This window comes from Corvus hawaiiensis, chromosome 2, assembly GCF_020740725.1.
Source record: "Corvus hawaiiensis isolate bCorHaw1 chromosome 2, bCorHaw1.pri.cur, whole genome shotgun sequence".
NCBI classification, from domain to species: Eukaryota; Metazoa; Chordata; class Aves; order Passeriformes; family Corvidae; genus Corvus; species Corvus hawaiiensis.
Window position 1 is genome coordinate 83,232,493 of NC_063214.1, and position 120,983 is coordinate 83,353,475.

Genomic DNA, 120,983 nt, shown 5'->3' on the forward strand with positions numbered 1-120,983 from the left:
TGTAGTTGAAAGAACATGGTGGGGTAAATAAAAGGTCTTTTTTTTTTTTTTTAATTTAGTGCTGGTGGGAGGAGAAAGTTTGGTTAACTATTTAACCTATGATAGCCCTTTATCATTTTATGGCTTAGGGGTCCATGATTTTAAGCCTTTGCCAGTAAGAGCCTGGTTTGTATTCAATCTTTTCTCTAGCGTCCAGTTATATGACTTACATTGATTTACTGGAGATAGGAAAAAATTATAAATAGCAGATGAAGACACATATTTTCCTAAAACGACTTTCCAGCAACTTTGGATTTGGTGCTTAGTTTTCATTTCCACTCACAGTTCTCTGCATCATGATTTTTTTTGATCAGTGGGGCTCTCCTTCCCCATTTGGTTCACTTCTGTTTTTTGGCTATAATGCAATGTGTCCTGATCAGTTGGAGTGAGTGCTTGTGAAAGGTCACTTGGAAGTCCCCTTTTCATTTCTCCCCGCAACAGTTTTTCCAGCAGGCAAGCGCTCTCAGGAGCAACCCCCTCCAATCTGTCCCTTTTGATATCCAAAGCTGGTTGTTACGGGGGTTAAATTTCTTAATTCACTGAGTTTTTGTGAGTGCTTCTTCAACTCACCATGCTCAGTCCCCACAGCTGGGTGCAGACCGCCTGTCTCCCTTAGGATGCTGTGGAAGCGTTAGGGTTTATTCTTTCACCTTCTTCACACTTTTGGGTGGCCAATTTTATACCTTTATGTCTTCCATCAGTTTCAGGGAAATTAATCTTCACGTTACATCTGTGCGAGATAATACCAGCCTTATGGTGGGAAGTTTAAAATCAGACAAAGCCTCTCCTGGTAAAGAAAACTGCTTGTCAAGAGATCTCAAACCGTGAGAGCTGGTGGCTTCTGCCTGCCCTGGCAAGGACTTAGGTTTGGGGGGTTTCTTAATTAGTTTTTTGAGGGTCAGGGAAATGACCGTACTGAGTCTGGAACAAAGGAAGAAATCAAAATGTAAAGCTGACTGTTTGGTATGTTGATAACCCCCCAGTTTTAATTTCAGCATAATTGGATCAGGGTTAGTGGCAGCTGTTATGTAAAGTTCCTTCCCTTACATTTTATTCAAAAGTAAATATCATAGCTCTTCACTTTTAATCTAAGTATTTTTCTTTTTTTTCCCCAAAGAAGAGCTGCTTGGTTTACCCGGATTTATTTCCATTAGGAGAGCGCTAAGATTTTGGGGACCTGTATTCTGATGGTAAAGCTTGTGACATGAGCTTTTGTTTTCCATTCGAGGAAATGTTAACATTTTTTCACATGTTAACTTTTTAACAATTAGGAGGAATTTTTTTTCCTTGAAAACTGCCATCCTTTTCTTTTCCTTCCCTTTTCTCTCTTCTTGATATTTTTATTTTCCTTTTATATGGAGACTTGTAGATTTTGTCACTTCAAACATTAGCTGTTCCTCCTCTTTTCTTTCGCTTTACAATACACACTAGGAGATTTTTTTTTTGCATATTCCTTCCTTTTCTCTGTGAGATATTGTAGTTCACCAAATTTAAAACACTACAGTATTTAGAATCCCCACAGTGCCATTTTAAGTATTTGGACCTGGAAAATGCCCCAAGCAATAACTACCTGAATTGCTTTTAATTACACAATATAGCTGCATCATTTTACTTCAGATTCTTTTTGATTGATGCTGTAAGGCAATTGTAACCATGGATGATGGGATTAAGTGCCTCTTGAAGTGACTTTAGCTTCTTGTGGGAACAAAGGGAAAGAAGAGAACACTTAGTCCCTTTTTGAGTGAACAGCCTTTTTTCACTTGCTATATAAAGAAATACAATTAACAAACATTATCCCCAGAGGTGAATTGAAATGTACATGCGGACAATAACCGCTCTTGACTGCAATTAGACATATATGATCCGAGGTATTTTGGCCATTCATTAGTGCTAATTGTTTGAGAAACAAGCCCAGAGAACAAATGATTAAAATGTTAGTGCCATAACCAGGATTATTAGCATGTGTGATAAAATGCATGCGCTGCAGCTGTACCAATAAAACTCTCCAGCGAGTCGCTTTGATTCGACAAATAGCGCGGCTGCGAGCCCTTCGTATTTGCACAGGGCCTGCTGATGTTTATAACAAACAACTTGTATCTTCTTTTCTTAATTAGAAAGAATTACTATGCAAATTGCGGGGCTTTGTAATTCCGTAGAAGTTTCCTTTGTTTTTGGCAGATTATTTGTGTGCGGTGGTGTGCCACTCCCCGGTAAATTCAACACAGGAAAACCATTATGTTTTCTCTGGAGTGGGGTTTTTCTGCACATATTGCAGAAATAATTTGTAGGAGGTTTTGCTGCATTAGCTGGGTCTCATTCAGGGGGTGTCATGGGTCTTGGATCACTTCTGTCCTTCTTACACAGCTCCACAGATATCATGGTATGCAGTTACGTGCACAGGGGTCAAAAATACATGTTGTGGAAATTATCCAGATTTTTTAACAGTTTTAGTGAAATGTCTAAAAACGCTCTTTGCAAACACTTTGCCAACACTATGCCAAGGACTGTAGAAGGAAAGATTTGGCTTACTGAGCAATGAATATTGTTCTATGTGTTTGGCAGATCTTCCAGGGGTGATTTGATTTGGCAAATAAACAGAACAGAGGCACAGGTTAAAGTGCTGGAAATGACTTGTGCGAGTGCTTTACTTTGTGAGCTATATGTTGTTGGCTCCAATGAGACTGCACAGGTGTGTGCAGTTAAGTATGTGTATGAGTATGAGCAATGCTGGAATGTGAAAATGCAGTTTACAGCAGGGAAATTTGCATAATTTGGGGTAATTTCACTGTTCGCAGTCACACTGTATGGCTGCCATTGCAAACTGCAGTGTCTCTTAGTAGTCAAATAGGTTTTCTTTTCTCCTTCCTGAGGATGAACTATTCACTCTTGGGTGAAATTGTTCTCAGAGGACCATGAGTAACTTTAACTTGCCAGCTACTTTTACATTTTTGATGAAAACTTTAGTAGAGTGTTATGTTTGCTGAAGAAATTTAGTTTTATTTCCAAGACCCAAGAGCACTCAGCATGCTGTTAGATGCTATGAATGAAAATATGCTGCTGTAAAACAATTTAATGAGCATTACCCAATAGCCTAGTCCTTGTTTTAACTTACAGTGCTTAAAGGAAGAAACATTGTCTTAGCAAATTCACTTGGCTTTTGTCCATGTGTTTAGTTTAAAGCATAGTCAAGCTTAGTTTGAATCATTAAAATACTTGGAGCCAGGAAACATATGTAAGATTTTCCTCCTCTTTATGGCACAGGGTTAACAGTATAATCGAGACTGCAGTGCTGTGTGGGTTTTTTGTCCTAAAAAAGCAACTGCTGGGGATTTTTTTATTCTATCAAAATAACAGAAGTCAAGATAATCGGGATAGTGTTTCCTACCAGAGTAGCTAACTGCTCATATACAGAGCACCCCAAGCCTTGCCACTGTTTTAAATAAGTCTATAGAAAAATGGATTTATTAATAAATCCACGTCTTCCTCTACTTTTCATTTTATTGTAGAACATAAAATATGACTTTGCAAGGAGAATGCACAGTGATGATTTAAGAATATATGTCAAAGAATTAAACTGTGATAACATTTACTGCAGTCATACCTAAAGATACTTGTTGAAAACTCTTACTGTACATGAATATTTCTAGAACTCTTTGTTTTGAAAGGAGAAGGATTCTGTGTTGGTCCACTGACACCAGCTCCTCCTGTACATTTTTTTTTCTGGCCCTATCGTGTGAAAAAATTATTTCTTCTTCAACTTGCTAAAATAGCCCATAAAACTAATAATTCGACACACAGACAGTATATTTTTTATAATTATTTGTGTCCTGAGAAACCTGTTGTTTGGGCCCATGTGACTACAAAGTTGTTTAGCTGAGGAGGAGATAGCAATGGTCACCAGGCAATAGCATTTCCAGCATTAAGCCTGTTAAGTGATGGTGTTTTAATGGATTAAGTCTATCACTTCTTTGGAGTCATGTGGTCTGCTGAGGAAGCTGTACTGCTCCTCCATCTAAACACACGTTCATAGACCTGAATGGTGCACCGGACTAATCTGGTCTGCAGGTAATGATGCTTTCACCGACACAACACTATACGCCATTGTGTGTGGTAGGCAGAGCAGGGCTGCCTTCATGGGGCTTGCAGCAGTGAGAGGGAAGACGGCTGGTCAAACAGCCCTTGGTTTGATGACAGCCCAGAAGAAATCCCGGGAAACATGTGACAGGAGATACATCTCATCTCAGCATGCTCTGAGATTATGGTGTTAGCCACGTCTATCAGGTTTCTGGCGGGTTGGAGGGTTGGTGAGAGGCAGTCATTAAGGGTGCTTCAGGGGCTGCTTGGCTCTAGGCTGGAGTTAACTATTAATAGGCTGAGCTCTTTGACTCCTTTGTGCCCTTGGGAACCACAAGGCTGAAGCCATCAGAGAAAGAGAATAGAAACTAATCACTTTTGTTCCCTCATATATGTTTAGGGAAGGACTGCAGACTTCTTTACTGACCTCTGTGTCACACTGAAAAAAGATCCTCCTCTTCCTATTTGAGATAAACCACTCTTCCACCTCGTCCTTGCTCTCCCAAAGTGTCCTACTGGAAGAAAATGAGATTAAGTGGATTTATCTAGCAGCCACTTGAGTTGCCACAAGTTCTGTTACCATCCCCACTTCAGCCTGAAGCAGGGAACATGCAGTAGTTTGTGAGAGAGACACAAGGAGAATAGTTTGGAGGGACTCAGCGGATCTCAGTTGCATGTCTCCAGGTGTTGATAGGACCTCCACCACCTGAGTCTTGAAGGTGTTGCTGTTATTAACAAGGCTAACACTGGCACTTATAATAAAATAATTTCTATTTACTGCCAAGCTGTCCCATTTCTTAAACTGAATTAAGCATTACCAGGCATGTTGCAAAGAAGAGTCTGGCAGTGGTTTTTGTAGGCTCTTAAAGTAGGTCCACACAGGATCTGCAGAGATGCAGCAGAGGAGATGGTGGAATAGTTTTCCTTTTCAATTTACTTTACTGAGGTAAAATGCAATAAAAGTTTTCTTCATATTTTTAACCCAAGTCTTATATTCAGCTTTTAGGGTGCACACTCTAGGGGAAGAGAGGGATCTTCAACAGATTCAGCTTAGAAATGCAAGTATTACAGCAGTCTGTCAGTGACATACCACATTGGCTCTGATTTAGATTGACTGAACTCATTTCCAAGCATTTGAGAGCGTTAGTCATGTTTGCTTTGAAGAAAACCCACATGTGTGTGTAGCCATGTGTGATCCAAGTCTAGCAACTTGGGAAGCATTATTAAGAGGGGCATAGGAAAACGCATGGGTCCCTGATATGATGGCATAATGACGTGTTCAGCATGGTGCTAGGAAAGCTTTGCATTATTCAAAGTGCTGAGTAATATACATGATAATGCATAATGGTGTTATATGGTAGGATTATTTTGTGGTGTAAGTGCCTTCTGCTGAGTATGAAGGTAAATTGTATTATTTTGTCCTCATCTTTGATGTAGCAGAATAGACCTGGGAGGTACAGCATGAAGTGGGGAGGAACAGGAGCAGGCAAGGGGTTTTTTTTGGAAGGCCAAGAGACACAGTGGCTCTCTGTGTAACTTATTTCTCTGTGCTTGTAATTATGGAGCAAAGCAAGCTCCCCACAGCATTCAAGAGACGCCTCCTCTGGCAGTTCCACAGCCTCCAAGTACACTAACCGAGCTCCTGCCTGGAGCAGGTCAGCTGGGACCTCACCAGGAATGTCAGCATGTGGTGGAGACTGCCACAGACCTCACACCTACAGGCCACGGGGATGTTATCCACTTAAGCCATGTGTCACCAAAGGCTCACACCTGCACTGAAGTGTGGTGCACAAAGCATTTACAAATTTTAAAAGACACCACAGCCGAAAACCTGCTAATGATGCTGGTGGGGTTTTGAGCTCTGTCAATGGAAGTCTGTGCTGTGGATCTGAAGGTCTGAAGAGAGTAGTGGGGTTACACACTACATGGAGTTTTCATCCTGTTTTCTTCATTTCCCCCTCCATCCATCTTGCTTATTTAAAATTTGCATGCAAATACATGTGTTGATATAATGCTAAGGTTGCAAAATGAGCTTCACAAACCTGTGTTTGTTTTAACCAACACCCCTGCTTCATTCACAGCATGACATCCAGCTCCTGGAGGAAACATGGCAGATAGCAGCCTCCTCCCCAAAGCAATCCTGATCCATTCCCAGCACAGTCTGCATCCTACAGAGGAGTGCTATGACAGGGAAAAAACCAACCACCACCCTGCTGTATTTCATACTTGCCGTAGCACCCAGAACGGGCAGTGTAATTAAGGCTGCATGGATAAACCTCAGCCCTGGCAGGTCATCAGTTACGATTGTTTAAGTTTGCAACTTCTATTGAACACAGTGGGTTTGGAGTTTTATATTGTAATTAACTGTAATACTGATATCTCCCCTAATTTGGCTCTTCCAAAGGGAAAAAAATACATAAATAGCCCAAAACCAGCCACTATCTAGGTATGAATGTTTTGCTTTTAAAATATAGTCGAGTATTAGTTACAGCGTTGTAGCCAATAGTCTAATTTCAACAATATCCTTTACAGGGTGGATTCTCCTCTGCCAGCTGGTGTTCCTAGGCTTAGTTATTGCCTTACATCATCACACAAGTATGTTCCCAGACGGGCTGTGCTGTATGTACCTGCAGATGATGAAAAGAAGATAAGAAAAATCCCATCACTAAATGTAGATTGTGCAGTGTTGGACTGTGAAGATGGTGTGGCTCTGAACAGAAAGGTAATTAAAAATTATCTGTGTGATATAATCAGCACTAAAGAGAACTTGTGGAAAAACACTGCCTTTGCCTTGGGGAAGTGACAACCAGAAAGACAAAGATAAGTCTTAAGATACACAAAATAATGTCACAGTGATAAGCTTTGTGAAGGCGTTGGGAAAATCTGGTTACCCAGAATTCAAAGAGATCTGTGTGAGTAAGTGAGGGGGGAGTTTTGCAGGAAGACAGAACTGGGCATAAGCTGTCATCACAGAAGAGTGGGAGATACTGTTATTATTGCAATACATTTCTTGGGGAAGAGGAAGAAACAGAGTGTAAGAAGAGAAGTGGGAAAGGAAGCGTTAGTTCAGAATCACCAGGTGGGCGGTTTGTTGTTGAAACAAAAGCATCTTCAGATTGTGAGCAAAACAGTGTGAGCTTGGATTTGAGCCTTGGGGTGCTTGGAAAGACATACCTCTTGAAATTTTGGGGGAAAATGCTGTTAGGGGTGTTTCTCAAGGAAGGAGAAGTTAGATCATATCAGCGTTTGGAACAGAGATGGAGAGGAGAGTGGGAGATAGATGTAGATGTGTCAAGTACTTGTGCCAAGTTTTTGTTAACATTAAACTGTGAAAAAAGAGAGAATGATCTAGCAAGTTTCGCTTGCAAGATTTTTTTTTTTAATATATGAAAGTAACCATTTTATTATGTTCCACATCTTAGAACCATAGAATCATTTAGGTTGGAAAAGACCTTTAAGATCACTGAGTCCAACCTTAAATATAACTGCCAAGTCAGCCATCTTAAACAATGTATACAAGAAATTGGTGTAAATTTTTCCTAGTGAAAGCTATTTCTCAGCAGGAATATAAGTTTGCTGTCACATCATTTTCATATTTGTTTGTTTTCCTAACCCTGTCTCAGTGCTTCAAACTACAGCAAGCAGTGTTTATGGTTTGAGTATAAATGTCTTGTCCAGAAAGTTAGGAAAACAGACTTGAAAATTTTCCCATGTCCTTTCAAAAATGCAGATCAAATTTTATTCTTTCCTTTTTTTTTCTGAGTTAATGCTTTCCAGAAGGGTTCTCTTTGATAGTGCTCTCTTTAACTTTCAGCTCTTTACAGGTATGTTGGAAAGGAAAAACTTTACAGAGTTTGCATGTACCTATTTTAATTTGGAAAAGTGAAAATAGCACTGCTGGATGTTCCTGTGTGCTGCTGAAGATGATTGGAAAGCATTTCTCAGTTGCTAAAATTCTGTGTTGAAAGACTAAGATTATATCTCCTGTCACGGTGAATTAGTATTGTTTCATCATATTTCAGAGGCTGCTGCTGTAAGATTATACAAGATTGTTGTGTAGTTGTGTACCAAACTGAAATATTTTTAGGTGCAGCTTAATTATATCAAATAATTTATAGCATAAGCATTTATTTGTAATAAACAATGACAGAAAAACAAAATTTTGTGATCAAGATGACAAAGTAGACAGTAGTAATTTCTCAAGGGTGGTAAAATTCTACCTCTATTGAAGTGAAGTTGTGCCACTGGGTATAAGATTTCAAAGAAATTAGGGGGAAAATTGGTAATAGAAACTTGAGATGACAGATGAGCCCCTGCCTGAGCTTAAATGCAAACAGAAAGCAGACAGGAGGTAGAAGTGGGGATAAGCTACCAAGAAGCAACACAAAAGTGTGGTCCAGGCTTGTAAGAGCACAGTGAGGAAGTTCAGAGCTTGTCTGGAATCAACACTGGTGAGGGATGAGCAGGACAGCAAGAATGGCTGCTACAAGTGTATCAGCAGTGAAAATGAGAAGGAAAACCAGTCAAATGGATGCACTGCTCCATGACACTTCAGGCTTTACTGTCAGTCTGCTCAGTCTCAGGCCTAGAAGCAAAACTTGGGGGAGGGAGGGAGCAGCCACAGTAGAGGAGCATCGAATTTTAAAATAAGCTGGTCTATGGGACCAGATAGGACACACTGGAGGCCTCTGAGGGAGTTGTCTTGTGTCATCATGAAGCTGCTGTCTGTCATCACTGAAAGGTCAAGGCTAGGGAATGTTCCTGAAGCCTGGAGAAAGGCACCTCTGCCAAAAAGGCCCTGGTGCTGTTGTACAACAAGCTGCACAGGGTCAGTGGTGTGTCCTTGCAGCAAAGGCGGCCAACCACCCCCAGAGCTGCGCTGGCACAGCTGCACCCAGCAGGTCAGGGAACAGGTCCTTCCCCTCCACTTGAATTTGACAGTCTCTTTCTGGGGTGCCCGTGCCAAGCTGTGGATCCCAGGACAAGAAAGGAGCCCAGAAGGGCCATCAGGCTGGTCATGGCACAGGAGGAGAGGCTGAGGAGCTGAGTTTGTTCAACCCGCAGATGAGATGACTGAGTTGGGTCTTGATGGAGACTTTGCTTCCTGAGGGCAGCTGAATGGTGCAGAGCCAGACTCTTCTCAGAGGAGCTCAGAAATGGGGCAAGGAAAAAAACTGGGCACAGGTTGCATGAGGGGAGATGCTGACTGGAGACAAGGGAAAAATGTCTTGCCCATGCAGGTGGTCTGAGACTGGAAGAGATTGTCCATTGGTGGTGTATCCTCCCTCCCTGAGGGTATTCAAGCCTTGGCTGGATGAAGCTGTGATCAGCCTGGTGTAGAGCAGTAGTTAGTGCTGCTTTGAGGAGGCAGATGGATGAGGTGGTCTCCTGAGATCTCTTCCAACCTGAATTAGACTGTGTGATTGCATGATTTAGTAGAGAAGCCTAATTCAAAGTGATCAGAAGTTTGAATTTCATTTTTAGATCTGCCACAGATACTCAGGAAGATTTTGAGTCTTAGGTTCTATGAATGTGAAGCTGAAATTATTATTGCTCTTGCAGCTTTGTTTATTAATGTTTATGAGGTGTTTGGGGACTTTGTGTGAAAGATATGTCAAGAACATGCATTGAAGTACAGTGTTCAGTGGCCCATTGCAAATGGGTCATTTCAAATTGAGGGAGAAAAAAAGTCCTCTAGGAAACAGCAACACTGAGCCTGTCCTTTATTCATTATTCTTAAATAGTACTGATGAATTTGACTATTTATTGCTATGTCTTATATTACTTAAAATGCTACTTATGGACTTCCTTCAAACTGCTGCAGAAATGTTGAATTTGGGGAAAACCAGGACCTGACTGAAGGTTTGCAGTGCCTTAGGCCAAACTTACCTCTCTACAGATTTTCATTTGCATCAAGTCCAAGCAGCAAGTTTGAACCACATCTAATGGGTCTATTTTAACAAGCCGCTGTGTGGTTTATATTAGGTTTAAGTTAAAATTTGGGAGATCAATAATCTGGAATGTCAGCAGCTCTATTTGGTTGCTCATTCAGAAGGAAACGAGGAGGATGAGCTTCTTATTACTGAAACTGCTAACATTTGCAAAACTTCATTTGGTTGCAGTAGCAGCTTTTGAAGCTGCGGGCATAAAATAAAAATATTTAACTATTTTCTGTGCAATATTTTCTCTCAATAAAGTTTTGAAATATTTTCTCCCCTGTGCCTTACCCTCACGATTATGTTTTCTAATGGCTCACAGAGAGCACCAGAAGAGGGGAACCCATATGTTGGGGTCCCTCCCCTGCCGTGTAGCCCTGGGAGAGGGGCCCTGAGGGCACAGACACGGGGCTACCCTGTCCCTGCTCAGCCTCGTTCCCATTGGTTGGTTTGTGTTCCCTGCGCGGGCAGAAGGACCCTTGGTCCCGTGACTGGAACAGTTCCTGGGCAGAGCTCCGGCCATGCGGCTGGAGAAATAAACATCTCTCTGAAACAGCTAGCAAGAATCTGTCTGTCCATATATATTTCCTTTCCACGGGACTCCTGGTTTGATATATGCGTGTTGCAGGATCCCCACTGCAACAAATGGTGGAGATTTGAGAGCAGAACGATCCCCGATCCCTAAGCGACTGATTTGTGTGAGTAAACCCTGGAAACTTTGGATTCCTCTTCTTGGTTTTGCTTTGCTATTCCGTATCTAAACTATGGAGGAACCGTGGGAAGACTCTTGGCTCTCAGAGCCGCATATGGACATTTATCTTAAACTTAAAATGATTCTTGAACAACGATTTGTAAATTTTAGCTTGATTCAAGCTCAAAAAGAACTGAAACACTTCCTGGCATGGTTGTTTAAGAACTTTTTCTATGTTTCTTGGGATTTAATTCTTACCAAGGGCTTTTGGAAAACCGTTTGGACACAGTTAATATTGGAGTCAAAATATATGCCGATGGAAGAATATTTTCGTGAATATTATTTAGTTACCGAGACTGTTGAGCAATGTCAGCTGTGTCCTGGTGAAGGGAAGCGTGGCGCAGGGACCGTGCGGCCCAGGCCACGTGCACCGAGCGCTCTGCGAGCAGCAGCGAGGCAGTTCCCGCGCGCGGGCGGAGCCACGCGAGCAGCAGTGTCGGTGGCGGAGCGAGGCGCGGCGGGACCCGGCGGTGCCCGCCCGGTCCTGTGCAGCGCGTGGTGGAGCGAGCCCCGGGAACGCCCGGCCGAGAGGGGCGGCGCGCGGGCGGCGGCTGGCGGCGATGGCGGTGGAGCGGAGCCGCGCCCAGCCGAGACGTGCGCTGGAGCAGGGCACGGGGGAGTCGTCGCTCGGGGGCCCGGCCGAGATGTGGGTGCAGCGCCCGGCATCGGCAGCGAAGCTGCGACCAGAGGAGGCGACGCACGGAGAACTGAGCGGCGTGGCCCGGCCCGGCCCGCGCAGCCCCGAACGCGACCCCGGGAAGAGCGCGCAGGCACCAGCAGCTCCGACAATTCCAACACGGGAGCGACCGAAAGAGACAGCAAAGACGCAGCGAGACAGAAAACAGCAGCCACTCGGAAAAAGGAAAAGATCATAGCAACTAAGACCTTAGGGATAGTAAAATGGTATAATGTTAAGCAAAATTATGGTTTTATAACAAGGTGTGACAACCAGCAAGACATATTCGTGCATAGAACTGCTATTAAAAAGAATAACCCTGAAAAATGCATCCCAAGCTTGGGAGATGGAGAGGTGGTGGAATTTAATATTGTACTAGGGAGAAAAGGGTTACAAGCATCGCAGGTCACTGGGCCTGATGGTGTTCCTGTAAAAGGCAGTATATATGCAAAAAATCGTAGTCATGTTAGACAGTATCTCCATTGTAAGCCCCCCCTACAGTTTCCCTTTCCTAATCCCACCTTTCCCTTTTACCCTATGTCCTATTACCCCCAGTGTATTCCCAATCCGTTTTTTCACCCATGGTTTCCCTCACAAAACCATGCTTTTGCCAATTGTTTCCCCAAAAATCCCTTTCCAATGCCGAGTGGGGGATGAAAAGGGGGAGGGAAGAAGTTAAACCCTCTCCTGCCTCAGTTTCCCCACAAAGCATGCTCAGAGAATTCTGTCTCCCTTCTGTCAGCCCTAAGATGTTCCAGAGAATCTGTTTGGACATTTAAAGACTCAGGAGGGTGGCTTGTTTTGTTTTGAAACTGTTCTTGTTATGTTTATCCAGTTGTTTTCATTCTCCTTTTATTAAAATAAAACGGGTGAGGTGTTGGGGTCCCTCCCCCGCCGTGTAGCCCTGGCAGAGGGGCCCTGAGGGCACAGACACGGGGATTCCCTGTCCCTGCTCAGCCTCGTTCCCATTGGTTGGTTTGTGTTCCCTGCGCGGGCAGAAGGACCCTTGGTCCCGTGACTGGAACAGTTCCTGGGCAGAGCTCTGGCCATGCGGCTGGAGAAATAAACATCTCTGAAACAGCTATCAAGAATCTGTCTGTTCGTATATATTTCCTTTCCACGGGACTCCTGGTTTGATATATGCGTGTTGCAGGATCCCCACTGCAACACCCATAGCCGTACCATAATCTCCTTACCATTTCAGTGCCTGCATTTCTTACCTTCAAGAGTTACAGCCCTGGCCACAACTTCAGGTGTCATCTCCTTCTCCTTCTTTTCAATCTTATTTTCTAGCTGGTATTTTGACTGAATCAGAAAAACAGAAGAAACCTCACAGCATTCACAAGGAGACAATTTTTCAGTAAATTTTTTGAGTACAACCAGTGGGAAGAAATGGCTAAAAAGCAAAGTTATAGTGTGCTGAGTACTAACCCTGAAAGTAGGGTTAGACCTGATCCTGGTATGAGTAGCACAGGGGCTTTTGCGACACCTTTGGTACCAGACAGAGAGGTAGGAGGTCTTCAAAAATTCAGAATAGGAAAGGTGATAGGAAATATGCTGGTGTTGTGGAAGATTTCTTTTACAAAGGTAGCTTTAGTCTTGCTGAACATACCCTACAAGTCATGCTGTTCTCAAATCCTGGTTGGGGATCCACATGCTGTTTTTAGAGGTTCAAATGCATAGTGTCACATGATGTAGACTGTAAGCTGCCTCTCCAGGTTTCTGACTCTGTAAGACATAGGGAATTTCTACAACAGAAATTTAAGTTTTGGTTGTGGGAAGAATTGAATAGTAGTAAAGGGAAGTTACCTTCCCTGAGATACTATTCAGAGATGAAGATAGGATTTCTTCACCACTGATGTATATGTAAAGTTTCTCAAGTGTTGTTATACATTTTAAAGATATCACTCAGAATTACAGGCTTGGTGATATTTTAAAGTGAACAGTTCAAATAAAAATTCTAAAAATATAAAATTAGAAATAATACAGATTGCAGTGTTGATATGTCGCAAATGTATCACACTCTTAGAGACAAAAATAGCCTATATCTATTTCAGCTCTTCACAGGAAAAGGTCTGAATTCATTTTGATTGTAAGAAATAAAAAGGTTTTTAAAATGGCTGCATTGATATGCTTGTATGATTCATAAAAAGCCAGCAAGCTGAATTGCATCTTATGAAATTGAAAGATCTCTGTGTAGGAGCTGAGCTGTCTCAAGGGCTCTCAGCCAAGCCAGCAGTCCCTGCTATAGCTTTCCTCTCTAGAGCTGCATTACTCACTGTGCTTGTAGGTCAGGTGGACCTATTATCAGGTGGAAAAGTTTTCTCTTCCTGTTGGAGTAAGGAATATTTCCATGTCAGTGTGTTCATTTTCCAGGGGCATAGTGAGCTGAGATTTTGTAGTTTGTTCCCATGGGTTATGCAAGGTTACCACCCTTACAAGAGAGTTTTCTAGAACTGCATTTTTTCCAGCAGGTTCCTGTCTTGGTCATGCTGTTCTTCAGAGCATCCAGGAGGTGTTAGCTGCCAGGTCAGCCTAGCAAGAGAGCAGTTGGGGTTGCTACTGTAGTGTTTATATACCTTTCTCAATCCTTGGCAAGAGTTTTGAAGGATTTTGATGCCTCCAAACCAATGCTATTCGTGGCTTTATCTTGTTTGTGGTCTGCAGGGTGGTTTTGAAGAACTGGGTTATACGGTATGCTCTGCAGCTCCCTTTAGTGTACCATCAGGCCAGGCAGGGCACAGTCCCTCCTGCCAAAGATGACCTTTGAAAATTCTCTCAGGCAAATTTTGAAAGTGCGAGGATTTGGCCTTTTCTTTCCATGGGGAACGCCAGTGTTATAATTAAGAATCAAAACAAAGCCCCGTGTTCCCTCTGCTCATGGTTTTTTTTGTATCAGAGGTGTAAAAGCAATCCCTTGGAGTGTACATATGGCTGAGAAACGTCTGTGCACTCCTCTAACATAAAACACTTGGAAATAGGAAATTTTATTGTTGTTCCTCAGGAACTATATAGACCTCATTCACCCAATAAAAAATTATTGATATTCAGGGCTGCACTGTAAAATTATGTCAGACTGATTAGAGTTTAAGCTCCTAAGCCCTATTTAATGTGAATCATCATTATATCTCTTTGTCTCTTTTAGAAAAAAGTTGCCCTCTCCTCCAGCACTTGAGCAAGAGAAGCTGGGGAAGGGGAAGCCTCAGCTCTGTGCTTTCCCCTGTCCCTTCCTCAAGAGGGGAAGTGGTGGCTCCTGAACCTCTCCTGTTCTCCCCACTTTCCTCAGCAGTGAGGGGAAGTTTGGTTGTGTTAAGAGGAGGTATAGGGAAGGACCTATTTTGCTAATGTGCAGCATGTCCTCTTAGAATCATAGCATAAATGTGTTCCTACCTGATATCTTGGAGCCACTTAAAAGACCATTGTGCTGTATCATGGAAGAGGGAAAAATCAGTTCATTCTTTTGAATTGACTGTTTCAAAAAATAGTATTAAAGCCCAACCACTTTTCAAAGTGTTCCATTATGAATAACACATATGTAAGAGATAAGTCTGAGTTCATTACGGTTAAGAGCAGATCATCTGCAAACATGCTGATTTTATGGAGATTTCTCCCTGTGAGAATGCCTCCTCCATCTCTCTAGTGATCTGATCCTGGGGTCAGAACAAACAGCACGCCGGAGAGAGGGCATCCTTGCCTACCATTTTTCCCTTAATCTGAGACCTTCTGACCTTTTTATTCCTATCATTGATGAGAAGAGGCTCTTGCATATAAAACAACACTTCAACTAAATTCGGGGGTGGAGATAAATACATAAAATGGGTCAGCATGGTATACAAAAAAAAAAATCAAGGCCTTATTTGTTGAGATGCATTTCCTTATTGATCTTATTGAAGCATTTTTAGTATTAATGGAAGAAAGCTCCAGTTGGTTTTCATAAATCTCTAGTTACTTCAATTAAAACCAACAGTTTTCCTGTATTATATGATGATAATTTCTTTTTTTTTTTTTTTTAATAAAGCCATGTTGGTTAGGATTTATCAATGCTGCAGGTATTTCTCTAGGCTCATAGTGAAGCTGTTAGCTAGTACTTCATAGGCACAGTTGCATGAAACATTGATAACTAGGTTATTTTACCAGGTCTTTGCTTTATTTATAATAAATTAGTACTGTACCTAATTGTATTCCTCCTACAGGGAGAAGGCTTGCTGATAAAGTGTGTAGAGAATGATTAAATGTACACAGGCGCATAGTAGGGTGACTTCTCTTCAAAAGATGCACAAAATTAAAATGGGAATGCTGCTTTCCCCAGTGGCTTGCCATTATTAAAAGTCTGAGTAGCATGGGAAATTTCTTCTGTAGGAATTGGGGAGTCCAGAAGTCTCTCTGGTTTATTGTAGGGAAGCTGAACTGTACAGTGAAACTCTGCAAGGCCTTTTTGATCCTTGAAGAGTTCTGATGAATATACATTTTTATGAAAGTTGTAAAGTGTTTTCATTTCCTCATTAATCCCACCATGGTCCTGGAAGAACTGCCACTCCTGAGTACTGACTGTGACAATAAAAGTTTTTGTTCCTATTGTTTTACTCTACAAGCCAATCATCTTCCTTACATAAAGATTTGAGGATTCGTAAGGAGATCGCAATATTCAGCAATTTTCTTCTTAATGAGCTCAGTAATGCATGTTTCTTTTCGAGCAGAACCTTTGAATTGCCAGTTATTTCTTTTCCACTGATTCAGATGTATCCAATTAAGTTTGACTTGGACATGTACTGACATAACTATTACTGCTGACAGAATGGTGTCTAGCAACTTATGGAAAATGTCTTGGCTCAATATTAACAGGGATTGAAGACAGGAATACATTAATAGACCTGGGAAAATATTTTAAAACATACAGTTAATATTTGTAGGACTTGTAAGTCACAGTAGTTCAGTTCTTCATGTGTAGCTTACTGTCTGCAGGCACATCAGCACACCTCGGTACTGAAGGCTAACTGCAGGACTAGAATGTGTTGCTACACATTTCTGGACCAATTTTCAATATTTCATCTGTTCTTGTAGCAGGAAGGACCTGGCTCCTCCATGGAGCATCTAGCTCTTAGTTTGAAGGAAGATGTTATTTCAAGTGTGCTACAGAAAATCAAGCTAATATTAAAAAGTTCAGTTCACATAGTAGCTGAGAAACAATCTGTAGGATCAAATTTGGGCACTTTTTTTTGTATGCAAAGCCATGTGTTGTGTTGTGTTGCGTTGCGTTGTGTTGTGTTGTGTTTTGTTGTGTTTTGTTGTGTTTTGTTGTGTTGTGTTGTGTTGTCAGGGCTGCAATGGCACCAGGGGTGAGGAAAACATAAAGGTACTGCCCCTACTGAAGTCACAGCATTTAACACCATTTGCTCCAGGCCTCCTTTGCTTTTTTTTGTTGGCAGTGAGCAGGCGTTGGAATGTGTTTGTGTATCCAGGTTTCTATTGCAATTAATCTTAAAACCTAGTCTTGAACCTAAGATTCCATTGTGCTCCTAACCAGTAGTCCACCCTGCTTATCCTTCCTCATTGCAAGGCCCATGCTTCCAAAACAGAGCGGCAAGTGAAGACTGAGGAAATCCACAGACCCCATTAACAAGGACATGGACCAGAAAGTGGTAGGACACATAGAGAATACAGCCCTTGCCCTCTTTGGTAACCTTGTCTACAAGGTATCTCTTTGGTCACAGTGGTATAGTGGTCCTGTGATCTGATTTGGGCAAGATAGGTAGAGGAGGAAAGGTGGAAATGCATGGTACTTTTCCCAATGCATTGGTGCCATCAAAGCTGGACCTGTCCCACTGAGGAGGAGAAAGAAACTCAGAGATACTCAGAAGATTATGGGAAAATCTGTGGTTTATTTTACCAAACTGTTTGAACACTACCTGTTCACTTGGGGTTTTGTAGTGTTATTAGGTAGCAAAACAAGGAAATGTGGTGAGATGCTGGGCAAGAGAAAAGAATTTTTGATGTCAGGTGGAGAAACAGCATAACCATATACATTGCAGATGAAGGTGAAGATGAAGTTGCAGATGAAGGTGAGGACGTGTGTGGTCACAGTTAGGCTTGGGAAGCTTGGCAGGTGTCAGCTGAATGTATGATATTTAACATCTATATCTTTTTCTAGAAACCAGATAAAAGAATCCTAGCACTCAGTGGTGGTAACTAAACCACCAGTACCTGTGCAAAAGCCTCATTTCCTTCCATTGTATGACCAGGAGTCCACAATGCTGATGGTGCTGTGGATTCTGCTGTCCGTATTCAAATAGCATTTCACAATGAATTAAGGACATTTGTGTCTAAATTAGTAACTCAGAATTAAGCCCTTAGGGAGTTTGAGTTTCTTCCCCCTATACACCACCATATATTGAATTGAAGGCATGTGAACTGTGCTAGTTGCAAAATAAGTGTAGAACTGTCTAAAACCAGCCTTTTATTTCCACCATGAACTAAACCCATGCCATGACATCCCTTTAACTTAGAGTGGAGCAATTTATCTCTGTTCAACAGAAGACAAAACACATGGATTATGATTTCTTAAAGCCCTGGTTTTTACATATTCTGTGAATTACTTTCTTCTCCGAATTGTGAAAGACTGTATATTAAGCTGTGCTTTATACACCAAAAGAATACTCTTTCATGGAACAAGCTGATACCCAAAATCTCTGGCTTACTGATCATGGAGGGCATCCAGATCCATGAATCTAATGTGCAGTCCCATACAGAATAGAACACAATATGCAAGTCTTGGGATTTTTCTAGTCCCTGTCATAAAAGCTATGATAAACAGGGGTGGAACATTAGAAACTACATGCATTTGCTTATTCCCATCTAAACCTGTCCAGCTCTCCTGGCTACATAGTATGCAGTAGGCTCCAGGGGCATGACAGCTAATAATGCATCCCTAGGTTACACATTGCCATACCCAGAGTCTGGGCTTCCAAGCAAGAAATTATTTTTCAAAGAAATGAAAAACTTGCCAAATTTATTCTTCATTATGGGCAAGTCAAAACATCCAGCTGCATTTGAAAGTTGCTATTTTGGCAGCGGTTTTTGTATCTGTATGGAGCATGTGCAGTTGTTAGCACATCTAAATGTACTGTCCAAAGTATATTGAACAACTCTCCAAAAACAACTGCACACATCTGCAAATCCAGCCTGCTATAGATTTGGATGTTAATGTCAGCTACTTTGCTGAGGTTGTTCATCTTTCTTTTTGGCTATAATATCACAATGTGAACTGCCTTTTTGTCTATCAATAAGGGAAGTGATAAGCTGATGGTGGAGTCTGATCAGCACTTTGCATCTTTTTGAAAGCATAAATGAAATTCTGGTGTTTTCTGAGTTTGACTAACAATTTCTATCTTTAAGGCAGCTTGGTTGCTCTGAGATTGCTGCTTTAACTCCTGCATAACATAATGCTGCCTACTGTGGATCGCTGTAATGGCTCTTTTGATATCCTTCTTTCACTGCAGTGCAGTAGGGCTACCCTCTCCAGAACAATGTACTTACCAGTTATTTCAAGATTGGGAGAAAATAATTTTAAATACTTTTCTTTATTTTGATCAATGAGCTCCAGAAGACCATAAATCCTTGTGTTGTTCCTCATTTGGGAGAAAATGGTTGTAAAGATCCTGGCTGTTCATTTTAGGATGATTATAAACCATGGCTTGCTTATTCTTTCCTCCTTACTTGTTACTTGTTAGCCCCTTAGTGGATTGCCTCAAAATAGCTGCTCCTATGCCAGACTCAAGATAACTTTATCTTCTAAGGTTTCACAATACAATTGTGCATTAAAAGGGGATATGTTGAACAAATTGGTATTTTCTTCCAGCTTTGTCAAGTTATTTGGTTACATTTTAAGCTTTGATTTCTCACAGACCCAATCTTCCACTCATTAACCAATTATTTTTAAATGGAATATTTATAGATCATAATTTAGTATGCATTTTCTTGAGAAAAAGGGCAAATTAATACATGTAAACATGGATGAATCTATTTAAATATGCTGTCCACAAAATCTTTACAATATGTAAACAACATTTGTTATGCCTTGGAGATAACATATGATTGGACTCATGAGACCCTGTTTATCCTACCAAACAGTTTCTTTTATAACTTCAAAGGGAATTTTATATATTTATGGCAATAGCAGGGTGTTAAGTGCAGCTAGACAGAAATTATACCTCAGCTATTTAGTTAATGCCAATAGGGATTAAATTAGATTTTATAGCTGTTAGTAGAAGTCTGTTTTGTAGCTAACAAGTGGGATTTTTAAATCCTGGAAAGCATAATCCTATTATAAAACTGGCAGCTGAATTAACATTATCTAGGAAGCAAGTCTTCACGGATTAACATTTTTTGACATTAACAAAGAAAAACTAATGCTACAGGGATATTAGATGCTTTTCCCAAAAGTAGGGGAAAAAAGAAAGTGAATATAGGACAAGATAAATGGCACAAATAGTGCAGGAAGGAAAAATGGAGTGAAATATTCGTGAGGTGAAATCTGGGAGTGGTCATGTTCTGCCTCAAATACAAAGGAAATACACTGAGTAGGAAGAGATAATACAATTGATAATTCATATATTATCCCACACATTGACTTATACATGCCTTGTGACTAATTCCCAGTTATCCAAATGAGCATGGGATAGCCACCGAGGCCTTCTCCTGTCCTGAGGGGCTGTCTCTGCATTCCAGCTGTAGGAGCCAAAGACTGGCAGCAGTGCTCAAGAAGCACTCATCCCTTTACTGAAAGGCCCATCCACAGAGACCCTGATTAAGTTCTCCTTACGTCCTTTGAAGAACAGTTCTGGGACAGTTGCCACAGGCAGTGGTACAGGGGATGAGCGGGACACTGAACTTGCTTGTCCTGCAATACCTTATTCTAAGCATCGATAGACTGATTAGCTGTAAGGGTATATACCATGTCGTATTTCAATTAAAAAATCTTTGTCCACACCACAGTTGCAGAACAAAACTTTTATTACTTAAACTTGTGAAGTATACATCGCCTGTAAATTATTTTTAAAGCTCTGTGGTTAGAATCTGAGGCTTTACTTCATCAAAGTTGCAGCATTGAAATAATGAAATTAGTACTTTTCTGTGTGGAGAGTTAAGAAGAATCCACTTAATAAACTTACCAGTCACAATAACATGACAAACAATTTCTTCTAGATTTTGCAACATAGTATTCAGTGGTTTTGATCCAGTACAGATTTTATGATAACTTCTTTTGGCTTCCATCTTGTCTCATAAATTTCTTCCTACTTATCAAATAGAGAATTTCAATAATTACAAATGAGAGCATGAAATATCTAAGTTGCCAAACTATCTATCCTCCTCTGAAGTCAGTGCCATGAGGAAGAACCTTGGAACCGTTTTTTCAGTGGGAAAACTCAGATCATTTGGCATCAACAAGACCAAGATTTATACTCTGTTGTGTGCATTTTGCACCAAAGATAGTGAACCCTAATAGGAATGGGAAATAGTTGTTTGCCCGCTGTTGTGGCTCTTTTTCAAAAATCTGTCCTCCAAATGTGTTTTTTATTATTATTTCCATATGCAACAGTCTGTAAGCCTGGTGCTTTAAAGCACACACGTATCTTTTAGCCATTGCCACAGCCCTCTGAGGTGCTGAGAATGTTCAGAGAAATAGGAGTAGAATGTACCTGTGATTTCTCACATCAGGAAGGACATGAACTTGATGTCTTCCAGAAGCACATGGTCCTTGATAAAGGATCTATCTTTCCTTCCCCCTTAAGTAATGAGCAATGCTATGGCATTTTGTTTCCAGGTTTGCTGAGTTGGAAGGTATACAGATTTGGCCTGTAAGACAGGTTGTTTTTAAAATGTTTGTCTATCTCCTCAGCTTGTGTCAATAGGCTTAGCTCTTCATTTTTCACACGGAAGCAGCTGTCAAATGAGAAATAAAGAAAGATTATGTGGAATGAGACTGTTACATGACCAGAGAGCTGCAACCACATCACCTGACTGGATACTCATCATCTGTCTTCAGTCTCTGGAAGAGAGAGATGGAGATGCTAGGGGGAAATGGGCTTACTGAGCAGAAGACCCTTCCTCCACATGATCCTATGCCTGCTGTGACTGGCTGCTGCCTGACTGTGAAAGAGGTCATTGAATGGGGAGGGAGGGATGAAGGATGTTTGGCTCTGCCACCCAACACTCTTGTATCTGAGCATGTGTTTTTCTGGAGTAGAGGCTTTGTAGAAGCTCATTAACGGCCAACATGTGAAAAACAGCAGCAGCATCGCCTGAGCATTGCCAGCCAGAGCTCCTGACCTCAGAATCTGGCTTCATGTTGTCAAATTTGCTTATCATCCATGAGGTACAGTGGAAGTGCTGAGGAGAAAAAGAAATGTCCAGAAATGTGAAGGTGGGTTGTGGTTTTCAGTGCTTGAGGCTATTACAAGCAGCCCTGCACACATATGCTCTATTTTGTAGCTGGAGGTGATTCATGCACTGAGAAACCTCTGAGTAGTGCTTGATATGAATTGACAGAAACTAGCAGAAAGAGCAACTGGCTTCTAGCCTCTGACAGCAATTCCCATTCCTGGTCATCAGACATCACCTCTTCCTACATCCTCCTCTTCATTGAGGTGCAGTGCTACATAACAGAACATTGCATGGCTCATGCCTTCATGGGGATGATGTTTCCTGCAGGAAGAGCAGAAGCTCTTTGTCATAAGCAAGGGCTCTCTGAGACCTCCCCTTTTTTTTTTCAATGGAATCTCTGGGATTTCATAGTGCTACTAGCAGTGAACAGAGCCACAAGTCTCACCTTTCAAAGCCATATATTCTTGGCAAGCCAACTAAGGTAAAAAAATATTATAATAATAATCATAATAATTTACGTTGTGCATATTTAATGGGTAGCGGCAGGAAGCCCAGATAATGGCAGAGGCAACATCTGTAAGCTGGTTGTGTCCCCTGGAGCTGGAGCTAAGGAGGCTCTTTTCCAATGTGGTCCAGAAGTTGGTAAGTGGAAGACAGAGTGTGAGGAAATGCTAATGAAGCAAATGAGGTGCTGCTGAGGAGCAGTGGAACAAAGCAGCAGCCTCTCAGCTCAATGAAGTCTTGCCTGGGATTTCACATGGGCTTCCTATAGGCCCTTTTTTTACTCTCACTCTTCAAGAAAAGAGAGCTTGTACTACCTTTTAAATGGGCAAGTTACACACAGGAAGTTCCCACCTTGTCAGCCAGACAAGTGGCTTTCTTACACCCTGAACTCCACAAGTGCTTAGTAAACTTTGTATGTTTAGTAAATCTCCCATGGCTATCAAACCCAATTCCTTGAGTCAAGCAGAGCATTTATAGAATTGTGGCTTTTTTGTGTTTTACTGGTGAATGTATCTGGCAGGGGAAACTAGAACTTCCATTTGGGATCATTTGTCACATTAGCACATTTCCCTTGAAGTTGCTTTATGCAGCAGTGTCAAAAGCTTTCTCACATCTTGACTGCCCTCCACAGTCTCTCAACACCTCTCCTGAAGTAAGTGGCCAAAGCTGGAGATTGTATTTCAGGAGCTGCTTCACCAGTGCTGAGTAATTATCATGAAATCATGACTGAAGCTTGTTCTGTCCTGTCTTCTTCTTTACCCAGCTAGAATCAATAGATATAGTGAACAATAGACTTTGTTCTTACTTCATCATACAGCTGCACAGTTTCAGGTATTTTGAAGCATCCTTAGCACTGGAACATGATATAGTTACCTTGAGTTGACTTTAGACACATGCATTCAAGAGTGCTATTCCCAGGCGCACTGGTAATCCCTGAATGCGCTCTTAAGTGCTTGAAAGTCTGCTTTTGTGCCTACTCAACAATGTTTCTGTCCTCTTCTGGTAGCTTGTTATCTCTTTCATGCCAAGGTTATCAGATATGTATCTTCTGTCTGAGGTCCTTAAGCAATCGAAATTTGCCTAGCAGACTCTGACAAGAGACACATGCAAAGCACATAAGCCATGGCCTTTTTATTTAAAAATGGCCAGGATAGGAAAGAGGAAATAATGGTCATGTCCATGATGGCATGGGTAAAAGGCTTACTGAAAGCTGATGAATCAGGGTCAGAGGGGAAGCCAGAACATGGGAATGTCTTGATGGTGACTGATCAAGGAGAGACTGTGGACAAATATTTCTTTAAACAACTGAAGGAAGTATTTCAAACTCTTTCTGACTCTCATGGAGAACTTCAACCATGCTGGAATCTACTGAGAGTAGCACGTGATGGGTCACAAGAAATCCAGATTTCTGGAATGCAAGGAAGACAAATTTTTGGTGCAAATGCTGAGCAACTAACTAGGGGAGATGCTTTGCTGGAATCCTGAATGAAAATGAACTGTCAGTCAATAGCAGTTTTGACTGCAGGAGCTGTCAGATGTTGGAGTTTATGATCCTGAAGGCAGCGAGGAAGGCAAGGACACAAGACTTCATCTGGTAGACAGAACTAATGCCACATTAAGCTTCCCTTGAAGGCAAGGGAGCTCATAAGGGCTAGTCAGACTTCAGTGACAATCTGCACAAAATGAAAAAAAATCATCTGAAGGGTGGAAGAACAGGCAGACATGGCAGAAGGCCAGCTTGCTGAACAGGGAACTCTTGATTTAACTCAAACACAAAAAGGAAGCATACAAGAAATGAATGCAGGAATGGGCTACCAAGGAGGAATAGAGAAATATTACCTGGGCATGTAAGCACAGAATGAAGAAGGTCAAAGGCCGGCTGGAATCAACCACCACAGCCTGCCTGAAGAGAGATGCTGACTGGAGACAAAGGGAATAAAGTCTTTCCCGTGCAGCTGGTCAGACACTGGAAGAGGTTGTCCAGAGCACTGGTCTGTCCTTGCTCCATGGGGGTATCCTAGCCCTGGCTGGGTGAGGGCGTTATGAGCCTGGTATAGAGTGGTAGTTTACCCTGCTTTGAGGAGGCAGATGGATGAGGTAGTCTCCTGAGGTCCCTTTCCTTCCTCAATTAGACGTGTGATTGCATGATTTTCCTAGTGGTTAGAAAATTTGTCCAGGAAGCCCAGGAGCACAGGCCTATTTGTCCTTATCTGGGGTGACGACAGCAGCACCCTGCTTGCTAAATAAAACTCTGGTCCATCTGTATGTACACACCCATGTGGTAGAGACATCCTCCACCTTGCTTTAAATAAGCAGATATTAACTGGGCCACAGACCAAATCTAGGCCTGAAGCTGACTTTCTAGCTCAGTGATCAGGACATGAACCTAAGAGAACACAGACCTGGATTTATATCTGTGCTCCAGGGACAGCTTGTACATTTTGGTCTATGGCTTTTTTTTTCAAGCATCACAGTGTATGTGTCCCTGTGTGGTTCTATTCCTAGTTTACTAACATAATCAAGAAATCAGATCCTCAACAGACACGAAACTGCTACCGTTGCTATACTACCTGGGAAATTTTCATTTACACATGTTTCTAATAGCCTGCCAGCTCCATGAGCAGCTCTTCCTGTTTAAAGACCTTCAAACAATTCATACAGCTTTTACCACTTTTCTAGTTGTAACTGGAAAATTATATCGTTTACTTAAACTGCCAACAGTTAATTTTTCCCTCCCTCTGTACTCTTCCCTCACCTGTTGCAGTGCGATAAACAATTCAAGCCAATTCCTCCCTTTGTTGGAAGTGCCTGGAGAGAGACTGCAAGGATTAGAAAAATTAAAAAGCAGTGTGCTGGAAGCTGCTGAATCCAGCAGCTGGTTAGTACCAGCGCCATCATCAGTGAGGCTGAGCAAGTGTTCCCAATGTGTATGCATGCACATATTTACATATATGTGTGTATATGCATTTGTATATGTACTTTCTGACCATGTTAAATAAACTGAGTGGCTAGTTATTCAGTTTAGCACAGTCAGAAAGTAACAACTTGACCAGTGCTCACCTGAGGCAAGTCCTGCTCCCAGTGCTGCACATGCTCCCTCTGTAGAGTAACATGCATTGGCGCACAATGTCTGTATAATATATATTGCTGTATACACATAATATAGACATATCTGGCCGTAGACAATCAGTATATCCTGTATCTGGCCCCAGACTCCTCAGATCTCCTCAGTTTTTGTCACCTGGACCTAGGGAGCATGGAAGTTCATGGCCCCACTGCCTTTGCTGTAGACAGACTTGTTTTAATTAAACACACTGGAGGACGCCTGTAGCTGGCCTCAGATCCCGTTAACAGTTCAACTTACCTTACCATTAGCCTGAGAATTACCACCTCTTATTGTCCATAGCCATATATATTGTTAGTAAATTAAAGGCAAGATTTTTCAAAGTCAGAGATTAAAGGCAAGAAGCTTGCTGTCACCTTTTTTTTCAACAGAAGTCGGGTGTTACGCTGTTATTCCAAATTCTGTTCATCTACAGATGTAGCTATGAAATGAACAGCTGCAAGTATGGCATGCTTGAGCATCTTGTAGAATTAAGATGGAGACTCCACTGATACATGTTTTATTTGCAAGTAAAAATTCAAAGCACTGTATCACTCAGCTGGGCTGACCCACATGTGAGGGTCTGTATGCGCAGCATGTTTTACTGATCCCTTTGTAGAAGGTGATGGAGGAGGAGGAGCAGCTCAACTGGGTTAAGCACAGTAGATGGTTTAGATAGGAGCTTCTGGCTACCCTGCTGCTCTTGCAGTTGATTAGCTGTTTTCAGTAATTATGCATTTCCATCAGGGGTGCAATGGTTATCACCTCTGGTAATGAGATTACTCCCATTTCATACAAGTGTAATGTTCTGCCGGTTCCCTTTTGGCACTTTACACGTTTGCTTGACTCGTGCTTTCAACGCTTGCCGAGGTTGCACACCATCGTATCTCCTATGGACTCATCGAACCATGCAAATGGGTTCCCCAGCATTTGTCAGTCTTGTGGAAGCAACCTATAGGCCTGCCAAGGTAGCCTCACAGCACGTTCAGTAAAGAGCTTGCTTTGCAGTAACCACAGTGAACTAGTTCCAGGTTTTATTTGTTGTCACTTTTTTCCCAAGTGGCTGCACCAGTCTGTCACTGAATGGGAATTACATGTTTTTCACTTATGGGAAAGCATCTCTGTAACCCATGACATAGCATCCCAAAGCATGGGTTTGCACTCCATTTACCACAGTAGGAAAGGCACCATCTTTTCATCACAATATTGAAAAACTTTCAGTCTTTGCTTGGATTCCCTAAATACAGAGTACTCATTCCCCAAAGCACTGTTAAAAATCATTATTGCCAATTATAGAACAAACCAGAGAAGTGGATGCTGATGTTACATCTGACTTAGACAAATGATTTGTCCATTCTTCTGGTGGAAATTTCCCTGGAAATTTTTTAAATGGGAAGAAAGAGAGATACCTCAGAAAAGGACAAGTCATTGAAGAAGGTACAAAATTGTAATGCACGCTTCTGGAGCTTAACAAAGAGGAAGGAGTACTCAGTGAAACATTATACTGCACGGAGCTGCAGATTCCAGGCATTCCTTTTGATGGAGCCTCTGAAGGAAGTATAGAGGCTGTGTATCCCTTTAGAGGCAGCTTTACAGGTCACAGATCTGGCCTAAACAAAAGTATTTTTTTCTAAACTACTCCTTTCATTTTCCTCCTCCTCATGTCAGGACTCCAGCTGAGTTTTGTAAGCAGTCCAAGGGCCATCCTGGCAGCATCTACCTCCCTGCCTCTGGGGACTGATTCCAGGTCATAGATCAGAGGGAAGGTATACTTCATAGAGTGCCTTGGCACAAGTGCACCTCCTTTCATAGGTTTTTTTTTTTTTTTGCCTCCAGAGTGTGGCATGAAAAGGGCAACACTGTAGGCTACCAATCAACCACCTCCTTAAAATAAACCCCATCATCACAGTATCTTTCATGTAGACATCCCAGGGAGTAAGCTGCATGGTGCAAAGAAGGGCATCTGGTTTTCACCCTGTTCTGGAAATCGAGTGAGTATATAAATGTGGGTTTTGCCAAGAAATATATATGCAAGGGCTTGAGCGGCAGCCTTGGAGGGTGGAGACATCCTTGCCTCTCCATGTGGTTCCAGAAGCCATGTGACAAGTTCCTTTAATGCTTTTTGCCATTAAAATTGATCCAAGATCCCAAAAGATAAGCTATGAAATTCCCCTTCTGTGTGAAGCAGCCAGATTTCCAAAAAGAAAGAATCCCGTCAAGAGACCAGAAAAAAATGCTACCTCTGCAGAAAACCTCTCCCTATCACTTCCAAAAAAGGTCTTCATCCTGAAGGTGCTGCTAAAACCAAGAGCTTCCAAGTAATGGCATTTAGGGAAAAAGACATTAAAGGTACCTTCTTTAAGAATGGGAGGACCTGAGACTCCCACACCAAGAGGAGGCACAAAGGAGCTGTCAGACGAAGCCTGCTGCTCAAGGAAAGAGTCTCCTCCCTTCCTTCTTTTCCATGTATCGTTTCTTGCCCACGGCCCTTGTTTTTAACATGCTAAAATGAAAAAGGGTGGTGCAGTTGCTTTCTCTGGGCTCTAGAGAGTCAGGCTTTTGAAGGCCAGGCACCAGCTGTGAAGTTAAATTGATAAGATCTACATTTCAACAGAATAAGACATGTAATTCACCCTTGAAAAGTCAGAAGCCTTATTTCTGAGAAACTACTATTTAAGAGAAGATTTGACTATGCTCTTTAGTTCAATCTAATCTACTCAGTCTAATTATATGTTCATTTCTTCTCTAGCTGAGAATAACAGTAATATTAAAAAATCATATAAAATTTGAGATTTTTTTCAGCATTGCATGAGGTCACTAAACTAGGGTCATGTAAGTGCTGTGAAGACAACACCAGTTTTTCATTGAGAGGGTTTGATAAGGGACTTGTATTGTTGCAGAGACAATCACACTTGGAAAATCTCACTATTGAACTTGTTAGTTCTTGTAAAGGAGTAGCTGCTATAATAAGGAAAAAATCACATCTAATTTCATGAAAAAGTGTCAAGTGGAGAGAATATGTTTTAATAGCAGTTGTATTATTAACTCTTTGAGATTCCAGTGTATTTCAGTGATCTCTAACACAGCTGTACAGTAAAAGTGCCAGTGCTGGCACAAGCAGCATCTGAGAAAGTTCCCCATTGTGCCAAGACTGTGACATTGCGTTCTGCTGGAGATCTCTTTGGCTTCGTTTCATGCATACCTAGCAGATTTAGCAGATTGTGAAAATGAATGTTTTCCATTCTCATGGCTGATTTTTGCATGCATCTGTTCACTCATCTAAACCTTAGTTACATGCTGCTATGAGAATGAAAGGGTATAATTTTTTCCTTGGAAATTGGGATTGTTTCATGCACCACAATTTCTGCTTAAGGATCCTGCACAGAAATTGTGAAACACTTGTCTCACTAATGTCTTAGAAAAAAGTATAGCTACAGGGATGCATTTCTCTCTCCTTCTGCATGCATATCTGGGCTTCATGTAGTAGGAATTACATGCATAAATCAAGAGAAAAGTACTCCCCCTAGAATGGAAAATACCTGTTGGCAGGTACCAAAATATAAATATTTAAACATGGCACTTGCGTATAACATTAATAAACCCACACTGATTATGTCGCAAATTCTGTATTGTAATTCACGATTCTTACTTCATATACCAGGTTGCAAGTTATTGTGAGTGCTCAGAGTTTGCCAAATTGTTTGAATATTGTAGCTGTGCTATATTACAGGGCTTACACAGTCATTTATGTGCTGAACGCTCTTCATTTTATTTTTTTTGAAAAAACACAGCCTGGCAATTAGCTCGATACAATGAGCTTGAATAGGGTTATGAAAGAAAATGGATGTAGGTGACACTCCAGAATTAGCACTGTTTACACTTTTGCTTCTTAAAAGTTACATTTCTGGCATGTTATATTTTTGTGCTGTAATTTCTCTGTGTTAACCATTCTAAATACCCTTTAATATTATTTTTTTTTCCATTAAGGAGGGATTTAAATGGCTTAACCACATTCTCATAAGAGATCTAGGCAAAGACAAAGGCTGAGATTCAGATAGCTGTCAGCCCACCCAGCCCTTGCAACACTGCTAGTAAATAGCACAAGTCGGAGTTTTTCCTCAAAATTATTTGTGTTTGTAGATTTGTATTGTCTTTGTTGCAGAGATGTACTTCTCTGAGCCTTGCCCCCATGCCACCAAAATTAACATGCACCATCTAAAAGTTAAAGACAAGGATACAAAGGCAAAAAAAGCCATCAGTAGGAGCATTGTGTCCCACAATACTCTTAGCACACTTGCTTCTTGTGCATCCAAAGCATCCATTAAACCTTTATATCACTCTTCAGAGACTGTAATTTCTTTTTCCATAGCATAAAGTTTACTGGTTCTTCTCTTTTCTAAGGCACCCTCTTTGCTGAGTAGTCACACAAAAGGAACAGAGCTAAAAAGTGAGTCACATTAGTCATGCTGCGTAAGGTCCAGTGAAGTGGATTTCCAATTATTGCTAATTTATTCAAGGGTAAATTGTTGCGCTGCGAGGGGGCGAGCAGTAGGGGTGGGTGCAGAGCCCAGCGGGCGCCTGGCGGGGCACGTCGTGCTCGGGCTGTCATGGTTGCTGCATCTCCCAGGCCTGGCTTCCAGCTGCAAGCACACACATGCAGACATACTCTGCCGTCTCACAGAAGGACGAAGGAAAGATTGCATTTCACTATCCCCTTGCTCCTCTGTGGTCACTCTGGGGACCCAGATTGCACATGGGAGCTGAGCTAGGCCTGAGTGTGGCTGTTCACAGGAACATCAGGTCTGCCCTTGTGGCTGGGTCCTACCAGGCGCTCCTGTGACTGTGGGGTGCTTCCTGCTCATCTGTGTCACTTGAAATGCATGGCCCCTCTGGTCTGGGGGTGTTTCATGGAGGAGAAAGAGAGTAGCATGACCTAAGGCTATCACATAGCAGTGCTGCAGGCAACATCCAGGGCCCCAAGAGGTCTCAGGGTGACACATGCTTGGCTGTGCCCAGCCACAGAGACAAATGAGAAAGTGTGGCTATCGGCAGTCTGTGTTTTAGCTGGCATGCTGTAGTCCAGGGAGCTCGTTGTGGAACACATCCCTCCTGCCTCGTGCCCAGACACAGTGTTGCTCCTTTAGCTTTGTCATCAGCATGGATTCCAAACCATTGCACACCAGGCACTGCTCAGCTCTCCATTATCTTCTCTCCAACATCCATGCTCCAGTAGGGTCATGTAGGAGAATTTGTATTTCATTTTCAAGACCCTGTCCTGTGCAAGCTAACATATGCTGTCCATGTTCTGGCAATGCAGGGCAAGAGATGTCCCCACTCACCTCATAGAGCATCTAGTCAATGGTTTTTTATGCAGCTGGAAAGCTCACATGTGTGGTCACCTTAGCTAGGATGTTCAGAGCACTGGGTAAAGACACCTTTGCAATTATTAGCTACACAGCCTTGTGGTTGAGAACAGCTGGTTTGATTTCAGTGGCAAGCTGTGTGTTTCTGCCTGGGCGAAGTAGATGCCCATGGGAACCAAGTCCATCTGGGCCCTTCCCCAAGGGCTACTCTCTCTGCTCTGACTAAAGGGTATTTCCCAGTCGAGCTTGCCAGCCTTTGTCTGCAAAGGAGCTAGCTACTAATTTTCACAAGCTGTGTCTTAGTGAACTTTTGAGGACCTTCTAAAAAGCTGAAGATCTTTTCAATGAAGTTTAGACATGCTACTTTAAAAGTCTCGTTTAGCCCATCCAAATCTCTAAGTGAAAGACAATTAAAGTATCATTTTATAGCTATTTTCTCTGCTCAGGGATCACAGCGGTACTTGCAGAGCCAGAAAGGCTGTATTTTCCTTCTTAGACTAGGAAGAAATACAGGGAAACAGGTGGGGTTTGAAGGTCAGAATTAATCCTGTTGTCTCTTTCATTAATTTAAAATTTCCATTCTGGTAAACTCATGATTTTCAAAGGAAAATCATGTTTCTTCAAGGAAACAAAATGGCCTTAGACTTTTAGGACCTTTACTCTTGCTACCCCCTGCATGCTAGGGGGGAGCAACAGTAAGAATAACCAATCTTATTTTACCAATTCCTATATAGACTACGATACTTTGCAAAACTTTCCTGCACATTTTTGATATGTGTGTGCTAATTTGTCATGGAATTACCGGTTTGGGCAGAAGGTTGTAAAGCGTTTATATTTGTGAAGATTTTGTTGAACTGGAATGCTGCCGTATTCTCCACTGGTCTGATATTTTGCATAATGGAGATGTAAGTTTGCTTGCCTCCTCCTTTTTTCTTTTTCCATTATAAAATGTAAGAGCTGAGAAGCAATTAGAAATGGTGTTTTTCTTTTGGCAACTAAAAACTGTTAATAGTCGGAAAGTTATGTTTGCGGCATAGATTGCTAATAAAATTCGCCTCTTCCTGCCAAAATCAGAGAGTCCAATTTTCAACATCTCCCCAGTCTCTCTCTCTGCACGAGCCATTCACACCGAACTCGCTGCACTTCTGACTGTTTTGCTTGTGCACTCTGTCAAAAAATATTTTCTGCATCTCTAATTTCATCAAGATATGCTTGACTGCGAGTGTCAGCATCACCGAGCAGTAGTGTTTAATTCAAAATTCACTGCGTCTGTGGCTGTGGCAGCTGAACAACTGAAATATCAGTGAGGAACCAGACCACCGAGGTGCCGCGGTTTGTTGGCGTGTTTGTGCAATTAGGTGGGAAACGTCACTCTTGTGTGACTGCCCGTGCTTCAGCAGTGCTCCATTGACCAAATAGCATCCATTTCTAGTATTTATGTCAGCAAAGGTTATATGTAAAAGCTCAAGATGTAATGGTTGTGTGTACCATATTATGAGAAACAAAAAATTCTCTTTTTTATTCTCCCTTAAGTCATAGTAACACATTTTTGAATAGCAGTCTGCAGTGATATTAATCTCACCTGTGCAATTGCCAAGGTATTTCTTACACTGAGATGCAGTCAGTGGTGTTTAGGCTTTGGTAGTCTGAAGTGAGATGTGGGTAGGATGGCAAAGGTAAGAGCAAAGACTTGAAGAAAATCGATGGAAAAATGTGGGGTGTCTACCTGTCTCTTAAATATGGATTGTTTTGGGGAACATCAGTGTTTTTGAAGTGTCCTCACTTTCACTGTTCATTGTGATCTACCTTGGACACAGTGGTGATTTTCTCCTATCCTGGATATTTTATTGTCCTTATTTTATTTTCCTGCACAGATAGGTTTTTGAGCCCTGGTACCCTGGGAGAGGTAGATGCCCAGGTTATTAAGTGAGTGACATCAAGGCATTGCACTTCTATTCTGAGTTGCCTTTGGATGTGGTGTGGTACAGTGAGGGGTCACGTATTGGGAGCAGGCAGCTGCCTGGACCCTCAAAGGTGTGGGGTACAGCTGGGCTGGTGTGGCCCAACATGGAAAACAGGCCAGTGAACTCAGTTCACACTATGTGTAAATCCAACCATTGCTGATCTTCCCCCAATATATTTAGCAAGGGAATTGGGTTTAGTGGGTTCATTACATCTGTTTTCCTTGACTGCTGATGTGAAATAATTGACAGATGAAATGTGAGAGGATAATTTCATGTTTCACACCAGTGAGTCCATTTTATTTGGTACCCTTCTCACATGATTGGGGAAGACTAGTGTCATATGAATCCTTTGCCTAACTGAATGATGAATCAGCAGGTCAATGATGAGGTCATACCAAGACCTCCCGAAAAGCTCTTTATTGTTGTTTGGGTTGGATTGGGTTTTGTGTAGGCTTCTGAATAGGTTTCATGATGCAGTATGCAGTTTAAGTACTTTCCCCTCGGTTCAGATTTGTTCCTGGCTGGCACTGCCAAAAATTGCAACTCTCTGACAGAAACAATACTTGGCAGCAGCCCCTTTTCTGGCAGGTTTAGCAGAGTCACCACTGGTTGGTCAGACGCAGACAGTGGCCAGTGCTTGCAGTCTGGGGGTAAAATCTTTGTCTTGGGAATGAGCAGTACTTGCATGGGCTTGTGTGACACCTTGTTAGGGAAAACAGGGTGTCCAGGCTCTGCCTGCATCAGGCAAGCCTAGTAAGTCATGGGATTTAATCAGAACAGAAGGGCCAGACATAAGTGAAACAAACCTGTGGTGAGTTTTATCCTGGTAGACAGGCCTGAAGTATCCTTAACTGCTTGCTTTGCTTCAGATGCAACTGGCACATAGCAGAGGGCAGCCCCATGTGCTGTGAAATGAAATGACTGATCCAAACCACAGCAGGTACTCATGATGGAAAGGAGACCTTAGTTGCCAGGAACTGCTCCCCAGGGCAGTCACCAGTGCTCCCAGGCTGCTGCCCAGTACAGGAGTTTGAAAAGCAAGGCAAAAGTGCAAAAATACCCCTCCTTGGAAGACTGGAAGTTAACGTTTGCGTTATAATCCTGAAGCTTCATGGAGATCTATAAAATAGTATTTGTGTTGTGTCTGTCGATGTCAATGCTTGACTCTGAAAAGATAACAGCATTTCCTTCTGCTGCCCCCATGACAGAAGAGGGTGGGGGAGTCAGAGCATGGCTGCTAACGTGAGCACAACACTGGTGACACCATCCTGGAATTCAGAGTGCTAATCCTTTCCGTATTTCTGAGGCGCCTGTCAGTAGAGTTTCCTTGATGCACCAGTGCTCTGGGAATAGAGCCGATTTCTAACTTAGAGAGGGCTCTGCACAATCACCACCTTGCATACTCCTAGCACAAGATAAATAATTGTTTTACATTTCTGCTTCTATCAATGGTAGTATTCTTGTGGCTGTTCCCAGTCCCGATGCTCAGTCTCCCTGCCAGCAGGTGCAGGAAGCTCAGCGAGGGTGGTCCAGCTCAGTGCACTCTGCGAGAGGGTATCCTGTGTTTCTCAATAACAGCTTCTCCAACTGGCGGATGAGCCCCAGAGGGAGTCCTAGACAGTTCTGCGCTGGGCAGAAGAAGTTGGCAGTGACACAGGGCCTCAAGGATGTAGTTTATAAAGCCGGGAAAAAATCCCCTCCTGTGGTGCGGTGCTCTGTGCCAAGGCCATCATCCTCCAGCCAAGGCAGGCTGGATGGGTCTCCCATAAGAGTCTGTCAACCCCTTTCATTAGGCAGCCAGAGGGGCTGCTGCTGAGTGATGCACGGCACCTCCTTCCACCCCATGCGTGCTTCCTGCCAGCCAGAGAACAAGAGGCTGGGATTAGAAATCAAACTCTGGTTTTTCTGCATGACTGTGCAGGGCATATTGGCATTAGAACCCCCTTGCCTTTATTTATTTATTTAAAATAAATAGTTTTTATTTCGTTTTTTTCCCAGTATCAGTGGTTTCGTTCTCACCCCCTCTCCATACCCTCCTCCAGAGGCATGAGTATGTGGGGGATTGTTCTGGATGTGGTTTTCAGGGTTTTGTCCATCTCATTACAGCAAATGCATCACCTGCATGACTCAGTCATTCTTTGGCTGCCTGGGGAAAGAGGCCTTCAAGAGCAGTTGCAACAATAATCCTGTCTCATTACGGCCCATGGCACTGCTGCTGTGAAAGTAGGCAAGCTAGCAGATCTCCTTCTTAGAAAATACCAGTCTAGCCGTGCGGAAAAACTACCCTCTATTACTGGGTAGTCAAAGCTATATTGTGGACTTCCGTAGATGGGGTAATTTAAATCACAATAATTAAAATGAAAAAGTGATGCCAGGATAGAGCAATTTCCTCTTCCTTCATCTGATACCTATAGTGGAAAAAGAAATTGCAAGAATCTCGGTCGATAACAAAAAAAAAAATCAAAATAGATTCTGCAGCCCCCGGGTATACTAAATATTTGCACAAAGCAAATTTACAAAATCCGCATATTTCTCTGTGTTTGTCTGATGATCTTTTCTCATGCATTTGGGGAAAGATGCTCAGACTGTATGCAGTCAGTGGGTCTACTTTAAGTCACTAGCTCAGTTTGCTGCTCTTTGTGGTCTGCCAGGCTTTTCCAAACCACAGCCCATTCAGTGGCATTTCCTTCATGCCACACTTCTTCTGGTGAATACCCATCCTTCAAGTATAAAGGCTGGAATAGGTTTAGGTAAAGGTTTAGGAAATCCTCTTCATAAGGAAGAACTGTGAACAGTCACTGAAGGCTCTTCCTATGAATCCATGTCTTCCTATAAATCCATCTAGGACCACTGGGAACTGTGGTTCTATTACAGCCTTTGTCCTGCTACAGCCACCATCATGGGGCAGCATAAAGCCGCTTCCCTCTGCCCATTCTGCAGCCATGGCTTCCCCAGAAGCTTTTCCCTTTTCCTGCTTCCAGGCCTAACCAAGGAGCTCACTGGAACTGCATGGGGTCCTCCAAATGGGGGCTTCTGGAGCTGGAGTTCGTCTCACTCACACTCCCACTGAGTGGCCAGAATGGCACCGCCGTATTTTAGAGAATTCGCTGCAGGAACATCCTCCCAAACAGTAGATGTCCTTGCCAAGGAAGGGTAGTCAAGCTTATGTTTTCCATAAGAAAGATGTTTCCTGAATGATTAATTTTTTTTTCTCTGATTCTCTGTATTACAAATTTTTTTTAAAGAGAAAATATTTCTTAGTGCATGTGACTGTGTATTTTAAATATAATTGAAGGGAAACTAGTCCTTTTTTCTCCCTCTAAAGAGTTGAATTTATACATTTTAATATGAAGATATTCTCAGTAGGGAGCAGGAGCCTATCATTGGCTCCTACTACAGGCAACACAAACTGCAAATCTAAAAGAAAGGGCTATGGCACAGAAAAGAGGAACCAAATTTTAGATGCAGAGGGAGAATACAAGTATTTAGACCATAGCTGTAGCTATAAAGCTAGAGATAAAAGGCTTTTTCCTTTATATTTTCTTTTTATTGTTTTTTATAGTGCAGTACAATACAAACATTACAACCTGGCTGACTCCTGCAGAGATGCCAAGCACTAGCGTCGTGTCCAAAAATTAGCTTTATACATATGCTAAATTAAAGATTGGCAGCCGCAGCAGCACAAATCCCATATTGGCAGCAGTTTGCAAATCCCACGTTGGCAGTCTTCTCCACATGAAAGAAGAGAGGAAATACAAAGGGCAAAAAGCCCAAGAGTCTTTCTCTAGCAAATAGCAGTGAGTGGAACACAGAAACTATCTGCAGGGAAAAAAAATCTCCAGATTACTGGAGATAAAAGAATATAGCTGAATCTGTGATGAGGTCAAACAAGGGCCCATTTACACCTTTCGGAGAAAGAGACATTAGTAAGAAAATGTTATTTTGGTGGGAAGAGCGGGAGTCTGGTGCCAGACAGAGGACAGTATTAGCCCCTGCATGGTCTGGAGTCAAGGGGGCTGGGTTCTTCTCCGACACTTGTGCAAAGGTTCATTTAAATCTCTTAAATTTGGCTTTTGCTAAATATATCAGACCTAAAGCATACAGGGTGAATTGGGTTATCCTTTACAAGTGGTGTGTTTGATTTATCTGCAGAAAAAAATTAACTGCATATTTTATGAACCAATCAAAATTGCTGTTGCTTTTAATTCGTTCATCCAAACATCCACATTTTCATGTTAATTCTGTTTACAACTGTGTTCAGGGTGCGTTTTACAACAAGTGTTTTCTCTTACATGTATGGTTGACAGCAGTTCCTTCTAGGTCTGCTCAGTTGGGATGGATTACTTAGCTCCTTCAACCTATGTAATTTTGGCTGGCCTTGCTCCCTTCTTAAGACGTTAGTGCATCTGGTAATTTAACATGAGCAGTAAATCCTTACAGTGCTTTGACTTGCCTGGGTTTTAGAAATTGTGGATCCTGTTTTCAGGACAGATACTTGAATTTGAACCAAGGTATGCAGTAGCAAGTGGCTGAGTGAAGGTAGAAGAAGAGCCACAAATTGTGATTTCACCTAATATTTGGGTATATAAAAAAATGGGATCCCAAGGTGGGTGTGCAGACATAGAATACTAATTTCTCCAGAGCTTTTGGTTTTGTTTAGACTTTAAGTCCTTATAAGGACTGAAGTATTTAATGAGCTCCAAACCCAGATCTTAAGTCTAGAAGAAGACTTTTTTTTTTTTAACTTCCTCAGAAAGGAATTTGCAGTGAATCAAGTAGAAGCAGATAACAGAGGTTTAGTTCCTTTCCATTTGCAAGCCACGTGTCAAGTCTCACCACTCTGGTAGTCTGCTCCTTCCCAAACCAGTAAGTCCCAGGCTGGTGCTGCATGATCTGATGCACTGCTGAGTCTGATGCAGCCCCAGATCAGGTACCTCCACTGAGCAGGGCAGGGCAGGGCACATGGGACAGGTTTTTGCCAGTGTTGGATATAGGTCTGGTGCACAGCATCCCCTGCCCCGTTGCATTTGGCTGTCCCACCCCCTGCAGTGTGGGTCACTGGCCACCACATCAGATAATCTACCACAGAAACTGCCATTTCCGGGATGCTGTTTGATTTTCAGCAGTTTGCACAATACAGGAGCATGTGCTGGGAGACAACAAAGACCCTATAAAGGGGATCAGAGCTGTGTGTGGAGTCTCCAGCCATGAGTACCATCTCCTGTGCCATCTAGACCCTGCACTGGGAGAGCCAGACTGCAGGAGGATCTGGAATTACAGAGCACTCCAGTGTCTGTCCTGCAGGAAGGGGAGAGGCAGGGGGTCCAACAGCAGCAGTGAGGACTTAGCAGCAATGCAAGTGCTGTAGGATGAGAAGAACCACATTCACAGCTTAAGAACTCCCTTGCAGAGGGAACAAAACCACTGCCATGGCCACCTGGAAGCTGGTGATTGCATAGCCTTCTCTGCTTCACTACCAAACATTTGGGGCTGCGAAGTGAAAGCCAGCAGAGCTGTTGGCCCTCTCTTGCCATAGGTGATAGACACATGAGTTGTCAAAGTATTCTTCGCTTGCATTGGTTTTCCAGCTGCATCAAGAGATGGGATCTAAAGGCTGGACATGGGATTTAGAGGAAGAGAAAGTGTTGTTACTGTATTATTCATTAGCTGACCTCTGCTAGTTATGTTCTGGACAAAGATCCTTACATTTTCCACTGAGGCACTCACTGAAGCCTGGCTGTGCTCCATGCTTATGGTGGCTTTCTCTGCCAAGTCTGATTTTGCACGTTCACTCTGTGGAGTCTTCTCTCAACTCTGCAGCCCTGGTTTTGTTCCCAGGGTTTCTCTAGAGCCTGTAGGACCAGCTGTGTCCTTGAGTTGTCTGCCTTTGTCTGCGGATGCCAAGATGCTTCAAACAGGAAAAATTATCAAGTGGTATGTTCCAAGCAAATCGAAAAGCAGCTCTGTTTCACACAATGACTAGTTAGACTCGTTTTCCTTTTGATAGTGTGGAAATGAACATCAGTCAAAAAGCAGCAGAGTATATTCATGAAGTAATCCAGTCAAGGACTGTTAATTACAAAGGGCCTGCCGCTCCAAGGATCCCTGATCCAGTGTAGGTAGAAGGAGAAAGTTTTTTCTTGTTACTCCTGGGAACAGAGAATTTTTGACAGCCTCTGTGAAAGATGAATGCATCAAGACCGGCTTCCAAGATACAAGAAAGTGAGGAGAAAGGGCTTAGATTGACTTTTTGGTGATGACTCTGACCATTTGAAGGTGTCACACAGACCGGAGGATGTGACCTGGGTCCATGCTATTCTAGGCTGACGAATGAGCATCTTGGCTCATGCCAAGCATATCCTTATTTCATGATTGCATACTGTGCCTGCAGTACATTAAACCATGAGAGAAGAGTTCTGGGCAGGTTTGTCTGGAAAAGCTTGCTGTGCTGGGAATCTCTTTCATTATCTCAAATTCACGTTTGATTGTTATAAATCCTGATGCATTAGATGAAGTTCAGAGGAAGATCTGTAATTATGTATAGGCTTTGCTGTGTAAAATCCTTGGCTCTCACAAAATCAATATCATGTCATTCATAGCCCTTAATCGTAGTGAGAGCAAGCCCATAAAGGGAAAGTCCTTAGGCCATGGAAAGTTTAGGCCCTATGTCGGGGCCAGGACTGTTTGGGACATGCAAGACTGAGGCAGCTATATAGGTATGTATATGTGTGTGAGAGAGAGTGGAGTTGCAAAAAGTTAGCCTTTTGCCCAGTGCTTGGCAGCATGCTCAGAAAAAAAACATGAAACAAAGACCCTCCAAACATTGCTTTCACTCCAAGGGACATAGAAGTGAAGCCAACTTCTGGCTATCTTTGGAAAACAAATCTTCAAAGAGGTTCCCTCTAGTCATCTCTTCTCCATCTATGGTGTGGTCATTAACCTCTTACGGATGGAACTGAGCTGTCCTTAGTCAAAGGCTGATGGCTTCTCCAGGGAACCTCCTGTTGCATTTATAGTTGTCTGTGTCCTTCTTTGGATACAGGCAAGTTTCTTGTATGGCTGACCTTGAATTTCTCTCATTGCCCTTGACCATGTCATAGGTTTAGCTCAAAGCTTTCCCTTGACTGCCTACTGCTCCAGTGCCCTGAAGTATCCACGTGACATGTGCATGGCTATGTCCTGAGCTCCCCCTGGTTGCCTCTGCATGGCTGCTGCCTTCACAACCCCAGTGCATTCAGTGCCATGACCAAATCCTGATGTATGGTTGGAGGCACCAGTTGAGACGCGACACTGGTGATTGACAGCACTCTGCTACTTCTTGGTGTGGTCTTGAGAGGAATTCAGTCAGTTCAGGTATTCTGTAGTGGAAAACAAAGCATCAAAGTTAAGCCACTCTCCTCATGAATCATCATGGCCCTGCACATAAGGGAGCGTAACCACATCCAAGGGACAGCCAGGTGGCTTTGGAGGGGTGGGAATGGAAAGGGAATAAGAAAGAATCCATGAGAAATCCATGGTTAGCTGAGGGAAGTACAGTCATTTTTGTTCACACCCACAGACTCTGATCTGGGCCAAAGTTACCCTTTTAGAAATTTTGAACAGCCTTCACCTGGCAGAGGGACCTTATGTTGCATCAATGCTTCCCATCATGTGGTCGAAATTATTTTTAAATCTTGGATTAGGTGCTTTAATCATTAGGTATGCTTCCCCGCTGACAACAGCTTTGTTTTTTTGTAACTTCTTCACAGTACTTATCCAAAATGCTAGTGATGCTTCTCTTTTATTATGTTCAAGAACTTACCACTTTTAATGAAGTGTTCATATGCTTAAATTATTTGCACATGCCTTGTGTCTTGATTGTAGTTAAACCAAACAATATATATTTGTCTCTTTTAATTTTTTTTTTTTTTTACTTTTCTCCTTCTTGCTTCCATAGAAAGTTATTTCTATTCATATGGTCTTTCTGATGACAAAGTGACCAGAATTAGAAGCAAAAACTGGCAGTGCTGTTGTTGCTGAGCTGTGCAGAGATGGACGTGACATGATACACCTCCATTGGCCCTTTTCTTGATTACTGCACAGTCATGTAGCACATTCCTCTCTCATTCTCATCCCTCATTAGCCACACTGCCACTTTGGCTTTGTCTTTCCACTCATGGTCTGCGGCTTTGAATTTTGTTTTTATCCTTATCTCTTCTTTATTTAATTCTCATCCTCTTGAACCACTTTTGATTTTATTTCATGTTACAGCCACTAGAAATTTTTACTAGGGTGATGTTCACATTTTCTCCAAGACCATCAACATAGATGCAAATTAAGAAAAAAATCCAGCAGGAGTACACTGGACACTTTTCTTAACTCAATCTGATTATTTTACTGTTTATTTCAGCTTATGATCTGCTTAACAACCTTTTCCAGCAATGCATGTTTTTCCCTTTGGACATTAATTTTGAGTGCTCAGATCTCAGTGGTAAAATATGTGAGAAAGTCTTGAACAGTAAAATGCTGCTGCAATGCATAATTGTTTGAATTGTCCTCTTGACTCCACTGCGTTATTTTCCTTCTATTATATTACAATGGCATGAGCACATATATCAAAAAGCTAAAACATGCAGAAATCATGACTGTCTACTCCTCCCCCATGTCCTGTCAGTTTCTTCATCCCAGATTAGTGTCTGTTGGCTTGGGAAGTAAAGAGGGAGCAGATGGACCACAAAATGAGATTCTGTAACCTTCTTACCCAATAGATCAGCTTTCTGCATGTATTCAGACATATTTACTTACTGTAGTGACAATTATCAGTTTTATTTCTTTTAAGAAAACCAAACAACTTCAGCTCAGTATGAAAGAGCAAACTAAATTGTCTTCTGGCACCATTACTGTCCATGTAATTTCAAATCAGTTAGGAGAAATGTGGCTGGATTCCTATCTGCACAGTACCTGAATATGCCCATTAAATTCTTAGACATGCTTAGGTATAAGGGGACAGACACAGTATGTACATTCTCTGGACTCTTAAGTTTTTATTGTTCATAACACAGGTCAGAAGAGCACAGTTGTTTATTTCCTGGGATATTTTGTTTGAATATATTATTTGGATGGCCAGATGAAGCATCTTTTTATTTGTAAGTGAAGGGAGTTGGATACAAATGTAACCAAATAATAATAACTACAAAGCTTCAAAACCATTATGTGACTCTATGAAAATGCATCAAGCAAAGAATTCCATTTATTAGAAACTTGCTTGTTTCCTGTGCCTCATTCAAGGTGCACCCATTCAGAGCACTGGATGTATTTTAAATGAGAGGAAATAAATAAATGTCTAGTTAGGGTGTAGCTGTGAATGGAAGCTGCCCTCAGCCATGCATCATGTTAGTATAACCATACATTGAGCTCAGATCCACTGCTAGTGTAACATTTTTACAGCAGCAGAGGTCTCTACCTCAGCCTTCCATATTAGCAAAATGCTGTGCATCTCATCTGGGATAAGAGACACCAGCCCCGAAAACACTGAGGTGAGATTCAGCTTGTCTGTTGTAGCTCTCTAGGAAGAAGGTGCTTCAGCTAAGGGAGCTGGGCGCCTCCAAAGAACAAATAATCTCAGTGCCTCAGGCAGCCACTCTAGAAGGTAAATCTCCTTCCAGATATACTGATCTCTATAATAAAACCTCTAGAAAAAACCTTAGAGCAGATACCAAACTTTTAGATGACTCAGGCTGGATGCAAGGAATCCAAGTATATTGTGACAACACATTTGGCCAAATACAATGCGACAAGCTCCTGTAATGGAAAAAGTGCCTTCACTCTCATGCTGAGCGAATGGGACTTGTCCAACAAGTATATGGCACACATATGGCCCTGCACTGGAAGCACAGGGTATCTTCCTTAGCAGGAAAAAGAAACATGTTAAACCTAGTGATTAGGACCCAGAGTTTTAGGAGGTTTAGGAACTGGAGAAAATCAAATCAAGAGGTAGAGACTCTGAGTGCAAGAATTGCCTGGCTGCCTTACATGCACGAGTGCATTGCCAAGAGCTGCAGGTGTTCAATCAGACTGCTTTTATTTGAGGTGCCTAACGTGGATTTCGAAACCACCATGTAGGCAACCCGGCTTGAAAATTGACCTTAATTTCTTCTAATTGCATGTCTTATTCTTCATTATTTTTCTTGTTAGAGACAGAATTTTGAAAGGCGATTCACTAGTGCAGCTATTTTTGACTCATCGCTGCCTGTCTTACTTTGTGTTATTTAATGGGTTCCAGTGGCCATATGCTGCAGAGAATCCTGGAACAAAGTGAGTAAACTGGGAGGCATTGCTCAGAAGGATAAATTTCACAGTTGGAAACACACTTAATACTAAGCCTTCTAACCAGTTTTTCCAGAAATCGCAAGCTTGATTGCCATGATATCTGAACATGGCATTAGCTACTCTAATGAGGAAAATAATTTATATGCTATGGAAATTAGGTCTAATTAGATCTTGTTAAGATAAATATCTCAGTTCAGCTGAAAACTTGAAGAGATACATTTTGCAGTATTCCAGATTATAAATATGACCCTTGTTCTTCACCCCCCTCTGCGTCTTGGGTTACTACTGGTAGAAATGGATGTGAAAACCTCCTTATCACAATCACTACATTCTGTATGCACTTGACATGGAATCAGTTACAAAGATGCTGGATAGTTTAAACTTTACATGGCTTAAAACTCATTTATTTTTTACATCAACTTTAGACAAAGAGCCCAATTTCAGAACTGTGCAACAAAATGTGTCCTGCTTATTCATTTTCTTATTTTAAACAAATATATTAATGTTTATAAATTTTCAGATCCACGGCAAATAATGTTTTTCAGTGCTCTTTACCACTGTTGTCAGTGACTTTGGAACAACATGCATGCCAAATTACATCAATACCATCTTAATGGAAGACAAATATTGAATGCAAACTATAACAAAATCAAAGTTCCTTTTAAATTTAAAAGGAAAACAAGAAAGAAAGTCAAAAAATATATAAGGTGGACCATACAAAAAAGGCAGCTACATTTCTTTAGTATTTAGACCAAGCAGATGACTGATACCTCCATGTATACTTTGCAAGGTACTGCCAAGCAATGGGCCGAACTCATCTTCCCTCTTCGCTGGTGGTGTTGCCATGGGACTCAGAGCAGGATGAAACCTTGTTGGCAGCTGCTTTGTTTTCTTCCATCTTGCAAAAAACACAGATCCAAAATATTTACTGTCCCAGTGGGCTTGAGTTTCCATCTTGCACACTGACATTTCTGCAGAGTGAAAGAGACGGGAATCAGTGCTCTGCAATAATTCCAGTTTGATATTTTTTCATTGTCACAGAATAAGCTATTTAAAGTGAATCCTTTAAAAGTCTATCTTCAGATACTATTTTTTCATATCCCCTGAACTAATGACCTACAAGCCTGCAACTTACCCTGTAACATCACAGGCCATTTTAAAAACACATGTCAAGGAGGCAATTTCCCTTATTCGATGCAATTCCTTTGCCATCAGCCTGGCAGCACTGGCAGCTTTAGACAGCTGTTTCTGGTCCCTGCAGTCACCGGCTTGCCTTCTGGGGAGCGGGATGTGCTGGGAGGTGACTCTGCAGAGCCCCGGGGACACCACCTTGGTGCACCAATGCCACTGGGAGCCAAGGGCATGAAGAAAGCACAGGGGACCAGTCTGGGCTGGGGGAATTTGTCCATGAGGACCATGACTCTAGGAGGCAGATCTACCAAGTGGTCCCTGCAATGATGAGGGTCCGATGGCAAAAAACACAAAGGCTTTTTCTAGGCAAATCCACTCCCTCCGAAAAACAAGCAAACAAAAATCCATCTGTATGTCCTGTTTGTGGCAAGTCTTGAGCAAGGAGAAAGGTGAATTATCTGATGTTTGCAGTCATGGTTCCTGACAGCTTCTCAATGTCTCTGTGTCTTGATAAACACATACCTCTGTCCATTGACCTTTTTTCTTATGAGTGCGGGGGAAACTAGCTCGCAGTGCTGCTACTGTGTAATGTCCCTGGATGAAGGAGCATGATAAGTGAGTAAAACAAGATGACTCTTCCTATGACCTTTAAATATTAATAAATTAAATATCTATTTGCATTACTCATTTTCTATTATTAATGTATTTCTCTTCTGTTATTCTTGGTCTTTCTGGTCATTACTGCCAGAAGATTCTGCATCTTCCATTTCAGAAAATACTTGCAAGAATTGAGACGATTCCCAAAGATTCCCTCCATGTATATATGTACATACACAGTCAATGGATGAGATACCATGCAGAGCAGCAGCAGATGTATGCAGATTTCTTCTGTGGAAGTCTGCAGCAATGATTTCACTATTTGAGTTGCACAGCACCAAGGCAGCAGTTGGGTTTTTTTAAAAAAAAATCTATTTACTCTTTTTGTGACAAACCTAATGATTGCAGAAATGAGAAATCAGCCTGCAAACAGTCCAAATTTAAATAAAATCACCCCCACACTAGACTATAACAGTGGCAGATGGACAGAGGAAGAAAGTGTATATAGTCATATTTTTTGCCATTATAGTATAGACCCTTTCAGATTGCAGCAAGCAACTTGCCATCTGCAAATCTGAGTATTTCCTTTACTGCTGAGGCACTGATTCAAAAATCATGATTTGTGAAGTTTGAGTTAAAGTATTAAGAGGCTTATCTCTCATTTTAAAGGCATACTGATCATCTCCTGATTTTACTTCAAACACATGGGAAAAGCATCCTGAAAATTTCCCTCAGCGTTCTTCTTAAGACAAAACCCAAATCCACTGCCTCACGCTTAGGTATGTGGTGAGGTAATGGGTTCTGCACATGAATAGCTTTTTGTCAAATAGTCTCTTATTGCTGTTGTTCTCTAGCTTTTGTTTGGTTTACTCTTTGAGGAAGTGATTTGCTCTGTGCCTATAGGATATGTAGATCACACTGGGCACCTTACTTACAGCACCACATGTACTGACGGCAGCAATGGTTTTAATGCTGACCCTCTGAAGAGAGAAGAATATGATCACTGCATAAATTTTTTTAGGGCCAGATCTTTAAATGGCTGCTGATTTAGTGGGAGTGTCAGTTTAATACAGATTTGCAAACAAAGTCTGGGCACGTTTTAAAAACCTCTCAGTGTGTCTACCCACCTCTGCTTTCCACGGTTTTATCCGACCGTAAGTTTCGAAGGATGTGACCATCACAGAGATCAGACAAACATACGCAATTTGCAGCCTACCAGGGTTTCTGATGCTTTCACACTATGGGCAGGGAGTTACTTCATCTAAGGGTCAGGACTCTTACACAGGTTTAACTTACCAGTAACCAAAAAATCGCCTCTAGGTATGAAAGCCTATTTCAAACTTGTTTAAGAAGAGGAGGATGCAATTAAATTCTGGCAATTCCCTTTCAAAAGGTGCTGCAGTATGCTTTGCATTGCAGTATTTCTAATTTTCACCAGGTCAGGGTTGCTCTCTGTGAGTCGAAAAAAGAAAAGGTTTATTTTGCTAATCATACATGCAAAAGCCATGCACAAAATAAAATACTAAATACAGTAATTACAGTAATTTTTGTTAAAATATTTTTACACAATAAACCTCTGGCTTTGAAAACTCTACCAGAAGCGAAAGAAAAACAAACTGTAATGAAAAAACTGAAATCAGAGGCCACTAATAACACTAAAGGGAGCCCAGAAGCCAAATTAATGTTTCTACAAAGAAATACTTTTCTACACCAGGCAAATTCTTAGTAAGACCTTTACCTGGGTCTTTACAGACAGGATTCAGATTTCATTTTGAAGTATGTTTTTTACAAACTGTTTAGTGTTCATATGTCATTACCACTGTTGGGCCAGATTGCACCTGGCATCGATATAAACAAAGCTTTGGCAAGAATTCTTTCCTTTGCGATGGAGACATCTGATTTTCAAGCTGAAAACATGTCAGTGTTGCAAGCCACTCCAAATAGCCTGTTTTACCAGTGCAGTAAATTAACCCGCCTGGTGTAGTGTTAAATGCTTTACAAACATCGACTGAAGGTGAGGGAGGGAAACAGCAAAAAACAAACAAAAACATTTCAATAACTTGTTTGACTATGAGCAGTGAAAAAAGTACAAGCAAAGCTTGAAGGGAAGAGGGGGGATGCCTAGGGGACAAAACAGCAGAAAAACAGATTTTCAGAATTTTGTCCTGTGTTTAACCCAGAGATTGTGTGCCATGGTGTGGGAAGACACGGAAGGAGCAGAACAAGTTCTTTAGATGATAGAAAAAGCATCTTCATTTGAAAAGCAGATCAGGATAACGGCAAACAGTGACTCTAACTCATCATTGCCTTGTCTAGAGGAGGAAGGCTTTTTGAAAGCTATTGCATGAAAGAGGTTCACCTTTAATGCCACAAAACACTAGTGGACAAAGACTACGTAGGCAAAACAGAGGATAAAATATTAGGCTATCCCCCTTGCTTCCCCATTGTTCGGGATGAAAAAGCTGAGCTGAACTTCTGGGCACACAGAATTGGCTGCGTGAAAGCTCTCATCGCTAGATCATGCATTTGTGCTAAGCTTGAACGGTCTAGAGGACAATGGGTTCATCCTGCCTGTGGCTCTGCAGTGATTCTGCAATATAGATGTGAAACAAGAATAGCTGGAAAGTAGGTCCACATGCGTATGGAGTCGAACAACGGCCTGTCCTGAGAAACACAGGCAGAAGTAGTATTTTTAAATATATATTTATATAGCTGTTAGACTGAAGCCATTTTGCTACACATCTTGCTATTTTAATTGTCATAATAGCTGTCTATTTATAAACATGCATGTAAGTGGGCTAGAATAATTAATTAATATTCATAAGCATTCGTAAGCAAAGTTTATGTTAGGGCAGATGTTAATTCCCAAGAGGCTTACATTTCTATTAAGTGTAAATTTATATTAGTAAGATCCAGCATGATTGATTCTTGCTTGGCCAGCAATAGAGGACTTAGCATCCATACTGGCAGAGATTATATCTGGTCAACAGGAAAGGAAAACTGGCCAAGAAACTGCCAACACAGAATCTGAAGCTGTGAAACCTGGTCAAGAAGAAATAAAGCCAAATAAGCAACAGATGAAAAATTATCTTAAAGCAAAGATCAAATCACTCAGTTGGAAATGAGAATTGTATAGGAAAAGGTGGTGCTTAGAGCATTAAGGGACATGAGAATTTCAAAAACAATAATATTAATAAATATAATGGAGTGCTGAATACTAGTATTTTTTTTATGTGGACCTTAACATTTTCCAAAAATAAAAAAATAAGTAGACCATTTCAATATGATCAAAGATGTCTGACAAATAGTAGAGAGGGCTTCTAAACTTTGCAAATCATTTGGAAGAGAATGCCAGAGGTCTCAGTACACAAAAGCCATGGATATACTGGAGAGACCTCAGGAATGGGCTCCAAAAACGTTGAAGGAACTGGAATATTTCTCCTCTGAGGAGCGGCTTAGAGTGCTGGGACTGTTCAGCTCAGGGGGATCCCATCAATGCATATAAACACCTGCAGGGAGGGTACAAAGAGGACAGAGCCAGGCTCTGCTGAGTGCTGCCCAGTGACAGGGCTGGAAGCAACGAGCACAAGCTGAAACATGGGAGGCTCCCTCTGAACATCAGAACACTTTTTCACAGTGTCAGTGACTGACCACTGACAGGTTTCCCAGCGGTTGTGAGTCTCCATCCTTGGAGATATTCAAAAGCTATCTGGACACAGTCCCAGGAGACCAGCTCTGGGTGTCCCTGCTTTAGCAGGGGCACTGGACAAATGACCCCCAGAGGTCCCCTCCAACCTCAGCAATCCTGTGATTCTGTGACTTCATCTGAAGCCCAGTGAGGAAGGTGATAGATCAAATAAAGAACCAGGAAAGAAAGAGACTTTGGTAAGACACAAACTTTACAATAGTTTTCTGGTACTGTTGTGCCTGGTAGAGCACCCTCAGATATTGGAGTGGTCTTGTGGGTTCAAGAAGGATTTGTTCCTGCACCTGTGCTGCAGAAACTGCCTCGAAAGAGTAGACTTCCCAAGAAGTTTATTGATGATTGCTTGCCAAATCAAAGAGTGGGGAGAGAAATAGGTAGGGAACTTGCCTACAGATAAAGCCGAAGAGCATCAATGCCACTGTGTGTTTTGTCCTCAGAAAGTAAGTGAGGTTCTAGATGTAGAGTAACTGCTAGGACCCTTTTGGACTGTGTTGGCTACAGCCCCATTGTAAGTGAAAGCAAGACACTTTAACCAGGAAAGGACACGAACAACCTTCTGTGTCCAGCAGCATAACCACACACCAGCACAAGCACTGCAAACACACTGGCAGGGACAGTGCCTCAGTGCCCAGCTGGAATGAGAAAATGGAGCCAGGGAGCTTCTGGAGGTTGCAGGGGTGGCTGCCAAACAGACACGATGCTTGCTGGCAGGCTGGCAGCATAGGGAGAAGCCACTGCCAAGAAAAGGGAAGGGAGTATCACCTGAGTCCTACCAGGGTTAACCTGCACCTGATGCAGGTGATGGGAGTGGGGATTCTGGCTGAAGAAAATGTCTCTGAGCACTTTGAGGGGAAAACTACCTTCTGTTCTCAATACAAAACACATTATTACTGGGGCAATCAAAAAATATAAACAGGTTTAGCAAGTAAAGCAGGACAGTTTCCCAAAAAAAGAGATCTTTTAGGTAAGTAGAACATATTTTCACTAATTTCTTTTGGCAGTCCTTCATTCAGATCAAGAAGGAGAGTCATATCAAGTAAAAGGACAAAAAAAATTGCTAAATACATACTTTGTTCAGACAGTTACACAACAATAAAGCAAGCTGGGCAGAAATGTAAGAGGAAAAGAAAGTGAAAAAAAGGCAGTTTAATGGGTGTCAAACTTGTAAACACTGAATTCTATTTTATCACTGTTGGCTTAAAATTAATATAAGGTAAACAAAGCAGCAGTACTGTATTATGCGGTCATATTGCTGCAAAATCCTGATTGTCCATGAATTTTATTCACACAGGAGAATATATTATATTGCAAGTAGCATTTTAGCAAATAGTTTCATGCCAGAGCTTTGCATCAACTTAATGTTATTGGTGTCAACTAAATCTGAAGTAGTCAAATCAGTACAAAGTCCAGGCTCACCCCAGCATTTATTGTATGTTTTTAGAAATGGTCCAAAGCTGAACCCATCTTCTTATTAGTCTTTTACTTACACTGCATTTGGCAGTCATTGTCCAGCAAATGAGAGAAAATACCTGATAAGCCATGTGTAAAGAATTTGAACTCAAATTCTGACAGTGTGCTTGAAGTGAATGAAATTCATGTCAGATTTGGACAGATGCAAGAGTAGGTAACAAAAGCACAGGTGAAGGAGCCCTGCATATTCAGGCCTGGAAAAATGATATGAAGGGAATCACATAAATGAAGGCAGAAGTTGTGTTAGTTAAGTAATCAATGATTTAACAAGGTGCTCTGCTTCCAGATGCGCCTGTTGGTTATGCTGAGGTAATTTTATGGGGAAATGTATATGGATGCAAGAATGGGGGTTTGTAGTGAAGGTTGTTAAGAGATGCAGGCATTTGCTTGAATCCTAGCTACTACTCTACTCATTGGCACAAACTAGGTGATATAGTGGGTGCTTAGCTGGCTGGGCTCTGGTGGAAAGAAAAACAAACACAGCTCAAAAAGTTCATTTTCCATGTTGTCCTTCCTAGCTACTTATTGTCATCCTTTGCCATGCCCTTGCTTGCAGTGGTGAGGTTGTTTGTTTGGCCAGGCTGTAAACAGGACTGATTAAATGGGCTGGGGTAAAAAAAAAAATCCTACTCTCCCATACAGGAAAACCTGAGTTTCTCTAATGGGATTGCTTCAGTGATCCAGTTTGCGTCTTGGCTGGAAATGCGTCTTGATCGGAAATGCGTCTTGATCGGAAATGCTTGCACAAAGAAAAAGTGAGGCATGGAGTGGGAATAAGTGGAAGAGGGCAGGAACTGCTTAGATCTTGCAGAAATAATCATATATTGGTTTATTTTATTGTTTTATTGGGAAATATGCACCAGCTTTACTTTCAACTTCATAGATATTCCAGAAGCCCCACTGAGGAGCACCTTCTCAGTCAGCCTAGCATTTTAAAATAATTTATTTCATCAGGAAAGTAAGTTGAAGAAAAGCTTAGGGAAAGAAATGTCACAAGTTCCTGATTTCCACTGCAATCAGGAATATCTAAATGAGGAACTTAATTAGGTTTTCAAGAATACCAGTAAACAATTCTCTCCATGTCTATAAAGGTGTGTATTGTATTGTACCAGTATGATACATCTATCAGTGATGTACAAATACCACCCTACAACTGTAGGATTGACACGGGTGAGGCAGGGGAAAATTCACATTTTCAGGTTTTGTTTAGACCACAGAACACAAGTTAATTCATTTCTAAAAGGTTCCTACTTCTTGCCATGAATACATGAGTCATGGAGTTTATTTTTAATAATTTTACTTTGTATCAGGGATCAGTCTCTGCCTCAGCTAGTCACTGCCAGTGCGGGGACACAGGGGACATGGCATTCTGGTGCTGTTTCCCCTCTCCCACTCCTGAGGTGTGGGGGAGGAAAGAAGGAAGGGCAACTGCTCTTGTACTGCTGCCCATCCTTCAGGGACTCTGCCAGAAGATGTAGGCTTTGCCTCATCATATGGAGCATCTGAGAAAATGTTGCCTGCAGGACGTGCTAAAACCTGCATTTGGGATGAAGTGGGGATTGTTGAGTTCCTTTACTCACCCCAGTCACCCATCCACGTGGGATTTCTATCATAAGGAAGCCCTTCTTCTGGTAGAGAAAGAAGAAGGGTTTCTGGCAAAATCCAGCTTAATGAGGTGGGTCTTTGTTAAGGTGAGCACTGGCTGAGAAATACAAGTATAAAACAAGTTTGCTTTGCAGTAAGGCAAGAGTTGTGTCAATTTAGTGCAAAGCTTGTTAGATCAAAGTCTCCGGTGTTCAACATCTCCTAACATTATTCTCCCACAGAAGTAATTACTGCAATTACAGGCTACTTCTACAATGCTAAATGCATGTGATCCAAGGAGAGATCCCTGCTGCCCTCACTTAGTGTGGCAGAGGTGCTTGTGCCCATATGGCATAGGGGCGCATCTCTAGAGCAGATTAAATGCAGTGATGGATTAGCAGAACATGAGTTCTCCTCATGGGGTTTTGATAGAGTAGTTAGGTTTGTAGTATGGTTCTTTTTAGGGTGGTTTTTCTTGATTTCCATCTTATGAACAGGGTGGCATACCACCATGAGGTTTTTAAACTTCAGCTGAGGATGTCTTGTACACCCTGGGGCATGGCAAGATGGCTCATGTGAGTGTTTGAAGGGACACGCGCTTTGCTGGAACAGAGTGGGGGCAGCTGAACTTGGTGCAGTCCTGCCCAAACCACTCTTTGGGCATGATACCTGGAGAGATCTATCTCTGAAACCACACCTGTGTTGTGGTTTGGAGGAAATAGATGATTCAGTCCCCCAAAGGAGAGTCTGGATGTACGTGAGCAGTTGTGTCTTGTGGGCAGCTGGGACCCCAGACTTTCAGGTGAAGTTGGGAGCCAAGTTAATCCAGTGGTATAGATTTTCTCAGAGAGTCTGTACCTGGAAATTTATATGAATGGCATGATCTCACAAGGGCATATACAGTACTACATGAGGTAATTTCTACTTTTAAAAAAATCCTGTGGGATAAGAAGGTTTCAGAAGTCCTCTTCTAGATGGCTCAAGAACCCATCTGGTGGGAGGACTTCCTGGAAGTGCCTTGCCCAGCATAAGACACCTGAGAGACCAGTTTTAGTCTTGAATCCCCACTGCATGGAAATACACACATCTACAAGGTGACACCACTTAACTTTAAAATGTAAGTTGAAAATGAAGAGTTGAGAGCTTTTTTGTCCCCTTACTGTGAACATGAGGTGTAAACACTTAGGGCATTCTGTGGGGCTTTGATCACATTACAGAATATTAATTTGCTAATTCACCAATGCAGATAAGGCACTTAATGAAAACTGAGATAAGAGCTGTTAATCAGTATTTGCACAACACCAGAAACACAACAGTTGTTTCAAGCTTTCTCTTTGAAACACCTAGTTTTGTTAAGACTGTAGGTAGACTGGGAAAAGTTTCTTCCAGAAAAGTGGAAGGATAAGAGATGCCATGGCACACCTAACCTAATTTTTCTTAATGCCTTCCTCATTCCTAGGGGCTATTAAGCAGCTTGGGGCAGACACTGGTTCTCCAGTGCAAGCAGGCATAAAGTTCTGGCCAGTCGGGTTTTTTCGGAAAACCTGTGTTTACATCTCTTGGCTTTAAGTATTTTTTTTCAATTGATTTATTAAGTAATTGAGGAAATAATTTGCCAGTCTTTGAAACATTTGATCCATGCCTCACTTAGGATCATCACACCTGAGATCAGCTGCTGAACAGGGATTGATAGTTCACTAAAGCAGATCTACTTTTGACAGACAGCAGTGTATTTCATTATCAGCATTAACAAAAAGATGCACTTGTAAAAATAAAAAATGGGTGTCTAAATGTACACATTTTCCATAGTTATCTATTACACACTTCTAAGTAAATGCATCTTAAATGGTAATAATTTTAAATAAAAAATTAACATGCAGTTCAGATGAAAGAAAATATTACCCTTTTTTTAACTGATATAGTAGATTGCATATTTTGTGGCCTTACTTCATCATGCAGCAGCTCATTTGGACTGTCCAGGAAGACTGAATAACACTAACACTTCTAAAGACTTTTCATTTGTGATGCTAATCTGTCACAAAACCAAAAGTATCTTCAGAAAGCCAGCAAAAATGTAAAGAGACTACATCTTGCAGCCAGCTTAAATTAGTGGTAGCTTGATTTGTGTTAATTGAAAGGTTGTTTACATCTCTTTTGTAAGTGTTTATAAAAGTTGGCAGAGAGAATAGCTGCGTAGCTACATGAACAAAACTTTCATTTATTTAAGCTGCTGTATATGTTACTATCATTAAAAACCTCTTGAAACATTTCTGTACACACAGTCTTAAGGTATAGGCCTGTCTCTGTGTTTATGTACACACGGACACACACAGGCGCGCACACACACACCGTGCTGTATTATTTTTGTTACTGAGACATTTGTACTCAGTCCTCATATATGACTACTTCTATGTGCCAGCTCATTCCAGCAGCCTACTGGCCTCTGTTTAAATTTCTCCGAGATATGTGCAAGTCAGAAAAATACCTTGATAACAACTTGTGAAAATGTCTTGCTGTTGCACTTGTATACACACCCTTGGACAGTTAGGATCAGCAGAAATTTAGTATTTACATAGCTGAGCACCCCTAAAGCTTACTGGGATTCATGAGCCCTGGGTCCTGGGCTGGTGACTGGGACAACCTCAGGCTCTTGTTCCCTGCTTCTCCATATTCACAGCATCTCAGGACAGGCCACCTGCCCTCCTTATGTGGAAACTGCCCAACTCTAAAGATGTTGGATAGACCCCTACCTAATATCTTCAGGATCCACATCGTCCACACTGGTAGAGGGAGGGAGAGGCTTGCTAGGCTTACATGGCAGCAAGTACTCCCAGCTGTCCCTAGACAGCTTTTAGAGATCTTGTCTTTTAAAAATACAGGATGGATATTGTTGATAAGAGCACTGATGTGTTCCCAGACCTTAAATGAAACTTCTAGAGAAATGGGTAAAGAAATTTGATTTCCTCAGCAGAGCATGATTAAATTCCTGCTTAGTTCTTAATGCTGACTACTGATTTTTGCATCATTTTAGTGTTGCTAGACGTGTACTGCATGTAAGGACAATTAGCAGAGCAGAGAGAAAAGCAGCAGATGCTAGAAGTGCACAGAGTTAGATGACTCATTATGATGTCATGAAGAATCTTTTTCAGACAAGTGAAAAGGTTGGTATTAAACAAAAAAAAAAAAAAAGACAAAATAATTATTAAAGAAATAATATGGAGATTTCAGGAAAGAGTAGCAGAAAAATCAGTGTCTTGCAGTACTCTAAAACGTGCGTTTGCCTGAACTACAGAGGAGAGATACCAACATACATGATGGAGACTCTATTCTCCCTCTTCCTCCCCACTCCAGCTCCTTCTTTCCTTTATGATTGGTTACATGGTGGGTTGGGTGTGTTCTGTGTTGAACCAAAAGAAAATGTGTTTTAAAATGTCTTCAATCTTTAAAAACTCATTAACTGATTATCTGCTCAGAGGTAACAATGAGAAAATATTTAATTTTTTTCTTAATAATTTCCTGAAGTCTTTGTGCATATTTAACAGCAGTTTTTCAGTCTAACAAGACTAACTAAAAATACGTACTTGCCATTTCAAAGATTTATTCTCACAAGTACCTGATGCGTGTAAGGTAGAAAGCAAGTCTCATGAGACAAGTACCTCCTGCTCTCAGAAGCACTCTGCTCCACATTTACGGTTCTCTTTGTTTTCTTAAAAACAAATGTGATTTGTCTTTTCTCTTGCCAGTCCCATTTGTGAATTTGAAACTAAATGGCACTTGTGTGCCATCATTCTGTATGGCATCACTTCATTGTTGGAGAATTATGCATGCAGAAAATGTCGGACTTTCCCCCTGCAGAAACTCTATTCTGCACAAAAGCTACTATAGGTATATAATATATATGTGCACTCTGCAAAATCTTATTTGAGAGGTGCATTCGTATGGTATGCACTAATATAGTGACAAAAGATTTAGCAACGTCAAGTTCTGTAAACAAACCACTCCGAAGAATTAACATTAACACATAATTGTATGTTTTTACCATGTCAGATGTGTCACAAAAAAAAGAACTTGAATTGTGATTACAGTAATTAATTTTTCCTCTCCCGTTTGAAACATGCCAACTTATTATGGCATTGAGGATGATAGATTCTGGCCTGCCATTTTACTGCATTATATATTTACACTTCTATATGAAGACTCGTTACTGAAAGATGTTAACAGGATGAGATCTATATACAAACATATATTTAAGTATGACCACTATCTTTACCTTAAGGCCTGGAGCTCTTTAGAAAAAAAAGGGGGGAGACTAGGCAAGAAAAATAAAGCAAAACAGAGGTTTTGTCCTCAAAATCAGGTAGGTCTAGAAATCACAGTGCTAAAAAGCAGGATTGTAGAGAATTGTAACAGTTTGAAAAGAAAGAATAAAATGTAATTTTTCCATCTGCTGTTAATCTGACCATCTTTGCTTCATTTTTGCTGTATTAACAGTGTGTCCAGGGTGAGTGGGTGGCGGAGCTTCCAGTTCTGTGGCATTCTTTCTTCTTCTGTGGCTTTTCTGTTCTGAAGTGGAAATTTCTATGTTGTGACATATAATGCAGAGGAATAAAAAGGTGAGAAAAAGAAAAAAAGGAAAAATGGAAAGGTACTGATTCAGATGAGGGAAGTTGTTTCCAAATATTGTTACCAAAAGCACCTATTTAAGTGCCCTTATACTCTGTGGTTTTACCAATAAGCCCAAGGGGCTCCTTCTTTGCTGCCACCCCCTTCCTCGAGCCTCGCGCTCTGCCTGCCTGATCCCATCCGACAGTAGAGCTGATACCGCACTAATCCCCGCAAGTTTGGGACTAATGAACTAACTGCTGGGCTTCCGCCACGGAGCTTGGTCCCAAACTATACTGTACTTCACACTCGATTTATTCTCCAGATGGCGAGACTGCGCAGCCCTGCCGCGAGGGACCACCTCTTCCACTGGAGTGTAAAAGTGGACGGATGTTGTTTTCTTTGCAGATTTGATAATTCAGACCTAGAAACTCACGAGGATGGTTTAGTTATTAGGTTTAATGGGTGCTAGTTGAGGCGGCAATATGCGTATTCCCATTTTTAATTTCCGTGTCTGTGTGTTTGAGTAGCAATGGATTTGTCAGCAATGCTGCGTCACCGAAACCTTTCTCTTCACCAACTGGCATAGCTGCACGTGGTAAAGAACCTCTTCCTCTGTCCTCCTCAGAGTCAAACAGAAGGGGCGCTACAGTAGCCACTCTGACCAACCTTTTTTTTTCTTCAGTGAGCTTTCCAGCACAAGTTGCAAATGTAGCATATTTTAATAATATCGCTATTTACCATGAAGCTCTCTGTTGTCTTTCTCTCTTGTTCAGTTTGATAAAGAACCCAGCTCACATAGGACCCAAGGAGGATACCACCATCCCAAGCTACCTGGGCATGAAATGTTTTACTTAATGACTGGTTTGTTTCTTTGTCAGCCATGCTTTCATGACAAAGTATTATCTACTATGTTGTAGTTCTCATGTGAAGAACAGGGCAGATATTTTTCTCACCATTCCTCAAAAATTCTAGTTTTCCTATTCTTGGACGTAAAGATATTATTGTGTCAAGGACTACTTTTTTCTCTGTTATAATGTTGAAGTAGTTTACCTAGCTTAGACCTTCAGCTTTTGCATGAATCCTACAATAAGAATAACATCTACATTTCCCTGCATAATGAGGCAGAAAGGACTCTGCTTTTCCTCCATGTTTTTAGTACATTTAGTCAAAGGCTTTAGCATATATATTTTTTATTTACCCATGAAATGTTTTATTGGAAACCTTTATGGGGACCTGATGCTCCCCACTAACATCTGTTGGATTTCCTCCATTGTAGGAAGGGTAGACACTGAATCAGCCCCTCACAAGCTCTGGCTTTGGCAGCCAGGTCCTATCAGTTTGTTCCACAATTAAAAACATAAATTGTTTCTTGCTGTGGAAACTATAGTGACTAGAAGTATTATATCATGGAAAGGAAACATTTCCATTCCTGGGGTATCCAGGCAGACAGATCTAAAACATAGCGGTTCTAAGAAAATGCATCAATTCTCAACCCAACAGATGGCATGGGTGTGTTAACTAACATAGCAACATATTTTCTATTAAAATATGGGAAAAAACAACAACCCCCTCCCCATGTTTGTTGGTTGGTATAAATTCAGTGAAGTTGTTGGTTATTTTTGGGATATGTACCAGAGGGCTGCACATTTAGTTTATGTAAATTGATAACAGCAACAGCCTGTTAATAAGTGTTTTGTATGGAAATATACCTAGAAAGACACGATCTGTCTTTTTTGGGAAGGGAGTTTCCAGACTGAGGAGAAAAATAGATATGAGATGGTCTAGTGCTCATTATTAAATTCTGAAAAAATATAATAACAAATTAAGCTGCAAGTTTGCTAGAGATGTGCCTTCAGTTGGAGTTGGGTGCTGCCTTAGAGGATACTTTGGGGAGATCTCTCTTTTGCAAATTGGATTGGTGTGTGCTGAAACAGTGATAATCTGACTTTAATTAAAAGCATAAATTGGTTTGGAGTGTGTTTTTAAGCTACCCTTCTGCATCATATCCAGAAACTTTCAGCCCAGCCCTAGAAACCCATTAGCCCAGGTCGGAGAAGGAGAACATAGGGGATTTGTATTTCCCGGTATTGGCATCATATGGTTCAGTTTACCTAATTTGGAAGAACCATTTCAGACAGCCATGCGCCGGAGCTGTCTTCCAGCTGGACATGCTTGTACTAAACTGTGTGCATCTTTATGTGGCTTTCCTAATGGCCCCAGACAGAGTCCATTCACAGCAGTTCGAATGTTTTGGGTTGCATTTTCCAGAGATTACCTCTGAACGTGCCCCTTGATCGCAACCCAGGGATACATACATGGGCGCCTTGTTCCCGTCTGTCCGATTAACGGGCATATGCTCCCAGCCTTCGGAGAAGCACGGCTAGTAGCCCCAAGCTGAAGGCTGTTTGCTTCAGATTTCATTAACTTTCTGCTTCATTATTCCTTCCTTTTAACCAGTTAGAGCCACCAATTGCTTTTCTCTAAACTTACCCTAATTATCAGGGGTCCCAGCCCTGTAAATCAGTACACTGTAGAGCTGTCTTAAACTGGCCTGGGAGACCCTGTTCTCATCGGTTCTGACAACTGTAAGCTACTGTTCCCTCACACTGTTTAACTCAGACCACATTGGGAAACCACCTCTGCCCCTCTTGCCGGCAGAGGTTTGCATCCGCCTGGTTTAAATCTACTGTCATGTGCTCTCTTGCTGATTTGTATTAGCCTGTGTATTAACTTTGGTGATTTTTTTTTAGTTGTTTTTTCCCCTTGAGTTTGCCTGTTTTCTTGAAAAGCATCTCTATTCAGCAACTGCATATTGTTAAAGTCATTCCTGAGCCTCCATGAGTCAGGAGCTTTAAAGTTTTATTAGCCCCATAAAAACTCTTCACAAATGAAATGACTTTTGATAAGTGTGCATTTTGACAATGCGAATTTGTTAGGGGCTGTTGGTGAGTGGAAGGCATTTGGGGTTGAAACGTCAGTTGGCAGGAAGCAGGGAGCCCAGCACCCTCCTTCGACCCCTACCCCCTTCTCCAGGTCAAGAAATGATTTTCATTTCAGAAAAGCATGCCAGTATTCTTCATGCAAATCAACTAATAAACATATTTGTAAATTTACATTCACAAAAATAGCAAATGACCAGGGGAAGCATTTGTCTTTGGAGATTTTATTTTGTGCCAACAGAATACCCTTTTACGTGGTCTAAGAAAATCTTAGAGTTATTTCAGTGTTGTTTTTATATGCAAGTTGTGAACTCTATTACTGCCTTTAATGCACTTTGAATACATGGAGTAAAGGAAAGCCAAAGAAGTATATGTACATCTGTGCTTTTTGACATTCAGGCAATGTAGAGCTGAACTACAAAAATGAGTTTTTTAATGCAAATTTAAGAACATGTCATTTTTGAGAGAGAAGACAGTGCAACACATTATGTTAGTGTAAAGATTTGTGTTACACATGTTCAGCACTAGCGACACAAAAGTCTTGTTTTCTGTAAGTGGTAGAAACCCCATGCATTGAATTTTCCAGTTATGAAGAAACATTAAAGAGGAAGGTAAAATTGTGAGGTTCTGGTGATGACTGCTTCAATAAAGTCCGAGAGTGATAGACATTTTGAGGACACCACTATGCTGGCGGTCTAGCTTTTTCCCCCTTGTCATTTCAACAAGTTTTCTTCTCAGTGCATTTTTCTGTCAATAGAAAATATGCTTTCTTTTTCTTTTCTTGTGCATCTGAACTCATATATATTGTAGAGAGAAGCAAGACTGACCATTGTGAAAACCCTTGAAGAGTTTGACTTTGGCCACGCGGAAAAGTGTGTCAGGATAAACTCTGTGTCCAGCGGCCTTGCAGAAGAAGATCTAGAGGTGCTTTTGCAGTCCAAGACCCTTCCTTCAAGCATGATGCTGCCAAAGGTTGAAAATGTTGAGGAAATAAGATGGGTGAGTACCAACAACACAGTAGTTTTTGACTGAAGCTGTTGGGCCAGGTTCACACAGGCGCAGAGATGAATGGCTGTGAGTTAAGAGGAAGGCTGCGAATACCACATGATGTTGTTGCTTGGCTGAGGTAATTGAGAAGTGCATCCACTTAAATGTGTGTGTGATGTTCTGTATGAAAAGCGTATATGGAACACGTTTATAAAGAAAACCAGGTGTATTTCTCCCACAGCTGACAAAGAACCAATATTGCTGTCAGAATATATTACCAAAAATAGAAGGGTAAGTGCCTGACTCTTCTCTAACTACCCTAACAAGCAAAATTACTGTCTGTCCAAGAGCCTTAGTTATGTGCATTGGGAGCAGGAGATGGGAAACCATGTTAGCAACATATGAAAAAATGGGCTGGGGGGAAGGTCACTCCTTGGGGCAACTGGAGGAACAAACAGGAAGCTTTTAACTAGTGTTTTTAATTAGCACAGATATTATTTCCTGAACAGTTCTCTACTTCTTCCTTTTTAATTGCTGACAGGTGTGTTTGTGTTTCACAACTGACTTTTCAGCCAATAAAAACCTGAAATGTAAATGGTTGGCATGTCAAATTACTTAAGAAAACTTTGAAATAGGCCTAATTATGCTATAATTGATTTTAATTGTCAAAAAAGAGGGATGCCTGTTTGGATATACCATTATTGCTGTTGATGCCATGATGATTTTTTGCCTTTTCTTTTATACCCCTGTTATACCTTTTTACAACTTCTGTATTCCTAGTGCTTTTTGCCTACATTCTTGGACTTGTTTGTTCAGCTAAGAGACTAAACATTTTAGAAGCTTCATAGCTAGGGATCAGTGTGCCCCAGACCCCAAGGTCCTCTCCAGAACACATTCTGTAAACTAAGATAGAACCATCCAGGGGAAGGTTCCTTGGGGAGGGGGGCTCACTTGAGCCTCTCATTGAGGATTTTTTGATAGATATGCTAATTAGTAAGACCTATAATGATATACCAGATCTTTTGGGGGTGTGCATTGTGGTATGCATTTCAGTGCATTCCACCTGGACGTGTGCACCTAAGGATCCTTAAAATAAATACCAAGGTAAAATCCCTTTTTCCCTTCTAACTGTGTTTGACTCTTGATTTTAAGACCAGGAAAAGGCATCACTGTAACTTGCCAGTAAAGGAATAATGCTTAATTATTCACTTTATAATTTTGCAAACCGCTAGCTGAGCAACTAGCACACATGCAAGCTGTGATGAAAGGCAGGCAGACGTATTAGGATCTATTTTAATCTCAGCATCTAACCTTGATCAAACCATTGAGATCAGCCTGAGCGCACAATGGAGCACGGCCCCATATGCTGGGTATGTGACAGGCCCCATCCATTCCGTGGCGCTGCCCCTTCAGCCTCCACCACTCGCCACGGAAGGTTCACCATCCCCATCCACCAACGGGTAATTAAATTAACCAGAGTACACCTCTCAGGGTTTACAGCCATGTAAGTGTTAGACATAACTTGTCAGTGATGAATATTCATGATACCAAAATGGCAGAGCCCTTGCTGCCACCAAGTAGGTTTTGCAGGGAGATGGGATGCCAGGGCTCTTTGTCCTCTCATCCTCTTCCACTTTCCCTCTTGCTAACTTTTATTTCCATCATGGAAAACAAGCCAGCCCCAGAAGCTTCTTTTGCTTCCCTCTCCCTTTGCCCAACCTTTGCACACAAAGAACATACTCTGCCTAACACCGCTGCCTTCTTTTCCCAATCCTCCAAAAATTCACTCCAGCGTGATTTCTCAGCCTCCCAGAAGCTGTTTCTCTCCCCCTACGCACACCCACTCCCCCCCTTCATTTTTATTTATGTGCAGCAGAAAACCTGGAGGCTGATGCACAACTAAAAGATGGGCTTACTTGTTTTCTTTTGTGTGAGAATCTCTTGCTTTCCTTTTGTCCCTAGTGTGGGTACTTGTTTGACTGGCATGGCTTATTGGACTATAACAAGCGTAACTCTCCCTCCTTTGTGGCGGGACAATTCTCCCACAAATCCCGACCAGTGTGCATTCTTCCCGACACACTATTGGGTGTGCACTGGAATTGAAAGAATTGCTGAGGCCTTGCTACTTCATCCCCTCCCCAAGCTTTGTGGGTTTTTTTTCCTCCGCCTTCTTTTTTTTTTTTCCCTTTCTCCCTGAAATGAACACTTTACCGGGCCGGAAACATTTAATCGTCTCCTTTTGAAAAAAAAAAAAAATTAATTGAAACTTCTCCACTCGTTACCTTTTGTATTGGTGCTTATTGCAAATCTTTTACAAGGGAGAGGAAGGGAGGCAATATTTAATTAAATGTGCTTTTTTTTTCCATACCTTCAAAACAAAAGATAGGAAGAATCCCAGGAGTGTGACTTTTAAAATATTTTAAAATAAAATGAGAACTTTGCTCTTTAACTTGCAGCTAAAATATACACACAGTAGCACTTTTAACTTTTTTTTCCTCTTAAAAAAATAAAAACCAGATAGGGGTCTTAAGAATATATACTGATACCATTGTATTACCTCATTTTCTGCATTTGCCTGGGTGAACTTTACTGTTTTCTGTCACTGTAGTAACCTGCTGTACTGTACAGAGTGAATTGAAATTTTTTTTGTCCTTGCACATTTTTGAGTGGAATTCTCTTCACTAAAGAAAAGTTACCAAGAGGGCCATGGTGATGATGCAGAGCAGAGATGGGAGGGCAGAATTCTTCATCAGAGAAAGCTGTGATTTATTTTGGCCTAATTGTAAAGTTACTGCAAATTGCTGGAAAGCTTTTTTTTTTTTTCAAGATCTGGGTGATTAGATTTTCCTTCTTTTGGGGAGGGGTGGTGGGGGGAAGCTAAAAGGGGAAATAACACCTCTAATCCAGCTTCTGGTAAATAGGCTGCCAGCTTTTAAAATGAGTTTCCTTTCTATTAGTCAGAATATTATGCTAAGCCTTAAGCATTAGTTTTTTATGTTGCCATAGCAGCCTTATTCCTGCAGGGTTGTGACCTGCGATGATTACAGTACAAAGCTTATAGGGTCTTGAAACCCCCTTTGAAGATGAAAAGTCTTTGATGGTTTATATTTATGCAAATCTCTTAGATATGATTTACCCAACTGAGACTGAATGGAGAGATGATTAAAATTCCCTTTCCTTTGATATCCATTAATAGTCGAATATTCCTTAAATTTAAAATATATGCATATGTGATTTTTGTCTTTATTTACTAACATTTTTGCAGTACCTGCAATATGTTTATCTTGACACAAATTACTCGATCTGGACAGACATAAAACATTTACAATATAGGGCTGAAGGTTTTTTCCCCCCTTTTTTTTTTTTTTTCCCCTTTTGAAAGGGGAAAAATCTGTGCAAGAGCTTTTGTATGTTTCCAGATGATAGATTTTGGAATTTGGGCTACCCCACTGGCAGCTCAGAGCTAGCTGTGAACTGGTCTCATGGAAAAAATTGGCAAGCTTTGGTCTTCAAAGAATTAAACTTCCTTTTTAAGGCCTTCCTAGGTAAGCTAAAAAATTATGAAGAAAAGCCTATTGAACAAAAGGGTAACGGTGCCGTAATGAATAATACGGATGCCACTTAGAAGGCTGGGGAGCACTTCCAGTGATGGCGGTGCTGGACCTGAAACAAAACCGGACCTCAGGTACAGCAGCACTTCATTGTTTTCCAGAGCCCACGGATTTGCATTTCACTAAGCCAGGGTGAGAGGTGCTAAGCTTGGATTTTTTTTTTTTTCCTTGCAAACCAGCCTCCAAATTTATAAATATATGGGAATGCTGCAGTTTCAAATCACAGGCCTTGTTAAAAGCTGTTTCAATTTTTTTAGTTATCAGGCTTTGGGGTAGGGAGGGGTGTTTGTTACAGTCAGGTGAATATTTGCCATGTTGTATATACATGTAGGCTGTTCTCTTCTCTTCCCTCTGATAGCTCATTCTGTCTAGTTTTAGTTTTCAGACAAATTCTTACATCACCTAAAAGGCCGAACACTTGTAGAACCAATGAATTTTATCCCCTTTGTGGAAACTGCAATGGGCTTGCTGAATTTTAAGGTAAGAAAGTCTTGAAGTGTTCATATTTAGCCATCTCAGCAAACTAGGATAAGCAGAATACTCCTCAGTCTCTCCCTAATTTCACCAAGGAAAAGAGGTTAAAAAATACAAAACATATTGTTCAATCCCCAAAAACATTTGCATGTTGAACTCTGATGTTTGTATTGTAAAGGCCTTCATAAATTCAAAATATTCCAGTGACAGAACAGTTCCAGACAGTCCACACCAAATAACAAAACCTCTCTTCATTCCTGTTATTGTTTTGAACACACTTGGAGTGGAAATGGGCCTCTCCAAAGATTTGGAATACTCAGTTTTGCAGTACACATGGCTATTTAGTAGCTGTCAGACTCAACTTTTGTATACACGTAATTTGAAATAAGAGTTAATCATCCTTTCACTATTGCTAAACTTGAAAATCTTTATAACAGTTTCTACTAAAACATTACAACCAAATTCCATGTTATCGTTTCTTTGTGTGTATGATGGAGTGTTTAATGCTAGGATTAGAAGTAGAATTAACTTTGAAAATATCTGAAGAACACGCTCATTTTTTAGGTTAATTTTAGATCAAATCTGATTTATAAATTTCATTTTAATATAAATCACTCCCCAACCCTTACTATCGAGTCCAGGTTTCTCAGAAAGGCAAGGCAGTGTGGTAATGAAACGGAAGAACTCGTGCATGCACAAGGAACTCTGTGTTCCCCTCCCAAGCTCTAAGGGAAAAGTTTCAGACCAGCTGAGGACACACAGATCAGAAGTACCTCCAGAAGTACCTCACAGGCAGCCTGATCGTTTGATACAGCCATTTATCTTACAGCACACGCTAACCTATCTGGGAGCATAGTAAAGCCGTAACCAAACAGACACGCTCCTGTCCGGTGTGCAAACACAGATCATATTTTAAACCATGGAGGTTTTTCTTCACCTACAGTATTTTATAGTGGAGGTTTAATGTTGCAGTTGCTGATGCTGGCAGGAGAGTTGCCTTTTAAAGCACACTCTGTTAAAGAATAATCCTGTGCCCCACCAGCTGCCACAGAAGAGCACCCATTAGTAGAGCTGGTAATTACATGTCTCTCTCCATGTGCCTTAGCCTTAAAAGATACTAATATTATCCAAACATCAATATAAAATAGCAATATTACTCTCCTCATGAAATAGCTATAGCAGCAAATTTTTAAACTTTTATTTTAATGCTTTTCTGCAGCACTTGTTGCATTTTTAACCTCCTTAGCTTATTTTTAGTTACATGTAGCAGAAGACTTCAAATTGGCAATCCTTCTATCCTGTAAGGAACTTAAAATAATTGTAAACTATTCATATTATTTATTTCATAAAAGAGATTCTGATCTTTATATCTGTTTCTTGTGCAATATATTGCATGTCAAACTAGTCAAATTTAATACTTTTTGTTGGTTTTTACACAGTATTTGCCACATCTTGTTTCATATTGCTACAAATATCTGAAGAAGTGGTCACAGTAACACCCAGGGCATAATGTAAACCAGAAGGTGGGGAACCTGTTATTGATGTCCTGTATTTGAAATCTGGGGATATGGGTGCTTAGGGAAAGAAAAATACTTTTTCTCTTTTGCTGAGTCATTTTAAAGCACTGTGCATTGTGGAGCATCTACAGTGGCTTTGCTTAATAAGAGCAATTTTCTTGGAAAGATTTTGGTAATGCTGAGTTGCTTTAATATCCTCTGTAGTCTCTCCACATCCTGCATTTCTGTAGACATTAATACTCTGTTCTCATTTGAAGGCTGTCTGTGAAGAAGCACTGAGAGCAGGATCCCAGGCTGGCTTTCATTTGGATGCAGTTGTCTTTGGAGGAGAGGATTTCCGTGCCAGCATAGGTTGTTACTTTTCTCTTTACTATAAATGTTTATGTATGGCATTTGCATTGGAGAAGACCATGAAATTTCTAACAGAAATAATTAATGACACCTGAGTCTCATTTTATGTTTTTGTTTTTCTCCTTAATTTCTTTTCAATGCAGAATGTATCACTGGCAAATTGAAACATGGTCCTTGTGTTACAGGGCACTGAGACGTTCTTGTGCTTCTTGCCAGTCAGCACCAAAAGTTAATGAAAAAACAACAACAACAACAACAAAAAAAAAAAACCAAAAAAAAAAACAAAAAAAAAAAAAACCAAAAAAAAAAACCAAAAAAAACCCGCCCTGCTGAGTCACTGAAATAATTTTAAAATACTGTATCCATAAACAACATTCACATGCTTTTTAGAACTATATTTGAAAGTCCTAAAATTCTGGTGTCTGCTTCACCACTTCTTTACATACAACTGTCACTCAGGCTTTTGACATCAAGCACAAATACTCTCCTGCTACATTTTGCTTTCATAAATTTATTTTAAATATGTCGCATGTCAATACAGCCACATATTCACATTAAAGCACTATTAGTCTTCCCAAAAAATAAAAAGTGCTTCACCATTTCTTTTGTAAGAGGGCACTTAGCTTCTGATTCAGTTTAAAGATAAAAGATAAAAGCACAATTCTATCAAAAACTTCTACATTAAAAATAAGTATGTTAATGTAAAAATCAGCATTGCTTTACTAAAATATTCCTTACAGACTGAAAATCTGTATGTAAATAGTTACCTTATGGTTATTATTGTTATTATTTTTTTTCCCACTAGCCTTCACATGAGTACGTTGCTTAGCTGGTGCCCTGTGAGCACATGAAGTCTCATGAATACTTTTGCTTCTTCTCAGAAGTCATCTACCATCAATTTTTCATTCAAATACTAAAGCTTAAATATTCAGCTTAGGACATCAGTTGTGACAAGAATCAGAACCAAGGAAAGTGCAATTCTATTCTCAGTGTGAATTTTTTAACCATTTAGTTGGACCCAGTATATCAGTTTGCATAAAGCTTCTCCTGCTGTAATGCTTCTCACTGTACATGCAGTAAATAGTAAAATCAAATAATTACTTTCATTTTAGTCAAGTCAGCAGTCCTTACCAGACAAAGCTTCCACTGACTTCAGGCTTACAACTTCTGATTTAAACTAAATCAAAATCTGAATTTATAAGCTAGTGTTTAAAGGGACAGTATTTTTTATTTTTGCTAAAGCAGCTTTCTTTTTTCCTCAGAAAAGTATCCTTTTGACTCTATAGTATAGCCTTACACCCCTCTTCTGTTTTCTAAATCAGTTAACTAGAATCTCAAACTTTCCCTTTTTTTTAACATAAGAAATATTTAAAACAGGAAGGTTTAAAACACTCTTGTCAGCTTTTCTTTGTTCTCATTATTTTCTTAGGTGCAACAAGCAGTAAGGAAACTCACGATATTCTATATGCCAGACAAAAAATAATAGTCACAGCAAAGGCATTTGGCCTTCAAGCAATAGACCTTGTTTACATTGATTTCCATGATGAAGATGGGCTCCGCAGGCAATCAAGAGAAGGTGCCTCAATGGGATTCACTGGTACGACTTTCTGCCGATGTCTCAAAGGAACACAGATCTTGCTCATTTTAAATATGTTGCTACATTTACTGTCACTTAGACAAATAACTTGATTTTCATTTCAGGTCATTTATTGAAAAGCTCATTGATATCAAGCTCTTCTATGTTTATTAGTGTCTTAAAAATTGTGGCTGGAAATTTTGCCAGTCAGAGGCTGCTTTTTAAAACCACATGCCATGAAGCGTGTGACTGGTTTTGAAGAGAAGTTGGGGCAGAGGCTGTGCAGTGATTCCTCCCATCACAGAGCATGGGAAGGGCAATACTGTACTCTGCAATGGCCCCTCCACAACTGGAGCCCTTTCTCTTTCTTTGAACAACGGCAGTAGTTAAAAAATACTTTTTAGGCTAAAAAGTTGAGAAGCAAATCTCATATGCTAATTGCTAGGGGAAAGTTATTTTCTTATTGTTTTCTTTGGTTTGTTTTTCATCTCCTGGCTTTCCCCCCAGTAAGTGCTGGTGACACCTATGGGTATTGGCAGACAGCAAGAGCAGCGGGCTCCTTGCCCCACAGTCCTGTAATGCAGCCTGTTACCCTGTGATTGGTGTGCCAGGTCACTCGGACACCCCGTTGGGACAGTGCAGACACCAGAGATTGGGGGTTTGCAATAGAAATCAGCCAGTTGACACATGCATTAGAGAATTCTAACATACAGGACGAATATTACATTATTTTTCTCTGCCCACCATCCAGGATATATGTACATATGAGAATAGTACATCCCTTAGGTTTCTGTTACCAAAAACATGGGTTCTGGCAATGCCACCTCACAAACTCTGGTTTTACAGTTAGCTGTACATGATATCTTAAAGCACCAAACAGAAAAATAAGTGCAATTTTAAGTGATCTTGGCATGCCAGTGAAAGAATAGCAATCAATGCTTTTTGGCACAAACTCTGCTTTATTGTCTGTTGAGCTTTGACATTTGCAAACCCAAATCTTGTTTTGGAGGTGAAATGGTTAGCTCCTCACAGCTACATTATCCACGGCCATGTGGACTTCCACCCTTCACTCGTCTGCCTTTGAAGTTGGGAAAATAATAGAGCTGCTGAATGGTAGCACCTGCTGACGGCTACCTAGTCTCAACCAATATTTCCTAGCTTAAGGAAAGGCTTGATTTTTGAAAAAACATAAACATCTGAACCTCCTGTTGACAGAAGACGGAGTTGCAGATGCCTAGCACCTTTGAGAGCACTCTTTTTGAATGCTTAATATGCATTTAAATGCTTAACTGAGGCTGCCAATTTAGGAAATTTAGCAATGCTCTGCATAACCAACGCTGGTGGTGATTTGGACTCCACTGACCTTATGGTGGAAGTTGTCTGACCTTAAGACAGGGTCCAGACAGAAGACAAAAAGGTCACATAGCAATTTAGAGTGTAGAATGACTTTCTAACTTGGCCGTGCATGTGTCATACTTGCCTTTTCATACAAGGAGTAAAGGTCCGTGAAAGGTACAGATTTTATTAAGGTACACTCACAGCACCTGCTTTTTGCCTCCTGCCTTTCTGCAGCTATCATCAACACATTTCCAAAATTCAGCAAACAACCTGGCAATCAGTCCAACCGTAATTAGAGACGGGGCAATACTGACTCTTCTAATTTGGTGTGGGGAAAAAAAATTTAAATCTGTTTAAGCTAAAACAAAACAACATTTTTCCTTTTCTTCTGCAAAAAAGAAAAAATATTTTAAGTCCATCTAAAATATTTCTCTTGTTTTTTGGTTTTCTTGCTCTCAGTTTATCTAATATTTTTATAATCTTTCTGGTTTGTTTTGCTTAAAATAAAATGTAATTTCAACACTGAAAGCAAAATGATATTTTTCCTAACCTATACAAGTGTTTTTTCCAAATCTATATAAATGTAACATTTTAACATTTCCAATTTCACATTCATCACAGAAAATTACAAATGGGCATTAGCTTAATCCATGACCTTGCATAAAGCAGAAGTATGCACATTGTTTTTGCCATTGACAGTCCTCTGATAATGCAAAAGTACTGAAATGTCACCCTAACAAGTTCAAAATGTGCAATTCTTCTAGTTTTTAAATATATGATGCCTCCCTGCTAATTTTTTTATAAAGAATCAAAATCATTGAAATCTACAGAACTAAAATGAGCTGAGTCTTGCAAATTGCTCTCATAGCTGGAGAAAACTCACTTATTTGCATGCACAGGGCTGTACTCACCACCCTCAAAAGCAACGCAAATCCAAAATATTCAGCGAAGTTATATGTCCTTAGATGTTCCCATATTAGGCCAGTAAAATTGTCCTTAATGCAATCAAACAGCTTCACTCAAGATTAAACAAGAAAAATAATATGATGAAGCATTTACCAGGTATTTAAATATTATTGCGAACCTCAATGCTTATTGTAGCCAAGTTCTCTTTTCCAGTTACCTTAAAATCAGCCTGGTTTTCCTTCAGTGAGTGTATAAAAGTGAAATCAAATGTTTTCAAATGTAATTCAGCCAAATTAATAGTCTTTTCATATGACTATTTATAAATATTTAAAAAAAAAAATATATATATACACACATATATATATATATCCACATTCAGCCAGCAAGATGTTTAACACTACTGCTACCTGTGGACTTTAAATCAGTGTGTTGCCTATATAAATGGGCATAGGTTTTAGGAATGTTTATGTAAAAAATTAGGTAAACCTTGCCATAAGCTTTAACAGCTGACTTAGTCATTATAAAGTCCTGTGCTACATGCTGTGAAACCAGATATAAATACAAAACAGTCTAGGTGTCCTCTCTTTTTCAGTCTTTTGTAGAAGACTGAAATGACACCATCATACAGTTACCTAAAAGACTTGACAAGTATTGATTTAAAGCACAATATATCAAGTGGTACTGTAAAAAAGATTTCGTGGTCATAAATTTTAATGCCTTCCAATTTTGCACTCTCTCAGTAACTTGTCAATAAAAACAATTCTGTTTAAAATATTTACTTGGTTCCTGCATGGCATTATGTCAGTTATTTGGATAGGTAGACTGTGACAAAAATCAACTGAGTTCCATAAATCAAAAGTTGGATTATATTCTCCATAAATTGTTCAGTAGTGTTTAAATTATGAAAAAGCATAGTTTACTACTATAGGTATCTTTATCAAAAGCAAATCTTTTTACAGAAATGTTTTACACTTTAAAAAATCATATAGATGTATTTTTAATTTTGCTGTAATTAGAGATTGACTTTAAATATAATTTAAAATATGCTCAACATTTTTTTCAGAAAGTTAAGCTCCTTAGGATTTTTCAAGAAATGCTTGTACACACTTCAATTTTGGAATTAATGGTTTAGCTAGGAGAATTTGTTGTATTACAAATAAGGAACATCATCAACTTATTAATGATGACATTTTATTAAACTGACTAACAAACCTCTGAGTAGACCTAAGGTAAAACACATTAGTTTAAAAAAAGTCTTTGTGTAATTTCTTTCAAAAATTATAGTTCTTAATGGGGTTTAAGCTTTTACCTATTTTTAAGGTATTTTAAAAATAGTTATGATATTGAAATTTCAAACTGAATATTTGCATGCCTGTAATATCATAAACTAAACGCTGTTTAACAAGAAATAAAATTGAGCTACTTATGGCTTTTTATCAAAGGAACGTAGCAACGCTAAAGGACTACTACTTCTTTGCTCATTTAATCAAGGAGATTTTCTTCGTACTCCAGGTTATCACTCAGACCCACTGCAGTTTGATGAAAGTAATCCCAGGGATTTTTGCAGGGGTGTTTTCATTGAAAATAGGTGTATCCCTGCGCTCATGTGTGAGACTTCTCAGATCTAGTGATGGGCTGATTCCTAAAGTATAGCTGGCTCAGTGTCAGTAAAAACACGGGAACAGACCCCGTTGTGCAGGAAACCTCCTTAGGTCCTGACACTTCCAACTTTTCCTGGCGTGCAAAAATCTCGCTTGCGCAAGAGGCTGCGGCGGCGGCAGGGCGGCAGGGCTGTGGGACCCTCGGTCTGCAGGGGACTGCTCACTTGCTGGCAGGATTGCAGGATCAGGCTCATCCCTCTAACTAGTCTTGTTATCTGGCACCGAGGAGAGTCATTTATTCTGCAGGAAGCTGGGAGTTACAGTAGCCTCTCTTTATCAATACACCTTAAAAGCAAATCAAAAATTCACACCGGTCTGTGAAATTCCCATAGAAATGAACTAATAATGTCAAACACTGCACTTTTAAAACTGTCAAACAAATTAGACATGTATTTGTTTTAAGGTAGCTAAATTCAATCACAGATTAAAACTGATTGTGTGGCTGTCGATTCACGCTTGAAAATCTCTAGTGAAAAAAAAGACAACATATATTTTTATTTTCTTATGTTTATACAAGAAAGGATTAAAAATATGCTTCATAAAACCTCAGGGCACTGCTGGTGGTTGTTTGATATACCAGTGACTAAATAAATATTACAGCCTACCTGCAACTACCAATAATTGCAGCAACAACAGTTTAAACAACATCAAGGATTATACGGTGCTAAGACAATACCGAGAATTTAGGGCATGATCCTTAGGCTACTGGTAACTTTTCAGTCCTACAGATCTCTTACCATCTTCTTCAGATTTCATTTTCTGAACACATTTTAATACAACTTATTTAAGACTGGCTGGAGCTGTTATTTATATAGTCAAATTCAGAGATGCCTTATACTTAATTGTTATTGACAATTGTAATTGCCCGAGACAAACAATTGCACCTGAAATGACTGAGAGAAGATGTAAGGATTGAAATGGGGAGGGAGGAGAAAGAATCATGGGTTCTTTCAAACTATACTGAATGCAAGCATAGCACAAGGTATTTTTACTCTCAAAATAATCTGTCAAAAAACTATCTGCCTGTTTTCCAGTTTTAAAAATAAAAGAAACCAAGTAAAATAATTAGTTAGAGAGCAAGAAAGTTTGCAAGGCATATGAGAGCCTCAAGTGGTTGGAACATTTTGCTTGAACATCTGTTTGTTGATGCATGATTCTGGTGTTATTAATCTTCTTTGTAGGTAAGCAGGTGATTCACCCCAACCAAATTGCTGTTGTCCAGGAACAGTTCTCTCCGAGCCCTGAAAAAATAAAGTGGGCACAAGAACTGATTTCTGCTTTTGAAGAACATCAGCGATTAGGCAAGGTAAATATTTTGTTAATATGCCATAGTGGAACCAAATTTGAATAACATTTAAGATTGAGAAAGGTCGGTGATGGCTCTTTGCTTTTATCTTACGATGTGTGCTGTAACTAAGAGTATTGCTTGGGAAATCTGTCTCTGCATAGTGTATATTATAAATGTATCATTTCCCAATATATTTAGAAATAGAATGGCTATCTTTTCCTTCCTCCCCATTTTAACTTTAATTCTTTGATTACACAGCCTTTTGAGTACCTGCAAGTATCTACAACATCGGAGAATTAAAACTGCTGCTCCATTATGCTGCAGAATCACAGTGTTACTATCAGAGGAAAATATTTGCAACCAAAAGTCAGGTAGTCTGGCAGAGGACTCAGTCTGCACAGACATCTTTTATGGAAAGAAATAAATGGATTAGGAAGCCTTCGGTTTCTAAAAAAATATCTGTGATGGTAGACCTGTTTCACTTTTGGGGGTTTGATCCCTCTAATATGCCCAGTAATGAGTGAATGTACTTTTGAGTGAAACTGCTTGCAGATTGTAGTTCTTAATCACTAAAAATGGGAATGTTTTATGTGCATTTGTACCAATTGCTGGACCTGAATTTTGGATAGAGGAGAAAGTAAATTAACACTAGAATATGATTGTTCCTAATTTAGTGCATCATTGAGTCTCACGTTTCCTGCTCTGTGGGTTTCTGCTATGTAAATATTGCGGTGGTGATGCACAATCTGTCTCCACTTTGTGCCAGTAATACTTAAATTAGGGGTCGCCTGAAGGAAGATTTTATGCTAGTTGCGGCATTGTCAGTTAATTATCTTAAAGGTTATTTGCTATAATCCAGTTTGCCTCTTTTTGAAAGAAAAAAAAGTTGCAGCCAAACATGTTTATCTTAGTCTCAGCCAAGCCTAGGCTAGTTAAAAAGGAAAGTCCCAATGTCGGAATGGGGAGTGCAGATGAGTGGGAATGGTTCACATGTGCTTGTGTGGCATTCAAGTAGGAGACAAATCCCTCCAGTCATGAAGTTCATCTATAAGACTGTGCATAGGGTCTCAGTTTCTCTGGTGCCACATAAATGTTTTCTGCACTTTTTTTTACACTTTCTAGTGGGTAAAAAAAATATGAGATAGCTGCCTTCCCTGTTGCCCTGCATTTCTGATACTGCGGATGTTGTGCCTTAAAAATGCTGTAAAGCTCAAAATAGAAATTATGCTTTCTTCTCAGAGGTAAAGTGTGACAAGGTATTTGCTGTTGCTCTGCCCTTCTCCTTGCTGAGCTATTGCATCCCCTTTGTGGTACCTCAGTGTTTCCAGTAGAGCCATGACTACGCTATTTGGGTGCTGTCCAGAGCAGTGATTTCAGGGTCACTCTTAGAATGCTGTATGTCTGGATCTCTTTGTTCTCTTCCCCTGAATTTTGAAATGTAGCTCTCTTCATGCAAACAATATAGAAATAGAAAATATGTGACTGGTTTTGCCCATTATTCTGATTTACAAGGCTTGGCTCCCTCACAAAAGGCATCGTTACAAACATACTGCTGGTGCAAATGTGTAGGCAGGTAGATGCAGCAAGGAAAAAGTACAACAACTTACTCAGCCAAATATTGTTTATGATGTGTTTAATACTATTCATTCAGCTGAGTTTAGTATCAGAAACTCATCTAAGGAACATCCCTGCCATATGAACAGTCAGCTAGGAGACTGGACTAAATTTAACTCCAGTCCCAGTATCACACAATCATTAAGCCAACCATGTTTAATATAGAATTATTTTGTGTTAAGCAAGCGTTAATCTTTAAATTTGTTTTGAAGCTGCTATTTTACTGACATAATGCTGAGGTTTTTTGTTTATATCAGCCATTCAGGGGGGGTTTACTTGGGTTTGGGGGATTTTTTTTTCTCTTCATAAATGCTTTTAAAATATGTTATAAGCTTCTGTAATCAGCTGCAATAGCAAATTTGCTAAGGGTTTGTGGTGCAGGCTATTTTTTTAACCAACCAGGCTGCATGCTTCATATATTTTTGCATGTAGCCCTCTATCAATAAAAAAGGACTGGCAGGTTAATATGTGAACTTCTGGATCTTGTAGCACTGTTGTATTACTGGACTTTATAACAGATGTGGAAAAATAGTTTTCCATGTAATGCTGGAAACTCGTTAACTGAGTTTCTAATTTGCTATTATGACTGCGTCAGTGAGAAGAGCTTGGACGGTCTGATTACTTAATTTTTTTTCCAAAGCAAACATATCTCACTGAGGGATCCTCTCGCTCCACATCCTAACGACATGCTAAAATGTGAGTAATAACTCTTCCCCCACCACCTCCTGGCAAATACTCCACACAGCGGTTTCAGTAATCCTCGTGTCCTAATGAAACACCTCTTCTGTTTTCCTTTCTCTTTTATTATATTAAAGTGTTCATGTCAGTAAGACGAAAAATATAGCGGTGGTTAATATGGTTGAGACTCGCATGGTTTTACCATGTTATTAATCAAAGTTGAAAGCCTGGAAAAAATAAATGTGAGGGATTTGTGCAGCTGTTTGTGTGGTAGGTAAGTTACTGGTCTGCAGGCTCTAGGATCATAGTTTGCTATTAATTTGATTTAAAGTTTGATGCCCTTAGTTAACAATATTTTATATTAAAATACAGTAATAAGCTTTTATAATCTATTCCGATTTGAGAACTACAATTACCATAATAATCTTCTTTGGAAAGAAGGCTGAACCAGGCTACTTCATCCTGGACACTGAAATGCTTTGACATAGCATCACCCAAATGTGAGTACTGAGGTCAGGAAAAATTAGGATCTCGACTGAGCACTGTGGAATTAGAGATGCTGTGGCAGTGTCCAAAGAGAAGGAAATTAGAGAGCTAACCAGCTGGCCAGAAGTATTTGGGCTTGCCTTATGGAGATAGCCCTGTCTGAGGGGTTGCTGTGGTTTGGTTTCTAGGTTGTTTTGTTTGTAGGGCTGTTTTTCGCATTTCTAATCCAACTAAAAAATAGCATGTCTAGGAAATAAATGGCAACATTATGTTTTGGACAAGTAGATACAAATGCTGAAAAAGTACGTTTTGTATTTTATTCGACTATTTATTAAGTGCTCTCCTTTGTCTAGAACTTTGAGATCTAAAACTGAAAAGTGCTTAAAAAGAAAAGTGTTATTTCCAGGTTGTTTCAATATTTTTCCAGTAGAACTGCATTACTAGGGGATATGCTTTTCAAAATTAAAATTTTCATCCTAAAGAAAGCAGGCATAGCTGTTGGAAAGTCTAAATATAAGATAAATGTCAGTGTGCTCAAAAATGAGAAAGAAGGGTGATAAACATCATTCCAGTAGTCTAAAGAACAGATTCTGTTAGAAATTTCTAAAGCTATGTTAAACAGGGAAGTCATCTTATAAATACAGATTAGCTGAATCTAATGGGAGAAGTTACCATCCTATTTTAAGAATATCTGATTTCTAACAATGAGGATATAAGAGTCTTTACTATTTAAGTAACTCCTGAGTTTTATTTTTCCAGTACACTGGATACAGGACTGTATCTCTTCTATATGTAGTTAGTGTTTGTATATGACAAAAATGTTAGATATTGAAAATGCATTTTTAAGCCGTTCAATGTGTAAATACATCAGGAATAATATCATTATTGAAACTGAATCTTCCCAAATTGCCTTACTTTTAAATAAAATTCAAATATAAAGAAAAACAGAAGAATAAAGTAAAAGGTTGATTACACATTTATCTCACATACTAATTTACAAATGCTTTCAAAGCACCCACATATGAAACTAGGGAATAACTAAATGATGCTGCCAAGGTCACTTGTCAGGTAAGGATTATTTAGAGTTAAGGTAAGGATATCACAAACCCAGGTTGTAATATGGGTTGAATATTTAAATCCCATAGAGCAAATCAAAAGAAATAGTTGTACGTGCCACATACAAATGCACAGAGTGCTTCTAAGAAGACCTTTAGCATATGTTTCTTGCATTATATTCTGTGCCATTGTATATCATGTTCCCAGCAGCTGAAGAATAATATATATGAACTCCAGTGATTTGGCAAACTGTACAGTTTCATTTACGGACCTTTCCAGGATTATGAAAAATCTTAGGAATGCATTTATTTACACAGCATCAATCCAACAAAGGAATGGAAATTTCCAGCAGTGGCTCCCTTATAATGCTCTTTGTTTAGGAAAAGCTACCCCAAGCCACTGTATCTTAGAGACGATGCGCCCTCATGCTTGGGCCAGCTCCAGCTCCCACTGCCTCACAGGGAGGTCTCTCCCGGCCTTCCTCCTTCTCCTGGCTGTGCCGTGGACCCCAGGAGGGCTCCCCAGCCACGTGGGATCCACCCTGTCTCAATCCAGCCCGTGGTTGCTAGGCAAGCAGGACCATGTCCCAGGGCTGCCTCTTGGAAGGGATACACAGGAGCATCCCTCAGGCATGGGGCTGTATGAAACCCCATCAACCCACAGGGATTATATTGCACTTTACAGGACATTATCTTGGGGCTTTATGTAGAGCTGGGAGTGAGGGAACAGCCCAGCGCCCCGCTCCCCTTGCCCAGGACAGACTGCTGAGTTTTGAGGTGCCGCCACCCAAGCTGGATCCCATCCCAGAGTGACAGTGGCAGCACAGGGTACCTCTGTGTGTGCTGGGCTGCAGCGTTGTCAGCCCTCCCTCCGAGAGCACAGGACATTTGCTGTCCTTTGTGCTACTCAGGCAATGTGTACTCCTTTCACTGCAGAGTGGGGGATTCAGGAATTTGTGATAAATTGCCACCTTTAAGGAGCACCAGCCTTTAGAAGTCTAGGCTCAGGTGCATCTCTATGCAAAGATGAAGAGTGCTGGTGGGATTTAAGCATGGGCCACTGTTACATTGTTTATCTTTTTAAAAAATGGCCAAGTGAAATTTTAATGTCAAAACTGAGAGAGCTCATATTAGTACTCAAAGTTTCTCTATACAGTTTTAGTATTTGAAAAATGCTTTACAAATGTGTTTTGTGTCATGGTTGAAGGCTTTTCTCTTAGAAAGGTCCATCTGGGGGCAAATTTTGAACCTTTACAATAGAGCAGAAGGGGCTGTACTAGCTAATTGCTTGTGCTATACTGCTTCCTACATTGGTGCAATCAGTCCTGAGGGAGTTATGCCAGGTGGGGAGAGAAGGAGACAGATTTTACTACACAGGGCTGCAAAAGCTTCTAAGCAGGGCAGAAACTCATACAAAAATATTTTCTTGCCAGCTTCCCTCCTTTCCACTCCCCAGCAGGCATTTGGTGGCTCTTAATCTGTTCTCCTCCACTCATTAAAGACCTCTGTCCAAAACGCAGAGGGAGAGGGACTTGGATGGCACACTGATATTTCCCACGGGGAGAAGTTTCACCATGAGCCGGGAGCAAGATGGATCTGTGTGCCTCCATAGCCTTGCCACCTGGAGGTAACCCCTGCAGGAGGCAGCTGCTCCTGTCCCGGGGGACACAGGCTCTGCAGAGGATGGCGCCTCTCTGGGCTCCCCCTCAGCAAGGCACGACTCCTCTACCCTTGTTGGCTCAAGGAGGTAAATGCAGGGTGAGTTGCTTTTGGAAGGGCCATGCTGTGTCGGCACATTCCCAGTGCAGCCGATGCTTTGCTATGGACATGGAGTGGGAAGACACCCAGCACTGCAGACACCTGCCCACCATCGTGCCAAAACCTGCTCTGCACCAACCAACCCACCAAGACAACTACCCACCTCCAAAATCCCTCTTTAAAAAGCATTAACGAGCTCTCGTGAGCCTCATTTCAATTTCCAAAGCAGGATCTAACTAGAGAGGTAATGTTCTGACCAGATGGCTCTTTTTAAGCTTTACTGAGGGAATTCAGAAGCCTGTACAGCCAAAATATTGTTTCAGTTAATTTAAGTAGCAGCAGTCTTGCTGCCTTTTCACTTCTCTCTGTGCTAGCCAGCTTTTTCAGGGACCTGGAGTGGCTCTCTGCAAAAGCTCTGTTGGTTGAAATAGAGAATTACAGTAAAAAATGGCCGTTCAATCCTATTCAGAAAATGAATCTGAAATTAGAAAAAACACAAAATACAAAAATATGGGCAATTCCATGCTTGTTGGCAGAACGAGCCTCGCTATTATTATTTTTCTCAACTCCCTTGTATTTTACAGCTACCTTTCCCTTCGGTATCAAATGCCGTCTGTGTGCCCTGTAGTCATTTACTTTCAGATTGAATTTTCTAGTTTATATTTAACACATTGCTTCCATGACTATAAACCTCAAGTTAATTCCAAAATACTAAATGAAGGGTGTCTGAGGATCCTAAAGTCTTAATATCAGCTACTTTTCACTTTTCCATATAATAACCATGATGCTCACTAGGGAGAAAAAAATGCATGGTTGGATAGGCTGTTTGTCCAGGAAGCTGCTTTTGTGCTATAAAATAAAGATTTGCTTGGCAGCAGCAAGTGTGCTCTCTAGGATTCTTCCGTTCCCAATACAGTATAAAACAGAGAATAAAAACCAGTGGAGTATATTCCTGATTTCTAGAACTTTGCTTCTTTAATTTTATTCCTTCCTGCTCTAGAAGAGCACACAAGTAGGCAGCAACCACAATGGGAAGGTAACTAAAGAAAATGCAAAGACAGCAGTAAAAAAAATCCTCATATCTGCCTTTCATTCAGGGATCTTAAATAGATTGTTTGCTCAGGGCGAGGGAGAGACTTTGGTGGCCTGAGGAGTTTCTGATGCTGGACCAAGCAGGATCTCCAGGCCCACCCCAGCTGAAAGGGTTATCCCTGGTGGTTCAGGCAGCTTGGGGGACTATAAGAAGGAAAAACAGCTTGTCTGGCTCACACAGCAGGGCAAAACCCTTATATATGGGCTGGAAACAGTAATGCCAGGTGGAGAAGAAATGAAGGACCTTGTAAGTCCTTGTTCTTCATCTTTCCTGCCCCACTGTGGACTTGAAGGATCACAAAGTCCTTTCTACCTGTTGAGCTTTAGAAAGGGCTTCTTCTGTCAGAGTTCTTGCACTGCTGCTTGGGAGTTATTTGAGGCAAAAATCAATCTCTATTTCATGTGGCTGTTGCTCTTTCTTTCTTGACCTTTTGTGTCCTTCCATCTGCTCCTGGAGGTAGAAGCCTATCTCAAACAAACAGGCCTGCTTCTGGCATTACAAACTGATTTATCCTCTGAACTCACTGACTACTTCTTCTCCAGTGGAAGCTTACGCTGGCAAAAAGAAACAAAAGGTAGTGGTTTCTAATGTTTTCTACATATCAACAAAATGGCTACAGAAAGTTAATGGTGATGATACTTTGCAGAATTCCCTCCTCATCCACGCTTCAACAGATCAGAGACCCACTCAGAATTTTCTCTTTCCAAAAAGATATCTTTGACAAACCTTTTCAGGGATCATTTATTTTCTCCAAAGATTTTGTGTACAGGTGTCTTTCTACCCATACTGGTTTTACAGAAAAGGGGTGAATGTGAAAGGGTCCAAAGGAAAGGCTGTGAAAATATGCAGCCCAAAAAGCTTTATCCATACAGCTCACTGCCTGTGAAGTCTTCAGTTTGTCATATGTGACTGCACTGGTTATTTGGGCATTTCTTACCTACTGCAAAGAGACTTAAAGAAAGCGAGAGTTATGTATGAGTCTGCTCTGGAGGCAGGACAGGCCTGAGCAGAGAAGAGAGAGAGGCATTACCATGTCACAGTCTGGAAAATATTCCCAGTTGACCCAGATTTCACTGAACACCTCCTAGCAGCTCACTAACCTTTGGAAGTTCATTACAAGAAGGTAGAATCATGACCCAGCTCTTAATGACGGCTCTTTGGCTACAACTTGCAGAAGAAAAAAATTAATTAAACCTGCATTCAGCACCATCACAGCTGTTAGCTCTTGACTTCCCCAAAAATATGGTGTCAACCTTCTGTTTCAAGAGAAATCATTTCTTTGTACTGAGGATAATCACTCCTCCCCCAGGCACAGACCCAACGCCATTTGCTGTGACCAGGCTCCTCTTCTCTTTTGTTCATTACCTGTAAGCAAATCCAAGCATTCTTTTTAAGCCCCAAAGCAAAGACTTCCAAATTTCCTCTGCAGGGAGTCACTTCAACAATGTGTGTTTTCATTAATCCCAGGGGAATTATCTTTCTGAATGCCATGCTTTTTAGGGGGAGCCTTTGCCATCCACCTGCTCCCTTCCCGTCTCAGAAGACCAAATCTGCCCTGCTTGCAGAACACAAAACTCTTATTTCCTTGTAACAGCTAATATTGTGCAGGATTAGAGGTAATGTTCTCAGAGCCAAGCAGATTTTAGTGTGTTTATTCCTCTTATTTTTGGTGTCTCCAAAAAGTCATAACTAGACCTTTGGGTTTCAGAAATGGGCAAGACACTGAATTTCCATGGAAAGAATCAGTGTTTCTCAGATAACTGGATCAAAGATTTCTTGTGTCTGTGGACATGAGGACGCTTGTCTATGTGGGTTAGGAGGTACACAAGGTTTGCACTAGCCAGCTGGCATCACCCCTTCTGCTCATTTCCATTTAGCCTGGCATCTGCCCGCAAGTGCCGACACAGGTCACAGGGGTTGGAAGGGGACTTACATAATTACTTATTTACACAATGGCTGTATTCACACACAGCCTCTGGCCCGCGTTACCAGAGCAGTGTGGGAGCTCTGTTTGACTCACAACATCTCCTAATGATGAAGGGGGTGGAGGAGAGAAGGGTGGCTGGCTCGTTGGTCCCCTTATGCCCATTTCCTCCATGTCCTAGATGCACATCTCCTCCAAAGACTGCCAAGTAGGACAAGGAGACAACCAGACTGCCACACACTCTTCAGGGATTGGGTCTGCAAAGGAAAATATTGCTAGCAAAACTGTTGAGAAAAGTAATAGGAAAAAAACCACCAAATCTTTACCAGTGGTGCACTATTTCTAACCACATGACAGCAGAGTACTGTCCAAGGACCTCCCCTCACTTGTGAGACTGTCATACAATCAGTAGTCCCCTAAGTAGTGGAAGAGGAGGTTTTGGCAATTCCATAAGCATTAGATAACCCCTATTTTAGACTCATACTTAATTCAAAATTCAGCAGCAGGTGGTTTCTTGTCCATATTGCAGTTTCCTGGAACATCATCTTGTCTTGCTTTTCCTTTTTTTCTATTGGCCTAACTACCCAGAATGTCCCCCATGCCAAAGCCTTACCTACTCACCAGGATCCCCTAGCACTTTCAAGCCTGCCATCTAAGTAGCCTGACTAGATTCCCAGAGTAAGCTGCTTTGGAAAAAGGTGGCTATCTCTACACAGTGGCCTAGGACAGCAGATATGTGGACACACACAACAAATTAACCTAGCACTAATGGCTATATTTTTCCATCTGATGCAAGACAACTGGGGTTTTTCCTTCTACTGTAGACAAGCCACAATCTCAATGTAACCTATATAAATGTCTTTGAGAAAATCCTGGCAACTCTCACACGGGAGTTAAAGTTGTTGGCTACATGTATGACACGATCAAGGCATCGAATCAAAGGTTTATTAGCAGAGGCTGGACAATGACTGAGTGGACCACAGCAGTGGTTCCAAAAACAGAGCACGGAGTTCTCAAAACTGATGCTCGTGCTTGGAGTCCCATCTGCCAACAGACAGGAAGCCAGTAGACTTTTTGGAATTTACAGAAGTTGTTTGGTACTTCAAAAATTACATACTTGCTATGTCTTAGGAAAACCAATCTTCATATTCAGTACCAATGCAGGTGATCAATAGATTAGAGTGGTCTAAGAACTGAGGGTCTGCAGTAACCCTCTTAGTGAGCTCATTGCAGTCATTGGGATGGATGTGGATGGAGGCACAGGTAACCACAGATGGAGCAAATGCTGAGGTAAAAGCCACGAGCATTCCCAGGTGCAGGAGTACATCTAATTCTTCTGTATTGTCAGCCAAGGGGGACTAGCTCATCTGATCATCGTCCCACACGTCCCAGAACAATTATTGTTTGACTTTAATTAACTCAAGTACTTTAATATACAACTCAGAGATAATTGTGTCACATTACTATGAGGTGCCTTAAATGTTCTATATCATGATAGTTTTTTTCTGCTTATTTCTCTCCTTAATCCAGTGGTACATCAAGAAACAAAATATGGTGAGAGTAAAACCCTGTGTAACATTGTGTATCATATAAAAAGGTTTCAGTACAGATGAAGAAGTATAAAACTTTACATTCCCTAATCTTATGGAAAAACATAAGGGCACCTCACTCGTCATCCTGTCCATCCCCTGTTGTACTCAAAGTCAACACAATTCCATATATAACAGAATTCCATTATACCCATGATAAACACTAGCAAGAATATTACCTGTATCATTTCTTCCCCTCTCCTCGTTCCACCACAGAATATTGATCCCCAGATAACACAGAAATTGTGGACACTGAATCCTGTCCATTTAACTTCTAGAAAGGTAAAATGCTTCTTGCCACTAAAAACTAGTATACTCTGGTTATGAAATGGTCGTATAGATTTACCAAACTCTTTGACCACTCCCAAAAGTTTCACAAAGTAAATGTTCCCGAATACAGGAGAGACACACACAAAAAGAGGAGGTCTTCATGTTCCAGGAAACACTGCATTAATGCGTTCACCTTTTGCTATGGCAAATGACCAACGCTGAGACTCTTTCTGTGACTTGATACATGTCATTTCTTATAGGCAAGGCAAATCTTTAAGGATGACATATAGGTATAACAAGAGCCATGTTTAAGATCAATGGCCACATGCGGCCAGGGTTGTATTCTAAGTTGTCAAAGAAGAGCCCTCAATTACACATTGAACTTTGCTAGGTCTGAGCTCTGCTGGAGTGGCTGCATTTATCTAAAAGGAACTTCATAAGATACAAGCATAAAATCTGCCAAACTGGTGTGTTACAAAGTTTGGTTCTGCATCTCTTCAGTCTCTCCACAACCACCTGGAAATTTGTTGCATTTGTTCTTCTTACTGCACAACTGATTGCCCTTCTTTATCACTAGCCTATGTCTTCATGTCCTGACCTGTGAAAATGACTGCTCTCTGTCAACTCTGCCTTATGGCTTCTCTTGCCTGTAGGCTGGATCCTTGCATCACTTGGAGCTGACCATTCTCAATTCCCATTTTTCCAAGACTATAATTTGCCATTACCTTCTGAGGAAACAAACAAAAAAAAAAACCAAAACAAACAAAAAAACAACAAAACAAAAACAAACAAACAAAACCTAGCAGCTTTCTATAATTTTAATTCACTTGCAGCTGTCTTCTATATTTGCCAAATCTTCTTTGTTCCATCCTCACAGCACTTTAGGATATACTGAAATTCGAAGTAGAGCTGTTAAGACCTTACTGAGCCTGGCCTGCATCTTGCATAAATTGCTGTTACTTTTTTAAAGTGTTACTATTGTCCTAACAGAGTATTAAATGTCATTGTGAATAATACTTCATGCCAGAAGGAAACACCTTGAGTCTTTCCTTTCTTCTAAGTCAATTGGGAAGGACTTTTTGCAACTCTGCATGATGACCCAAACAAGGAACACCGCTCATTCACTTTTTCCCTTGATTCGTCCTTGGTAGTCTGCCCTGACAGATCTATAGAGCAATCAGGCTGAGGAAGCACAGACATTTTGTATTTACAAACCCCTCTGCTGTGTTGTGCTGCCTTCACAACAGCTGTACAGCGTGGGCCAGCCAAAGTGCCCTTACAGCTCCCATACACTGCAGAGTGGTGAGTGCCAAAGTCACCCTATTTCTCACAGGGCTTTGCCTTTAGCACATTCTCTGTGTGGCTGTATGACGGATGGCACTGGACAGGCATAGCAGAATTTGTGCAGTGTCGCTTAAAACCGGGGCAGCGTCTTTGACCCACAAAGCCACCCATTCCTCAGAAGGACTGCACTTCCAGACTGCTGTCTGGTGAGTGCCACAGTTGTCCTCCATTCCCCCACTTCTCATCCCACCTGAATTGTTGCAGTGCAGGTTACAGTGGCCACTGCAGCAGAGCATTCAGAGGACACGTGGACAGGCCTCCAGAACACAGATGTCTGATTCTCACCCCCTCATTACGGCGAGTTCCAATGTTCCTAGTGGTTCTTAGTTTACATGTTTTAAGTTTATTGGTTCAGGAGTTCTCCATCCAGTTTTATGTATAAGTTTATGTTTATGTATTTCCCCTAGTTCCTTATGTATTAGTTCTGAAAAGTTCTCCCTTCTTCGATGCTCCATTGGTCTACTCATGTAATTCCCTCCCTTAAGTTATACCTATTGGATATTCCTCTGTTGTCTCCTCCTCCTCAGTCAATCCCCATTGGTTGTTTCCCTTTGTTCCACACCCCCCCCCCCCCCCCCCATATAAAATAGTGTGCTCTCCCCTTTTTTCTGGTCTTTGTCGCTGGATCTTCCATAGCCGGTAAACCAGCTGGAACCTGCACAGAGACCCGTCTCTCATCCTTTGCCTCTGCCGACGCTTTTACACCACCTCTGTTTGGGGCTTGCTCCTTTTGAAGGAGCCAGCTCTCCCTGCAGACTGCAGCTGACAGCTTTCCCTGCAGGTTGCAGCTGACTCCTGCCTGCAGCAGCAGAAGCCAAGGATGTCTGCAGCTGGATGCTGTGCTGCCTGGGGCTGCCCCAACAGTGTCACCGAGTTACTTGCATCCACGTATTGTCACCTGGAGGCTGTTCCCATCATCTGTGGCTCTGCCTTCTGGATGTTCCTTCTCCCAGCTTCTCCATCAGCCTTTACCTGGAGGACCTGTCTCTTCCCAAGGCTGGTCTGACACATTTGATTAGTCTGATGGCAGGGTCCCTTTACAGAGTTCTGAAAAGGCTCCCTCTGAATGATTTAAATGGTTACGTGGTGAGCAAGAACCACAGCCACCGAATGCAGTGGATGCAAATCCCAGCCTTGCATTACCCACCTGCTGTTGCTCCTGTTCATGCTGCAAGCTTCCTTAAGAGCAGGCCCTTAGTCCCATAGTTGAACTATTGGAAATCTAAGTACAGGCTGGAAGTGTGAGATTGTTGAGAAAATTAGGCAAAAAGAAAATTTAGATCTATGACTAAATTAATCCCCAGATTAATGCTATCAAAGCAAATGGTGTTTATAGAAAGTCTTGTTTTCTTTATATTCATGTGAGAGAAAATCAAAAGAATGCTAGAGGCAAATTTTGTCTAGCAGAATTGGAAAAGAGAGCATGGGGACAAAGCTGTAATTACTGGTATTTCCTATCTGTTGAAACCTGTGGGTGGAAAGAGAGTCAGTGAATAGGGTACATTCAATGGCATTAAAATTGGTTTCTTTTTCTGGACTTTAGCTCAACATTGCAAATTAGCAGGGGGAAAATAAGCCTCAGAGTGAACAGGCAGAGAAGCCAACTTCATGTTACCCTTTGCTGTTAGGAAAGAAAAAAAGGCATTTTTTTCCTTCACGAATTCAAATTCCTAGCAACCCGAAGTACAGCTGCACACTGACAAGCAGGAAACATGCAACACTTCTCATGTGGTTCACTGTTTGTGTGTCCATATACACACCATTACCCTGTTTCCCTTTCTAAACATGTTATTTTAATGAAGAGAGGACAAGCATGCTGTTTAATTAACTCTTGCTTTATAAAAACGACATTCTGACCCAGATTCATCATGGTGCAACTTAGGTGCCTGCAGGGGCATCTGACTTTAGATCATCCTGTATCCAGTCAATGGAAGGGATAAGACCCTTCCAGCCATGATTTGGACCACCAGATATCAGAAGTGACATTGTTAGGCACCCATCTCTTTCTGCAAACTACTGCAGGTACTTAGGATGACCTAAGTCAGCCTTTCACAGAACTAGGAAGGATGATTTGAGACTTCAATGTATTTCTGCTTATGACTGTCATCCCACATGCAAATTTCTCCTGTAAGCAATAGCTGTTACTGAATTAGCTTGACTCTTTATTTTGTTACTGAACCGGCTGTTACTGAATGGGCATTACTGAACGCCTGTAGAAAAAAAAAGGACAATTAAAATATGTTTTTCTTACAATTAAAAAAAATGTACCTTGCAGTTTGAGATCACTGCACAGCCCTAAATTGTTCCAAATAAGTCCTACGACATGAAATGTTTACGTAGTTCCCAATTTTTTTCACAGCAGTTAATAAATTGAGTAGTTTGAGGCTGCATTTTCCTTAAAGTTTTAAAAGAATAACTGAAACTTACTGATATGTAGCTATAATTAAAAGTGGTATATTATGAATAGTAATAATAATAACAATATTGATGTTGGTGTTGTTGGGATAAGCTAGGGTTGACAGTTTGCTCAGTAAACAAAAAAATTCTATTTGAAGCACCAACCCTTGAGTATCTGTCAGTCCAATTATCTCCAAACCTACCTGAAATACTGCAAACTATAGTAGGAAAATCTACTTTGAGTGAAAGAACAGTTTTTACTATTATGTTTTCAATGGCTTTAATACAGCCTGCTCTTACATGCAAGAATATTGGTTTGTATTAGATGACTGTTTAAGGTGGATTTTTGTCTTAACTATTCCACAACATGATTTAGTATTTAATTAATACTGCTTCAGTTTAGCTATATATGCCACTGGAGCAATGCATTTCCTAAACATTTCTGTAAATGGGTTGTATTTTCACTTCACTTACTGGAGTCCTCTATTTAATAATTATCGAGCCCCAAATGAAAACCAGAAGGTTTGTTCTCTTCTGCATTTCTCACTGCTCATGCACAGACACAAGTGCTGCTATCATCCGTACCTTGCTCTAGCTTAGCCTTGCTCACTGTCAAACCCAAGGCCAGGCTGTGATCCCGTATCGATTGTAGCAGGACATTAAAAGAGAGAGCAGTGCTTCACAGAGATGCCCTACACAATGCTGGGGCCAGGCCCTCAGTTCTGAGTTCTTCAGGGAAGGGATTGCAGCTTTGTTCTTGGATTTTTGGGTTTGTTGTTTGGGGTTTTTTTAATGTGTCAAACTACTGCAAATAAGATTTTTTTTTTTTTTTGTCTATTGAACTTCAGCATGTCTTAGTGCAGTGTTTTATCTTCCAAATCCTACCTCAGCAACACATGGGGATTACAGGGCACAAGTCAGGTTTGGCACTATTTAAAACATATGTCCTCTGTTTAAGATTTAACTATGATTCATAGTTAATTGTTTTAAACTTGTCACCATGGTACCAACAAAAAATCGTAAGAAATACAAAGTGACCTTTGAAACCTATCCTAACTCTCAGGTCGCTGCTGCTGAGGCACACAGAGTAGTTCTGCATCCACTTGGGGTAATTCTCTGTATGTGGTGCTCAGGTAGGCTTTATCTCAGCTCCAGAGGAGATTTGGGCACTATTATTGTGCCATCCACTTGGTTATTCCAGCTTTCATCCCAATAACTGGCTCTCGGCACAGGCCCGGCCTATCTTTAGCACTGGAGACCTAATGGAGGGGTGCAGTAGCAGCACAACCTCAGCAAACCCTGAGTCAAGAAAGCTTCACCCCCACAAACACCCATTACTGTTTACTGACACTGTTAACTTCTGGCTTTGCCCTCTGTCTGCAGGCAGTTTCCCGCTGGCCCTGTGGCACAGCCCTGGATGGGTGCTGGATGGTTATGCTGGAGGTGGCGAGCAGAGGTGCCCCCGGGTGTGGTGTCTGCCAGCCACTGTCCCCAGCTGGCACACACGGCCTCACTGCTCTTGGTCCTCAGTGCTTGCCAGCTACAGAGGCTGAAACAGGCCAGCTGCACCCTGGGCTTCTCTTTTCTCTCTCTTTTTGCCTCCTCTTTGGAGAGCTTGTTGCCCTCCACGTTTCTTAAAATGCATTTTCCCTGTCTTGATTAGTTTGTCTTCTAAAACTTCTTCAGGATTCCTGTGGGAGATGATGTTTCTTGGCAAACAGATGTGTTTTTAAAGAACAAGACATGCCAACTACAATTTCCAAAGGTGTCTCAGAAAGTTCATATTCTCTCTTTTCCAGGGAGCATTTACTTTCCGCGGGAGCATGATCGACATGCCATTACTGAAGCAGGCACAGAACATTGTTACGCTTGCCACAGCCATCAAGAAAAAATGAGCTGGTAAATGAAGCTCTCTCCATGGGGCCCCAGTAGCTGTTTTAAAAGATGACTATAATACTTGGGGGGAGGTGAAATTAAAGATGTCAAGCTTAAACAGAAATTCATTTCCATTTTGCAGATCTGTTATAGTTTGCTTACCAGAATTGCTAATTACTAAAACTATTCCCAACTCAAACCACTGCTCACTCCTGCATGGCCCATGATCTACTCATAGCCCACAATGAAGTTACATCACCAACTCTGTGACATCACAGTAATTACTACAAACGTGGGATTATGACTTCACTGAAGGAGAAGGGCAAAACATAAGCCTGAGCTCTGTTAAAACAGCAGAAGAAAACTGATTCAGTTGTTTCTATTTCTATCTGTGCTTCTTCCCACTCTGATACAGAACTCCTGGCAGAAAGGAAAAAGCCTCAAATAATGACACACCAGTTGAAATAACTGTGATGAAAATCTTTACCGTGTGAGCTTTGCTTTCCCCACACATCACCCTTCTGTAAATGTGCAACAGCCATTAAAAATAATGCACCAACAATGCAGGACTCTTGACTTTCTTCTCTTTTTTTTTAAGCAGTCGCTATTCAGAGAGTTTCCTCCTGGAAGCGTCCGGCCCGGGAAGGGTTGGATGGCAATAAACTTGTAGTTTTTGGAGACACAATGCAGCAGAACTTGTGCATATGGTCTCGAGTCAGATTTACATCACATTAGGGATACGGCTACAGATCATGTGGGCTGTGTGGTTAACGGGCTTAGTAAAGCTGTTTTGAAGAGGTTAACCCAGCTTGTAGTAAGGGTAAATAAACATAACAACCAGGCATTGTCCTCTATTCAGCATGTACTCTTATATGGAGGGCTAAAGGGTATTGAAGCTGCAGAGGATCAACTTGTGGTTGCCAGAGGACTCCAATGAAGTTTGAAACACCAACAATCAGAGATTTTGTTTCTGTTCCTCATTAAATCATGAGCTTTTGTGTTCAGACTATGAACGACTGTTCTTTAAGAAATTAACAGAATGGGAAGTTTTAAACTATGCACCAACCTTTTCATGACCTACACAGCAGCTATGCTGCTGCACTTAGACAAACACCGCAGGGAAGGCTGTTCTGTTTATTTAAAACTGTAAATAGAAAACAGTTGTTTTTTAGTTTCGTTTCTCACCGCCTCCATGGCCATTTCACGTATGAAGCCACAGTGCTTTATTCCTCCCGTTCCTCGCCTAGCGTGTTTCCCCTCCGTCTCCGAGCAGCGATTTCACTGATTTCGGGTTATTTTTGGTTTAATTAAGAGGAGAGGAAAAGGGGGGAGGAAGAACCCCGCCAACCGGCCCGCGTGGCCGCAGCGGGGAAAGGGAGCGCGGGGGCGGCGGGAGCGCCTCTCCGCGGCTCCCCCGGGGACGGCGGGGACACGGCGGGGCCCGGCCCGGGGAGCGGGAGGGCCGCCCTCCTCCGCCCACCTCCGCCGGGGCGGCCCTGAGGGCGCGGGGCGGGCGGGGGCCGGCGGCAGAGCCCCCCCCCCCCCGGCCCCTCCGCGGAGTTTGGGGATGAGCAGCGAGGGCCGACCCCCCTCTCTCCCCGTCCGCCACCCGGGTCCAGTCCGAGGCGCTGCGCCGGGGGATCCCTTACAGCGCGGGGACCTCCGGGCTAATCTGATTAATTAAAGACTACCTGCTTATATTGCAGCTCCCCCTCACCCCCGTGCGTTTCAGGACACCCTCCGTTATTAATTCCAGGCTGACTAAATTATGGGCGGCACTATTAAAACATTATCAGAACTAATGAGAAACAATTACTTAGGAGATGAGCTGGGACGAGCCGTAGCCGGGCACGCGTGTCGTTCTCCCCGCAGATTGCGTTAATAAATCATCAGGTGCACGGCAAGGCGGCGGCGAGGCCTGGCGCAGGGCACGGAGGATAAGATATATGAGATAAGGGTTGTTTGGGGTTGTTTTTTTGTTGTGGGTTGGGTTTTTTTCTTTTTTGGCATAATTTTTTCATTAATCTCAATAGGACGCGTGTGGTGTAGATGGTTTTATTCCCTTACTGCCGCTCAGGAAGAGGGAGCGGGGGGAGGGAGGAGTAGGATGGGGACGATTTCAAAAACTAATGTCTTCATTGTTTTACTGAAGTCTTAATGACCAGGCGTGACAAGCCCGGCTGCGGAGGGCAGCGCGGGGGCGGCGGGAGCGCCCCCGAACCCGCACCCACAGCTCGCCCGCGCTCGGCGCCTCCTGTTCCTCGTCAAACTGGAGGATATTAATACACTCTCCTGAGGTGTTTACACGCACCCTCCCTCCTCTGCAGCTGACTGCTTAAGGAACTTCGTGACCCGTACGTGGAGAAATCGAATATGCTAATAAAATGCTAGATATATTCAGATTTTTCCTTAAATTTCCCTGACACCCGCGCCTCCAGCGGAAAATCCTGCTTCCTTTTAACAGCCTTAACGATTTTTGCTTTATCAGAAATAAAATCCGATTTATTTGGCTTTTCCGTTTACTTTCCGAAGCTTTCTGTGATTTTCCGGCTTTATTCTTCTCCTCTTTCTTTCTTTTTCTTTCTCTCTTTTTCTTTCCCGCCTGGTGCTAGGCAAGCAATTGGTGAAACAAAACAGATTATAAGATTAGCAGCAGGATTTTGTGCATATTAATGATAGGGAAGGGCACCGAATGGGTTTGTAATTGCAGATCTTGCGCTTGGGATTGGGAACTGTAGCCCTGCTGCAGCAAAGACCCCCCTGTGAGGTTTTCACATTGGAACTTAGGGGAAAAGTGAAAAAGTAATTACCAGAGCACAACACTGAAATGTTAAAGCACTTATTCTTTCTTTCAGCGTTCTGTTTTAAAGGGAGAAATCGGGCAAAATGGAAAATAAATTACTTTCAAATAAGTAGGTTAGCACCTGAATGCTGGTGCGCATTTTCCCGGCTTTTTTTTTTTTTTCCCTTTTTTTTTTTTTCCCTTCTTTTTTTTTTCCCTTCTTTTTTTTTTTTTTTTTTTTTTTTTTTTTTTCAAATTCTAGCAATTATTTAGCCGGGCATTGCAGACCATCCAAGCAGCAGAAAAGGCGGAAGGGAGGGCAGGGAGACCCCGGGAACACAGGGGTACTGCGCCTGTGAGGGTTGAAGCAAATATCGCCAGGACAGCTGCTCAAAGCTGCGGTTGGAAATTTAGAGGGATTTTTCCGGGGTGGTTTTTTTGTTTGGTTTTGATTTTGAAATCGGGACTTAAAAGGAAAAAAGATTGTTTTGGTTTTTTCTTCGACAGAAACATCAAACGGTATTTTAGCAAGGGATGCATTTCACAACGACAGATCCCTTACAGGAACGGCGTATTCCTTGCAATATCGAGAAGTAACCTGACGCTGAATTTTAACTCTTATTAAGGGTTGCTCCGTGTTTCTTGAGCTGCTTCAGCCCCCTCTGAGTTTATTCTTCCTAAACTCTGGATTTTTGCGTTTCGAGCTCAGTGCTCCTTTACTGACTTTTCTAATCCTTCTCTCCCGTGATTAACAGCCAGAAATGGCTTGGCTTTAATGGCACCTACTCGAGCGTATTGTTTTAATTCTGTTTACGGAAAATCAATGTATCTGGTGGAAATTAGGCTTTGAAAACTTTTTTTTTTACGAGAAAATAAAACGGAGTATCTGCTCCTCGGGCAGTAATTTCTGATTTTGAATTGAAAGAGGAAGGGGGGTCGGGGGGGAAACCAGCTTTGACTGCGTTTCATCCATTCCATCCCTTCAACCCTCTTCTCCCACTTTCACCTCACTCAGGTTCAGAGCATGGCAAAGCCCCGAGGCAGGGCTAGTTTATAACAACTATTAAAAGTATTAAAAAGTGGGAAGAAGGGAATATAAGATCGTGCGGGCAAGTATATTATTTTCTATTTGTCCCGATTGCTGCGGCTAGGCAGCCGCGCACCCCGCGGAGGGGAGCCCCGGGGAGCAGCGCCCGGCGGGGCGGGGGGAACACTTCGGGTGGCTTTGGGATGCTGGCATTTGCACGAGGTGCCCTGCGGATGGGAGGGGTGTCCTCCTTACCCGGAGTTGAGAAGCTGCCAGCAGTGCCCGGGCGGCAGGAGGAAGCCCCCGCAGCGCTCCGCACTGCCGCGGGACTGCCGGGCTGCAGCCCTGAGACCGGGCGTGGGATGGACGGATGGATGGATGGATGGATGGATGGATGGATGGATGGATGGATGGATGGAGCGCAGCCCCTGGTCTCGCAGGGATCGGCACAGTCCCATGCCTTCCTGGGCTGCTGCCAACAGCCCTGGACACCAGGGAGAAAGGGAAGGGGAGAAGGGAAACGGGAAGGAAGACAGAAGGAGGAAGAGGTGATTTAATCACATTCTTTATTCTGCCACGAAAACGGTCTCCTCCAGCCACCCTCAGGCCCACAGAATCCCTTCAGTCGGGACCGGGGTGCCCATGGAAAGGCCACCTGCAGAGTGGTACACACACACACACACACACACACACACACACACACACTCCAGCCTGGTACCAACGGTGACAAAGGGACAGCACAGAAATTAGTGCTCTCCATTTCCATCACACCTTCCCTCCCTGTCACAGTCCCCACTTGGCCTTGTCCTTTTGGTGCTCCTCAACTTCCCTTTGCCTCCCAGCACTGGGTATCCCTCAGTGGGAACAGAGTGGGGGCTTTCCTCCTTGCACTGGGGTGCTGGGAATGGGCTGCACAGTGGAAATGTCCTGCATGCGCCCACACTGCAAGCAGGGGAGAGATCAGACAGCCTTGCTATGTTTAGGGTGATTGCTTCCCCAATTAATTCTGAAGCTCCCAGTATGTGATATCAAAGGCAATACTGTAAGGTGATGCTCAGAATGATGTCTTCAGACGTGCAAGAGGCCCTGTTTCTAAAGCTGTTGTAGGTGCCCACTGCCTGCTGGCATCGTTTGAAGCTGATCATCCTGATGAGAATGAGGAGTGATAAATGCCTATGCTCCCTTCTTGGGCCTCTGTAATTTGAAGTGTGACTCCATGTAGCTTTGGATCTTATGTTTAGAATTTTATTCCTACTTCTTCTAGTGCTGCTAATGTCATCAAAGCTGTGCTATCAAGCACAAACACCAGTTAAGAATTTTCTGAACTGAAGCTTGTTGAAGGTAAAAGCCTTGTCTCTGTGTGAGACATGCCTGCAATAGCCTAGACTTTATGGCAGACATTCACACTGCTTTGAAGACCTAGTCTAGGCTTACAGATACCTGACTTCCTTCCTGGCTTGCTTTTGCAGTAGTCCCTAATGTATTAGTAGTGTTTGTGCAGGTCTGTTACTCTATGGGATGCCACTGGAAATGCTTCATGCTACCTCTCCATGTCCTGCTCTGTCTAAAATTGCAGCTCAGATACAGTCAGTAGTGCATGTGTCGCTGCAAATCTGACCATCACTGACAGCCCTGCCTCCAGATTTGTCACTGAGAGGCCTCTGCTTGTACAATACAGAATTAAATACTTGCAAGATGAGGGGGAAACTAGTGGCAGTGGACGTGCAAGAGCTGTCTGGTTACATCGTTGGTATTACTGTGCGAGAGTACAGGCCAGGGGGAAAAGTGACTTTCACCCTCTTCAATCATCAGCACTTGTGTCATCAGCAAAGAGTTTGTGTTTTAGTGTAAACTACTGGAAGAAGTTCCCCCAGGTCTGTGGTACTTGGTGGGAGTGCTGGAAAGAGCCGTGGTCTCTGCCCACGAGGTGCCTCAGAAGGAGCTCACCCTGCAGAGGGTGCCCATCCCTGCCTGCCCCATGTGACTTTTGGGGTGCTTGTGAAAGCTGCCTGCTCATTTGAAAGCATTCAGGCACTTTCAACTCCACATCATGACTCTGCTCAGAGACCATTTAAAATATGTAGTAGGTAGAGACATCTGTTGCTTTCTTTACAATCAGTTTTGAAAAAAACAGTTCCTCCTGAGGGAAAAGGCCAGTCCTGTGCTAATGGCAAAACCTCTATTGGTGCAATTCTAAGGTTTTGCAAGGAGTTGCAAAATCCAGAGGCATGCTGGGTTAACTGACTTCACCATATGGACTAGTTGGTGTCTAACATTTTGTTGAATATTAAGAATATGCCTAATTTACAGAAAAAGGCACACAGTAAGTTCAGTAATAAAAGGTAAATAAATACGTCTCTACATTGTGGCTATATTAAGCAATTCTTTCTCTAATGTTTAATAAGCATTTGTTAAAGTGGTTATGTGAGGGCGATGTGTACAGACCACATTTACTGACAAGGCCTAAGGAAATAAGTGTGTCTTTGTGCCTAGGTTTTCCTAAGGCATGTATGTTCCTGAATATAGGCAGACAGAGAAAACTGGAAGGCTTCCCATTTTACATGGAGGGAAGATGTAAAGGTCTGTGCTTGGTTCCTGGCCTTGCTTCCCTATCACTGACATCAGTTTGTGTCAAGTTTACCAAAAAACCCTGCTGCTGTAACACTCCATTTGAGAGGCAGGGGGGAAAGGATAATAAACTTTTTTTTAATTGCTTCCCTGGCTATAAATTAGCATGCATTGGGCTAATTTTTTTTCCATGAACAAAAGCACAATTGACAGCAAGGCTTAGGAAAAGTAGGAAGAGAGTTCTGAGCCTCAAGGCTCCCCTGCATATTGAACCTGAGCAGGGGGAGGTCTTGTCCGTGCCCAGAAGTTGAAGGGCACCAAGAACTACAACAAAACAGTTGGGATTTTTATGTTTCACTGACTGTTTTTGCAGCTGCATCTTCCCCCCTCCTCCTCTTCCCCCATTATTTCATGTGAGAACCAAGTATGAAAATAGAAGCCATGGCTTTCCCTCCGGATACAGTCAATGTGCATAAAACCAGGGCAGAAATCAGCAGAGAGCTAAGGTTAGTTATAACTCAGTGTTATGGGTAAAAGCAGAAATTGTTTTTTGCTTCTACACCATATTTCATGTCTGTTACCACAGAAGCAAACGCAGGGCTGAAGCCCAACTGCATTGTGAGTTCAGTGGCTTCCTCTTTGCATCATTGATGCTCCCGATGGCATTTGAAGAGAAGCTGGTAGAACTCAGAGTTCTGCCTTTACATCTCCCCTTCCATGCTTGCCTCCCTTTCAGCCTTGAAATATCTGGCAAACGATCTTTTCCCATGGCAGAAGCTCATCTGAGGTGATTTTTCTCTGGAGCTGCTCTGTGGAAGCCCTTACGCTTCTTCTCCTCTGGTGCATCCAGTAACCAGCCTGAACAAAGAACCAACTACAAATAAAAGTAGATGAGCATGTAACACAACTTGCAAAGTAAGTGTTAACAGAGATGTGGCTGAAGAGGTGGGACAATTACTGGTAGAGAGTGGCTGAGAAATAGCTGAGGAATGGGGATGGAGAGGACAGATGCATGCCTATTCTCTCATACCCTGCACTGGAGTCATCCCTTGTTCTCAGTATCCATGAGCACCTTCACTATTTGTAAAACAAGAAAGAATTTAATTAAAGACCAGTTGAGATGAGTTGCTAAAGGAAAGGGATGAGGTTTCTCTAGAAAAGGCAAGTAGGGAAAGCATTTGCCACAGGGCCTTCATGCGGGGGTAGACTAGGTGTCTACCTCAGGTCTTACCTAGGAATTTTTTATATTATTGCAAATTTTTGATGCAATAAAATGTACAGAGATGGAAATAAAAAAGGAGGAGAAAGAGGAATCTTAAAAAATGAACAAGGGAAGAATAGGAAATTTACTCTCTTACCCCTATATTTTTTCAAGCTGTGCTTGCACCTTAGTTTGCTGCCTAAATATCTACACTAATGAACAGCTTCTCCCTTTGAAAATTTTCTTTCTTTTCTTTTTTCTTTTTTCTTTTTTCTTTTTTCTTTTTTCTTTTTTCTTTTTTCTTTTTTCTTTTTTTCCCTTCCTTCCTTCCTTCCTTCCTTCCTTCCTTCCTTCCTTCCTTCCTTCCTTCCACAAGGAAGACCTACAACACTACTACTTAGAGAGATAAAGAAGTCTGTATTTTTGCAAGGTCCCTCCCTGATTCTTCATGTTCTTCTTAACTCAGTGCACCTTTGCTTCAGGGCAAGGTGGTGGTGGGCCGGAAAACCCAGATTATGGTCTTCTGAAGAGGCAGGAACCCTGCCTCACCCACCACAAACTCCCTTGCAGAGATCATCTATCTTCTGAGGTATCTTCCCTTTTCATTTATAAGGAGTCGTGTGAAGGCCCCTCTCCCATGAGTGTGTCAAGCCTCCCTCCAACCAGAAATCTGAGTAGATGCTGAAGGTGTGACTGGGCACTTGTGACTCCCAGGGTGGGTTTTCTGACAGGTACTGATCTCATTTCATGTATCAGTAACACAGCAGTGACTCCACCAAATCTTTCAAGTTAAAGCACTCTCCTCCTACTCCCAGTCAGGTTCTGACAATGTTTATGTCCTTTAAAACATGAGGAGTTTTTGTTTGCATCTTGTTTTAAAACGAATTTACCCCAGAGGCAAATCATTCTTTTCTTACTGTATTATAGAATGGAACATTTGCAAAAGTCATTACAACCCTCCTACTTGAATCAATTTCAGACTAATGTCCTGTTATCCAAGGTTGTCAGTTATTTTTTTGGCATTATTTTGGCTGATTTTAAAATTGGTGTGTTCTTCACTGTTACCATTAGAATTATATAAAGTGTCTTGTTTACAGAGCTCTGAAATGCTTTAAAATCAGCAATTGTCCAAACTGAAATTTATTTCATCCAAAACAATGTCCTGGACATCCAGGTAGTAATAAACATTTTTCAACTGCATACAAACTGTGAATTGTATTTGAAATTAAATCTCTGCATTAAAATCTGCATTGCTGAGCCTCCCACTGGCAGCCACTGTTCTTCTGAAGAGTGACATCTTCCCCTGACACTCGTGGGCGCGGGAGTTCTCGCACAGATGTTGCTGAATGGTTTCTTATCACTCTTCCCATACTGGGACTTTATAGCCACATATGCCGAAAAAGTACAAAGGATGCAAGGTGTGTGAGGAATACAGGAGGGGGCCACCTCAGATTTAGTAACCATAGATGTTTTTGTCCTGACATACAAGGGTGGAAACCATTTTATAAACCCCTATTAAAGCAGCATATTGCTGATGTCACAAATTATGTCATTTTTCAGCAAGCTGTTAGGTAGCAGCAGGATACTTAGAGGTCCCAATCTGAGTGCACAGCTTGAGGCCTCATCATCCATTGAAGTCAAGGAAATACTCCAGTCCCCTGGTCTTCTGTTTACAAATAATATATCAAGAATCAGGATGCCCACAAATGGACTTTCAGGCACTGAGCTAAAGGAAATACATCTGCGAGTGTGTATTTCTATACATATATCCATACATACAATATATTATTTGTGTATATGCATGCGTGCATTTATGAGTAATGCAACTGAAGTCTGCAGTCTGACATTAGATTTTCTTTAAACCATCATTTTTCTTTATTCTTTGATATATAGAGTGGATTCTTGATGACCAATTTTTCACACAGAATCCCCACCACAGTTAGAGATATCCACATCAAAAAGGGGTATACCAAGTACTTTCATTTTTTTCTCCTCTTTAACACAGTGAGGGTATAAAAGACCTCTGATTTAACAAAATAATACATAAGAAGAGATTTATCTATAATGGAGTTGAGAGGATTGTGCAAAATAAAATAACAAAAATGTCTATACACTTACGCATTAGTACAGCAGAATAGTTTGTTGGAGGCTCTCCTCATCTGGATAAACCATATTTACTCAAATATGTGTTTTTTCCCCCACTAGAATGGAATACACCATTGTGTTTTTCCAACAATTCACATGCACTTGGGAGACAACAGCCTACATTAGAAGACATAAAATACATAGTATGTGGCCTGAGGTTGTGAAACAGCTGAAGAGAAGGAATTAAATTCAAAGCTAGCTGTGCCAAACTCATCGGTGGGTGCTTTTAGCCCCCCTCCCCATGTATTAGTGGGAGCCAAGGATGCAGTATTAAGGCACAGCTTTGTATTTCCTGACTTTTGCCAGCATGTTAACATCACTCCCCTGGCAGAATGAGGGTCCTGGCAGGGAGATGGATTAGATGGCCAAACATGGCATTTTAATCCCTACACCAGTTCCAGTATTTTGCTACTTATTTACTAACGTAGTTGGCTGTAACTTCCTCTACTGGAAATATTACAGGGTTGGATTAGCTTCTCCTCTGCAACGTATCCCTGATTTAATTACCACTGCAGCTATCCCCCACTATCTGCACTATAAATACTGTTGCTTACAGAAACATGATTACAGGATTAGAGTTATTGGGCCCTCGCCCAGACAAACGCAGTGACACAGCATAGCACTGGCACCTCTGAAAGCTACACTGACCTCAGGCATCTCTACATCAAAGGCCACGGCCACAATCTGAGCTTCATTAGCTTTCAAGGCTGAAGTTACAGGAGCACTACTTCCTCAGCCACTAATGGGAAACATTCTCCTCCATTTGCTGTTGAGGTGTTAAAAGTTCCTCTTAACATCAGTTACTGAGCTACAGCTTCACCGGTATCCCAGTAAAATAAAAATGAGTTGTGGAGTGGAAGCTGAGTTCAAATTGAAAAGCTATGTTGGACATCCCTTAGTCAAGCAAAGGGCAGTCACCAGCGCAGGGATGCTTTGTGAGGAAGGACTAAAGGGGGAGGTGCACCCCAAACCCCAGACTGGGAGCCACAGGGAAATTCCCACAGCTCCTGAAGAGTTTCATACGGTTGTAACCAACTGTTTAATGACAGAGGTATGTGAAGGATGCTCTGGTTTTCATTTGTAGGATGTGATGTGCATGATTATGCAGCTAGCTGCAGCTCAGAGCATCATCGGGTCCATATTCACCACGAGAAATCTGTGAACTGTGGTGATAACTCCTCCAACCCCCTGGATTCATTTGAACCTGCAAAGAGCAAACCTGGGAGGTAACATTTAATTCCAGAGAGAAAAGCTAGTCAGAGAGAGAACCACTAGGTGATAAAATACTAGGTTGGACCAAACGGAATTTTTTCTTCTAGCATACATTTCCTATGTGGAAATTTCTCTGAAATTTCAGTATACGTCAGTTCCGCTTTACACAGCTGGAACATTAGTGTTTCCTTTGTCTGATAGATTTAGATGATGCATTCTGGCATACAGATCACCTCTTACTGTGTTTGCACAGTTCTAGCAAAGTAGTTTGGGGCTTTGCTCTAATTGAAGAAAGCAGGTAAGTGTCAAGATGACATGAAAGAAAGCCCAAGGTTTCATGACTCTCTATCCAGGAGGGGGACGAAATATTTGTTCCGTGAAAATACTTGAGAATGGTAGGACATAGTCCACCACAGTGAGCACAGAAAAGCAGGAACCAGCTTTGTATGAGAATTAAAGGGCTGGAATACATAATTTGTATTAAAAGACCTTAATAAGAATAATTTTTAAAATAAAAAACAAATAAATAAAAATAAGAAAGTAGAATAGAGCTAGAGGGTTTACACTGAGGGGCTTGCTTTTCTTCAGTCCAGCTAGCCTTCTCTGGTGCTTTGCCTATGGGATTATAATTTCTACTTTTTTGAGCTGGTGCTGAATAAAGTGGCTTGCCCATGAGCCTCCCAGCTGGGCAGCTGGATAAGGTGGGCTGGTCAGATATTGCCAGGGATAAGGGTATGGAATAACAGGCTGGCCTCTGGAGCTAAACTGCTCCTTCTCCTCAGGAGGTAGGAGAGTTCCCCAGGTCTGAGGAGCTCCTCGTGGCTGGAAGATTTCACATGCTGGCTTCTGAGTTTCCTCCAGCTTGTATGTTTGATAAAGCTTAGAAGCTTTCTTTGGCTGGCAAATTTGACTTAATCTCTTGGGTTTGTTCTGCCCTAAGCATTCTGTTCATGTTATCAGAGCTCATTTCAGTTTCCCAAGCTTAGAGCTGGAACTGAGGCATGTTTAGAAAGTAGAGTAAGAAGAATTCAGCTGATTTTCAGCTAAGCACATTTTCACCACAGAGATTTACAAAAAGGCATTTATTTTATGGGAAGATGTCACTGGATTTCTTTTTAAATTGAATTACTATCATCCAAAGAAATAGGAAATTCCTCCTTATGTGTACATTTTTCATGAATTACTGATTCTTTCCAGGCTTTCCTTTTGCAGGGCAGTGACCCCCAGCTCAAACATTGCAACTACTCTCTGACCAGTGATGGCTTAAGTATTGCAGCAGCAGCCACTGCTGTTACAGCAGAAATCCAAGCCCTTTGCTTTGCAAATGTGGCAAGTATTTGATGTTAATTAGAAGCACTCATTCTCTTTACTGAGTAAGATCAGGGGTGGTGTGGAGGCATAGGTTGACCCAGGGAGAGTAAAGAAGGCTCTTCTCCCTGTCAGCACCAGGACCTGCAGCCCTTACTATCACTGCACGGACACACATAGAGCTCTACAGTCATTTTCATTGTTTCAGTTACTTTCATCCATCATTTTTATAATTGTCATTACTTTCGGTTTTTTCTCACTTTGGGACAAGGCAGTGTGTGAAGCATGGTACAGTTAAGTGGACACAAAAAGCTTAAGAGTGGTTATGGGGTCCAGGTGAGAATGTGGCTCTTTAGAGCTGGCACGTTCTTTAAAGGTGGTGTACTCCAGTTTTTGGTGTGTTGCTAATGATTATTGCTGTAATGATTTTAAGGTGCTCAAGGCTCCACGGAAGGGTCTAATCCAAAGCCTAGAAAGGTGAACGGGAATATTTTACTGAGAGGAGCCAAAAAAATGCAGAGTTTTAAAGATCCAGAAAAAATATTTCTAAGATTGTCTTTCTATAAGAAAATAAAATGGGGGAAGAAAAAAATTTCTCTCTTCCTCTGGCTTGCTAGCATGCTTTGATGGAAAACAGGGGGGTGATCTCAAGAACACTTGCTCCAGCCTCCTGTTCATAAGTAGCAGGAAGGCCTGTCAAACCTGTCAAACTCCTTGAGCTCCTGGGGTTTACAGACTTCTCTAAGCTACCCCAAGCTAAACCACAATCCCATAAAGAAGCCTTTTCAGTAAAACCTTCTGCCATTTGCCTGAAGCCAACAAATCACTCATTTAAAAAAAAAAATTTCTCATTTGGAAACATCCCTTCCCCCTGTGCTTGCTCCCTCCTGGTGAAGCCCTGAGCAATGGCCTTGCACCATCAGTTTTTTGCAGAAACCTGCCACCACAGGGTGTGTCAGACCTCAAAATCTGCAGTCCATACAGAAACCAAAGTCTCGCTGGTCCAATGAGAGTCTGGCTTGGGTAGGGACTGCAGAAATGACCCGGCTTCAGTCAGAGCTCAAGGTCAGTGTAGGATGGCTTGCATTCATTTCTGTCCCTTGCCTCTTGGTGGACTTCTCTGAGCTTCTTGGCTCCAGTTAGCTGCCACGGTGCATGTCCCATATTCTTTGCTGGAGATCTAGAAGAGACATTCAGGCTGTCTGGTCTTTGTCCTTCCTTTCACTCCTCATCCTTTCCCTGAAATTTGTTGTGAAAACAAAGGGTCTCAGATAATCACCAGCAGTACCAGCCTTTGCCTTCATGCTACATCCAATGGCTGCAGCTCTCCAAACTCCCCTCTGTCCCTGCCCTGCCAGCATATGGAAACCTTCAATGCCACAGATCCAAGACCCCAGCTGGCCATGGAAAAAACCTCTGCAGTTCTCAGAACCACTGCTCTGTTGTGTTGTCTAATCCAGTGATAGAAAAAAATAGCCCCAAAAGAAGAGGGCAGACATGAAGCAACTGTTGCTTTTGGAGGCATTTCTGGATTTATGTGAATGGAATTGCAGGGGCACATTCTGCCCTGAGTGACCATGGTTTTGTCAGCTATTTTTCAAAATAATTTTGGGCTTCTCCCAAGTGGCATATGTCTTTGGCAATTATCTGACTAGTTATATGTCAAATCATATTCTTTGATTTATAGGTGGCAGATCAGAGGACAAGACACCATATTTTTTTCATGTACTTGCTGAGAGTAACAGAATCACACTCCAAGTCCATCATGGCAGAACCATAGCAACACCATAATGAATAAAACAGTGATTCTTCAATGGGAGCAAAATGTGGCAACTTCAAGCTGCAATTTTTTCACAATATGGGAGACACGTTCTGGCAAGAGTTAAGCAGTCGTCAGTACATGTATCATAAGGGCAGAGGTATAGCAGAAGCAGATCTGTTGACAGCATGTAAACAGCAATACCATAAAAACTAAAGCAAAACTTAAAATATACCCCAAAACACAGATTTTGAAACCTGGCACTCAGTCTGTGCTATGAGCTGAAGTCTTGTTTCATTTTACATCTACTCTTACTTAGCATGCAAAAATCCACCCATGACCACCCAATTCAATGCTTGGAAAATATATACCATATTAAAGGTTTGGTTCTAAAGAGATATTCATGCAAAGCAAAGGGGGGCATTTTCCTACATCCTTAGAAACAGCTAAAAACTCTTCAGCAGAGGCTGCAGTACTCATACTGTGTGAAAAAGGAACAGTACATGGACAATATTATAATTGTTGTTGTCCAGAATGCTAAACACGAAAACAAAGCTAAAAGGAGAGAGAACCAATCTAACATACATCCTTAGGACCTGGAGCTACTGATTCCATAATTATGCCCCTTAATAGACACAAGCAGACATATGACAAAAAACATGAATTAATCTCCATTACCCAAATTCCCATGGACTGGGACTTCTCCATGGCAAAGGAACACACATGTTTTTTGAGATAATACTCATCCACAACCATGGATTTTATTCAGAAGTGGTGCATAGCCCTATATATTAACAAACACATACAACTACAGTAGTTGTTGATTTTATAAATGTACTTGCAGGAAAGAATATGAATGTAGCAATAATAATGGACAGAAATATTTAAGATGTGCTGACAAAAAAAGCCTGCCTTGTCTCGAAGCTCTTTCTTCTTATGCTTTATGCTTTTGTTAAGTAAGAACAACCACTGTAGCTCAGGGTGAATAATGGCCAGCAGGCCAGGAATCCTATCTCCAAGGGGGTGTGTGCTGGGTTCCCAGTGAAAAGGATGAGGGTATGCACTGACTCCTCTAGTGCACTTCTACAGCCCGCTCAGCTCCTCCATCTGTAAAGGACAGCAAGATACCCCAACCCATTGCACTGTCTCAGACCCTGCACCAACACTGATCTGTGTTTTGTAAGGGCCAGAGTCCTTACAAAAAGTTCATATAATGAGCAATTAGGACAAATGTTCCATTTATCTGGGACCTGAGCAACTAAGATGAGGAGTCATTCAGACCCAATCCTGTGGCAGTCTGTGCTTTGGGTGTTAAATCACATTTTTTAGTATAGCCAAGCTTGAAAAGGTACAGGGAAAAGTTGGAAAGGGTTTCACAGTTCTGATAAAACAAGAAATGTCCTCAAAATTGTATTTACAAGAAAAAAAAGTAGCCAGTACTTTGCCTCAGGTTTATGCATGATGTGCTAAAACTGAGGGTTGACATGCCAGTGGGTTGGGGGAGGCAGAACAGATCTCAGGACTGTTCACTTTGTCTGGGAAGGAGTTGACAGGATACACAAAACCAATGCATGCTCGAGGCAGCCCTGTTGGCTTCTGCTCCACTGGAAAGAGAAATGTTTGCGTCATGGAATCAGAAAACATTGGCAGGAAAATAACTTTCATTTCCAAACCTGAAAAGGAGTGTTGCAAGTGTTAAAAAAAAAAAAAAAAAAAAAAAGCAGAGGAGGACAGGAATAACATTCACCTGGACTCTCTGATTTCACCTTCAGACTCTGACCCCATGATGGGTATGTTTGAAAGTAATTAGTTTGTGAAAGAGAGCTTAAAGGTAACTTCTGAATGCACGATGGGGGGAAAGCGCGTGTACCCATCACCTGTGAGCTGGGACAAGGATGAACAAATACTTCTTGGAGGAAGGCAGTGCATCTCTGCCATCCCAGTTACCAGCACAGAGACATGGCTGACGTTATAGATGTGTATATGTAGTTATATACATACGTACTGGAAAAGGCAGTGGAAGAAGTCCCAGCTATAACATGCACTCTGCAAACATTCAACCTTCTACATTTCTCCTGATTTCCACCTTGAATCAGCTTAGGACTCAGGAGAAAGACAAAATGGCATATTTATTTCTAGACAGTGTCATCAGAAAGTGACGAAAACCTTATGAGACATTTTGTCTCATGTACAGCCTTCCATGCCTGTTGTTATTTGCCTCCTGAGCCTAATGGAAACCTGCCCTGGATGGTCTGTTCTTTGTTATTCTTCCAATTTCCTTGTCTTTTATTTATTTCCCTTGCCTCTCAAGAGCTGTTCAGAGGTCCCATTACTTCCTGCTGGCCAGGGAAAGCTATGAGAACAAATAGTTATATTGGATTAAAATACACACACTATCACAAGAAAAACAGAGGGAAGGGGGCAAGGGACTTGCTTGGCAAAGGGTGGTGGAAGTCATGGGACAGAGAGCTGCCGGAAATACTGAAGCAGGGTTTTATGTCAAGACTTGTTTCAGACATAATCTCTGCAAGGAACAAAGCATCTGAATTCTTACCGTAGTGGTGCTGCAATTTGAACCTGCATATATTGAATTAGTTCAATGTTTCCTTTGCATTTTAAATGAAAGTGTGTTTGAAATAATGCAAATTACAGTTCTTGGCAATGTGGATTCTCCTGCCTGTACTGGTGGAGGAGCCAGTCGCTGTTAACAGCAGGAAGAGGAGAGCTCACGCACAGGGTGCTTCCCCCCTGCAGCAAAGGTGCTACATCCACCATCATCCTCGGGGAACACAACATAATTGCTGAAACCATGGGCATCACTAGCCCCTCATCTTTAGGGCAGATGAACCCTGTGGTCCATGCTTGACCCAGGCAACAGCAGATTGTATCTGCTGCATTTGGAAATTTTCCCTTCTATCATCTGTTAAAAAAATTATTAGCAGGTGCTGAAAACTGCAGCCTCCAACCTAGAGACCAAGAGCCAAAATACCAGAGGGGAAAAAGTCAGTTCTTGACAACCACCTGACTCCAGGGCTGGATGAGCCAGAGAGACAATCTGCTGCTATGGGAGATGCCACATCAGAGGAGGGAAGTGCTAGCACCTCATGCAATTAGTCTTTTTTATTTTTTTTTGAAGCTACAAGTGGCAAGGGCCAGTTCCTTGCCTCTGTGAAGTTACAAGCCTGGTGATCCTTTCTGGTGCTATAAAAGAGTTAGACCAGCTTGCAGCTGATCAAAAAAGGTTAGGCTACCTGAGCACCACCCAGAATAACAAACTAGTCATTTAACATTAGCTGTGTAAGTGGAATACTGCTATGTATGCATATCCCAGTGAACACAGGAGAATAAATTCTTATGTGCCATGTAATTATACACACACTGGTGTAAAAATGGGCTGATATAAAATAAATATGCATATAGCTATGCCTTTGCCTATTCCAGCCTACGGGTTATAGCATTGCCAATGTGTTGACATAAAAATGCAGTTTTATGGATCACATCTAAATAGGAATGTGTGAAAAGGGATTTTGTTTTGGCTACCGCCCAGTCTCTTAATATAATTATAATTACTATTTTTACTACAACTGCTACTACTACTACCACAGTGAATTGGGAGCCCTCTTGGTTCTACCTATGGTACAAATAACAAGAACAAGCCTGACCTTAAAAAAGGAGAGCTGAGAGAGGGACAGACGCAATGCGATTATCTTCAAAAGTAACATGATAGGATGTGGATGTAGGATTCAGCTCACTTAAATTCTAGTCCCTGATGTGGCCTGGGTCCTCTCTGCCACAACCTCAAACATGGCTTTCTCAGGGAAGAAAAGAGGGGGGGAAATTACTTTATTGGTGCAATGGGGAGAGTGGCTTTTGTTACACTTGGTGTGGCCTTGCTCAGTGTTCTCGGCATTTTTGCAGCAGAGATGGAGTTAACCATTGGTGAGGGTTGTACTGTGTGTCCAGGAGTGCTGGCTGGTGGCCTTGGCTGCACCTGGACAGTTTCCCCATGACACTGCAGGCCACCACAGGTGGTGGCTGTGTGGCAGAGGTAGCAGCTCGCTCAGGTCACAGACACACTAGACAAATGTGTGAAGGCAAGAGCCAAGTAAGCATCTCTTTCCTCCTTTCTTTTTTCACCTGCCTGCCTCTATTAGGGGCATAATGCAAGTCGCTGTGCTTTGTTTCAGCCTAAAAATCAGAAATATCTCTCCTTGACAGTGTGTCAATATAGAAGAGTTTTTTTAAAATCTCTTCAAGGACAAAAAAATTCACTCTGAGTGCCATTTTGGCATTTCCCAGATCTCTTGTTGCTTCACGCTGGGTTCTGCTGGGTGCTTTATGAAAAACCCTCTAAAAGTGCCGCTTTCTTTCTGACAGCAATCTTAATCACGGGCGCACGGCCCATGCAGCCAGGAAGCATCCCTACCACGGCCATTGCTCTATGCCAGCCACACTTCTTCTGAGGGAGCTGTTTTCTGCCAGCTCTGGGGCTCAAAAAATGAAATAAAAGAAATGAGAGCACACCCTCCCCTCCTCCCCTCCCCTAAAGAAACATTTTGAGAGAAAGGGGCAGAAAACGCAACGTGAGCCTACCCAGTAAACAGCAGTGGGCTCACGAGGACTAGGAAAGCTGTCTGCCAGGAGGCCAAATGGTTTGCCTGCAGCTCCAGGAAAAGAGATGTTATTTGGTGCTTGAAATCATTTAAAGAAAACAAAGGATGACTGCTACATGCCTGCCCATTATCATCTGGAGCCCTGCGCTGTTGTGGGATATTTATGCCAACCAAATGGTAACGAAATGCCAGTGCGTGGATCAGGGCTGTACCCAGGCATGCCTGCGGGACCAGCCCCCGGCAGCTCAGCACACACAGCTAAGGCAGTGAACCCCAGGAAGGGAGGACGTCCTTCTCATTCCGTCCATTTTACAGGTGTTGAAAGGGAGGCTGGGGAGATTTGACACCAAGGGAGTCTGTCAGAGCTGGTTATGGGTCCCAGCTCTCAGCCCTGTTCACAGACTGTGTCTCTTGGAACAGATTTGGGGGAAGATTTTTATTTCTCTCACACAAGGGAAAAAAACCGCCTTCCAGCTTCCACTAAGGGAATTATTTCTTCCTGACAGTGCTGTGTTGATTTGTCTTAAGGGCACTGTTAGTATTAGCTGAGTTAGAAATCCATATTGTCAATTAAAACTTTACATCATCCCAGAGAGACCCTAAAGCAGATAGGCTTTCAGAAGAAAGAATAACCAAGTTTGCATAATGATGATCAGCAACAAGAACCATCATTTAAGAAAACTTGTAAATGATCCTGCTCTGCTTGCTGTCCATGTAGTCACACATATCAAATGATTTGCATGTACACCACTAAAAAAAACTACACTACCCCCAAGTACTTCTCCTGTTTTGGACTTTCTCTTTCCAGCCATCCAGCATCAATCCTGCTCTGAAACCCTTCAATGCCAAAAGGAGTGTGAAGATTTCCTACCTCATTACTGCCTTTCAAAGGCAGCCACAACCACAAAAAATACACCTCAGGGAAGGGGGAGAAAATCTCTTCATGCTCAAACAGAGCCCCACCTGCCAGTTATCCCCTCTCCTTTGTGCTTTGAAGAAGTATCTCACCTCTTACAAGGGAAACAAGTTTGTCATGGGGGGAGAAGTGGTTAGTAATTCTGTCTGTGCTTCCCTCACCTCTTCTGAGCTGACGGTGCCGTGGGCCCAGCACTCCCTCCCGTGCTACAAAAAGAAAGAGTCAGTCTTGAACCAGACTGACTCCCTGGCACCCCTGGTTCCTCCAAAGTCATGCATTTCCCAAACTGTCCTTTAAAAATGCAGTGCTGGTGGCTGAAGAGATGGTTAGCCAGCAGCAACTGGACCATGACAGAAATGTGAGTTTATAACCTGGCAACACAATTTTGGCTCTGAAATGTAATTGATTCCATTATGATCTTTGTACTCAAAGACTTGAGTCTTAAATAATCTTTCATTGAAAGATAATGTCCTGAGTGTATTTCAGCTTTAGTGAAGTTTAGTTTATGATCCATTCCTGGCCCTTCCCAGCTATCAGAGCTATTTTCCCAATGTCCCTCTTGCTGCTTTAATGCTGCCTCAGTTAATAATACCTGCTGGAGTGGCAGCAGCATCTCTTGGCAAACTAAATGTGCACAGTCTCAAGAGTCAAAATCTGAATATGTATAGAGCACGTAAGGAATCATTAACGCATAGCACGTCCCCTCTGGTCATTGAAATAAATTATTGACATCAACATCAACAAGAAATAAAGCAGGTGCCGCCCCAATGGTTGAGACCCCATAGGTAAGTGTAAATTATCAGTGCTTCAAAATTTCTAAATCTTCTGAAAATGAAAGAATAATCACACAGTGTTATTTGTAAAGATATGCATGTGCACATACATGTCTGTGTTTGTGTGTGAGCATGTATGCACACCTTAATGTGTGCACACTGTCATTTTGTGGCCTTAATCATTTGTCTGAAGTGGCTGGTGAGGGATCCCTATGGCATCTATATGTGTGTAGCCAAGATTCACACTTGCCATGCCAATTCCTATTGCCACATAGTCTACAAACTGCTTCTGGAAAAGTGTAATCCTGGTTTTACCTCTGTATTTTAGAAATCATTTCCCCATGTATTACATCTTCACAGCTTTATACATCTACACTTTTACTCTCCAAATGCCTTGACTAGAATGCTATATCCCTGAACAGAAATATATTCCCCCCTGCTATTTTTCTGCAGGAGCTTGGTTCATTCAGAAACAAGGGAAAAATACGAATGATAGTTTTTAAATTCCCCAACGTGTGGAGCTCAGACAAGCCACAGATGCAAATATGGAAAGCAAATGTGGTGCTGGCATTAGGAAAAGGCTGGGTTCACTGCACTTGTAAGAAAGCACCTTTATTATTTAGGCATGGTTGTAAGCTGCCATTTTGATATAATCCCTGGGTTTCTGGACTGGGTACATAGAAGCTGGCACGACACATCTACTGTAGCCCCATAATACCCAGCCATCAATCAAGCACCTTCTGCCAGCACTGAACTGCGCTCGTTCCCAGAGCTGGCAGCCACAGACAAGCCTGCACATCCATGTCACCAGCAACTCATGTATCCATCCCTTTTGCTGTTGGGGAGCACCAGGGCCTGTGCTAGCACAGCAAATGGTACTGCTGCTCTCTGTGAGTCAGAAGTCCACTGTTGCCATGGGGAATCCTGAGCTGGAACATGTCCTGTTGTGTCAGAGCATGGGCACTGCCCCAGCACAGGTAGCGGCAGGGTCCTTCCCTCAGGAGATGAAGGCTGCCCTCCTCAAAGGAGCAGACAGAGGCAGCAGACAAAATGTGCATGGCCCTCTCCCCTGGGGACCAGCCTGGGCTTTCCGCACATTCATTTCAGCATTACCCTTTCCAGTCCCATATCTGGGCTGCCCAGCTGCCCAGTCAGAGGATGGGATCCATGTTCCTCCCCACCCCTGTCCCTGCTGGCTTGTCAGACCCCCAGGTGCTTTGGGGAGAATGGAAGCTGCAAGTGATGCTTCTGGTAGGGCAGCAGGTAAGATGGACTTGACAGTGATTTCACCCCATGTTTTCTGGCACTCAAAACAATTTTTTAAAATAAAATCCGCCACCTTGACATTTTTAATTTGCTTTACATACAATAAATGGGTTTTTTAAATTCTTAGCTCTTCAACAGATAGGCAACTGAGAAAGGGAGAGAGCAATGCCTTAATCACTAGGAAAGCTGGGACTCTGCTTCTTATGTGGCAAAGTTATAAAAATAAAGAAAACACCAAAAAACAAGCCATTAATATAAGGCCACATCTGCCATTAAACAGGACCTAGCTGTCACTCTGTGCCCCATGCTCTGTGCGGTGGTAAGGGACTGGTAGTGTCCTTGGAGAGCTCAGGGGAGAAGGCAAGTGGATGCCAGCAGCATGATCTTCCTTTCAAGGTTGTTTTTCTTTTCCCTATATCCTGGAAAAGTCCCCGTGGTTTTTATTCTTCTAATGAACATGATCTGAGTGTATTTGGGTGAGATTGGTGCCTGTGTGGAGGGGAGGGCTGAGAACCAGGTGTGTGTAATTGCATGTGTTATCTGTGTTATCTAGAGAGGTTTAGTTGCAATTGCAGACATGGTCTCTTTTTGAGACAAAGCAGAACTGGAGCAGCCAAGAGGCAGATAGACTTATGCTTTATGGTACCTTACAAAACACTGAATGTAGCTCCATTTATATGGCTATAAAATGATGCTAAATCCTTGTCTTGCCAGCTCATTATCATCTTGGGCTACTGGGACTATTGACCTCCCTGCTTCGCTACCCCACTGGAAGAGCTCAAATGCCCACAGTTCATTTTTATATTTGGGCTTAACATCTTCCCAGTTTCTCTACTTTCTATTTAAGAGCTGCCTGGTGCAGGATTGTATGCACCCAGCTCAAAGTTCCCTCTCCCAAGCACTGCCTGGCAGTCTTATACCCCTGGAAAGATCCCAGGTGCCAGCTGCAAGCATCAAACCCCACAGGTATGGTCCCAGTGGTCAGAGCAGGTTAATCTCATTCGTGGGTTATGTTTCTCTAACCCTGGCAGGATGCACTAAATGGCAAATGCAATAGAAATCTAAGTACTGATGAAGTAAATGTTGATAAAATCCTGGGCAGATTGCCCTGGGTCAGGTGATGGCATAAAATAATTCAAGGTTTTCAGGCACTGCATGATGAACAGTTTCAAGGGAGGGGTTTTGGGTTTTTTTCTGTGCTAGAGGACAGAGGGAAAAAGAATCCAAGGGCTGTCCCCAACAGTTACGCACACTTGGGCACTTGGGCATGGCTGTTGAAGCCAGCGCCTGGTGCTGCCCTGGCTCGCCACCAGCAAACTTGGAATCTGAAAATCTGTGCTGGGCCAGTCCTACTTCCCTGTCTTGCAAGAAATGAGAACAAAAAAGTCAAAGGAGGCCCCCCACAATGAGGGTATCTGAGCTGGGATACAACCAAAGCAGCAGGCCCCTGTCTTTGGCCTGCCCTGGCTCTTGGCCCTTGGAATTGAGGCTGTGCCTAAGCTTGGTCTGAGCTGGGTTGGTTTGTATTTGGCTATAGTTTTAAAAGCAAAGCCTTATGTGACTGTGGAGAGTGCGTTTTTGTGGAATTCAAATATTCCTTAATTAGATGTTGTCTCTTAGTAGAATGAAAGAAAGGTTTTTATTTCTCTTTACTTTGCCATTTTAATTTACTCCCATTTGTGTTTAATAACTGGGTAGGGGAACATTAAACAGCTGCTGTAAAATATTTGGTATCATGGCCCCAACTTTCAAGCACGATCTGCCATCCGGGTTGGTGATGGCGGATGTCTGGGAAGCTGCCTCCAGGTTTGGGATAGGGGAGAGCTGACTTGATTTGTCCTGTTGAACCTCCCCTCCTCACCCATTTCCCACAGGAAGCAGCTTTCCTCCTCCTTAGTACAGATGAAAGAGATGTACCCTGCGAGAGGGTACAGCCCCCAACAAATGTACATGAGCTCCCTGCCAGCAATGAACAGCACCAGGCCCAGAGGCTGAGGGTTGCTAGTCCAGGGGTGCGGGCTGGGCAGGCAAGGGAAGGCAGGAGAAGCAGGACCAAGCAGGACAGGCGGGGAGGGTGGGCAGGGGCAGGACGGACAAGCACAGGCAGGCACAAGTGGGGCTGGGCAAGCACGAGCAGGAGCACTCGTAGCCAGGCAGGATGGGACGTGGGGCAGAAGGGACCGGAGCCGGAGGCCGGGGAGTGCTGAGTCGCCCCCCACGGACACTGTCCGCGACTCCCCGAGGCTCCACCCGTGACACCCCTCCCCCGTGGGGCCTCGGGACGGTGCAGGGGCAGCGCCGCCACCCACCCAAACGGGGTTTAGAGTATAAAACATGTCCGGGCTGGGAACCTGCTCCCGGTTCCATAAAACTCACGGCCACGGGCAAGGGCAGGACCCGCTCCTGGCCACGAGCAGGTGTCTCTGCCGCAGGCCACCTCCGCTCCTTGGAGGCGCGCACGGCGGGAGCGCGCACCGCGACGGCTGTCCGGCAAATTCAGGCTCTGGGCTGGACGGGGAGGATGGATGGCATGGGATTCTTTTTTCTTTCTCCCTCCACGCACGGGCAACTCGCGTCACCCACGGTTGACGTGGTGACTCCTCCGGTTGCAGCCAGCGCTACCTTCCCCACCTGCACCTCTCTTCCTCTGCAAAGCCTAGGGTTACCCCACCATTTCCAGCCCCACGCCCTAAAAATAGCACCCTACAACATGTACCAGTTCCCAGGACTCTGCGTGAGCACTCCCCGTGGAACAAGTTGCTCCGGGGATTTGTAGATTTGGGAGGAGGAGGGGGAGAGGACGGTACAGGTTTTCTCCCCCACATGAAACGCTTTTTTCTTTTTAGCGTTTAGGGTTTATGCTCTGTCCCTGTCTCCTGCCCGGCTAGAAGAGAGCTTGCCGCGCTGGGACTGCTCTCGGCCGCCACGCAACCTCCGCGTCCGCGCAGCCTCCCTTACCGCCTCCCCACTGCCATCGCGGGGAAACTCCCATTTATCCCAAACCCGACGACAAACCTGCCCCGCTCGGCTTCTCGGACGGTCGTTTTCGGACAGAAGAGATTGGATATGTTCGATGTTTAAGCGATTTAATATTAAAAATACGTAGCAATTAAAATCACGCCGCGTCCCGGCTGCTCCGCGCAAGTAAAGCGCCTCTCTCCTTTCCGACTCCCAGATGATATCTAGTGGGGGGTTTCCTGCAATTTGCTTGAATTTGGGAACCTCCGGCACTTGCACTAATCCCGAGCCGTGTTAGCGGGGGTGGGGGAAGAGGGGGTTAGCCCCCCGCCCGGCGTGTTTTATCACCCGTATCCGAGCGGCCTCGCAGCCGCCACGGAAGCCCTGCACGGCGGCCTCTGCCCTGCCAGCGCCACCAGCCCCCCCGCCTCGGCCCTTGCAGCCGGGGGACTCCGAGGCGCGCTCCCCTACGGCCCGGGCCAGGGCCAGTGGAGACCCACCACGCCCGACGAGATGCCCGACTGCACGGTGAGGGGCGGCTCCGTCGCGGGTGACATCTGCACCCTTACACTTGTCTTGCCTCGGACCCGGGCTTTCTCAATGTCGAGGATGGAAATTAAAGATCGCCCCATCCCCTCAGCCGGTAGGAGCCGACCCAGGCAAGTGCCGGCGGGGCTGTTCGTCCCGTTCACCTCGACGGATTTCCATGGGGAAGGACCGGGCCGACAACGGGACGAGAGAGCCCCTCTGCAGGTGAACTGGCGAAATGTGGGCAGCGCCTGAGGACCAAGAGTGTGGGTGTCATCAGAGGCGAACACGGTACTGTTCCCATGCAGGGGTACATACAGCCCGACCTGCCCCCTTTTTCTTTTTCCCTTGGGTCCCTGCCTCGGTGCCCACCCGCGACTGGCTGCGCGTGGGGCGCATAAGCCCGGGAGCTTGCGGGTATTCTTCAGCCTCTAACTGGACATCATCTCTCCTCCCCTCCCACCTTCGCGCTGGGAGGGAGTGAGGGAAGTGAGTGGGCGGCAGGCAGACACCCCAAAACAACCCCCACTCTCCAAACCCCAGCCCGCCTGGACAGCGTCTTTATGGGAGCCAGTACAGCCCGAAGAGTAGCCCGGGATCCCTGCCTCTCACCGCGCCGGCGGGCCCTGCACAGGGCCCGAACCGGGGTGCACAGCGATGCGGCCGCGGCAGCCTCTGCGGTGGGAGAAAGGTGCCGGGGCTGTCGCCTGGGGGCAGCCATGGGCGGCCCACGCGTGAAGCCGCCTCCCCGTGGGTGGCCGCGATGACCAAGTGCTGGCTGCGGGGAGAAGTGGAGGCCTGGCTGGTTACGAGTTTATGCTCCTCCCCCCCCCAAGGTCCACCCGACGTCCGAGGCGGCTTTCCCGGCCCCTACCCACCCCCTTTCCTGCCCCGAAGCCCCCCAAGCGAGAGTCTCCTTGCTGCCCCCCCAGCGCTGAGCCCCGCTGGGTTCCCCCCAACACGCACGCCCACGCCCTGCCCGGCCGCGGGCAGCCGATTCGCAGCTGCAGCCCTTATTTCATGCCCTTCAAGGCACCGAGCCGTTCCCTTTTGTCCTGGCTGCGGATGACCCATTTCCTCCCTTTCCCCCCCTCTTCGGCCCCGGCCTTCGTCCCACCCTCCCGTCCCTCCGCTCTCCTCCCCGCCGCACGCCCCGGGAGCCGCCGCCGCACCGCGCCCGGCTGCGAGAAGCGGGGCCGACGGCCCGAGGAGGGGGAGACACGGAGACGGGGAACCGGTGCCTCGTCCGCGCCGTGTTTGTTTTGCTTTCCCCCCTGAACACTAGATTAAGACGTGAAGATTACACTTTTATTGTGGCGGCCGAATAATACCACGAGTCAACACACGCAGCAAACAAAAGTGCTTGTAGTACATGGCCAACCCCGCTGGGAACCGGGCTGCGGGCTGCTGCAAAAATCAAGCTCTTCAGTGCTAATTACAAATAAATGATGATGTGCTCACTAAGTAATTGATTTAATGAAGTTCCTATGAAACTATTAAAACCGGGTAGAGGTCAGGCTGGAGACGCCCCAGAGCGCCCATTGTGGGATGTTTAACTCCGCCAATCTCCTCGGAAAGACATCGGGGCTAATAGGTGAAGTCACAGCTGGGTCGGGCTGACTTTTGCAGCACCGGCACTGGCCTCCCCAATCTCGCCTAGCGGCCCGCACCGCAAGTTCGGGAAAGCAAGACCCCCTGGCACACCCCCGGCCCACTGTTCCCACCCTCACCCTCCCCTCTCGCATCCCCTCTCCGGGGGGCGGCTGCTCGCCTCCTCCCCCCTCAGCGCGGAGACCCCTGGCGCGGCTTCCCCGGGGTGCCCATGCCCGTCCCGTCGGGGCTGCGTTGGGTACTCACTCGCTCGGCCCGGCCGCCTCGCTTGCACCTCAACCAGGCGCCTCCGCGGCTCTCCCCAGCCTAATTAAATAGGGGAGAAGTGGAGCTCTGAACTTGTGTCTACCACTACAGGACGGCTGTAATTCCACCCCCCCATCGGGCCCGAACCCCCCCACTCCCCCCGCATACTCAGACACACACACACTTCTTGAAGAAACTTAAGCTAGGATGCCAGGTAGGGTGCTTGGGAGATTTTGGCAAGGTGCCTGGAAGGGGATGTGTGCCCATTTTTCCTTGAAGGGTTTTCTTGTTTGAAAGGCCATTTGGAGCGCTTTAGACGGGTGAAAGGAAGAGGAGGAGGAGAGGGGGAACATAGAGATTGAAAAAAAAAAAAAAGTAGAAGACGAACAGAATCTGGCTATTGGGTTTCCCAAGATTCACGCTTGGCTTTCCCCTCCTCACCACTCGGGTGGGGCAGAACTGAGGTGAATTATTCCCCCTTCCCCGCCCCCATCCAATTAGGGGGTCCCCTAACCCGACCTCAGCTCTGAGTGCACTTTGGGACAGGGGGTCACCGCTGACCCCGGGAGGAACGGGGGCACACACCCCCCACACCTGCAAAGGATCCCTCTGCGCCCCCTTGCTTTCAACACCCGGTGCCTTTGGCAGGTTGAAAAGGAGTCGTAGAGAAAAGCGGAGCCGCCCCCCAATTTGCGCCCCCGCTGTTGGTATTTGCTGAGCGCGAAGACGATGCCCTCCACGGGCAAAGCCCCTCTCGGCCTCCAACGCTTTCAGGGAGGGAGGGACGAGGTGCCCCATCAGGGTTCGAGGAGCCCCCACGACGGCCGGAGCAGGGGCACAGGGATGGGGCCCGGGAACGGCTTCTCCCCGAAATGCGGGGTGCCTCGGTGCTCCCCGCGGAGGGGAGAGAGAGGAGTCCCTAAGTACGAGAAGGTAAACGCAGGGCGAGACGTCCCGCCGGATGTCCCCAAGATTGTGTGTTCTCCCCACTCCCGTGGCTGCCGGGGGCTCTGCCCTTGCCCACCCCGCTGCCTGCTGCACACCCGGGGCTGCCTTACTCTGAGGGTCGGCCTCATTTACGGGGCCCGCAAAGGGCAGCCCCAGCAGCTGCCGGCATGCGGCCGGGGTACAGCCGGAAATGTGCACAGGCACACGCCGCGGCTCCCCACTCAGCCACGCGTGGGCTGCCGCGGGAGCTGAGGCAGTTCCCTTGCTGGATTTTGGGGAGGGCTGTTTGATGCGTGTTTTCTTTCTTTCTTTCTTTTTTTTTTTTTTTTTTGTGGAAAACGATTAATTTGAAACAAATTAAGCTCGCCAGCCTCTTGTTTGCCAAACAGGCTGTTGGCAATGTGCAAACAGGCTTTCACCCCGGCGCCGTGCCCCCGCTCCGCTCCCTGCTGCCCTGCTCCAGCCTTGGCCGCACACCCTCCTCCTCCTCCTCCTGCCCCTGCCCCGCCGCGCCCCCCCCCCCAGCCCTACAATACCGCTTGATTACTATCTCCCCGTTTGCCCTTAATGCACGATCCGGGTTTCTCTTCAGCCTCGAAATAAGAAGTGACACATGCACCACTAAACCAACGTGTGGGGAAAGCCCGCGGTTGAGAGGGGCTATTGACGGGAGCGCTGCAAAGAGACAAAGCTGGGGGCTAGTGGAATCAGATGCAGCCCTTAATTAACACCATCTTAAATAGTCCAACAGGCACTGAAGACAAAGTTGAAGAAAGACTTTAAGGCTGAGTGCCCCTCAACAAGTTCTTTTTATTTCCTCGTGTCATTCAATATTTAATGCACTGTGCTTGTAATGCTACTACTGGTGCTCCTTTCTCAGCAAGTACATTATTTTTTCACGGTGCCCATGGCCAGGGAAAACCCTTTAGGCAAAGAAAATCAAAATGTTTGTTGTTTTGGATGACTTATAACTCTTGTTTAACACAAGCACTTTCAAGAAAGTATAACAGGCGCAGCCTCTAAAGCAAACAACGAAATCCTTGTGACAGAGTCGGACACAAAAAGCACATTGTGTTATGGACTATCCCTTTTCTCTCCTGCTAGATGGGTGCCTGTCTGAGGCTGAACACCACGATGCCATTTTACTTTTGAACTATTGTTTTTGAGTTATGCCATGTGGTCAAAAGGAGAAGAAGGGAGGTTGTTTCCAAGCTCATAAGACAAACGAGTTGCCTTTCATTGAACTACCCCAGAGCTCCTTTAAAATGAGGTTTAAATGTCACCTCCATGTTTTTAATGGACACAGGGCTTCAGGGGCGACCCTTCAAAGCGCCTTCGTAATAAACGACCCTTATTAAATATGTCTCTGCCTGGGAAAATCACTTGGCAGAGGAGAAAAAAGGGGGAGCGGCGGTGGGGGAAGGAGAGACACGGTGCTGCCGGAGGAGCTCCGCCGCCCCCCTGCTCCCGCCGGGGCCAGGACGGAGCGGAGGACGATCCCGCTCTGGGTGCCTGCCGCCGGGAGGGGCGGGCCGGGGGGGGGAGGGCGGGGGCTGGGGGGTGTTGCTACACGGATACACTCGCCTCCCCCCCTCGTCCCAAACCCCCTTTTCTCCCTCTGCCCCCCTCCGCCCCCCAAAATAAGAGGCTGAGTGAAAGGTTGGGGTGTTTTCCTCCTGACTTCTTTTTGTCCTTAGAAGAGCGGCGTCTGCGAGTCTGAGCTGCGAAGTTACTGATTTGCAGGCTGCATGTTAAGGCAGCCCATGTAAGTAATTTCTGCGGGCATCCCGGCAAAGGAGAACAAATCGTTGACAAAGGCGAGCCCTTTCAATTCAGCAGCGTCGTTAGGGAAACCAAAAAGTATTCTTCCTATAATAAGTTCCACTTCAAAGGATTTCTCATTCAACGGTGACTGCTTCGCACTTTTATTAAGTCCGGGCTTTTTCACTTGGCGGAATCATCTGTTTGGTTATTTTTCATCGTGTTTATTTTTCACCATTCACACAGTACTTGTATTAAATAAACAAAGAACAATCGCTCTGCAAATAAAAGTACTTAGGTGGGAAAAAAAAGAGGGAGGCAGAAGAGGAAAAGAGCTGGAGATGAAGCTTCTTCCTCACTTATTTGTTTATCTGCTGAAGTTGGGGAGGGGGGGGTCCTTTAAAAAAGGGGAGGGGAAGGGTAGTTGGGAGAGAGGCCAAAAAATATGAGACGTTCTGATGAAGTGAAAATTGACTGCGCTAACACGGCATGAAACTAAAGGTCAATGCAACTGTATCTTAATAGAGTGTCTCGAATCGAGGTGGACTATTTTAAATGCAGCTTGCTTTTGCTGTGCTCATTGCCATAGCAATCCTAACGCTCCATGTTGATGTACCATAAAAGCAGTAGTTTGAATTTCAAAGAACCTGCCTTTGAACTTCTCCCTGCCTGATTAGGCACTTGCGTGGTGTGTGTGTGAATGCGGGAGCGTGGTTGTGTGTGCTGACGGTGCGCGGGATGCGGGGGGGAGCGGTGGCAGCGCCCCGCCGGCGTTTGGGTGTCCGAGGCAGGGGGGAGCGTGTGTGTCCGTGTGTGAGTGCGAGTGTGTACTCCAGCACACTCCCTGATCCATCCTCGTCTGCTCTACCTGAAAATATTTTTCCGGGGTGATGGAGGGGGAAGGGGCATGGGGGGAAGTGTGTGACAGTCCATCCTTTCCAGCACTTCACAACTCCCTGGCGACATCCCTAGAAGCACGAAACACGCGGAGAAAACCCCTGAAAGTCCTTGGTTCTCCCCACCACCCATCCTTTGCAAAACAAAGCAGCTGCCTATCCCGGCTGCCCTGCGTCCGACACCCTGCCCGTGGCGGGTGCGTTGGGGGGCGCAGCCCCACGACTCTCCGTCGAGAACTCCCCCGCTTATCCATATCCACAGCCCCCCTCCCCGCAATGCCATTTCCCACACTCCCGAAATTTCTTAGTCCCTTCAAACTTCGCTACCGCCGCTCTCGCCCTTAAAGGGCCGAGAGCCAGCAATAGTGTGTGGCGAGATGTCTCCCAGCCGCGACTACAAAGGTAGATGATTTAAACACTGTTTGCTAGGACCACGTTTCGCCTACGAAAAGATGAAGTCTTTGATGATGGCCAAGTCGGTGTCAATAAGTGGCTTTCTTTGAGCCATATTCAGATGGGAACGTCTTGCTTGCCAATTGCCATAGAAATCCTAACACACCATGAAGATTGTCCAAGCGCCAAGCCTTCCGTTCTGGGCTAAATTACTTTGAAGTGGGGCAGGACGTGCACTGGTCAATGTTAACTCTATAGGGCGGGCAGGGAACACTAGGAGAGAGAGGTTGGAGCGGGGGGAAGCAGAAAATAAGAAGGGGAAACTTGTTTTAGACACTCTATACAAGGTTCTGCTCATTGTCAGATATCTTTTATCTTTTATATTTCCCATGAATGATTCATGTCTCGGTGGCTTTGTGTCGCCCTCCCTTTCACAAGAAACTTCATTAGGGAGCTATAAGTTTTCCCATTGATTGGAGCCCTCATTTATGAGTGTTTTTCTGCTTCGTATGTTGGTTATTGTCATTCCGCTTGAAACAACTCTTTGCAACCTGTTTCACCTTTACCACATTTAACAAAACTGACTTAAAAAACATTCTAACCTTTTGGTGAAACTGTTCTTGACATTTTGACCAGTCATTTTTGAGCACTGGTAAATTACAGGGCGGGGGGCGCAGTCACTCTGGGTTAGTTTTATTTAATTAATTTTGTTTAAAAAGAAAATTAAAAGGGGAAATAATCCTGGAGGATGCTGACACACGATTTCGTCCGGATTTTTTCACGGGTTTTACTCAGTTTTCCTCTCTCGAAACGAGAGACCTGTCCTTACTCAGCTCCTGAAAAATTCGGGGTTTTTCTTCTCCTTCATTCCAGTGATTTCCTGGCGTTATTTCTTGTCTGACTTCACTCTGTGTTTCAGAATCATCTTCTGGCATACGGTTTCGCTCCTATGGCTACCACCGAAGAGTAGTGCTGTTTAACTCACGAGTATCCTCAAGAGAATACTGCCAGGAAGATCTTTCTTTTTTCTTTTTTTTTTTTTCTCCGGCAGAAATAAACATTTTAATTGATTTGATTTGATACTCTGATTAGCTATCCTTGAGAGAGATGAAGAATGTCATGTGTATAAATGTCTGACCTGTGCCTGTGT

At 42.8% G+C, this 120,983-nt stretch overlaps 1 protein-coding gene and 1 long non-coding RNA gene across 6 annotated transcripts; one reads left to right on the forward strand and one right to left on the reverse strand.

Annotated features, from left to right (window-relative positions):
• The first annotated feature begins 6,281 nt into the window (after positions 1–6,281).
• On the forward strand, positions 6,282–89,484 carry CLYBL (citramalyl-CoA lyase). 4 transcript variants are annotated; one of them, XM_048295875.1, is made up of 9 exons: positions 6,282–6,403; positions 6,646–6,835; positions 59,941–60,129; positions 64,107–64,208; positions 65,977–66,070; positions 67,500–67,667; positions 72,733–72,857; positions 88,847–88,946; positions 89,065–89,484. In XM_048295875.1, the coding sequence occupies exons 1-8, from the start codon at positions 6,297–6,299 to the stop codon at positions 88,940–88,942; spliced, it is 1,071 nt and encodes a 356-aa protein (XP_048151832.1). In that variant the 5' UTR covers positions 6,282–6,296; the 3' UTR covers positions 88,943–88,946; positions 89,065–89,484. The 4 variants fall into 4 exon arrangements, with proteins under 4 accessions (XP_048151832.1, XP_048151831.1, XP_048151833.1 ...); XM_048295874.1 differs by having other exon boundaries at positions 89,338–89,484; XM_048295876.1 differs by lacking the exon at positions 89,065–89,484 and adding an exon at positions 75,094–75,149 and having other exon boundaries at positions 88,847–88,932.
• On the reverse strand, positions 36,323–115,933 carry LOC125322211. Of its 2 annotated transcripts, XR_007201884.1 has the most exons (4): positions 115,836–115,933; positions 46,123–46,278; positions 43,869–44,069; positions 36,323–40,148 (listed from the first exon to the last, which is right to left on the reverse strand). It is a non-coding gene; the product is annotated as an uncharacterized LOC125322211 (long non-coding RNA). The 2 variants fall into 2 exon arrangements; XR_007201883.1 differs by lacking the exon at positions 36,323–40,148 and having other exon boundaries at positions 41,794–44,069.
• Positions 115,934–120,983: the final 5,050 nt, after the last annotated feature.

Coding starts and splice junctions, on each gene's coding strand:
- CLYBL (XM_048295873.1), top strand. CDS start 6,297: ATGACAGGGAAAAAACCAACCACCACCCTGCTGTATTTCATACTTGCC. Junction 60,130..64,106: donor ATGTTGAGGAAATAAGATGG/GTGAGTACCAAC, acceptor GTCTAGTTTTAG/TTTTCAGACAAATTCTTACA. Junction 67,668..72,732: donor TGCCTCAATGGGATTCACTG/GTACGACTTTCT, acceptor TCTTCTTTGTAG/GTAAGCAGGTGATTCACCCC.